Source organism: Nyctereutes procyonoides, unplaced genomic scaffold, assembly GCF_905146905.1.
Source record: "Nyctereutes procyonoides isolate TBG_1078 unplaced genomic scaffold, NYPRO_anot_genome, whole genome shotgun sequence".
In the NCBI taxonomy this organism is placed as follows: domain Eukaryota; kingdom Metazoa; phylum Chordata; class Mammalia; order Carnivora; family Canidae; genus Nyctereutes; species Nyctereutes procyonoides.
In genome coordinates, this window is record NW_026575131.1 from 21707708 (window position 1) to 21851886 (window position 144179).

A 144179-nucleotide genomic window follows, 5' to 3' on the forward strand; every position below is an offset into this window, starting at 1 on the left:
AGAGGACTAAAGGAAGGTGAAAGAAGAAGATTTAACTGAAAAAAAATATATATTCATAATGAACTTCTGTGTAGGTAGGGGTTTAGCTACGATTACTGTAACCACAATTAAAAAGTAAGACACTTCTTCAGCTAAGTGATGGTATCTGAGCACGTCCCTAAGGCTGTTTGGCAGCATAGTAGTCAGAAGCAGGTATTTTGTGGAGAAAGCATTCTATGATACAGTGATATAATATTACTCCTTCTTGGAGACTCATGGGGCAAGTTAAAGGCTCTGAGAAGTCCTGCAGAAAAAAATAACCTGCACATATTTGTTTAGGTCAGCATTTTTCAAACATACTAAAGAAACTTGTCTATTAATAAGGGCAAATATATCTGAAGCACTGATTTAAGCATTTATTTAACATTTTGAAAGCATCATAGATGATGCACTTCATTGGGTATTATAATTCTTTTAGATAGTTGCACAGACAGTTTTTCAGAGAAAATCAAATGACCCACCCCATCTTTGCAACCACACTGCTTCAAATAGGAATCTGCACCAACATGGAGCATCCATCTGCTTTAGCTCACAGAACTAAGATTTGGAAATCTTTTCAACATGACATCCAACAGAAGATTTTGATTCTGCCACAGGGAAGTAGTGACACCCTCTCTCTTCTTATTTTTCTCTTTGTTTCGTGGCATGCAACTTGCTCTTTCCTTCCTTGTATCCCACTCCTCTAAATATATATCTATGCTCTTATTATTTTTTTTTCTTTTAACGGCTCTCAATTTGAGAACTGTAAAAGTGCTCATTTATTGATTGATGTGGCTCCTAAGAATCAAACACAGGCACAACTTTGGGGGTGTCTCATTCACATTATGCCACTTCGGCTTCTTCCAAGATGGCTCTACCTTTCTGTCACAACTCTGGGAGGCCAGGGGACACGGGACAGCTGCTGGCTTTTACAGAGGGCTGCTCCCCCAACAATAAGGAAACTGTAACTTCCGTATTAATTAGCTACGTCAGAGATTCAGTTACATAATCCCTAATCCCTCTGAAAAAGAACAATCTTGACCTCTGAGAGGCAGAAACCCCTGCCCCCTGGGGGTAACGGGATTATCTTTGACTTCATCCTAGGATAACTCAGTTTAAAGGGGCTGCTGAGAATAGAGAAGTGGATGCAACATTTATTCTGGGAATTATGGAATATTTTGCTCCTTGAGGCTCCTGCAAACTTTTCAAAAAGCCAATCAATCCATAATGCACGTTCATAATAAACTTTTCCACTTAGAGAGTCACATAAATTCTCTAACCTTCAGTCCCTTCTTCACCTGGTACCTGGAGATCACACTCAGACCTCAGTTACGATAACGATGAAATGAGAAAGTACGTGGCAATCATTTAGGAGTGGCTGACACATAGCAAGTATACAATAAAGAATGGTGATTATTTCAATCTAAATGCATGAGGAGGACTCCAAAACCTACTTTGCCCTACATTGTCACAATAAGAGGGACTTTTTATACGCAAATTTCAGTTTCCATGAACTTGGTGGAGTCCTTCTTTTGTAACATTTATGTATAGTTACCCCCCAAAATCTAATTAGTCATTAGTCCTGTGAAATTATGAGCCATAGCATGATAAAGAACCAAAGAAAGCTACAGAGAGGGAGAAAGACGAATAGTTGGCTATTAAATGTTCATTCATAATGAACATGCGCGTAGGTAGGATTTCAGCCACAGTTGCCCAAAATTAGCAAGAAATTTGCATCACTGAGAACAGTCCTGCCATTCCCATTACGCGGAACCTGTTAGATTTATGTTTGAGTAAAATTGAGCTAAATTGGGCTAAAATCACATTTGGGGGCCTCGCTATAAATTAGCCTGTGAAATCATTGAGATCGAGGTGAAATTTCCAAAAGCTTAGTCTTCACTGGGAAAATGAACAGACCAACAATCCCTTAGTGTTAGCGCCACCCCACTCCAATCTGTTACTTTTGCGTCCAACGTCAAAGGCAAGCTCTCCTCATTCCAATTGTACCCTGAACACTCTCCCCCATAAAATACGGTTTAAAGGCCAGCTGCAGTGTGGAGCCTTTTCTCGGAGCCTACAGTTTCAAACAAACGACTGGGCAGGAGCCAGGATCTATATGGGCTCACGAAGACTGTAAAACATTTGGTGCCTAGTGGAAAAAGACGCCTGTGAGCTCTGCCAGACGTTTTCAGCTTTCTTGCACCTGTGCCAAGTGTTTTTCAGTTCCCCTACCCCTTTCTTTTGAAGGGGCGGGGAGCAAAGAGTGGGGAGATAAGCAAGCTTTCCGAGGGCATATGCCATAGGAATTGAAAAACTTGTTACCACCATTAGACACTCATTTCCTGCCCGGTCCCCTTTCTGAAGGCAAAATGAGGACTTCCAGCCAATCTTGGTACTGACATTCTGAGCGTTCGTGCCTACTTGACATTCATTCATCCTATCCTACACCACCGTGGATTCCGAAGACCACCTCCCCACCCACCCTTCCCTGCAGTCTGTCTGAAACCTCTTTCTTGAACTCTCAGTTGAATCACCCCCTGCCCATCACAGACACCAAATTGCCAATTATTTCAAGGAAATAATTTGCACGTTGAGACAGTTTGTAACATGCAAAAATATGTGTGGAAGAAAGTATATGTTTCTTAAAGCAAGAACACCCAAAATGTTTTCGGATGAAAGTGTGAAAATGTCTAAACATAGATGACATGATACAGATCATGAGAAAGTCAATTTGAAATTACCCTGGAACCTTGTGATAATGTTTTCAAAAGAAGGAGAAGTCAGGGGAAGGGGGGAGGTCCTTTCCGGACCCTGCACAGTTCTGTTGGGTATGAAGAGTTCCACAATGGTATGTTTATTCCTACGTGTCAATCCACTTAATTCAACAACTCTAAGCTCCCCCCACCCCTATTTACAGATAAAGGAACTTGAGGGTTAAGAAGATTACGTATATCAGGTCATACACCTAGGCAACAGGGCTTGGACTTGATCCCAGGTCGTGTCTCTGAGCTCTCACACACTGATAGGCTGGCCATGTTCCTCTCCATGAGAAGCCCCTTCAGCTCTTAGAGTTGTTGATGGAAGAAAAAAAAAAAATCACACTTAGAGATTCATTCCTTTGGCTTAAACTTGGGTCTCTCAAGATATAAATGTTCTCTCGAGACAAAATATACAGCTTCATAAGCCACTTTTCTTATCAGGAGTAACAAAATTAAATCCTTTTCTCTGGGCATGTTTCACTAGATAGAGAGGGCAGATGCATCCCTGGGCTGCTGTGGAGGGGAACAGAGCAAGAGGAAGACGCTGCAGGAGGGGAGATGGTGCCAAATAATTCTCTTAAAAACGTAAACTAAAACTTGTCATGTCCTTGCTTAATACCTTCTATGTTCACCCATTGTTCCCTGATAAATTCCAAGCTTCTCACCATCACTTACACCATGATCCTTGAGCAGAGTTTCTACCCTCAGTAAAACCAGCCAGTTCCCCCAACACAAGGAGGTTTTTTTCTACCACAGGGCATTTGCTTTTGTTGTTCGTTCAACTGGCTAACTCTGATTCACACTTCAGATTACAGATTTTGGTCTCTTTCCCCTGAAACCTCAATTTAAATTAGGAGACCTCTGTTTCTGTTTCCTAGCACTTTTCTTTTCCTCCATGGTACTTAATTAAATTTGTAACTCCATGGGGCAGGAACAATATGTCTTAGAGACCCTGGTAAATAATTCTTGGTACATAGAATAGATTTAATATTGTGTGAAAGAATGAATGGATACAGGACAGCACAATCTACTCTGGTATTCCCTGATTGTTCAGCGAGGAAAAGTACATCTTGATGTTCTGCTAAGATCTTAAATGTTTGCTTGACACTAATGCAATTAAAGGAGATTCTTGCCTAAGTGGGTATATAAAAGAGACTCTGGTCCATAAAAAGGTCTCAGGTCTTAGATATCTATTTTCTTTTCTTTTTTAAAAAAGGCTTCGGGACGCCTGGGTGGCTCAGCGGTTGAGTGTATGTCTTTGGCTCAGGGCGTTATCCTGGGGTTCCACGGTCAAGCCCCATGTCGGGCTCCCTGTGAGGAGCCTGCTTCTCCCTCTGCCTGTCTCTGCCTTTCTCTCTGTCTCTCAGAAAGAAAGAAAGAAAGAAAGAAAGAAAGAAAGAAAGAAAGAAAGAAAATCCTTTTAAAAATAAAAAAATGAAAAAGATTTATTTCTTTATTTGAGAGAGAGAGAGAATGCGTGAGAGGGGAGGAAGGAGAAGAAGAGAGAATTGCAAGCAGGCTCGGTGCTAAGTACAGAGCCGGACCTGGGGCTCGATCTCATGACCCCAAGATCATGACTTGAGCCAAAACCAAGAGTCAGATGCTTAACTGACTAAGCCACCCAGGTGCCCCTTAGTTATCTGTTTTCTAAGGCCAAGGTGTTCTATACCTGTATATAATACCTACATACATATGTATTAGTATTTACATTTGTGTTATATATACTGCCCATATATAGTAGGTATATTATTTAATATATATAAATAACTATCAACATGATTATTATTTTGTTATTATTGTTATTATTAGAGTGATCCCCACTGGCCTGAGATCTTGCTATGTCCTAGACACCAGCTTAGGCGGTGTATATATAATATTTAGTTCATGTTGCATTTAAAAAACCATACGAAGCTATTACTACCTTCATTTTACATATGAAGAATTAGGACTCACCATGATGAAGATATCTGACTGAGAGTTCTTAGAACCAGGATTAAAAGCTAAGTTTTTTCAAGGTCATTTATCTTCAAGGACAACTGACTTTCAGTTCATTATTCCAAAGCAAAACAAAAACCCAAAATTAAATGACAAAAAATCCTTTTTATCCATCTTTTCTTTTCACACACACACACACACACACACACACACACACACACACACCAAGCTTAAGTAAAACAGCAAAAATCTATTCTCTGATGAGAGAATAAGAAAAACACCAGGAAAATGAAGGCCATAGGCCTGGTGAAACCATCTACAGGCATCTCATTGCCACATAGACCGCTCCGCTCAAGAAGTACATCCTCCTTAGGAATTGAGCCTTTCCCTAAAGACTTGTGGGCATAGCCAGCCTGTCATCACGGCGCGGGACTTTGCACAGAAGGCCGCTGGCCCCGCTCACAGATAGAACAGAGGATGCCAACAGCCAGTGGCCAGCTGCACTCAGCGAAGTCTCGAAGACAGTTATTCTCATATGCAAGTAGAGCCCTGCTTGGAAGCAGAGCCCAGGCCTGGGAGATCTAGATTCAAGTGCTACTACTCTCCAGCAAATATCTTCTTTGCCTCAGGCCTCAGTAAGAGGAGATAGTGGATGTGGTCATGGGAGCAAGCAATGTGGTGGCTGAGTGGTGGGTGGGGCCAGGGTGGCAATTGAGGGAAGCTGAATGGACAAGAGGCTGGCCTGCTGTACCCTTGCAGCCACTGCAGCTCCTCCTCTGTCTTAGGCACCGTGGTCCTTCACCGACACTCATCTAACACTCATTCAACACACACCAGAAACTACTCATTGAGCACATTTTAAGCGCCTAAAAACTCTACCTCTTAAAAAGAGAAGCAGAGGTTTCAGAAGGCAGAGGGACAAAGAGGGAAAACAAGAAACAGAACTCCATGGATCTAGCATCCTGACTACCCTTCCAGCTTTGACGTTCTCAACTGCGGACTCTCTCAACCTCCAGCACCTGGATTTGCCCATCTTTACAAGGGGGGGGGGGGGATCATTACCAGGCTGCGGTCCTCATGAGATTGTCGTGATGTGTGATTCCAGAAGAGAAAAAGGAGGAACCCGCTCTACTGGCGGTAAAGTTCTTGCTGTTGCTCCACGGGCAACTAAAAAAATCATTTTTTTCTAGTGAGGCATCTAATCATTCCTCATGACCCATTAGGGGAAAATTCTAAAGGCCGACCCAATGGTATTTGCAGAGCTTGGAACTCCCAGCGAAGGCATCCTTCACAGTGCCATGCCCCAGTTGCGAAACATTAGTCCCTTCTCAATTTAACGTATTTTCTTGGGTTGCAGAGACTCTTCCACTCACAGGCAGAGGTGCATTAGTGGGAGATTTATGCTAATATCTCAGCAGTGGAAATCATGAGGCTCACTATATTCTCATTCGGTCCGAGACAAGTAGCCTGGGTATGTCCTTTAACAGGATTTCCAGGAAGGATACTGCAGCTTAAGAAATGCTGATTTGCTGGCATTTATGTATTCCAGGAAGAAGGCTGTCTTAAGTGTATCAGAGCCTAGAGCAGAAAATTATTTTAATGCCCCCTCCTCCCTCCACACATCCCTAGCATAAGAGAAGAGCAGAAAATATCCATTGGCTACTGAAATGCTGGCACTGGAGAAGGGCCTGGAACCGTTTTGAAGAGCCCTCATAAGACAATAGGACAACCCTTCTGGAGAATGGGGGTGCTATACATCCCCAGCAACTGCTCCTAAGATGGCCCTGCCAGCATGTGTAACGGCCAACTGGTTCATCTTGCTAACTATAACGCTCAGCATATGGGGAGGGAGTGTTTATAGATATATACATACACCATACATTTTTCACAGCAAGTACATATAGAGACCATCCAACTGTATATTTTGCAGACATACAAACACGCACATATATTGTCCATATGTTCAAACAATTTTTAAGCTATATCATGAACAAATAAGGATCTCTTTTACAATAAAAGTTGCTAAAGGTGCTATAGTGGAAACCTTAACGCAAGTATCTTAAAAATGAACAGGAGTGGGCTTGAATCCCAGCCTTTCCCTTCCAGCTACGTGAACATGACCTCTTCCATAAAATGGGAATCATACGGGGATCTTCCACATAGGGTACCTGTGAGGACTACATGGGATTATGTACATGAAGCATATAGCACACTCTTTAGCGCAAGGTAAATTCTCAACAAACATCAGCATTATTAACACCCCATGCCAAACCAGGCTGTGACCAGCAAAGTCTTTCCAAACTGAGAGAAATCAAAACAAATGGCAAGATACTATAGAGGGCTCATCTACAGCCTTCAACTTGTTTGTCCCTCCTCTACTTCTCACTGTACCCCGGGTGCACACCTGTCGTCATACTTACCCTACTGTACTCTCTCCCTTCATTAGACCATGACCTTCTAGAAGTCAGGAGCAGTGTATTTTTCATCTTTGTTTTCCCAGCTTCCGGACCCGAGATTGGTTCATGGGAGGTACTCATAAATACTGATTGAACAAACTATTATTATTAACAGATGACACACCCTCTGCAGACAGATCTGCAAATGGGAAGTGTCAAAATCGGTCAGCCAGGGAGATGTAGGAATGTGAATTGTCACAGTTAAAGCTGATCTAAACAAAGGAGTCTGGATAAGGCAAAAGAGTACAAAAGGAGACATATACTTTCTTTAGACATATTCTTTGGCTGAGAATATATTGATGTCCATATTCTTTCTAATCTTTTAGGATTATGTCAAAGGACAAGTGGATATGTGATAAAGTCCTGCATCATTTTTCTTGCATATACCACCTCGTTAACACATAATCTGCATGTTCAGTTTTAGCTCTTAAAGATCTTACAGACCCTTAAAACACACACACACATACAAAAACCTGAGGGAGGAATTCCTCTAGATATTCTATTTTGTGTTGTAGTGAATTTGGTGAATTCAGATTCTTACCTGAAGTGTGAATCTCTAATGCACTGAGCTATTATGGGTATGCTGAATTTGAGTCTTGGAGCAGTGACAGAAATATCTCTAAATGAAATGTGCTCTTGAGTGGCAAACTAAAAATTAAACCTAATTACTATGTGCAAAGGTGTTTTGGTGGCCCAATGTAAAAAGCAACTATGAATGGTCAGGACACCCCATTTTAAAAGCCAGCTTTCTCCCAGGAGGACCCAGGCCCCAACTTCTTACCACCATCTAAAGGGATTTTAATTCCAAAGATTTCCTTGTTATTATGCAATAGTCCCCAGAAGCTTACCGTATGAAGTCATTCTAAGCCATTAACACCTCATCAGGAATTCATTAGCCAGTCATTTGGCAGAATTTCTGGAGGAGACTGAGAGCAAGGGGTAAGAGAAAGAACAAATCCAAATCCTTGGATAACAGCTATGAAGTCACAGCCCACGTTATTATTTTTTAACGCGACAGATTTGTGGAACTGGGTCATTTTACAAATATCCACTTCCCTAAGGTGGACACTATGAATTGTCTACCTAGATGGATTCCTTCTGCCTCTCTCCTGAAGACCTCTAATTTCAATCAAGTACTTCCTGTCTCTCACGTGTTTCATGAGGTTCAGGTGAAGCTTTAGGGGTAGAACCTGAAGAGAATAAACCAATCAAGGTGAGACATTTACCCCAATACCTCCGATTGGTCCATGGGTGGTCAGGTGACCTAAACCAAGCCAATCTGACCGACAAAAAGAGGTATTAACCTCACTTTCATTTGGCATGAATAAGGAAATGAGCTACCTGACGGGCATGATTAAATCAATACCATACCTATATTCATATCACTGGCAGAGAGGAGATAAAAAGAACCAAGATCTCTAATATTGTTAAACCACTGTGTCAATTAAAAAGCAAACCAATTCATCTCTAGACTTTCTGTTAAATGAGAGATAATTTTTTAAATAATTTTTTTATACTTAAGTCAATTATGTGCCAGCTTTTATGATATAAAAGAAAAACTACTGCATTAAGTTAAGTGTCCATATTGATTTTAAGATGTAGTTCAATTTAAAAACATTAAAATGTATATGGGAAGGCGAGGGGGTGGTACTTATTAGAATTTGGGAAATAAGCTATAATACAAAATAAGTTAGAATTGGCTTGGTTCATGATTTTGAAATTAGAATGTCCACTTAGGATTTATGATCTATAATTAGAAGCGGTTCCAGTTCAGTGGCTATTCTTTAATAGACAGCCACCTAAAAAATCTTAGGCCTCGTTGGTATTAATTGAGTAGATAATTGAAAGGATGGAAAATTAACCTTTTCTCGATTTTTCATTTGTAAGTGTATGAATACAATAAAACTAGATCCTATGAGAAAAATAGGTATACTGTTGAAAAGAATTGGAAAAAAATTTTTTTTTAGGTTTCTTGAAGTACCTCTAACTCCCATAATTGTTTTTCCTATAATGGATGTCTATTTACCTAAATCCAGAGTTATTAAACAGCTGTCACCACTTCCAGGATTCTTTATCTCCATACCACATCTCCCTTAGTTCCTTTCTTTCCCATGCCTTCATGTGCATTCTATTTTGGCTCAACTCTGAGCTTATATTTCAATTGCTTCATAAAGCAATGAACACTCTTTTTCCCCTCTATTCAATCACGTAAGCTCTTTTAAAGATATCAGAAAATGACTAAATTTACCAACGAGCCTCACCTCAGAAGGTGAAATAATGGTTTCCTGGAGTAAACAGTTTCCCGTCTAACCATTATCCAGTGTAAGAGTGCTTCATTTAAGCCCGAGAACAAATAATAAATCCATATAATCATCCAAAAATACGACATTCAGCCAAAAAATAGAGGCTCACTCATCACTTAGGAAAAATATGAGAAATTACACCCTACAGGATACATCATAAAAAGAATGCTCAACTAATCCAAGGGAGAATGTCATCTAGGGGTTCTCATTCTGAGTAACTCTCCTGGGGAGCTCATTTTTGTTTTGTATTTTTATCTTTTTTTTTTTTAAATCAGCCATTCTGTTTCCCCAGATACATAAATGTGGGCCCTGTTAACATGTTGTGATACAGCTAGATCATGTCCCCATCACTTTAAATGCATAAAATTGTTTCTCATGCTGAAAAGTAAATGAATAGCACCTGTAGGAGTTTTTATGAGTATTTAAGGGGAAGCAATCCTATTTTTTAAATCACCTTCAGAAAACAAATTTAAACAGAAACACAGTTTTTATCCAGCAAATATGATTAACAAGATAGAAGAAACAAGTGGTACAGAATTTTAAGAAGTATTAAGTTTTGTCATTTGGGCACATGATCACTATAATCCATCAACAACTCAAAAAAAAGGGTTTAAAAAAGATTTTGCAAGAATCATCCAGTTTGAGTATCTATGAATTCTATTTATTAAAAGCACATGTAACGGTAGTGGTTAAGGGGAGGAGTGTCAAGGATACTAGGATGCCCACACAGGTGACGTATAAGTTGCAAGACATACTTGCTTTTTTAGTTAAAGTGGATTTTGTTTTTTACTACTGTGAAAAACCTAGGCAAATTTTACCCCATTTCTTGAAATATTCAAAATATTAAAAATGGATTTTGAAAAGGCAGGACAAATAGTAGACATTTGATACTTTTTTTTTTTTTTTTTTTTTTTTAGGATTTAAGCTGAATCGATCAATGTAGCACCATGTCGGCCATGTGACAAAGAGAAGAGAGACTATTTTAAAGGGAATTCATGCTGAAAAATAAATGGTTGAAGAAACAGTAGCTTGTATTACAATCTATTAAACTCCCAATGCATTAATACAATAGGGTAATAATATCTCCATCAGTCTAAATTTAGGACGCTTATATTTATCCAAGAAGAAAAATGCAATAGGCTGTTAGTGGTTAAGTATGCGAGCAATAATTTATATATCTTCCTAATCCCTACATAGTGCTGGATCATCTTATGTAGATGGTTTCAACATTTTCAGTAGGAGAGAACCAATATGAGACTAATTCACGAGGCCGCTATGAGGCACACTTAACTAAGAGGAGAAAACTCTTGGAAGATAAAAGTTCCAATAAAGAAGCAAATAACTTGATATGAAACTAATATTTGCCCTAACCTGATGTCTTTTCAAGTTAAAGAGATAAATAACCCCTATGGAAAATGTATTTCCTTAATATCATTTCCTTCTCTAATTAAATACTAAAAAAAACCAAAAACAACAACAACAACAAAAAAAAAACCCTCAGATTTTGGAAATGTGCCCAACTGAAAATTCTGAACTTTCCAGATTCCCTTTGGGCTGTGATGAGAAATACTTCTGTAGGATGAGCTTTTGGGGAAAATCTCGTTATCTTTGTAGAGGATGGGTCCTGCACGCATTGCCCTTCCCACTGCCCTTAGCTCCTCCCACTTCGTAGTTAATTAGGCTCCTCTTACTTGAGCTTCTAAAGAGCCAAAGCCACCCCTAACCTGAACTTGGGTCTGACATTTCACAAGCAAATTGTTATTATTAAATAGAATCTCCTCAGATCACCTGAATATAAACAAGCACCTGTAAGCAAATTAGTGTAATGAACTTTTTACCCTTTTGAATAACGTGGGAAAGCTGGCTGTAGCAGTTTCTTAACTGCAACTGCCAAGGACTTAAAAATGAAGCTTTGTTTTTCTCTTTCTCGTGGATGCAGGTGGGGACCATAAACTTTCTAGCATGACCTAGGGAACTCCCCATGGCTAACATGAGACTGTCACCTAAAAAGAAAAAGACCACTCGTGAAACAAAGTAACAACTTGGGAAGGAAGTTCTGTTTGGGTTCCAATAACTAATGAGCCTATAAGGAATTTAAAAATATTGTACCTGGCCTGTGGTTACCCACTGAATAAAGGCAAAAGATGTAAAATATGAAACTTAATTGAACAAAGCTTAATAGAAAGTTCTCTGTAATGGGAAGCGTATTTCGAAAGGATCAGATCAGCTGTCCAGATGAAATCATTGCGATCTAGGTAGTATCTCCCTGTTAGCTTACTTCCCGGAGAAAAATGATCACATCACTGCTGACTTTTCAAATCACTTATCTGCACAAACCAAATCACTTCCAATTTAACCTAAAACCATGGAAACTTGCAATCTGAAGCTTCTTCAACTTAATGCTCTCCTAGGTTCTCTAACATAGCAGGTGTTTTCCTGAAACCCTTGCCAGGGGGCCCGAGGGCAATTCATTCATTTGAATATCCAGTGATTCTTTTTTAGATTTTCTGGGATGATGCCTCTGTTTCTTGAAAAGAGTACAGAAGCTTTAGAGGACAATAGGACAAATACCTAAATATGCCACATGAAAGTTACAGTAGATGAATATAAATAACCCTCATTTTTTTAATGATCATTCATATCAGAGTTAAAAAAAACTATGAATAAGATTCCCTCTAAATACTATGCCTTTTAAGTTACACCAATGTCTGGTTATTTGGTGTTTTTTCAAGATTATTTCAGCCAAAACTAATACTCAGATTTTCCATTTTCTACAGTGCACATTCTGAAAATGTATTTTTATTTATAGTATTATACATAAAACCTGTAAATGCTTCGAACAGTATGGGTTTGCTATGTCTGAAGACTTTTTTAAAACTTATATTCACAATATCTTCCAGGAGAAATATATGGCAATGACGTTAAGCTTTAGCTAACCTAGACATAACTCTTAGGTACTCCCAGATTTACTAGTGATCAATTCTCCACACTTGTCTCTGACACTGTGATATACAAATTTCACTTTTAAAATTATGATGTTCATGGAGTCTCCTGAGAGAATAGACTTCTTAATTTGTGATGAGAAGAATATAGAGAAAAAGTAATATTGGAAAAAAATTTTTAATGTGTGTTTTCTGGACAGCAAGAAAGTAGGCAGTTATTTCTGGAACTCTTGCATTGCATTAAAATATCACAGAGCCAAATTCTGCCCTCCAATGATTTTTCTTAAAGTTACTTGAGTCCATATGTTTCTAGAAGCTGAATTTGCTTCCTTGCATCTCAAGGTCTATCTTGCAGTTATTACACAGGCAGAATGGCTATGAAATTGAATTTTTGTTTGTGTAAGAACAGAGTATTTGAATATTTCCCGAAGCAAAATGTGGTCAAAGATGTGGAGAATTAGGGTTAGTGGAAAATAAATTGCAGATCATCGAAACATCTCTGCATTTTGCAAATTTTTCCTTCAAGTTTTCTCTGTCCACTTGGGAAAACTCCAAAAAGACTTCTGAGAACACAGAAAGTAATTTCTAGAGAATTTTTATGTGTAGCTATCTCTGAAAAAAAAAATTGACAATGGCCTTTACAATTTCCTTTAAAAAAATAGTCTCTGTTTAGCTGGTGAATAAAATACAAATGTCTATGTAAAGCACCATAAATGTAAAATAAGGGAAAGAAAAATCTACAATGCAAGTGATTCTGCTTAAAATTGTTATTTTTGAAAGTCTGGTTGCCAATTTAATACCATATGGCCATTAATTGTGCAGTATAACGTAAAATATTATGTGCTTTTCTGTATAATTAATGAATCTTAAGTTGAAGAATTTAAAAGAGACAAAAAACTATTCCACCAGATTCCAGACATTCAGGAACCTCTATATAAAATCACAAATCTTCTTTTAAGGTTTCTGAACATTTGTCATTTTTCCTGTAAAGCTATATTCATCTTCATACCAAAAGTACCTGTTTCACTTTTCAGATAATAAGGGGAAAAAAACTCTCCTACATCTGCACAAAATATGTCTATCCTCATTAGATCCATTTTCTCAATTAAATTCAAGTTTCTCTGTCCAAAAGGCATAAATCTGGGTATTGATTTAACTATAAAATCATGAAACTCCCGGTAGTCTTCTAAAACCATTTTACTTGGATGAGCATATAAGCTTTTAAAATATCAAGTTATTCCAGTATTTAATACACATAACTGCTTCCAGAGGGCTAAAGGCAATAAGGCACAGCTGCCCATTCCATTTGAAGAACTGCAACTAGACTACTAGCCAGTGTCTTGCTACTTTCTGGGGATTTTTTTTAAGCGTTTGCTTCTATTTTATTCAGCATGAGTTTGATACCTTCTGAACATGAACCATATCACCAGCAGCCAAAATCAATAACCTATCTAATCAAGGCCCTATAAACTAACAACAGACCCTCGGTGCTCTGTTCCTATAAAACGTAGTTCATTCTAAGTCTTTCCTTCCAAACCAGTCTAACTTTAAATTTATTATCCTCTTCTGACAAGGTTAGAGCATTGTCTACTCAGAGTTCTAGAAAGACCCTTTTGGGGAGCAAATCAATTACCTCTTGAAAGAAAAAAAAAGACCTCTCTAAACTCTCCTTGAAATCTTTTTATTTAGCTTCAATTTTCTTTTGAGAGCAAGATATCTTCGCCATGAAGCCTTCATGCAGCAACCAGCTACTCCTTTTCAAATAAAAATCATGTGTAAATATTTCATAGACATGTCTCTCGTGTGAATTGCACAATATGAAAAGGAGATGTTAAAGAAATATTTCCCTAAATCATACCAAATAAGAAATACAAACATTTTCCTAAATCCATGAAGTTTTGAAGTATAAGCCACAAATTCTCCTTGTATAAAAACTCATATGTTTTTTGATATCCTGTAAGCTGTGGCTAAATAGCCTTCACTCAATGACTTCACAGTATATTTGATACTCATGTTTATTTTAAGCTTCTTCTACTGATGTTTTCCATCTTAAAAACTGAGAAGTATTTTTGCCTTGAAAGATTATTCATAGGTAGCAATATAAGCAAAACCAAAAGTTTATCCAAAATTTTTTCTCCCCCCAGATCTGTGACATTAAACACATGTGTGAAAAACCACTTTTCATGATAGCAATTTTCCTTTTATATTTTAGTTGTTTAGTGAGTCTTTCTCTCCAGCTAGATCATGAGTCCTTTCTGGACAGGGACCTTGACACCGTCACCTTGTTTGCTATAAGATTTCTCTGGAGTAGAGCGATTCAGCACAGCCAGTGATAAATACACAGCTATTGAACTAGATGGAAACCAGCAAACACAGAAAACAGCTGGACAGTTTGAACCAAGTGTCAAGGACATTGGTGTGAGTTCCACATGTAACCTATTGCTTCTTGGTAAAATATAATCAACAACCTCCTTTAAAATAGTACCAGAAATTAAAACTCAGAAATTAAACATAATAAATAAGAAATGTGCTAATAAACCGGTGGACAGGCAGAAATGATACTATTGAGAACACTCCTAAGTAAACCTAATGTCATAAAGAGGGGCCATAAATAAGTATTGATATGGAAACATTAGTGCTGATGTTGGCTACCAATGCAAAATCTAACAGTGTTCTTATCTGCACTCATTGATCTCACCAGCTGTGTTCTTTTAGGATCCATGGATAGCCACATATTTCAAAGAGCTAATCTCTTTTGCTGCTTTGTTTACTGGCTTTGTGTCCATTCCCAGCTTTAGCGCCAAGGCAGGCTTTCATTGAAAATTCACTGTGATCCAATTTATAAGCATATGACTCTTCTGATGGTGCAAGCTCTGTGTGCTGTTTTTCTTTAAAAGGTGCCACTTCTGACCCATGCTCCATAGGTTATACTTGTTTTGCCAATAGGGGTTATGGATGGTCCTTATTGGCCACCCCTCTTTCCTTTACTTTAATTCCCTTGGGATCAACCACACTCATTGAAGATAGAAGCTGGAGGAAGGAGATCTGTGACCGAGAAATATTGAAGTTCAGTAGTCTATATGAGAATTGAACCTATGTCCTTGAACTCTTCATGCCTGCTAACTAATGCTCTAATCATGATACTCAATGATGGAATAGAAAAGCATGAGGAGACCACATTTTGCCCTTGGATTGGATTCAGAACATATGAGTCTTTTGCTAAGTGCATTCTGAGCACAGGAACAATGCTTTATTCTTTATACCTTAAAACTACTTCTGGGAGAGTGGTTCCCTGTGAGGGTGGCTCTCTGTGATTCAAAACCATCGTCTTTTTCACATTCGGATGTAATCCAAAATCAATAGCTTCAGCTACTCTCTTTACAAGCTGTTCAAATGATCCTTCAAATGCAGTGATGAGATGACATTGGCACCACCTGCAGTGACCACAGGCTTCTTCCAGCATGAAGTCTATCACTGTAGCCATCTCCAGTGCAGCCATTACCATGAAAGATTTAACAGCTAGAGTGTCATAATGCAGTCGGTGCTGATGTTCATCTGGTTCTATGATGCCCATTTGCTCCCCTAATGCCCTTTATGCTGGCAAAAAAGCTGATGCATTTCATTGACCAAATATCCAAGAGATAGAGAAATCCCAGTAGGAGAAAGTCCAGAGTTTCCTAAAAGGAAGCTGAAAGGAGTACACTGACCAGGTTTTTCTCAGTTCAGTCTCTGAGTCACCAAGTTCTCATGGGCATCTTGCTAGATTTATATTGTCCAAAATATATTGCTCACCATGTCCAAAGGCCATGAAAATATAGACTCAATTGCAATTTGAAAAATACAGCATTAAAGCATGGTCTTTATTTTCACTTAGAACATTCCACAAAAAGATTATCTATTAGAAGATGCTTGAATTCTGCTCATGTTATTTAAATACAAAAAGTACTGACCATGTATTCTGTATCTATTATTACAAGGCAAATAACAAGCCATTTATGTTTCCCTTGATCTGCTTATTTAATATTTGTTAGCTAACTACAGTTTAATATGCATGTATTAATAGCATGCAACTGTGCTATTTTTTTTTAAGATTTTATTTATTCATGAGAGACACAGACAGAGAGAGAGAGGCAGAGACATAGGTGGAGAGAGAATCAGGCTCCATGCAGGGAGCCTGATGTGGGACTCAATCCCTGGACTCCATGAGTCCAGGATCACACCCTGGGCCAAAGGCAGGCGCTCAACCGCTGAGCCACCCGGGTGTCCTGTAACTGTGTTATTCAAAATGATAGCCACTAGCCATATGTGACTACTGAGCACTTAGAGGGTGGCTATACCAAATAAAGATGGGCTATAGGTGGAAAATGCACACTGGATTTCAAAAACTAAAAACACAAATTTTTAAAAAGAAGAATTTTATGCTGATTATATGTTGAAATGATATATTAGATATATATATACTTTAAATAAATTATATTATTAAAAATTTTAATAATATATTAACTACTCTTTAACCACTAAAAACTTTAGGTTACATAAACAGTTCACATTTGAAGCTTGCCTTATGTTTATGTTGAACAGAACTGATATAGAAGAGAAAGATAGTTTCAGAAGTCAACTATGGCAAATAATATCAACAAAATGAAAATCATCTAGCCCAACCCATTTCTAATATTCTCTTTCTCCAGAAGTGAAGGAAGAGGAAATCTAAGACACTTATTGTACAAACTATGGACATCAATGATTTATTTTGTTCTAGGCAAGTATTCGATGTTGAAGATTCTAAAAGAAAATTGGCACTTCTTAAATTGCCCCAGATGATTTTGACAAGTTTAGAATAGAAGGGACCTTCCTTATCATGATAAATGGCATCTATGAGAAACCTATAATGTGGGCAGCCCTGCTGGCTGAGCGATTTAGCGCTGCCTTCAGCCCAGGGCGTGAGCCTGGAGACCCAGGATCGAGTCCCATGTTGGGCTCCCTGAATGGAGCCTGCTTGTGTCTCTGCCTCTCTCTCTCTCTCTCTGTGTGTGTGTGTGTGTGTGTCTCTCATGAATAAATAAATTAAATCTTAAAAAAAAAGGAAAGAAACCTATAATGAAGATTGTATTTGATGGTGAACGAGTGAAGGAAGTGCTCCAAGATTAGAAACATGGTGCAAACGCCTTTCTCGCCACTTCTTTTTAATGTTGTTCTGCAAGTGCTTGCCAGTGCAATCAGTCAAGAAAAAGAAATAAAAGGCATCCAGATCAGGAGGATGCAAAACTGTTTGTATTTGTAGATGCCATGTCCTGTATGTAGAGAACCTTTAAGGAACACACACATACACACACACACACATACACACTAAAAGTAACAAGTAATACACAGCATCACGGAATGCGAAGATCAATATACAAAAATCAACTCTTTCTATATATAATGAACAATCCAAAATAAATGTACACTTTCACAATAGCATCAGACATAAATAAATAAAATACTTAGGAATACATTTTATTAAAAAAAGGTCTAGAGTCTATCTGGAAAATTATAAAACATTGCTGAAGATCTAAATAAATGGAAAGATATTGTATTTTGTGGACTGTGTTTTTAAGATACTCAGTGTTTTTAAGATAGCAGTTATCCCCTAATTCATCTATAGATTCAATGCAATCTCTCTCTCTCTCTCTTTCTCTTTTTTTAAGGATTTTATTTATTTTTTCATGAAAGACACAGAGAGAGGCAGAGACATAGGTAGAGAGGGAAGCAGGCTCCCTGGAAAGAACCTGATGTGGGACTCGATCCCAGGCCCGGATTGTACCCTGAGCTGAAGGCAGACACTCAACCACTGAGCCACCCAGGCATCCCTCAATGCAATCTCTTTCAAATTTCCATCAGACTCTTTTTGATTTTGCTTTTCAAAAATCAAAAACTGATTCTAAAACATACTAGAAATGGAAAAAAGATCTAAAATAGCCAAAGCAATTTTGAAAAAGGACAAAGTTGGAGAACTTTCACTTTCCAATCTCAAAATTTACTATAAAGCCACAAGTATTAAGGCAGTGTGAAATTTATATTATCTGTATAAATATAGACATAGAGATCAGTGGAGCAGAGTTGAGTTCAGAAATAAATCCCTATATTTATGGTCAATTGATATTCAAAAGCCATACTAAAGAAATTCATTGAAGGAATGATAGCTCTTTAAACAAATGGTACTGTACAATAAACTATCCACATAAAAAAAAAGGAAAGAAAATAGAGCCCTACCTCACAACATGTACAAAAATTAACTGAAAATACATCATAGACTTAAAAGGAAGAGCTAAAAATAATAAAACTTGTAGAAGAAAACAGAAAAATCTTCAGGACCTTCAAAGATGTATCACATATGATGTCAAAAGATTGATTCATTTAAAAAGTTGATAAACTGGACTTCATCAAAATTCAATATGTTTATGCTTCAAGAGACATCATTAAGAACATCAAAAGATAAGCAGCAGACTGGGATAAAATATTTGCAAAACACATATTTGACAAAGTACTTATATTCAGAACATGCAAAGAACTCATACACTTCAACAATGAAAAAATAAATCCAATAAAAATGAGCAAAATATTTAAATGGATATTTCACCAAGGAAGATATACAAGGTGTTCTAATAAGGACATGAAATAATGCTGAACATCATGAGTCATTAGAAAAATACAAATAGAAACCAAAAGTAGATGTCCTTTTACATTCACTGGAAAGGCTATAAAAAAAAAGCCAATAATAAACACTGCAAAGATATGCAGAAATTGGAACCCTCAGACATAGCTAGTAGCAATGTAAAATGATACAGTCACCTTGGAAAACTGTATAGAAGTTCCTCAAAATGCTAACATAATCCTATAATCTAGCAATTCCACTACTAGAGAAATCCAAGAAAAATGAAAACATATGTCTGCACAAAGTCTTGGACATGAATGTTCTTATAGACATTATTCATAATAGCCAAAAATTGGAAACAATATAAGTGTCCATGGGCAGGTGAGTGAATATGCAAAATGTGGTATATCTTTACAGTAAAATACTATTTAGCAATAAAAAGGCATGAACTATAAACCCGTGTCACAACATTGATGAGTCTCAAAAACATGCTCAAAGAAGTCTGACACAAATACCACCTACTATTATATTATATAATGCCATTGATAAGAAATGCCCAGGAAAGTCATGAAAACAGAAAGTAGATTAGCAGTTGCAAGGAGGGGGAATAGGGACAGGGGAGGGCTTAACAGTGAATACATGTGAAGGATCATATTGCTGTGATAACGATATTCTAAAACTGCTATAGAGTGGTCGTTGCCCAATTTGGTAAATTTACTACAAAAGTTTGGAATTGTACACTTGAATTGAGTGAATTATCTGACATGTTGAATATGCCAAATAAAGGTGTTTTCTTTTCTAAAAAACAAACAAATAAAGGAAACAAAAACTTACAATCTGTCATTTAAGACCCTTCAAAATCTGGTGTCATCACACTCAGAGCAAAACAAAAATGAAAACAAAAACGAAAGCAAAAAAGGAAACAACAAACTATGAGCACATAAGAGGGTGAACTCTGAAGTCAAACAGATCAGGCTTCAAATCTGATTCCATCATTTACCAGCTGTGTGTCTTGAGCGAGTGATTTTACCTCTCTGAGATTTACAAACCTTGTCTGTGAATAGGGTTAATAATAGAGTCTCTTTGCAAGATCATCCTGAGAAGTGGAAGCTGGGCATGCAAAGCACTGAGCCAAGCTAAGCGGAGTAAATGTTAACTGATTGCTAGCTAGAATTATTAGCTACACTTTCAAATACTTCCAGCCTTTTCCAAAATGCTGTGGCTACTTTGGGCAGCCTGTTGCTCCTAGACATTCTTGACTTGGCATATTGTGCTACCATGCTCTTCACCTAAAGACCTCTACCTGTCCTACCTACCAAAACTACTCATTCTTCAAGATCCACTAATCCTTTCAGAGCATACCATTCCACTAAGAATGCTTCTCTTCTAAACTCCTCTATAAATTACTGTATACATGTCAGTCATGTGATTTATAAGCACAAAATCACATTATTGCCATCTACCTTTCCTTGAGTGTATAATTTGACTGATGTGTTTTCATAGTCTCCACTGCCTAAGGCCATGAAAGGTATCAAATCCCAGAACTCTTGACTAGGGAGCTCAAATGGAACTTCTACGTCCTTCTGTAGCACCATTCCAGGTAGCCAGAGTGGTTTGACAGATATTTACTATCCTTGCATCCCGATTAAATCTTTACAGAAATATATTTACATCGAGAAATAGCGATTTTTAGAATGAATAAATAAAAATATTTAGGAAAAGCTAGGAGTCCTATAAAATGCATATTGAAAATTTACCCAAGCAACTGTTAAATTTTCTTTGGCTGGGAGACAAAGAAACCCAGGCCCATTTCTCCTTATCCTACTTTCTGAAGGGTTAAGCACTCAAGACCAGTAGAAATGAACTCAGTAGGAATAGGCAAGAAAATAGAATTCAGTGTGTTAAATCTCTAATTTGTAAAGAAATTCTGAGCCTTCTATTCTTGCACCCTCTCAATATACTGCAAACACACAGCAGTGCTTTTGTGAATGAAGCAATGCATTACTGTAGTCACAATTAATCTTCTGTATTAACGACTTAGCAACACTCCGTTTCTTAAAATAGGAACATACGTTGTGAGAAATGTTTCCTTATTTTACCTCCTATAGTTCTTTCAAATGAAAAATATCAGACATTTTCCAGGAGTTTCGACATCAAAATTTCAACCAAAAGATCTGTCTCTATCAAAGGAAATAACTGCTCTCTCTTGCTAAGATTTTTATTCCTCAGACGATTTCTAAATTGCCCCCTTCCTTTATAAAAATACCTTAGAAGAGATAACGACCCACATCATTCCTTTTTTTGTCACTTTTGATGGGATCTTCACTTTTCTGCTTCATTCATTAGTCTTGTCTCTCCCAAAGTATTAGTTGCTAAAAAATTGGATAAAACCTCACGGTCGTTCTGGCTGGAGTTTGGGAGAAGCATCTTCCTGGCCTCAAAAAGACACTGTAAGTGAATGTGACCTTAGATGAATGCCTTGAAATACAATGAGATCAACACACCTACTCCATGTATCTTAGAGGTGTTAGGGGAGAACAACAAGACCACAAGTATGAAAATACTTAGTGATTTGGTATAAAACTCAAGATCGTCATCATTATGCTCATTACATTTCTTCCTTGGCTCTGCATGGCCAGACCTGCCAGAGACAAATCCTCATCACCTATTTGGCCCCTTAAAGCTTAAAGGTGTGTTGGTTAGTAAATTTCATCTTTTTTTTTTTAATTCATTAAGTAGAGGAATGGCCTTGATAAATTAAACTTGGATCTTTCTCTTTGAAAGGAGGTAGATATTTGAGGCAGAGGTTTATTTTGAGTCTTGGCTTGAATCCTTAAAGCTCTGAGCAAGTCACTCAAACTCTGGTCAGGGTCCCCACCTGCGAAATGGGAGTGAACCTCAAAGGTTATAAAACCCTTTAGTGCTGCTCAGATGTAAATGCTCATTAAATATTTAGTAAGTCTGTTTCAAAAAGATGCATGTTCAATATTTGAGGAACTCTAACACCTATCAGCTCTATTACTTCTTCCTTCTTCCACTGTGGACTTCTCAAAAAGCTCTCCTCTGCCCTCCATCCTTAGCAAGAACTGAATCTTCAAAACAGAGTGGTTTGGTAGGAAGGCAGGGGGGCGGTGTGGGGAGAGAGAGACTGAATTTACAAACATATCGAAGTTGAAAGCAGATTTTTCAAATATCTTGCCTGTTATTGTAGCAAAATATGGGAGGAATGGTTAAAAGAAAGCTTCATTACTGCCCAAGCCAATTTGACTTGTGCAGAGCTAATTAAACATGTCTCGAGTATATAAAATATATCATCCCCAGATAACAGCATACTGTTAAGTTCTTCATCTTATTAAGAGCTTGCATTAATGCTTCTTCAACATAAATTTTATACCCAGACAGGTACGATTTGAGACACCTCACAATAGGAATGACCTAAATTAGGGCGACAGAGGCGAAAGATGAATCACCAGTGCCTGTCTCAATGAGAAGAGGAATGAGGATTCCATCTTCCATTATTGTCCAATTCTGATGTGTTCACATTATTTTCTGAAAAAGCTTACTTCTTCCCCCTTGGGCCCCCCACCCTGGGAGCTCTGCAGAGAGGGAAGGGATTTCACAATCCAGAGGGATAAACTGCAAACCCCAAGTCATAAACTCAGTGCTGAAGGGTCCACTGAAACTTCACCCTTCACAAATGAGGAAAACAAAACCCAGACATGTGGCACGTCTATGGGTATGGCACTGCTGGCTAACATAGCATTCTGAGAGAAAAGAAAGACAATTGAATAGGAGTAAGATAGCCACCAGGACTTACTTGAACACTACAAAGAAAAACAAATACAAATTTTAAGAATTAATCAAGGAATTGCATCAGTTGATTTGATTGGTCCCTGTCTTCCATATTTTCTCCTACCTACTTGGCTATCCTGAAACATTATTCCAGCTCATGACCCTTACTTACCCTTTGGATATAGTGCCTCCAGCACATCATTCCCTAGCCTATATTTAAATACCCATTTTTTGGTATTTTTTTAATTGGAGTTCGATTTGCCAACATATAGTATAACACCCAGTCCTCATCCCATCAAGTGCCCCCCCTCAGTGCCCATCACCCAGTCACCCTATCCCCCTAAATACCCATTTTGATGCAAAATTCCCTCCTTTGCCGTGCTCCGTCTCCTCTATGCAGGATCAAAGGTGAAGCCAAAGCCAACCGGAGAGCCATGACTCACCATAAGATTCTACAAAATAGCTGGCAACCAAGAACATTATCACATTAACTTGCTTAAAACAAGCTCTGCTTATTATATAACTCCCTGGAACTTGCATGATTCCCCCACTGCTAAATAAATCAAGGCCAAATTTTTTCAAGGAGACAAATATTCAAGGCCATTCACTGGTACCAAGGCTCATTTTCTCTTATTTTCCTATGTTCTATTCCACAAGTTCTCAACTTGACTAAACACTGGAATCACTTAAGATTAAAACACTGTGAGTCGGGCAGCCTGGGTGGCTCGGTGGTTTAGTACTGCCTTCAGCTCAGGGCATGGTCCTGGGGACCCAGGATCGAGTCCCACATCGGGCTCCCTGCATGGAGCCTGCTTTTCCCTCTGCCTGTGTCTCTACCTCTCTGTCTCTCTGTTTCTCATGAGTAAATAAATAAAATATTAAAAAAAAAACACTGTGAGTCCTCAGACCCCACCTAGACTGATATAAGCATAGTCTCTTTGATGAGATAGGAACATGAGAGGAAGCAAAATATAGCGAGTAAGAGCATAGCCTCTGAAACCAGCCACACTATTTATTTGTTGCATGATCACAGGCAAATTACTTAACCTTCCTATGCCTCAGATCACTCTCCATAAAATGAGGAAAATCATAGACCACTTTTGTAGGGATATTATAAGAATCAAAAAAACGAGTACATGCAGCGCACATAGAATGATGCCTAGCACATAGAAAGCCTTAAGTAGTGTTATTATTACTACACTAGAAGACATAGGACAGGGATATGGCTATAAGGATTAATATATTTTTCCTCATTTAAATTTAATTTGATGCTGCTTCAAATAGCCCCTGAAACTGCCTTTAAAAAGTCAGTTTCAAAAAAAAAAAAAAAAAAAAGAAGAAAAAAAAGGTCAAGTTTCAAGGAGTGCTTTTGTATCACAAAGGCGTCACCATTTAACACTGAAAACAAACATCTTGAAAAAATTCACAGGACGTGTCAAACTTCAAGATATTATGCTAAGTGAAATAAGCCAGACACAAAAGGACAAATACTGTACAATTCCATTCATATGACATAACTAGAGTGGTCAAATTTGTAGAGACAGAAAGGAAAAATGTGGTTGCCAGGGGCTTGTGGTGGGAAGGGGAGAAGTGGAGAGTTGCTGTTTATGGATGCAGTTTCAATTTGGGAAGATAAAAAAGCTCTGCAGTTGGATGGCGCTGATAGTTGCACAACGGTATGAATGTAGTTAATGCCATTAAACTGTACTCTTAAAATGGTTCAATGGTAAATTTCTCATTATGATATTTAGCCACTTAAAAAAATGCTAAGAGTAAAAAAAATAATCACAGGAATATAGAATGTACATTGCTTTGCTTGATTATAAGATTACCTTCAATCTATCAAAAACCCATTTGTGTTTTTCTCTTTCGTGTTCCCTGGGCCATTATTTCAATGACTTTTTTTTTCTTAGTTTATGACCTCACTTTTAATAGGTACAATGGGAAACTGACCCAACCACAAAAATATTTCTCAATGATATCCTTTGCAGTGAGTTGGAGCTATAGAGAATGCCCTGTGACTTCCAGGGTTTCCCCAAACAGAAAATCCTGAGCATTAATGGGTAAATTTTCACTGACATTGTACAGTTTCTGTAGAGTTGACATTTGATTGATGCTGTGACAGCTTTTTCAAACCTTATATACTGTTAGTGCAACCATATTAGAGACTGCTCTTGACTTTGTAAAGTCATTTAAAAAAAAAAACAGGGAGTAGGGTGAGGATTAAAAAATACTTCATTGACATCCCAAGGGCACTTGCATTGACAGAATAATGGCCCTCATTTTGGGATCATTTCCTTGGAAGGAAATGTGTGTGTGTGTGTGCACACACACACACACACCCATATATACCCCTTCTAGGGACAATGTGTTGCCCCTGCAACTGCTTCAGATTCATTAAAGGGCCGATAGATGACGACTTTGCATACATTGACGCACTGTGCGAGACATTTCTACTGAAATTCAATTGTGACTGCGAATGCTTCAGACCAGATACAATTTTAACATTTTCTGCTACTGGAGTGGGAAGACCAAATAGCTATTTCAAATTCACATTTCCCTTTTCCAATTGATCGTGGCACTCCCCCTGGAACGCCCCCATGTTACAACAGCTCTAACTTTCCAATTCATTTTCACTGGAAAAGTCTAAACATGAAGCAATCCCTTCTACTCTACCAGTCACTGTGGTTCCCCTAAGGGTATTTTTGTGTTGAAGTAAGTCACTGAGTGGCAGACTCATAGCTTTTTGTCTTCCGAAGCTCATTGACTAAGAAAATAATACACATAACGGCAGCCTATTCCAACAATATCCCAAGGGGAAACGAGTCTATTGCCACCCACTTTTAGTGATGGGGATAGAGAGGTTTAGGGAATAAAATAAAACACCTGCTGGGTGGGAGGGAGCTACAGAAGAGAACATCCAATATTTTTATGTTTTGATGGAAAAAGTAAAAAAATATATATTGTAAAAACTGTGCCTCTTTAGAAAATTGAGGATAAGGTACCCACTGTCACTTCTGATTAGAAGAAAGAGGAAAAGATTCGTCGGTAATAGATATTTCACTGAATTTGTATGTTGCTTTGCTAAAGGAAAATCCAAAAATGAAAAGGGACATCAAAATGACTCTGTTACTCAGAGGACACAGCTGTCCATACTTCCAGGGACTGTCAATGCTCAAAACCATATAGTGGAAATGGTAACTTTACATTCTCCCTCCAAGTGTTTGATACTATTTTTTTCCTTAGTGGTATTGCAAACCAAGTGTTCAGTTTCAATACAGGATATTTTTGAAGGATAAATTTATCTTTGTGTGAGTTGTCATAAGTGTATCTTATTTTATAAATATTTTCACTTTCACCTGTATAAAAGCAGCATAATTAGAAAAAAGATCCAATGAGCTTGGAATTACATTTCTGTTTCTGATTTTATAAACATAGCTCTGCTTTACTTTCCGTGCTATAAACTGCAGCTGTAAAACATCCTTAACACTATTTGTTATTAATCTGATTTCATTTAAAATTGCTTCCTTCCTTCTGTCCATGTTCCTTTCTCTTTTTTTAAGATTTATTATTATTATGTTTCTTTTCTTTCTTTTCTTTTCTTTCTTTTAGGGAGAGAGAGAACAGAGGGAGAGACAGAAGAAGGAGAGAAGCAGACTCCTGGCTGAGTGCAGAGCCCAACCTGATGCGGGGCTCAATTTCATGACCTAAAGTCATGACCTGAGCGAAAGCAAGAGTCAAGGTCAATCAACGAGCCTCCCGGTGTCCCTGTATATATTTCTTTAAAAAAAAAAAACTCATTTATATCTATTTTAGAACTAAAGCACTGAAAAATATTTCACTCATATCCTCAAACACAAAACTTCTAGGGCTTTGGTTTTAAAATGTCAGTAACATCAGAAAGTAAATAAAACAGTAAGTATATGAAGAAAAGAAGAAGAAGAAGAAGAAGCAACAGCTGCATCAGCCACTTACTTGATTAGCCAAAAATATAAGCAATGTCTTAAGTATCTCTTATTTTAATATAATATTTTGAGGTAAAGCCTAAAAATAACAGTACCCAGAATTTATTTGGCATTTTATCATTTCTCAAGTCTTTCAATATTCTTATTTTCCTTTATTATTATTATTACCTTAAAGATTTTATTTATTTATTTAGAGCAAGCAAGTGGGGAGAGGGTGAGAAGGAGAAAGAGAATCTCAAGCAGACTCCACACTGAGCATAGAGCACAGAGACTGACACAGGGCTTGATCCCATGCCCCGGAGATCATGACCTGAACTGAAATCAAGAGTTGGACTCTCAACCCACTGAGTCACCCAAGAGTGCCAATTTCTTATTTTCCAAAGATACCATCAAGATAGGCAGAGATTAAGGCTATTAGTTCCATTTTATGGATGAAGACAATGAAGTTCTTAGAGACCAAGGCAAAGGAAGAAGGTAAACACATCCGTTCCGCATTTCAGCTCGAGGGACAGACATCTATAAATGGTCTCAATGGGAAGCCTGAACGGACCATAATTCAGAATAATAGGCATGTCACCCTGGCAGCAGTAATCACCTGTAGCATCTAGCTCCTTTCTGTACTTCCAGAACATGGAGCAGCAGCAAGCAGAGAAACTAGCACCTCAAACAGCCCCACCGCTTCTCTGAGGTCTGACCTCTAGCTCCTTGGGGGCCCTCCTCCAAGCTTCTGGAATTAAGAAATTCAATTTATTCCCTTTGTTGCTCCAGCCTCAGGCATGGGACCTGCTTCCTGTAGATAGCTCTGTGCTACCTCAGTTTCCCCATTTTGATTTTTGAGTCTTCCCATACCGACTTGCCCTTATGAGATTCTCTCTGTTGAAATACTGAGTGTGCATATGTTTTCCCAACTGGACCCTGGCTGATACAGACATATTATCCAAAAAAGAAGCGCTCGTTTGTACATTCAGTCAATCCAATAGCACAAGAGTTTACATTCTTAAGTGTCACCTGATTTAAGAAGTTAAATATTCATTCACGTTAATCTGTTTTCTTGGAGATTTACCATGGGTGACCTTCAGGCAGACAGTGGCTGGCCACCTTCTATTCTTCCATGTTCCCCAAGTTCCACTGCTAACTTCTCCTGTCCTAGACATTTTTGAGAGAGAGGCCTACCCATCCCTGAAATGAAAACATCGCTACTCTACAGGTAGTTTACTTTCATGCATGTTCTTTATAATCACCTCCAACCTTGCACATATGATTGTATCCAGAGGTACAAGCCCAACAATTCCATTTTTCTGGAATAGTGAAAAGCATCCTGCTAATCCATTATAACTTTAAACATAAGGCATTTGAGGCCAAATTCAGAAACAAGGCCAAATATGGTTCAATTCCTCTAAGCCTCAGCTTGGTTTATATTTTGCAGTGTTCTAACATCCTTTTTCTAAAGATTTCAAGAGGCATGTGATATTTAGACAAAAACTGGTTCTAACAAAATAATATTCTGATGAGTTAAGTGTAAATGAATCAGAAACATAAGAACTGTATTTCCCTTGAAACACACAGGGATTTAAAAGTTAATGGAAAAAGTGCTGGCAACTCACATCCAGAATTTTTATTGAAGCCAGGATGTTTGAATAAACATTAGACATTCAACTAACTCAAACTGAAACGGGGTTCACCAATCCTTAATTATAACAGTGCTCAAAATGATGAGGAAACATGTCACATTCAAGTTTCAGACAGAAAGCTTTACTTGGCAGACATATTTCTGGTTCAAGAAACCTCTACAGTCATATTATAGCAACCAATTGAGATATTAAAACAGACAGTGAAGTTTTAAACTCAGTCTGGCAAGCACCGTAAGAAAATAACTACCAATTGGAAATTTTTAAAAAGAGAGTCAGGAGTATAATGACTAAGTTTTAGAAGGAAGTTAGAACAGGACATATAATTTAGAAAGACCATGTCTTCTTAAATGGACTAATAATGAGCTAATCACATAAGAATCTCAAGAGTGGTAGGTGTTCAGGCTCCTCCTCATTCTCGGGGTCACACTGTTGAGTTGCAAATTGAAAAGGCTTATAAGTAGGAAATGTAGAGACTAGTGCTGGAATTTTAATGTCTCCGATCCCTAATGCCTGAATTAAACTAGTAGTGGGCCAACTGGAACTTCTGTGGCCAGGTGGTCAGCTTGGGACAGCATAATGTGAATTCCCAGAGGCTTGATAATCACCTCTGGGGTTGTCAGGAGTGCTGCTTGAAGTAAGTCAGAAGCAAAATTATTGTTCCAAGCTTGCTAAATGCATCAGCCAACCTTAGCTTCCATCGGGATCACCTGAAAGCCTTGTTAAACTCTATGTTACTGGATGCCACCCAGAGTTTCTGATTCAGGAGCTCTAGCTTGAAGCCCTTGAATTTGCGTTTCTAACAATATCCCAGGTGAAGCTGATGCTGCTGGTTTGGGCCATCCTCAGAGACCACTGGATCACCCATAATGGCTAAGGGCCGTCCTAAGTCACTACTAACCACAGAAGTCAGTTGGCAAGTGCAAAATCCTAGGAAAGGGCTCCAGAGTTTTCATTCCAATTCGCCCCCTAATAGACCAGAGCTGTGTAAGGAATTTGCCAAAATAGAAATAGATGAGCAATTTCACCACAAAATCAGCATGAACGCTTTTTTCAATTAAATAGGGCACACCTGCAAAAGGGATTTTAAAAAAATAAACTGAGAGTAATCCCATTTGACCTTCTGTTGAGGGATAATTTTCAGAAATTTAGATTGGTGTGGTAGTCTGGGTTCCAAAATTGATCAATCTCTAAAATAACTGTGATTGCACCTGTGCCTGTGAGAGACAAATCAATGTGCAGTTTAGCCAGCCCGCATTGGTCCGCACCTTGCAACAACAGATTTTTTTCATCATCCCTCTTGCTCCTGGTGATTTCACAGAATCTCAAATGGACTGATCTCAGAAATCTAACTGAACACACACTTTCTGCAGGAATCATTTCTACAAGGTCTTGGGCAAGAGTTTCCAACCTTTCATTGAAGATCTTCAAGAATAGAAAACCAATTACCTCTCATGGCAAAATCCTCTTCCTTTTTTAGGGAACGAACACCAGATTTGTGTATCAATATGAAATGTGTAACATTTACTCCCAGCAGGAGCACTGCGGTGGCTCTGTCGGTTAAGCATCAAACTCTGTTTAAGCTCAGGTCATGATCTCAGGGTTCTGGAATCAAGTTCCATGAAGGGCTCTGCACTCAGTGGGGAGTCTACTTGAGAATTCTCTCTCCTCCCTCTGCCCTTCCCTCCTTGTGCACTCTCTCGCACGTGCAAATAAATAAATAAATAAATAAACCTTAAAAAATAATTTACTCCTAGCAAAGGCCTTTTTCTTATCTCTAACATAAGATGGATATCCAGGTCCTTCTGTTGGTTCTACTGTTTTAACATTTACTACTTTTTTATATGTCTAGGATGTTGTCCCTATCTCCATTTGGATTTTTTAAATTTAAACTGCAGTAAAATTGACTTTTATGGTGTACACATCTGTGAATTTTAACACAAGTACAGAATTCTGTAACCACCACAACAGGACACATACTGGACAGTACCAAAAACTACAAAAAACTCTCGCATGCCATCCCTTAGTTATCACAGCCTTTCCCCACCCCTAAACCCTGCAACCACTGATCTATTCTTCCTCATTAGAGTTTTTCTGGCCAAGAATATTATATATGGAATCATACAGTATGTAACCCTTTGAGATTGACTTCTTTCACTCAGTATATGCTTTGAGATTCATGCAAGTTGTCTCGTGTGTCAATAGTTTGTACTTCCATGGCTGAGGAATTTTTTACTGTATGGATTCACTAGTTTAATTATCCACTTACCTATTGAAGAATATTTGGACTATTTCTAGTTTGGGTGATTATGAACAGATCTATAAAACTCACACATGGTTTTTGTGTGCATGAATATAAGTCTTCTTTTCTCCAAACTAAATACATACCAGGGGATAGATAGGTTATAGAGTAACTGTATATTTCATTTTCATATTAATACCACTAAGCTGTTTCCCAGAGTGGCTCTATCATTTTGCATTCCCATCAGTGGTATTTGAGTCTTTCAGTTGCTCCCTGTTCTCGCCAGCACTTGGTAGAGTTAGTATGTTTAACTTTAGTCTTTCTAATAGGTGTCTAGAGGTACCTCATCCTGGGTTTAATTTGCATTTCCTTAATAGCCAGGGCTCTTAAAAACATTTTTGTGTGTGCTTATTTGCCTTCTGCATATGCTCTTTGGTAAGTTGTCTAAGATTTCTCTCATTTTAAAATTTCTCATTATTGAGTTTTGAGAGTTCTACATATCAATCAATATATTTCTGTGGTTCTTTTAAATTTAGACTACTAGTACAGTAAATTACATTGGTGAGTTTTAAAGACTGAAACCTCACTTGGTCATGGCATGTTAATTTTGAAATACTGCTGAGTTTGATCAGCTAATATCCTATGAAGACTTTTTATCTATGTCATAGAAGATACTTGTCTATAGGCTTTTTTTGGTACTGTTTTTGTTTGGTTTTAGTATTACCTCAATAGGTAATTCTGGTGTTACAAAAAGTGTTGGGAGGAGTTCCGTCCTCTTTTCTCAAGGAGATTGAGCATAATTGTCATTATTTCTTCTTTAAATGTTTGGTAGAATTAGACAATGAAATCATTTGGACCTACAGATTTCCTTCTCAGAGGTTTTAAACTCTGAGTTCAATATTCTTGATAATATTAGATGATTCAGGTTACCTACTTCATATTGGGTAATATTGGTAATTTGTAGTTTTTTGGTTCTGTTTTTTTGTTTTTTTGGGGTTTTTTGTTTTGTTTTTTGTTTTTTTTTTTTTTTGTTGTTTTGTTTTTTGAGAGAGAGAGTACATGCAAGAGTACAGGTGGGGAGGGGCAAAGGAAAAAGGAGAGAATTTTAAGCAAGTTTCACGCCCAGCACAAAGCTCAGTGTGGGGCACCATCTCACAACCCTGAGATCATGACCAGAACCGAAATCAAGAGGTGGATACCCAACTGACTGAGCCACCCAGGTGCCCTGGTAATTTGTAGATTTTTTAAAAAAATGATTTGTTTAGTTGTTGAATTTATGTGTCCTAAATTGTATGTACTATTCCTTTACTATTTTTTTTAATGTCTGTGGTGACTATTTTTATCCCTGATATTCAGAATTTGTGTCTTTTCTCTTTTTTCTTTGTCAGTCTTATTAAATAAGTATCAGTTTTATTGATCTTTAAAAAACAACTTTAATTGAATTTCTCTATTGTTTTTATTTTAAATTTCATTGATTTCCTCACTATTATTTCCTTATTCCTGCTTGTTTTAGGTTATTTTTTTCTAACTTCTAATGGCAGAAGCTTAGATATTTATTTAAGATCTTTCTTCTTTTGGGGGAGGGCACCTGGGTGGCTCAGTTGGTTAAGCATCTGCCTTTGGCTCAGGTCATGATCTCAGGGTCCTTGGCATGGAGCCCTGTGTGGGGCTTCCTGCTCAGTGGGGAGTCTGCTTCTCCCTCTTCTGCTCCTCCTCCCTGCTCTGCTCATGCTCTCTCTCTCTCTCTAATAAATAAATAAAATATTTTTTTAAAAAAATCTTCTTTTTAACATAAGCACTCAATGCTACAAATTTTCACTTAAATACTGCTTTAGCTACAACGCTCAAATTCTGTTATATTTTTTACTTTTTCAGTTCAAAATATATTCCAAGTTTCCCTTGAGATTGCCTCTTTGACCCATGGATTATTAAGAAGTATGTTGCCTAATTTCCAAGTGTTTAGAGCTTTTTCTCTTATCTTCCTCTTATTAGTTTCTGGCATAACACATTATAGTCATAGGATGGCACATATTCTATTAAGATAAAATCATTTTGTATGATTTAAATTATTTTAAATGTGTTAAGGTTTGTTTTATGACCTAGGATATGATCTCTCTTGGGTAAGTTCAACATAATTTTTAAAAATTTTTATTATATTGTTTTTGATGGAGGGTTGTGTAAATGCCAATTGGATTTCACTTGGTTAATGGTGTTCAGTTTTTCCACATCCTTGCTAATTTTATGTCTACTAGCTTTTTTCAATTACTAAAAGAAGAATGTTGGGATCTCCAACCATAATTGTGGATTTTTTAATTACTTCTCCCATTTCTGTTAGTTTTTACTTCATGTACTTATTTTGTAGCTCTACAGTTAGGTGGACCCAGCATGTGAAAGTATTTGGTGGGGGATACTGCACAGGGTTTACAGCACCTGACCAGATTTCGATGGCAAGAGTAGCATTGCATAAGAAGGAAGAAGAAGGGAGAAAAGCAAAAGGTAATAGGAGAAAACTGAACAGATTAAAATACACTTACATACCTGTAAAAGTTAGATGGTGGGCCATGGAGAATAACTGGAGACTTTTAAGCAGAAAATAACATAGTCGGATTGTTCTTTCATAAGTATAACTTGAAGAACATTGTGGATAATGTACATGATCCCTTGGTGTGAAATGTAGAAATATACTTAAATATAGAAATAGTTAAATTCTAACCAATAGACTTGAAAATCCAAAGACAGCAGAATAGAAGAGATGTGATTTCTTCCTTTTGGTCAGAAAAGCATTCAGAAAGAAAGGGACCTGTATACACACAGCAGTCTTGATGCCTACTAAAGTTTTCTCAGGTAGGAGTAGAAAGAGGAGAGAGAATTATTTTATATATAGCAGTTTGGTGTATTCATTACAGATTTAGCATTAAAAGTTTAATATAAAGGCCAATTTGCTGCCTGTCCCTGTGACTGGACTTATTAATAAATAATGCCCATTGTTTAATGAGAAAGATGATGGTCAAGGTAAAAATATAAAACATTTTAATGGGATGCCTTTACAAAAGGTCACTGCCCTTTCTAAATATTTTTTTGATGACTTCTTCCCAGGAAAGCTGTTTTTAAATGCACACACTTAAGCATACAATTAGTCCAGCAGCCTAAGAATATCTAAGTGTACTTTGATAGAAATCCAAAAGCGTTTCCAAAAATGCTTAGCAAGAGGTATAATGATGGTCCAATACTTATGTGCTTTTAAAGATCTACAAATAAGAATAACAAATAAGTACTTCTCATTAAAAAGGGGGGCATATCAGGCAGTAACCTGACTGGACAACAGAAAACAGGTGCCACACCAAAGGAGCACTGAAAGAACTTTTTGAATAAAAGAATTCTTTTTTGAATAAAAAGAATTATTTACAAAGATGTAGGCAAGGCTCTGGGAAATCGACAAGGAATGGTGAAGCATGTCAAGGCTAGCAACCATCCGGCACTCACTCTTTGACCTGAATGGCTAAGGAGAAGAGTTGCTTTCCAAAGGGTATCCAAGGGTAGCTGTAGTTGAAGAAGCAAATCCCTTTTGCACTCTACTCTCCAGCCCAGTATTAACTCATTCTCCTACCACTTAACCACTGTCATTGGCCCAACCCAACAGAATGTGATTTGATCCATAAAGGTAAGCTTCCCAGGGTACAGAACAAGGTAAAAAAGGGTAGAGACTGGATTGGGAGCTGCAGTAGTCAGACAACTGAAAGTATTAATAGGTACATGAAATAAAAATGTTCTACTATGCATATTATAATTGAAATAATTCCACCTCCATTCCCAATCACACACACACACACACATATACATTCACTTACTGGTTCTACTCATTAAGCACTTATTTCTAGGTCTCACATGTGCAATTCCTTTCACAAAAATTCAAGCCCTTGATTCTCCTACTGTCATTGAAAGATTAATGTTGCATATTGGAATTCCAAGCCAGATTTCATCACATGGAGAAATTATGTTACCTTCTCCTTAGTATAAGAACTGTACTTGCCCTTTGTCCATCATCCTAACTGACTGGGCTTGGCGTTGGGACAGCATATGGACAAGCAACAGGTCTAAAACTCTGAAGTTCTATAAGTGCATCCGATCATGCAACTCTGAAAGTAGCTAAATGTCTCAATGATTTAAAGTGCTTGAGGCTTTAAGTGGTTCATTCAGAAGGCACACCGAGATAATTCTGAGTCCTTATCTTTTTTTATCATCACTTGATCACAATCCCTCTAATGAGATGAAGAGCTTCTCCTTGGTGAAATAGGGACTCAAGCATGCTTAAAGCAATTGAATTATGTGTCTTTTGTACAGGTGTTTCACAGATTTGCTACTTTTTATATCCCTCAGGCTGGGGCTGGAGCAGAAACCCATTAGTCTTGTGCCCTACTGACATGCTGAGACCTCATACAGGGCTTGGCATAGATGATGCCCAATGGATTTTTTAAAATAAATTTACAAATGAACCAGACAGGCAACATTGCACTTGGAAGAACACTGCACTACGATACAGAACTTGTTCTATGTCATGGCTCTAGCTTCTTGGCTGTGTAGTGTCTTCAGGCAGATCATTTAACTTTTTGGAGGCTCAGCCTCCGCAGTCATAAAACAAGGATAAAAACCCATCCTATGTGGAGTTGTCAAAGCATCATGGAAAAATGACATGTTTGAAACTGCTTAGAAACTGCAAGGCATTCTAACATACACACTACTTTTACTACAAAAATTGGTGGCCAAACCCAAAACCACTATGGGGAATTCATACTCATGCATTTTAAGGTATTAACATAAAAGTTTTTTCTCTTCTAGAAAGAACACTGAGGGAAAACAATACAAAACAAAAACTTTTGGAGATGATCTATAACAAACATGTTTTTACATTTGAACTTCACTCCAAAACTTAATTCTTGTATCTATTAAAATTAGTGGTGTACATGTCTTTGACTCAGCAACTCCAGTTCTGGAACTCCACACTGTGTAGAAATAAATATGTATAGGACAGGAATGTTTATAATGACAAAAACAACTGGAAGCAACTTGAATGTCTATTGGCAAACTCTCTCTCTAGATATAGATATAGATGATAAAGATATAGATATGGATAAATATATAAATTATTGTGTATCTGTACTATAAAACTATACTGTCCAGTCAGCAGTCACTAGCCACATGGGCTACAGAGCACTTGAAATATGGTGAATCCAAGTCCAGGTATGCTGTGAGTACAAAGTGTACACTGCACATCAATGACTTAACATGAAAAATAAGCATGTAAAATGCCTCATTTATAACTTTTTATATTGATTAAATGTTAAAATGATCTCTCAGATGTGTTGAGTTAATTAACATAATTACTAATCTTTTTTCTATTTCTTTTTATGTTTTTTTTAATGTGGCTGATAGAAAATTTATTAGATTTGTGACTTGCGTTGTATTTTTTTAAAGATTTTATTTTACTTTTTTATTCATGAGAGACACAGAGAAAGAGAGAGAGGCAGAGACACAGGCAGAGGGAGAAGCAGGCTCCGTGCAGGGACACTTAACCGCTGAGCCACCCAGGGATCCCCCCTGCATTGTATTTTTGTTAGCATGCTATAGACTAGGAATTGACAAACTCTGTAAAGTTTCTGTTGCAACAGCTAAGCTAAGAATATACGAACAAATGAACATGACTATGTCCCTGTAAGACTTTCTTTATGGACACTAAAATTTAAATTTTCATAAAACTTTCATGTATCAGGAAATACTTTTCTATTTTACTTTCCCCCCAATTATTTAAAAATATAAAAATAACTCTCAGCTCAAGGAGCATGTAAAAACAAGTAGCAGCACATATTAGTCCATAAGCCATACCTTACTTTAGACTAATAAGCAGTATTGCAAAGAATGGAGTAGGTCTATATGTATTAGACGTGCTTTCTCTAAACTAAAACAGCCTATTGCAGAACAACATGTAGACTAAGATTTCATGTTTTTAAAAAAGTTTATCATGCTTCTATGTTTATCTAATGTTCTGTGACCAGATCGCTATGGAAGGATACACACCAAACTGTTCAAACTATTACCACCGCACATAAGATTGGAGGCAAAGAAGCAGACAATTGCCTAGAATAAGTGTTGCTAATGACTATAATCACGTATGACTGTTAATTAAATTTCTGATAAAATAAAATGTACCTCACCTCACATGTAGTACATGTGGTTTACAATTTCAGAAAACCACAAAATTTCCATCATATATATAAAGGGCTTCATCACTGAAATGTTCGTATATATGCTTATTTCCTCCGAACATGTTTTCTGTTTATCATAACTACAAAAAGTGGGGAGAATAATTTAGACCAGAACAAAAAACAATGGTATAAAATATTAAGTGCAAGATATTATCACCCTACTTTGCATTGCCTTTCCATTTGTACATCTAGCTTGTCTCAAATTCTACCCTTTAAATGATTAGTGTGTCCTATGACTAGTTATAAATACTGAAACATCATCTGGGTTCTTGCAAAAGAATGTTCTCATAAGCTCTTATTTATTCAGGACATAATTAATAGTGTTGATTTAGCAGACACCTTCATTTTCAGTTTGTACTAGTTATCCATTGCTGCATAGTAAATTACTCCCCAAATCTTAGAGGCCTAAAGCAAAAATATACTCTCTCACAGTTTCTGTGCATCAAGAATTCAGGAGCAGTTTAGCTGTTTGTTCTGACTCACAGTCTCTCCAAAGGCTGCAATCTATGAGCCAGGGCTGCAATCATCTGAAGGCTTGATTGGGGCCAGAGGATTTATTTCCATGATGGTTCACACAGATGACAATTGGCAGGTTTCATGTCCTTGATACATGAACCCCTCCATAGATCTGTGTAATGATCTTGTGGCATGGCAGCTAGAAGACGGGAGCTTCATTGCCTCTTATGGCCCAGGCTTTGAAGTCACACATCCACAATATTCTATTAGTTTACAGTTCAGCTGTCATCAGTGTGGGAAGGCTGTGGATACCAGGAAGCTTGCTGGTATCGTATCCACTGGTATCATGGGACACCATCTTGGAAGCAGCCAGTAGTCAAAAATATTTAGAGATAGCCAGAGGCATGGCCTAAATCTAGCTACTAGCCATGTTTTACAAATGGAAATGTGATTATATTATTCTAATTTTGTTTGTAGCTGTATTGCAGGGAAAAAAATCTTTATGTTATATTGAAAGCATACTTAACTATAACTTGTCAAATACATGACAACCAACAAATCAGTGCTGTTAAAACACTTAGAGAATTCAGGGTATTTTATACAAGCAAATTATCTAACTGCATAATTCACATGCAGAAGTGAGAAAATACAAGTAGTAAGGCATTAAATGGAAAAAAATTATATTGTAAAAATTACCTGCTTTAGCTTATTATTTTCCTGACAAAGTGGCATAGCATAAAAAGTACAAGAATTCATCTGGTAAAGAATTAGGTTCCTAATCAGTGTATAGAATGCATTTCTGGAAAAGAAATACATATGCATAGAAAAAAGACTGGAAGACTATACACTGACAGTAACAGTGGTTATGTCTGGGTGTTTGCATGGGACCTTATTGTTTTCCTTCTTGCTTATGTGTTTTTATCCATGATGTTCACAGAGAAAATGAATTAATTGCTTTTATAATAAGCAAAGACTCATGTAAAAATGCTCATAGCCTTTTTTTCTGGCATACATTAAGTCATTTCTCTTCCCTAAATTGCCTTTTGAATAATTTTATTTGATATCCATAAATCACTCTTACAAACCAAGAAAGGATAAGTTACCTATTCTAATATTTATCCCTGAGGCCACTAGAAGCTAATTGTGAACCTGTGAAATAAGAAGCAAGTTTCATGTGCATTACCTTACTGTTATGCTCAATAAGGTCAAAGGTAAAGGTTTTGTCTCTTTCTGGTCCATAAAATATGGATTGCCATTTTCGAAGTACATCAACACTGGTAATAGCTATTCCCATTAGTCAGTCATATAATCTTATGAAATATTGACATGATAAAACAATGCAACTGAGAAAAAACCAATAGAGCACACGTTTTATTGACAAATAAATGCACAGGCTTAAATTGTCTCTCACCACCCTTATACCTGATTGACATGTTATCAGAAAAATAAAGATTTAAACTGGCCAAGATCAATGATTTCAAAATGATTCTTTAGTGCTTCATCAGATAAAAATACAAATTCAATCCAATCATAATTCACATTTGGGTTCATGCCACTTTGACAGTTACATTTTATGGCAAAATGTACTTTAATTTCATATTCAAACCTTTTCCCAGCTTTTCTTAGAGAATTCACTTTTTAATTTATGATACTTCCTTGCTCAATTCAAGCTTCATTCACTTTTGGATACTTTGGAAAGATAAATAACTGACAAATTCTGCCATTCATGAGTAATGTACCACCGGTAACTTAAGAAAATAAAATAGGTGGCCAAAGAGATATATTTGTGTTACAAATAAATATGTATCATATGTATAAGTAATAACAATAAATTAGAAATATGTCATCAAAATGCTTTCCTATTTTACTGAGCTTAAATTTTATACTGTAATATATTGTTAGGTCATATACATTTTAAGAATGAAGTACCTCAGTTGTAGCTTATGCTGACTACAACTATGTTTGAATGTAAAGTGTGCAAGCTAAGCCACATATCTACATCTTATTACAGACTGCTACTTTCCATCTACATCTTTTGAGAATTTTTTTTCTTTTTTCTTTTGCTAAAATATGTCATCACAACACTAATCAACACAAAACTTGAAAGTGAGGATATTTCCATGTAGTGCTTAAAACTTTTCTCCAATTTATAGGCCATAGCACAAGAAGTACTCTTTATAAGAAGAATAACCATAACATTTATTGAGTACTTTCTACATGCCAGGAACACTTCCGTGTAGACTCTTCCACATGTGTTATTATTTCATTTAATCTTGTAACCACCTGTCAAGGTGGAAAATATTACTTCCACTTCACAGATGAGGCAATTCACATCAGTCTGAACCCAAAGCCTGAATTCTTAACTGCTATACCACAAAAAGTTAATTGATGTGTGTATATCTGTGCCCTATATACTTGTTTTTCTCATTCACAGGTGAGATCATTAACAGAAACATCACTCACCTGGTGACAAGGACTCATACCAAAATCAGAGACTAGAAGAAGCTTAAAGTAGCCATTACAGGACCTGCCTTGCTTTAAAGAAATTTAAAACATTGCACATCATCTTTTTTCTCTAGATCTGATCATAAGCAGAACGTTTCAAGCATGGTCAAAAATTGCAAATTCTACTACCTTGAGCTAACCAAACCCTGTTCTGTTCTTCCTTTTAGTGATTGGGATGAAATAAACAACAGAAGGGAATAGTGAACATGAAGGTGACTTCCTTGTATCCATGCTGCCCCAGATGAAGGACTAAGCCAATCATGGTCATTCCATCCCCCACCCCTGCCATTGCCACTCAGTAAGTTTTCAACTGGTAATGAGATGTACAGAGACATCTCATTGGAGGAAGAGGGCTGCTTCTAGGCAAAGATCTTTCCCCTAAGAGAGAACCAGAGGGAGAAATAAACTCTTTCTTTCTTCTAGATACTACTGCGACTGGATAGAAAACAGACTTCCAAAATATTTTGTCACCAGAGCCTTAAGAATGGCTCCATGAAGAAATGAAGAGGTTGAGCTCTTTGATGACAAAGAGCTCACTAAACCATTGAGAATACCAGACTTAGAGCTTATCTAACCTCTAGATTTCCTGTTAAGTGAGATAATATATCTTCCGTATTTTTAAAATGAGTTTGAGTCAAATTTCTGTTACTTACACCCATAAGCGCCATACTTTATACCAGTGGGAACAAACAATGGTCATACACTTGGGCACTGAAGATCCTTCTTAAGTGACTAGTGTCCCAATCACTACACCTACACCCCAAAATGTAGTGACATAAAACAACAAGTTATTGTGCTCACCAATTCTGTGGGTCAGGAATCTGTTGGACAGGGCACAGAGGGAAGAGCATTTCTGTGCTCCATTGTGTCTGAGGCCTCTGAGAGAGGCTTTAGATTCCTTGGAGTCCTCTGAGTCCTTGAACACTACAGCTTGAGTCATTTAAAGGCTCATTCAGTCAAACATCTTATGGTTTTGCTGGCTATTGGCTGTGAAGTTAGTTGAAGCTGCTGTCCGGAACATCTACACCTGCCCTCACCATTGGCCTGAGCTTCCTCAAAGCATAGTGACTGAGTTCCATGGGTGAGCATCTCAAAAGAGAGTGAGGACCAGGGAGAAGCCATATCACCTTTGGTAAGCTTACTTCCAGAGTTACCCAGTATCACTTCCACTGCATTCTACTGCTCACAGCATTTCCCAAGTTCCACCCAGTTTCAAGAAGGAGGAACAAGGAAATGCCATCATCACATTGGAAGAATAATATGTGGGATGGGATTGGAAAGGCAATCTGCTACGGTTTGCCTTTTGGCCATGATAATTCACATTCCTAGCATGTGCAAAATATACACGTTCCTCTCCTGAAACTCTCAAATCTTATTACAAAATCAGGTCACAGTCAAGGATCTTATCACATGAATCAGGTTCAGCTACAGATGAGGCTACTTAAATGCACTTCCTTAAATATAGCCCCTTACATTCCTCTCCATCTTAAGACCTGTGAATCAGAGGCAAATAATCTACATTTGAGGCATCCAATAGTTGAACAGATACAAAATAATTGCTAAAGTTGGTCTCTATTCATAAAAGTGGGGCAGGGAGACATGTTTAAGACCCTTAAAAGCCCTGTTGTTTGTCTGAAGCACCACCTTAAACCTTTCTTCGTTCTTAATAAAGAGTTTTACAGCCACACTCTTACATTTATCTTTATAAAAATGTTTTCTTGACATTATCCTGGATTTGATCTCCAACTGGAAAACATTTCCTAATTTGAGAATCTTAGAGAGTCTGGAATGAGAAACAGTTTTACTTTAAACTTGGCAAAGCCTGGCTCCTTTATGTTTGCTATAAATTTTACTCAAAATCTGAACAAGTTCATGAGGCACCTTTCCTATTTTCCACACTCCTATAGGTAACTGTGTTGATAAACTTTCTACCCCCTACTCCACTAACAAAAGGCCTTGGATTTCAGCCTCCAGTATCATTTTCCTCATGTTCTTTTAAGACCTCACCAATAGCCTCTTTGAGGGCATGACTTCTGCTACCCATGTACTCCTCTCAAGACTCTCCAAGAGACCTGCCAGGTCTCCACCAAGATTATCTTCATGGTCCTTCAGTTCCGTCTACCTCTTAATCCCAAAGCCAATTCCACATGCTTGAGATTTTAGTTATGGTACCTCCTCACTTTGGTACAAAATATATTCCTGTTATTACGGTTACTTACCAAATTACCCCAAAACTTACTGGCATAGAACAATCAGTCATTGTGTTCACAGAATTATGATAGGACAGAGCAGAGATGACTTGTTTCTGCTCCATGATTTCTTAGACATCGGAAGGAAAACTCAAAGTCTGGAAAATCAAGTCACCTGAAGGCTCCTAGGTCTTACCACTTGAGTAAGAGTTCCTCTTGGGCTGTTAGCTCGGACACCAACACATCACTCCCCTGTGCACCTTGACCATCCTCAAAACATGTCTCTTGGGTTCCAAAACAAGAGTCTTGAGAAACAGTAAGGTTTGGCAGAAGTCACATCACCGTTTATGAACTGGCTCTGGAAATCACTCAATGTCATCTCTGCCATACTTTATTGGTTAAATTACAAAAGCCCACCCAGTTTAAAGGTGAGAGAAAAAGACCTCGCCTATTGACGGAACAGTATGTGCATTATATTGTAAAAATAGTAGGTGTGATAGAATATACAGATATGGCCATGATGGAAAATACGATCTGCTACAGCAAGCTTGGAGATCTGTTTGATTAGAGATAATTTTACATCTACAGACTGTAGTTTATAAGCAGTCCCCAAATCACTGAATCACTGGCTGGATAAAAGACCTGAATCTGACCACTGTCTGGTCATCCAGAACAAGATTCTATCCCTTTGTATACCTCAGTATTAGTTCTTTATAAAGGAAATTATGATTATTTATAAAAGAGATTTCTTAAATAAATGATCTCTAAATTCTTTCCATGTCAAGTATTCTATAACTCATCTATTTTAAAAAGATGCACAAATATTTTCCACCAGCTGATATCTGTGTCATCTTTATTACATAGTTTTGCTTAAACATCAGTATTCTCATCTATGAAATGAGTATAATAGTGTTTACCCCTTAAGGTCATTATAAGAATGAAAAGATATATGTAGAAACACTTAAAACAAAGACTGAAATGAGGTAAGTACTCAGTATTGCTTATTTTTTTAATTTTCAGTCACATTTTGAGAACCATGCTCGTTTGACCACTTGGGAAGCATGTAATCCCCCCAAAAAAGGCAACTTTTGTATTAACCAAGATATGTATAACCTCAGCCTCAAATAAGTGTGAATATAAATTATTCTTTTCTGCTATTTTTAATAAGAAATATTTATTGGTACCACGCCTGGTGTTAAAGATTTACATGCATTTGATGCTTACATAAACCTTATAAGGTAGTTTTTAGAATTGAAAATTACTTCCTTTACCTACCCTGTGAAATGTTACTTTTTAGACTGTTATAAATTCTCTATATTTTTAATAATTTTCACTTTCCTGAACTACCAGATATACCAGGCAAAATGTTTAAGAGATACTGAGGGTTATTAATAGACATCATTAGTAATAAACCATAATGCTAATTTCATGTCCCAAATGCCTCTTATCTTGCTCCTTATTGAAAAGCATTCCTTCCACTGGCCCTCTTGGCCTCATGTCACCCCCACAGCATAGCCAAGAATTGGTTCCCCTTCTAAAAGAAGTGGATAATCTAAGGAGCAATATGAAAGCAAATGAGGGTCTCTACAATAAAACTTTCCTAAAAAGAGAAGTATACCGAAAAGTCTCCTAATCATATGATATCTTTGTTCCAATCCTTATCTTTTGAATAACCAAGTTATTCCTTAAATTATATGATGGTTTTAAAAATTAAACAGGTTTCTTACCTCGGGACTTTTCAGAGCTAATATTTGAGAAAACCCAAGGAGGGTCTGTGAAGCATTTCCCATACAGATTTAATGTTGACACACTTTTTTCTTTGCTGTTGGACTAGCGTTCCCTGGAATACAATCCGGGGACCACCGAGATGCATTTATCAGTAATTTGCATAATGGTGTCAGCTAATCAGATGGAGAAATGGTAGTCTTGACTTGGAAAGAGAGAAGAATGAAGACACGTCCAGGGTAGACCATCCTGAAGGAGTGGCGCAATGAAGCACTCGAGACTTCAGTATCAGCAGGAGGACAAGAAAGCCCACAAACCAGGAACAGGAAGAAGGAAACTCCCCCAAATAAGTTCATCTCACTTCACATCATTTTCTTCAAGCCTCCAAACTTCTGCAGGCCATTTGATTCATTCAAGATATGAACACTAAGGCACCCGATCCAGGGACTTCCTGCAGGCCGGTCCTGACTAATCTTTGTACTCCAGAGTATGGATGATCATTGATGAAATGTGGGGCAGAAACTAATTCAGGAATGGCAAATAGGTTTCACCCCAGCTTGTCAATGCTGATCGATCATAGTAGCTTTCATCCTTTTTTGTTAATAATAATTTTTCTTAAATTTGTGAAACCTTGCATCTTCTTTGTGATATGAAGGGAAATGAAACCACTGTAAATCATTTAGTTTTATAATAATAGTGACCATAAAGCTTTGTCTATACACATTGTATTATTCCTTTTGGAATAAAATAACATTTTATTTGTGAAGTTTTGAATTAGATACCACCTCTTACTGACATAGAAGTCCATACTTTTCAAGGGAATAGCCTTTGTCACTATTTAAAGCACTTATTCACATAAGTATAATATATGTTATCCATCTTTGACATCTCAAAATGTTCCACTTAATTTTACTTGATTAAAACTGTAATTTTTTTAGCCTTGCTCAGCTTTCCACAATTGATCTTGTCATATAAGCCAGTGAGTCCAAATAACAGAGAGAAAAAGAGAAATTTTTCAAGTGTTTTTAAATTCAAAAAATTATATGAAACTTCCTTTTGATAGATCATTTTTATAGTAAAATGCACTTAATGATATGTCTACTATACTTGCTTTTAGGCAAATTTTGTAGAGAATTGGGCCCTCAAATTTGTCAGGTACAGTGTTTTAACAGTCTAATCATGAAGGATGCTTACATGCCAGATAAAAATGTTCTTCACTCACATTAGAAGACTTGGACATTTTTGTGTATGTGATATTCTCCAGCACCTATTGGATGAGCTTTTTAAAAATACATGTTGCTTCCCCAAATGTTGAAAATCTGTGATTAGTCACACCACTAACTTCTAGATTTACTCATTAGTTTATTCAGCACATATTTCTAGAATACCTGCTCCGAGCCAAAAAATTGGACAGAGAATTGAAGAAAAATACTTTCATTGATTGCATTCATTCATTCATTCATTCATTCAACAAATCTTTATGAGCTAGGCTTTATGCTATGGATATAATGATGAATAAGACAAGATACTGTCTGGGGAGACAGGCAATCAAATAATCACAACCATGTATCCCAAAGATGAGAGAAAGTTTAAGAAACCAAAGCCAAGAGTTTGTGACTTGACCAGGGCATTCAATTAGGGGGTAAATCAGTTTCTAGGGCATGGGGCACCCCGTCCACCCATCCTGTTCAGAGGTAATAATAGATAATGGCTCCCACTTCCTGCCCTCTCATTGAGTGCCAGGTCGTCTTCATAGATGATGATTCCATTTCATTCTGATAGTGTTCCAAAATTATTTGGAAAGAGAATCTTCAGACGCCTTCCAAAACCTCCTGGTTTTAATCTTTTGGCTCTTCCCTTTTTCTTTCCACCCCTGCCCAGCACACATGCAGATCTCTGAGAACAAATCTATTCTTCTCCCACAAGCTTGGAGATAGGTGCCTTGGAGGTTTTCAGCCCCATGGCTCAGGTCCCTACCCAGGTAACATGTAAAGCAATAATATACTCCACAATTATCACCAGAACTCTGGTTTCCAAGCCTGGCTAAATACCAGAACCACCTACTAAGGGTGCCTTGAAAACAAAAATTTCCCAGAAAAGCATGATCTAGGATAGCGTTCCCAAACTCCAGTCTCCAGTCCAGGATCATCAGGATCATCTAAGAACTTGTGAGAAAGACAGAAACTTGAGCCCCATCCCAGACCTGCTGAATCAAAAAGTCTGGGGGTACAAAGATACCCAGTGATCTATGTACTAAGTGAGTCTAAGGCACTAACCTTTGATCTTGAACTTATGGGGTGGGTGCCTGGAATTTTTTTTAAGTACTTAGGTAATTTGGAAGATTAAGAAGATTGGAAACCAAAAGGAACATGACTCATTACAGCTCAAAACACCATTTGGAATGCCACAGGGAGGTAAGGTAAGTACTGGAGAAAACCAAAACATTGGGGGGAAAAAACCCTTGGGAATTAATAAAGGTAAAGGTAAAGAAATTCGGCAGAGGATTCACAAACTAAAGAGGGCTGTTATTAATTGCAGTACATTCAAAATTACACTAAAAGATTTTTTAAACATTTATTTTGCAAAATAATTCCATTTTGAGACCTAGAGACTTAATCTTCTTAAGTTATTAACTCTGACGTCATGATTTTTAAAGGAAAATAATTTAAAAATATGTGCCTGAAAGAGGTAAAATAGCCCTTTTCCTAGAGTTCTTGACCTTGAATAAAATGTGTGGTATTTTTTCTTTTCTTTTTTTTTTAAGATTTTATTTATGAAAGAAAAAAAAATTTTATTTATGTATTCATGAGAGAGAGAGAGAGAGGCAGAGACATAGGGAGAGGGAGAAGCAGGCTCTATGCAGGGAGCCGGATGTGGGACTCGATCCCGGACACGTCCCGAGCCAAAGGCAGAGGCTCAACTGCTGAGCCACCCAAGCATCCTAGTATTTTTTTCCTGTTAGTTTTTCTACTTATATTTAATGTAACTTTAAATTATTATTATGGGGGCAGGTAGGTGGCACAGTTGGTTAAATGTCCAACTCTTGATTTGGGCTGTGAAATCAAGATGGCCCAGTGTGGAGCCTCCTTAGATTCTTCTCTCTCCCCTATCCTATGTCCTTTAAGTTCTTTAATGATTGAAAATTAATAAGAAAGAAAAAAAGAAAATTAATAAGAAAGAGTAAGATCTAGGAAGAACATCACTCTCTTGATTGTAGGCTGCATATAGTACAGGTAAAAAATAAAATCCTTGATAGGTAAGACTTTTCACTTCTTAGTGAATGCAAAGTAAAGGACCCACAGATGCACCATAATAGGATATACTTTTGGAATGCAACAGGTAATTATTAAATCCCAGATCTGTAGAGACCCTGGTCAATGACATGGTCACTTTGAGTCTTTCATGAGATTCATTCCATGTGTCTTGACTGTGCCAAGTACTTTACACGCATAATTGTCCTTTAAAAAAAAAAAACATTGTGAGTGTGGGACCACTAGAATCCCCACTCAGATGAGAGAACAAGCTTAGATAGGTTAAGGCACATGGCTGACTCAGTTGACCCCAAGCAACCTGTCTCCAGTCCTCTCCCTGTCACTCTCCTGCCTCCCTCTTGTCTACCATGGTACTACCAGAAACAACATGGTACCAGGAGCACTCAGGCAATGTGGGACTGTTTTGTTTGTTCGCTGTGCACACAGCTTTTGCCTGGACTGGCTTAAGGCTTTCAGAGCCCCTTAGAACTCTGACATATATCAAATTTTGAAAAACTGACATGTATCAAATTTTAAAACTATGCTCAACTGTAAAGTAAGCCTACAAATGTTGAACAAAGTTATTTTTCTCACAGTGACTACACAGATGCTTTGTTAAAAGATCAAATGTAAAAACTCTTTAAAATAAATGTTTATTGCTCTGGCTTCACTTGGCATACTAAAAACACATATGGCACAACCCAGGGCTGGCCTATTTCAACCTGATTCACTGAAGATGGGGGTGGGATGAGGAGGAGAGGCAGTGGTTCTTTCTAGACATTTTCCCTACTCAGGGTTAGGGGAAGTACGGCTGGGAGGAGCAGAAAAGAAGCTGCCTTCCACCTGACCTCTGCATACACTCATCACTAGAAAGCTGCAAGAGAGGGTCTGTGTAAGAGGCTACTCTCCTGGGGGTTGAATATGCTGGTGCCAATCCAGGTTTAGCCACCTTAGGCAAAAAAGATCTTGGCACCCCCGCCCCCATCCCCAGAACATTTACTTAAGCATGGAAGCATGGGTAACTGCAGTTCTCATGCGTGTGCAGGAACCCCTGTTGGCAGAAGCCCAAGCCAAGGCTCCAGAGCTGTGTATATAAAGCAGGCGGCTACTGTCATTAAGATATGCCAAGAAGAAGAAATCAGGCTTTTGCAATAAACCACATAAAACAAGCTGTGCTCGGCTCTTGGGCTTTGCTGTCTCTGGAAAATGGAAAATTCTTCATCCCAGACCAGTTCTCACTGATTTGGAGACTCTCAGCACTTTGCCTGACCAACTCGCCTTCTAGAACGCGAGTTCTTAAATGCCACGGATCCCTGGGCTCCATCATGAACTCCTCACCTTGTTCTGAAGCTTCCATATGAGACATCTTTTGTGACAAGTGTGGGGAAAATGTAGCAAGAGTTAAAAGTGAATCTCTTACCTCTTTGAACTGTTTTCTTCGTACTTCGTGTACACAGATACACTTTTGATGTGTTAACTAGAAAATCTGACTAGAAAAGAACAAAGCAGCTGTCACTGGAAGGAAGACACTGACAAAAAAACCACACAGTCCTTTATTGAAGAACTGTCAAGCCCATCTACAGTGCTGGGGTTGTCTGTGGTATTTATCAGAGACCTAGATCTGATGCAGGAAATTAAAAATAATAATAATAATAAGTCTGTCCACTGGACATTTATGAAAGGGATCTAAAATTATATTACATTTAAAATAACAAAAATGGGTATTTTAACAATTCAGATACAATATTGTTTTTACTAGTTATATATATATTTGTATATGCATGTGCATGCTTTCCTAATAGCAAAAATATCCATGTATATAAAGACAAGAAAGGGATACAATGTAGATAAAACACCTACATAAAGATTAAAAGCATATACATTTTTTTCTCACTGTGACAGGAATCTTTTAATGCATTTAAATATTTTTTCCTCAATGTAACTTTCATTTTACTATTACATATGAAATCGAATCCTTTAAATATTTCTGAAATTAGCTTAAACAAGATCCTTCCAGGCAAATGGATCTCTTTATTTCGTGTTTCTCTACTGACTCGCAAGATTTTCCTGAACATGATTCCCGGCTTTAAGGTAATATTCATGCTGTGCTATTTGTTACATATTTGTTTTAAAATTATGTGTTCTAAAAAAAAAATACGTGTTCTATGTGATATTTGGGCTCATTTCTAACTATTGGACTGCACAGAATTTAATAACCTTTTTCTAAGCAAATAACACTGTATGTAAAGTGGGGGGGGTGTTTGTTTGTTTACATAATCCCAATAGCATGAACATGAGGAGAAAAGAAATCTGTTTAAGACTGCACAGGAAAAAAATGCTAAACATAACTGGAAATAGTCCGCAGTCAGGTGAATGTGTCTCCTTGTATTTTTAGGTCATGGTGCTGTTAAGATAGGCTTCGAGGCTTCAAATCTTAGCTGTATCACTTAAGAGCTATACTGCCAAACACAGGTTAGTTAACTTTCCTAAGCCTCAGTTTCTTCATCTGTAAAAGAGGAAAGTATCCACCTCACAAGGGTTGTTTAGATGGGAAAAAAAGAGGGATCCATAGCTAAGTGCTGTATTGAGCAATTCATTCAATTCATTCTACACTGAACCATGTAAAACTGATTGCAGAACAGAACGCAGAGCTTCTCAGAGCCTTTCATATACACTGATGAATTTTTAAATCACAAATATAACTCAATATTTGGGATTCCACAGAATCATTTGACCTGGAAGGAACCCTTGTATGATGAGTATTTCTGGAGATCAGTGTTTCTCAGAAGAGAGTCTGAAAGGGCGATGGGGAGGACTTCAAGGAGCATCTTAAGGCAATAGAAATCTTTCTACAGGACTTCTGGGGCTTATATGCATAAAGACTCTGTTTCAAGACCTGGAGAACTATCTGCAAATCAAAATCACTCTTGCTTTAGTTGCAAAGTGCCTCTTGTGGCCTGAGTTGACAAGTGCAGTTTCCGGAGTCCATTGAGAAGAAACTCTCCACAAAACAAACTATTAACTAAACAAATTGCCAGGGTTTTTTTTTTTTTTTTTAATTAAGAATTTGAAATTCCCTTCTAAGTGACTTATATGTATTTTTGTATTTAAACATCTATCATATGGCAGCGTGGACCAAGCAAGTGCCTAAATTTAGATAAGACAACTACTGGTTGGGAGTCTGATGGACAGTGGGATGAGTTTTTACAGGTTTTCCATCCGAAATGAACCAAAAGGAAGATTCGCAGGCAGGGGGTGTGTATACCCTGAGTCCATGATCTCTCATTTATTTTCAAAATACCATGGAACAAGGGCTTTATCAGTCTCTCTAATTTAACTTTTCAATCAATTGAAGGCAGGACAAATTGATGATTAATTTCTCTCCCTTTTGAAAATTCTGTCCTCTGAAAATTCCAACATTTTAAAAGGATCTGATAAATAATACCAAGTTCATTGGCATTTCAAACAGACAAGACACTTATCTATTTTAAACCATTATGAATGTCATATTTCCATTCAAACTTGGGAAGATCACATTTTCAGCTACCAACCAACTATGGAAAAATCTTTCAGGCAACAATAACCTCTTAATTGAAGATTTCTCTTAAAATTATTTTTATAGAATAATGTGGGTGTTATCCTCCTGAAAAACAAAATTACTTTTAATGAAGCAGTTCAAAATCAGGGCAGGGAAAGAGCAAAGAGTTTCCTTGAGGTTCTGGTGACAGTTTACATAAAAAGATGTTTTATTTTCTCTTTGCAGGGTGTACACCATCATTTTGTCTTATTATTCCTGACATTCAGTTCATCATATTAGCATCTTTGTGGGAAACAAGAAAGCAATTAAGGTTTTTGCTCTTTATTCTTCAGGAGACAGAGATTTTGCTTTCCCTCAAAACTCTTAATGATGAGGCAGCCCTGGTCAAACACCAAATGCACAGATTTTAAAATGCAATAAAGATAGAGCTTTAATAATTTTCAATTACAGTTATTCTGCAATAATGTTAGCGAATCTCATCTAAAAAGTAAATTATTCATTGAATAGGAAATGGGAAAGCTTTGGGATTGTGTGACTCTCCCATTTAAAGTTTCACTAAGATTCTCCTTGATAAGGTTCTTTTAAAAGATTACATATTTTATACTTTGTTTCTATCCCTTTTCTTCATTCAGGATGCTGTTTCTACTTTTTAATATACTTTTCTAACAAAACACGGTAGTTATAGAGTGGCCTTTCAGAGGGATCTATTCAGAATAAGTATTCATTCACTTGCTGCCAGAAATACTGATAATATGATATTTTTTTATTTCGTTTTAAGAATACATTTTTCATTTTAAGCAAATGAAACTTATAACCAAATTAAAAAAAAAAACCTGTCATTGGTTTTCATTAGAAAATTGGCAGGAAAAAATCCTGCATGTTGTCTTTGCGTTAGAAAAGCTTGCTTTTCATGTAAATAAATAGATCATTTATTGGAAAGTGCAGAGAATACAGCAAAACTATAGAATCCCAGAAAATATTTTAAATCAAAGTATGACACAATGAAAAAAAAGGTAATGCAGACAATTTCCTTTAAAAAAGAGAAGTGTCGCCCTGCTCACAGAACTTGAAACCAAGTCATTCACTTAAGCCATTTTCTCTATTTCTTGTATAGTAATTTCCAATATTTGTGCTCAGATAAATGTCAGCATTTTTATCATCGGTCTCCTCACTCTCCTTTCTCTTGCCACAGATTTGGTTACTTTTAATTTTTCTACCTTCAGACTGAAAATGTCACAACTTTAACTTCATGATGAGGTGTGGGCAAAACTCTTGCAGTGAAATTCATGACTGGAAGACTTTGCATTCAGAATTCTAGAACATATTCCAAACTTCCAAGGGACTTATGAGCAGCATTCTTGAGCTCGATAATACATGAATCTGAACTTTTCATTCACTGAATATCACCAGTTTATCTCACAAACCCAAGCCAGTGTGTTTGAGATGACAACGCTATGGGATATTTGAAGGCACTTGTCAGATATTAGTGGTTTCAGCTAAATGTTATTTTAAGTTGGTGGGTCTTTTTTGTTTGTTTCAAATCTTGTTTAAGGAAAGCATTTGTTTATCCACTTCAATGGGAAACTCCATTATGGTGAGATTAAGTGAATTATTTCTAGTTGTCCCAGGCTGGAATGAGAAATCCCTTATTTATAACTGCCTCCATCTATTAATTTCACTCATTCCATTTTATAAAGTGCATTAGGTTCATTATAATGGCAAATACTTTAATGACACAATGAAAGAAATGGAATCCACATTTTGCCTTACTCAGCATCCCTCAGCACTACCTCTCTAGACAAGATAGGGATGCTTGAACTTCACTAGCTTAATTTAATTTATATGCTTAATAATACATATTTAAGTATGTATTAATACATAAGTATCAAAAAGGGATCTTTTTCATCAAATTATTCATGAAGAATCTTTGTAACATTAATTTTTGTTTTACAACTCTTTTTGAAAAGCTCTTTGCTGAAGATATCTGGATAGACCTAAGACAGCAATTATACGTATGGTCCTTAAGGTCCAAGAGACATGGGTTCAAATTCTGCCTTGACATATTACCAGCAAGCTTTAACCTATCATCTCTAGACCTTTGTGTCCTTTTCTTTTTTTTTAGAAATGGGGAGACAATAATAGTAGCTACTTCATGGGTTATTGAGATGATTAAAGGAGGCAAACACGTATGAGGTACTCACACCAGCACCCAGCATAGAGCAAGCACTCAATGTGCATGAGCTAATGAATAGTGAATTATTATAATGAATAATCAGAAGTAATAGGCATCTTTTGCAATCTTGTCAAAGTCTACCTGGGCCAATTGAAATAATGACCTGATGTAAATTTAGTCTCCTTCAAATCCAGTGCTATATATCTTATTCCATAATTTTCTGTATGATCTGCAATGGTCTTGTTTTTTTACTGTTTTCTCTCTCCTGATTCTGAGGGAAATATTGGCACAAATTTCTCTGATATGATAAAATTATCATTAGTAACTATAAAAAAGTGCTCAGCAAAAATAGGAAAATAAAGCATGACCTAAAAGATTGGACAATACCAACCCTTAAGGAAGCTGTATCTTAAACAGAACTTGCATTGTGATTTTAAACCTTCACTGGAAAAAAAAACCTTCACTGGAATAATTAATATCTTTGCATACAGTGATACTTTGAACTCCATATTATGCTTGAATCACTCTGGAACATGTTTTACCATAGAAATTCAGTGTTCCTCATCTCCACTTGGCCTTTGTCGGAGATGTTTCCTTAAAACTCTCCTCCTAATGTCCTGATTTCTCAAAGATTCTACTTTTCCCTGAACCTGCTGTTTGGTCCAGAGATATGAATGAGCACAGACTAAACAGGACCAGCAAGAAGCACAAAAATATAAGCACTATTTGCGAAACTATATGACCTCTACCCACTTTAGTTCAAATGAATATCCTCAATACAGTAAATAGAAAAGTTACCAAAAATGCCTTTGAGTCCTGTGTTTTGATGTCCTTTGCCTAAACAACTTATGTATGATTTCTTCCCCTCTAATTTTTATCTATAGTTTATTTACAAAGAGATTTTGGTGGAGAAAAAAAAAATTGCCCAATATGTTCTACCTGAGGCCAAAAGGAACATTAGCTAAGAATACAGGAGCTAGTTTTCTTATCAATTCCTCCTGAGAGCCCATTAAAGCAAGAAACACAGGGTAATGCACTCGCTGTAATGTAATGTAAACTAAGGTTCAGTTTTAAATATTCTTATTATGAACACACACAAGTAGACCAACACACACCAGAGATTTAGGCTCACCTGGTTTATAGGCTACTCAAGGTTCAATCTCCCATCTCAAATGCCCCTCTGGTGGGCATAAAACAGAGATGAATGAATGGGCACCTCCAAATTGATCCACTTGTCAATTCCAACCTCATCAGGGGGGCTTGTTGTCTTAGCTCAGGTTGCTGTAACAAAATGCCATACATTGAGTGGCTTAAACAACACACATTTATTTCTTACAGTTCTAGAATCTGTAAGTCCACTATCAACATACTAGGAGATTCAGTTTCTGGTAAGGATCCTCTTCCTGGCTTGCCTTCCTACTACGTGCTCACAAGGCAAAAAAAGAGAAATCTCTGGACCCTGAGGACATTAATCCCATTATCGGGGCTCCACCCTCACCACCACACCTAAACATAATTCCCTTCCAAAGGCCTCACCTCCAAACACCATTACATTGGGGGTTAGCACTTCAATATATGAATTTGAGGGAATACAAACACTCAGCCCATAACACCTGTTTCAGTGTATCAGTGTGCCATATCTGACTTTCAAAATCCTAGCAGGGGATAAACTTGTACACGTCACATTTTATTTATGAATGTGCTAGATCCGATCCCTTTAGGCCAGGTCTCCCTTCGTTATTTGAATCAGTAGTGGAGTGAAATGTAAATATAGATGTGTTCAGATAAATAGGTAGTGAGATTTGATTATCTACATTTTCAAAAGCCACTCAACTTTGCCTCTGTCTATATGCAGATTTCATATAATTATAAATTTGGTTTGTGTGCAGTTACGTGAATATAACCTGGCTTATTATCTACTCTGGCTTTTAAGAACTATGTGCATGATCAAAATATCAACAGCCTAATAAATGGAAGAATTGATTTCAGGAAAACAAGAAAACAAGAGCTTTATGTCATAGCATTATCACAGCTAATTAATGCTTTCATGGTTCTTAAATTCCTATTTTATCATTAATTATGGTGTGGTAAAACTTCATAATTAAAGTAACTATACCATATGCTGTTATATGTGTCCATTTTGTTCTAAAAAGAGACATATATGTCCTTTCATATGCTTTATTCTCAGCCATCTGTGAAAACTAATCCTGTGGCAAACACGGACCAGCAGTTCCTCGATTTGATGTTATAAAGCGTTAAAATACTTGGAATCCCACATCCAGCTATGTTCGATTGCTGTTACTTCTTGCTCCTAGAAGGCACTCAATACTCCAGAGTAGGTGCATGTGAGTTTTGGCATCAATGAGAAAGGAGTTTTACTGACTACAGTAGGGTTCTCAAGAGATTAGAAACAAATCAAGTCCACTATCAAAGTAGGTGCCATTATATTTAAAGTCTGTCTTTTGAAAGAGTATATAACTGGACTGATTGATTCATTCATTCATTCATTTTTTAACAGGATTTTTTTTAAAGATTTTATTTATTTATTTATGAAAGACACAGAGAGAGAGAGAGAGGCAGAGACACAGGCAGAGGGAGCCCGACGTGGGACTCGATCCCAGGTCTCCAGGATCACACCCTGGGCTGATGGTGGTGCTAAACCGCTGAGCCACCCGGGCTGTCCATAAGTGAGATTTTTTTTTTAAACCAATATAAATATCAAACTGTCACGTGGCAAATTTATTCATTTATATTTACTGTGGTTATTAAAATGTTTGGATTAATTTTGCAAATAGTAACCTCTTTGCCATGTCTTCCCTTTGCTTTTCTCATGCTCCTCCCCAACCAAAAAAAAAAAAAAAATCTTTTTAAACTTAAGCTTTTACCATGCTTTCTTAACAATGTATAGAAATATTTTATGTGTACCCAAGAGCACTTGAACTCTGGTCAGTCATGTTCTCTGGAATATTGGAATATTAGAATATTGCAACTCTGCTTGGTTTTTTACCCTCTACCATATTAGCCTTTTCTCACATATCAATATCCTTTCAGGTTGACTCACATAATTTCCAACATCTTCCAGTGCTTCTTCCATCCCTCCTGGGCTTCTGTGTCCCTCTTCTTAAAGCCCATCCTTCTGTGATTATTTTAGCAAGCTTCTGTGAGAGAAGATGCTCCTGAAGAGTAGATTAGCCAGGTGCCTAACTGTAGGCTGATAGTTCCTTCTCTCTGCCTGTTGCAGATTCTTGTCTTCCCACACCTGCTACGACTCATGAGAATTCTATCTTAGTGGAATTACTACTCCTTTGGAGGAAACCTATCTTTTCTTTCTAGTTGTGATTTCTTTAGGTCTCTCTTCTCTCTCTCTCTCTCTCTCTCTCTCTCTCTCTCTCTGTCTCTCTCTCTCCCCCCTTCTCTTCCCCATATATCTAACCTATTTGACTTATTCACTGAGGTTTAATTTTATAACCATGTTTTTTTTATTTCTGTAACTCCTGGTTTTGAATTCAAAATGGTCTGTTCTTTCATTGAGTCTCTTCCTCCTCACACATGAAATCTTTAATCAATTTAAACCTACTTAAATAATACCATTTTATAACCTCAAGTTCATTTTCGCATCAATCCCTCTGTTCGTAGACTCAGCTGATTCTCCCTAATAACGGATCCTTTCCCTGTGTGATTTTTTATTTTTTATTGTGAACACATATTTAGCTGAGATTATTTTTCTGTAGAAGTTCTATGTACCAGGAGTTATGGAAACAACCCCATGGTACTCCTTTTTGGTGTGATAAGTGGTCTACACTGTGTATTAAGCTCCCACATCAATGTTAAGAGTTCAGTCTCATGTCTTTAAAGATAATAAATAGAACTGCTATTTTGCTAACCATTCTGGACATGATTTCTTCTGTTTACAAGTCCCTGATACCTGAATATTTCCCTTTCTTTCCTTTTAACTCAGCTATTAATTGTTTTTAAAAATTGTTTTTATCATGTAGTCTACCTCACCCATCCACGTGTTTTCATGGGGTCACAAAATATCCTCATTAACTCTGTTCTATGTATTAGAAAGCTAGAAGTCTCCCTCCCCGGCCTCTGCCACACACACACACACACACACACACACACACACACCATATCATTATGTAAAGGTCTAAGATCAATATAACAACACACTATTCTTGGTGAAAAATCATCATTTATCAAAGGGGTTAAACCAAGGGACATTACTTTGATCGAATAAGGAGCAGAGTCCTTCAGGAAAGCCAAGATCATTGTGAGAAAATGGCTTCAGAAGTTTAGAAGGTTACTAATTTCTTATGTTCAAGGAGAGGTCTCCTGCCACACCCAGGAGCTTTTCTCTCAACTATCCAGGTAGGATGCATTTCTCCAGGTGCCTGCTAAGCTCACAAAGTTTCTCCTTTCCCTGAGAGCTGCTTTTCACCACCTCTTTTCCAGCTCCACAATAATGGGTCCTCTAGCAGCCATATCTTACTAAACCAAGGTGGGCCAATCTGATTCTCTCTTCAGGGAATTAAGAACTGAGACTGAGAGAGCTGAGTTAGTCTTTTCATGTGACTCAATCTAAAATAACTAAACAAGGGTGGTTTAGATACAGTACCATGTAGCTCTCACTTTCACTATAGGGCCAGACACAGTTACAGATACCTATTTGTTGGTCCATCTCCTTCATAAACTATGAGCCCCTTGAAAACAGAAATGGTGCTTTTCATTATAGTATCTCTAATAACTTTCAAAATTGCTATCACTTAGTGGCTATTCAATGCATAGCTGTTGAGTGAATAACTACATGAAAAAATAAGTATGAGGATCTGTCTAGAAATAGGGGAGAGGAAAGAATAAGTGATTACCTCCATTTAGGAAGGGTTTGGTAGGCTTCTCAAAGACAATATAGGATAAGAACACTGGTTTTAGAGCCAGAGATCCCTGAGTTCAAGGGCTAGTTCCAACATTCATTGGCTGTGTGACCTTTTCTTCGTCTGTAATATGGGGATGTTCTTGATGAAACTATTGTGAACATTAAGTATGGGGAAGAACCCAAGAGGACACACACAATCCTGCTAATTAGAATCTGCATTTCAGGGAAAGACAAGAGGAATAGAAGCTGTAGGGCATAAAAGATCAAGCTCTTCTCCTGTACGTCATCCCATTATCATTTATAAGTGGACAAGGGGGGAATGGGAATGCAGCTTTAAGCACCTCTGGATCTGCTGTTGGCCCACTTTAGCAGGGAGAATTCAAGGATTCATTGTAACTAGATAAAAGCAGGCTCATGCAGCTGGGACCTCAGGGCAATGACTATATAAGAGAAAAGGGGAACTGTGAGAATGGCAATGAATCCAGTCTAGGTGAATGACTAAAAGCACTAATTTACTTTGATGATGCAGGAGGACTTGTGTCAATATCGAGTGTTTAGTAGTGGGACCTCTTCAAGGTTTCAATAGCAGGTGTCTCAATAAGTGACTCTCCGACAAGTCTCTGTTTGATAGAAGGGTGGCTCTGGGTGACCCAGTTCAGAGTAGCCACAGGAGTATAAGGATAAGATCTTACCCCCAGAGAGACAGAGGCTAGAAAACTCTAGATCATGTGTCATCGATGGAGGAAATAATGTTCCAAGGGGGCAAAAATTGGTTCTCATGGATTTGAAGATCTTAGGTACCATAATTGTTTGTGACCCTGCAAATGGCCTCAGAATATAAGCAGATATACAATATATCTGTGGTATTAAAATACGGTAACAAGGGAGGAATAACAATTAGGAAAAACATGCCCACAAAAGACTTCTTAGGCATGTGATGATCAAAAAAAAAAAAAAAAAAAGAGTAGAGAAACACTGGCATAGGTAAACTATGCCAGACTTGATACTGGCTGAGCCCGTCTGTAGCATTGACATTGTCTCTATAAACTTGGCTTTTCACATTCACCACTCCAAAAGTTCCTTCCCTCTCGCTCCTATGCCTGCAATTTTACTGAGCTGCCACTAGGGTGCTTTGGTCCTATTAAAGCCATGTAGTTTGAATGGTCAGGCAGTGATTAACAGAGTGAGGGATTAGCATATTTTTTTAAATTCTTTATGTATATCTATACTTTTTTCTAAATGAAAAAGAGCTCTTAATTAGAACAGTCTAACATAACCAGCGTTAGTAAACATTAAAGTTTAAAAAACAAGAGGAAAACACATTTAAATCTAAAATGGTACCTCTGACTGATTTTAGACTAGTGCTAATTACCATATAAATTAAAGTTAAGGATAAATATAATTGTTTCTAATATATCTTTAAAGGCTTTAAATGATACAGTGTCGAGTGAAACTATGACTGAATGAAACTGCTGATCCAGGCAGATGTACCAAGTTTATCCCTCCCCTATCACCTGATGTGTTACTGGAGGCCTTCCATGTAAGAGGCATAAATCCAAATGCCTCCTAGTTAAAAACCTCCACAACTCTGGATTATACCTTCTTTGCAATTTATAAGACAGAGTCACCTCTCAGAGGGCAGTACATGGAATCCTCCTTCTCCTCATCTTTCATTTCCTGTTAGTTCCTATGACAAGCTTATCTTCTTATTATAATCTCTTTGATAGATTAGCAAAAGAAATTTGAAAAGAATCAATATGTCAATTAACACACACACTCACACGTAATTCAGATGAGCAAGTCTGAAGAAGTTTTGGAATGAGAACTGAGAACAAGCGGATGGGGTAAGGGACAGCTCCCCACTGCTTACTAAATTCAACCCAAACATCTTCCACTGGCTCTTAAGATCATTTCTAACTTTCTTTCCAAGGTTATTGTCAACCAAATCCCTGCCTGAAGTCTGTACTTCAGCCAAACTGAAACTATTTCCAGTTTATGATACATAAGCTCCTTTCCTCTCCTGTCTTTTCTCTGAGGTTTCCTCTTTTTAATATGTTTGCTCCTCAGTCCACACCTCACAGCCACATTTCTACACCTAATCCCAATAGTTCAAGCCTAGTTTGGCTGCCTGTTCCATGAAGGCTCTCTAGGGCTCTGCCAACAGATGAGTTCTCTCTCTCTCTCTCTCTCTCTCTCTCTCTCTCTCTCTCTCACACACACACACACACACACACACACATTCTCTCTCTCTCTCTCTCTCTCTCTCACACACACACACACACACACACACACACCTTTGAATCTAATTAATCTTTAATTTGGGTCTTTCTTAGATCTGAAATCACTTGAAAGAGCTTGTATTTTATGGGGGTTTTCATATGTCGAGGCTGTGTCCCCCCATCCCACCCCACCCTATCCACAATGGAGTTTAAGTTTGCTGGTAGTAGACATGAGCCTTATTCAACATACTTCCACACAACCCTCAAGACAATGCGTTGCAGCCAACGGGTGTCCAACACTTGCAGAAGCTGCTCTGTCTCTGGCTAGGGCTACGTAAGTGAGCTGCGGATGTCATTCAGATGAGAAGTAGTATTTGCAATTCAATGTGAGCTCTTTGGAAAATAGCTCTTATTAGGGGAGGATTTTTGTGAATCATTAACAGGCAAGAGCAGTTCTAGGGATTAATTTTAATAATATTTCTGTTATAAAATTCAAAGGCGATCTTAACGAAAACATGTATATCCCAGACGAGTGCACCTGTTGATAATCACAGTGACCACAGCTGAATTCTAAGACTCCTCCCTGAGTTGGAAAGATATGGAAAGATTTGCCACTCCGAGTGTGACCCAGACACGGTCAGCGTGGTTCAACCTGGGAACACGTTAGTAATGCAGTATCTCCGGGCTCTCTCCAGACTTACTGAATAAGAGCCACATCTTAACACATATACACTTGTACACAATAGAAACTTGAAAAGCTGGGTTCCATGGACATTTATTAAATATTTAATGTCCATGTATTTCCATTTTTTGGGACATATATTTATATTCAGCCCCATTATATCTATATATGTATTAAGTGAGTATATCATAAAAGCTTGTTTGACATGTTTCCTAGAATGTAAAGTCAGAAAGTTAATTGCATATAATAGAAACACAAATGAAAAGGAATTAAAATATCATGTCAAATCACTGTTTCTTATATTTTGCCTTCAGATTTCCAAAAAAACAGCACAAGGAAGCTAAGGAATGTGGAGCACCCGCTACATAGTCGTTTCCCAAATTTCTCATGAAAGGGAGGAAAAACACTAAATATCAACATGACAGGGTTGGAAGTGAAGAGGCAGTTTCCCAGGTGGGGCTCATGAAATCCAAATTGTTTGATTCAAGTCTTCAAGGGGAAGAGAAGCTTCATCTAACCTCCAAGGAGAGACCCCCAAGACCCCTGAGAAGAGCAGAAATATGGTCTCCCTGCAATGCTGACACCCTTAATTATGGCTTTTGAGCTTTTGATGTTCTGACACATAAATAGCTAAAAATTTGCTTTTTCATTTTGTGCACTTGCAAGTTGGAAATGTCATCAAGTTTCATCAAGATTGAAATGGGGTCCAATTTGCTAAAAATGCCTCATGCATAAGGAAGTTTTGTGCTCTCTTCCACATGGGAGTCAGCCTGCACGATACATTATGCACCTCGTGCTGGATGGGTCCTGACATGCCACTCAAATCCTGAAGTGGAGGGAGCGGGCACGTTTCAGGGTCTTTGCACTTTGAGGGGGAGGGGGCCCCCCACACCCTCAAATATTCCGTTCCCAAATAAAATGGTTCCATGTACTCACTACAAAAGGACTCATGCATAAACTATGTCTCTGGCTTCCCCTTGCTCATTATTTCTGAAGCACAGACCTTTATTCTGCTATAGTGCACCCCCAAACAAAGGAAGGCAGGCTAACAGCAAAAAGAATAATTGCTATTTTATGTCCCTTTCGCCTTGAACAAAGTATAAAATCAACAACTTTTCTCTTTAACAATGGGAGAGCAAAGTGAATTAGTCACGGGAAAGACTACCTTCCTATGATTTCACCTTATCTTTATAATTGGGATCATATTTCCCTTGATTCTGTCAAGAACCTCTCCCTGCATAAGATTCTAAACCTACTAACAGACTTTTAAAAGGGCTTGAGGTATTCTCTGGGTAGACATGTTTATATTTCTTTCCCCAGGGCTGATTTTCCCCCCTACTCCTTTTCCCCAGAATCCATACACAATTACTATTTTAAATACTCAGAGCGTGGTGCAGGCTCCTGAGACCCTACATCAGGGGTCTTTGCCGCCCAGCAATTCAAACCAAAGAGAACAAGATCATAAAGTCGTCAGATTATTTTCCACTGGGCCCCACACCTGAGAAATGGGAGCATGGAAAGCAATGAGCCTCAAGCTTTTCAACCTACCCACAGATGAAGATACACACCCCAGGCCTCAGCACAGAGCCTGAATGCATTATCACAAACCAAATTTCTGTGAGATCAGCTGTGGTATCCCAATCTCATACCAACTCTGGATTTTGTTCCTTAATCTGTTTATTTTAAAGATTTTTTTTTTTAGATTTTATTTATTTATTCATGAGAGACACAGAGAGAGAGGCAGAGACACAGGCAGAGGCAGAAGCAGGCTCCCTGCAGGGAGCCCGATGCGGGACTCAATCCTGGCACCCCGGGATCACAACCTGAGCCGAAGGCAGACGCTCAACCATTGAGCCACCCAAGTGTCCCTATTTTAAAGATTCAGAATGTATTTTTAAGCTCCTGGTCATACAGCCTGTCACTTTTTGAAGTTCTCCTAGGCTTCCCAGCACATCTTGACCAAGCTCTTCTTACCTCGGGGTTGCTCAATACCCTCCTCTCTGTGGGGAAAATGAAGGGTCCAGGTGATTGCAAGAGTTCCAAGCTTCCTATTTTACACAGTGCTTTTACTTCTCTCAGCATCATCAAAATATTAATAGTCGACATTAATTGAATATCTACTGTATGTGAAGCACTCTCTAAGCCCTCAGGAACCATCTAACTGAACAGTTAAAACACCCCTAAAAGCAGGAATGGTTAGCCCCATTGTACAGATGTGGAAACTGAGGCCTAGAAAAGTTAAATTACTCAGCATCACAAACAAGAAAAACAGGTTTTTGCTGATTACTGCAGCTTACTGCCCGTTCATTCCTATTTGTTTGTCACACAACTCATGAGGACTTTATCAGACTTCACATTCAAACAAGGAAACCAAGACTCCTGGCGTAACATAACACAGTTAATAAAGAGGGGAACAGTCAATCCAACATCTCCTAACTCTTAAGACCAATGGGTTCTCTGTTATACATCAGATACTCAGATCATTTGCAGTTCTGCATTTCTAGAAATCTATGATACGAAAAGAGCTTAAATGAATCAATAGAACATGATGAAACTTGGAGTCCTTATTTTCATGCAAATAGTCTCAGATTGAAGGTCAAGACATAAAGATTCAATGACCTTAATTGTAAAAGAATTAGAAATTCCATTAGTAACTATCACAATTTAATAATGCTCATTTTTTTCCCCAAGAATGGATAATAGTTACAGGAAATTATAGCAACCTCTTAATTTCTAAGACTATTTTTTTTCAAGTGCATTTTCCTAAAGATTAGACGCCTTTTCAGCTCCCAATAACAAAGAGGTTGAATAAGAATTTTTGTCATTGAGAAGTGCTCTACCTTCAGAACTGTCTAAAGCAGGAGTGGGCTATCTTGTGCGGTAGTAAGTTCCCTGTCCCTAGAGGAATTCAAGTAGAAACTAGATGACAACTTGTCAAGGATGTAACAAAAGCGATTCACAACCTCTTAGGGTGGCAGACTTCTGAGAATAAAGGCAATGGACAATTTCTCCAAAAAATGAATAAATGTGCAAAATGTTGCGTATATTGGGGTAAGAAACTTTGCCCTGCCATGTCTATATGGCAGGAAATCGTTTGGCTTGGTATGTATCCCATCTACGTGTGGATAACAATGTGTAAACGGAGAAGTTTTTTCCCATGAGCTTTATCTTGTCTCCCTTCTTCAGCCTGGTTTCCTAAGACACATGCAAACCAGGAGTTGCAAGCTGGCTTATCTTCCGTAGCCTATGTGGTAATTGGATTAGCTCTTTTTTTCAATTTGTTAAATCAAGATATCTCACATAAAAATTCAGACTTCTGACTTGTGATGGGAAAAACATGAGAGGCTTGGGTAACCGTGGGCCTGCCTTCCAGCAGGATACCCACTCGCAGAAGCCGTGTGGAGACCACAGAGCACGCCTTTGGATGGGGCAATGCTACTTGGCCACAGCCGCTCACTATTGCAGCCCTCAGCCTGCTTTCCTCATTGATGCTTCCTATTTCAATACCCACTTGAGGTTGCAATCCTTGAAAGAGAAGAATGATTTTTGGTCAAAAAATTTCCACACTGACTCTCCAAAGGGCGGGTATGCTTCTTTTTAACAATAGTCCCTCTCAACAGAGAGACACACTATACATAAGGAAGGGGGAAAGGTGAGCTTAGGGCCAAATCAAACATAAGAGCAGAAAACCCTATGCCTTTTGCAACCAGAGCATAAGAAAAAACCAAAAATATTAATTTTTCACTCCATATGCCCATTTTCTCCTGTTGAATACAGAGAGACTCAGTTAGCCTGCATTCAGAAGACCAGGGACAAGATGCAGTCCTCTGAACCAGAAGCTGGCCTTTCACGCACACTGATTATGAACTTGAACTTGGCACTATCCATACTGGAATGGAGAAGGATTCTCTTTCTTTGCCCAATTCATTGTGTAGAATAAAACCTCTAGCATAATGGTCAAGGAGGGAAGAAGAATCTAGGAAAGAGGAAGAGACCTGAATGGGGATGCTCCTCCTGTGGTCTTTCCACTCAACCACAAACTGGGATTCCCAGTAAAAGTCCAGAAGTGCCTAAAAAGCCACTACAGGTGGCCCTCAAATTTCATAGAATTCACACACCATTACTTACACATTAAAATTAGAGCATAGCATCCAAGTGTTCTTATGTCAACTGATAAACAGACATTTCCAGGAGTGTCACAGGGGCTTTGTTACAATTCTTCTGAGTACTAATGTAAGGCCATTGATTTGAAAGTTGTATTGGTTCTTACCTCATTGTTACTAAGAACCGAAAAGAGAAAAAAAAAAAAAAAAAAAGAACCGAAAAGAGGACAAAAGAATGAGACACTGATCTGAGTAATAAAAATTGTAGAGCTTATAGACTTAACTCAAATAAGACAAAGACGGGATCCCTAAACAATCTAAAAATGGCAAGCATTTCCCCTCATTTGAAGTCTCACAGGACTTGAGCTGTATGTGAACTATGAAGGAAAAGACTTAATTATAAAACATATAGGAGATGCTGAAAATATAGCAAAGAGAGAAGCCAGTGGATGCAATTGAGGAACTGATCGTTTATTTCTAATATTCCAGTACTGGAACACAGCCACGTCTTCTTGTATTTTAAACCCCTCATAACCACAACCTGCAAGCAATATTCAACTTTCCCACATGGTACATTCCGTGTGTGATTACAAGAAGGCATTATTTTCGAAGTCAGGGAACTATAATTTTGGTTTTGTTATTAATTGATTTTTCAGCTTTATTCAAGCCACGTAACCTGTTCTGGTCTGTTTCCTCATCTGTCAAATTAGGAATTCTATCGCCCCAGGGATAGCAGAAGGACTAAATGTAACTGGATACAAAAATACTTGGAAAAAGTAAAATATTCTTCAGATGTAAGTTATTACTAAACATAGGAGTATGTTGCTGTACAGATCAAGTGATTGTCTCCCATAAAAACATAACACATAAACAAGGAATGAGTTGTGAGTTTTCTTAATGATGTTAAAAAATGACGTGTTTATTTTATCTTACTTTATAATAATCTTCTATGATTTTTCATTAGGTATTTCATTGAAATGTATTTCATTTCATAAATACACCGTAGTATTTTCTCAAGTAAAATAATCAATATGCCATCTAGAAAATAAGTGATCAAAATACTGGAATATTCGTTTATGGCTTCTATCCTGTCATTTGTTATTGTAACATTTAAATATTAGCCCTATCTTATTTATAACAACATTGGATAACACTACTCATTTATCTATTTAAGAAAGGCAATTTGGAGGAGGGGTAGCTCCTGTGATGGCAATTTGTCATTAACAGCAGTTCTAATTAAATAGCCTCATCTACACATGACTGCACCATCTTGTGCATTTTCCCCAAGACTAAATATCTTCTAAACCATAATAATCCACCAGATCAAAAATTCAGCTGCTTATGAAAGTGAGAAAATAGTGATTTACATGTTACACTTTAAAAGCTTCATCAAAGCTGTAATAATTTTGTTGGATAAACAATATGATTCTTGAGATTAATAAGAATTTCTAAATATGAACAATATGTACCCTGAGGAGAATATTATCTAACAAGGAACTGATAAATTATGTTGGGCAAATAATCTGCATACTAAAATGTGTGTAATGGAGACAGGAAATTAAATATTGAAATGTGTAAATAATACACAGTTTGGTGTGTTGGGTTTTTTTTTCCCCTTAGCTGGGTTAAAGCCCAGCTTCAAAACTATAGATGTCCCAATGCATGTTCTGGTCATTCACACAAGAAAAAGAATCGAGTAAGTGGCCATGTGTCTCAGATCCCGGTTTATGCCGGGCAGGAAATCGTTAGGTTCTTTGATGAGCTCCATTTGGAATAGATACTTGGGAAAGAATACGGGGAAATATCCATGGAATTTTTTTCTAGGCTTCCAAAAATTACATTTAGGCTTTTTTCTTCTTTCAAGTGGTAAGCATCTTTGAAAACTGGAATAAAATGCTGCTGGTTCAAAAGACTATGATGATATGGAACCCAATGGAAATGCTGCCGAGATTAAATTAATCAGAATGTTTATATGGGACCTTGATTCTGTAGCTGAGCCCTGGCTGAAAATTTCTTCAAAAGGCCATCTCGCCACCCATTCCCGGTAGGCCTTTCAGGAAGACTTCACTAGAGCCAAACGTGTGGGTGGCAAAATCCATCAGGCACTATTTCTGGGAAGAGAGAAGCTGAGTCTTCCCAGGTCTGCACAGGGGGGCTATGCAAGTACAGAGAGGTTGCGGGAGGCAGGGGCAGCAAAATCTTTCTAAAAGATTGGTTTGTGAAAGAGCAATAAATGTTAGCCAGGCAAAGATCATATAAGTGCACTCCAAACAGAGGGAACAACATAAGCAAGAACTTTGTAGGGATGAGACATATTTGCCAAAACACGAGTAGGAGGTGGAAAATTTTTAGAAACAAGACTACAGGAGAAACCAAATCATCTACATTTACCAGGCTAAGAATTTTAGATTTTTAAACTGAAGGCAATAAGGAACAAGTTTGACAAAGATATGAGGAACACTGGCCACACACATAACTGACAAATGATTGGTATCCTGAATATATAAAGAACACTTACAAATCAATAAAAAGACAACCCAAGGCTGCCTGGGTGGCCCAGTCAGTTAAGCTTCTGCCTTGGGCCAAGGTTCTAATCCCAGGGTCCTGAGTTCGAGCCCTGTGTTATCAGGCTCCCTGCTCAGCAGGGAGTTTGCTTCTCCCTCTGTCCCTCCCCCCCCCACTCACGTTTGCATTCTCTCTCAAATAAATAAATAAATAAAAATCCTTTTAAAAGATAAAAAGACAATCCAGTTGAAAACTGGACAAAAATTATGGTCAGGCAGTTTCCAGAACACAAAGTTTAAATGACCACAAAATCATGAAAACTATTAGTTGTGGTAGTAATTAGAAAAAATGGATATTAAAACACAGTGAGGCACCATTTTAAAATTATCAGATATAAAAATCTGATAATACCAAGTAAAATGAAAATGTGGAGCAGCCAGGACTGTCATATACTGTTAAGAGTAAAATGGTTTAATTAGAGAGAAGTTTGGCAATCATTAATAAAACTTCCAGATACCAATACCTTTTGATTCGACAATTCTTCTCTTTGTAATATATTTTAGAAATAACTCACATGTATATATATGTGTGTAAGAGACTTTATGAGTGTTACTTACATTTTTTGAATATTTGAAATATGCTTCAAAAATATTTATCTCAAATATTTATACTTGAAAAAATATATATATAACTTCAATGTCTATCAACAAGATACAACCCAGGGGATCCCTGGGTTCAGTGGTTTGGTACCTGCCTTTGGCCCAGGGCGAGATCCTGGAGTCGCGGGATTGAGTCCCACGTCAGGCTCCCGGCATGGAGCCTGCTTCTCTCCCTCTGCCTATGTCTCTGCCTCTCTCTCTCTCTCTATGTCTATCATGAATAAATAAATAAAAATCTTAAAAAAAAAAACAAGATACAACCCCAAATACAGCATATTCAGAGTGAAATAGTAAATTGCATGGAAAATGAACTAGAGCCACACATATCAAGGGTGAACCTCCTACATACAATACTGAGCAAAAGAAAGAAAAAGCGAGTTGCAGAAATATATGTTTTATCACGTGAGTCATATGCCAGTTTAAAACATGCCGCATAAAAATCTATATTGCTTGGAGACACATATATATGTAGAGAACTATAAAGAAAGCCATGGGAATTGGGAATGATAATTGTCACACTTACGAGAAGGGTACCATGGTGGGTAGGTGCAAAGCCCCCGGGACTTTCTGCTTATACTGAAAACATTTTCTTTCTAAAGCAGGGTAGTAGGAAGAAGAGAGTTCATTACAATGTTCTTTGTACACTTTCATATGTTCAGAGAACTTCAAAGTAAAATTTTAAAAGTAAGAGAGAGAGAGAGAGAGAACTCTCTGAGGTAGCAGGAGGAAAATGAAGTGAGGTGGAGACCAGCAGGAAGGAGAGGCAGGAAACAGTGAGACCAGCCTCCACTTGCCAAGATCCATGCCTTCAAAGAAATGACACAAACTGCATTCTCCCAGGAGGACTGGACGAGATGCTGACTTCACTTGGACTTTAATCTCAGAATTGACTCTGCAAGAATCTTACACCACCCCCACCCCCCCGCAAATATCCACACATGGGTAAATTTGGCAAATGGGACAGAAACTTGCAGCTGGAGAACACAAGACAACTCCATTCTAATTCGCAAGTAATACCGACTTCCCTGTGGGGGGAGAATAAAGCTAATTTAACCTTCCAACCCCTTGTTCCATATTTATTATGTGTTGATAATAACATGAGGGATGTTGTGAGGATTAATAAATTCATTTCTCAAGCTTTGTAGATAAAAATGTGCTCCATAAGTATTTTAAGAACTATGAAATGGCTTGTTTATTTCAGTGTCCCATTCAACCATTCCTTAAACCTTATCTCCCACTTGTGCGTTTTGAGATGAATATGGGGTCTTTGAAATGACTGCCCGTAACCTCTGGGGATTATGCATTTTAAGCACTGGTTCACAATGAATGTGTGACCAGATATATGTCACATAGGAGAAAGTCAAAAATATAATCCCTAAGAGGTTAATGACATAAATTGTATTTGTAGTTTCAATTTGCTGCAATAATTCTGAAGACTTTAGAATAAGTGACTTTGGCCTTAGCACCCAATGTCTGCCAATACAAAGACATCCTGATTGGAAGTCTATCAGGAATAAGCCAGAGTCTGGGCTGGAAAGCAGCAAATCAAGTCATAAAACTCAATGGAAATAGAGACTATTCTCTTTACAAAGATAATTAAAGAAGTTTCTTTGAGTAGTTTTCCTAGAAGCAGGTAATGGTTTATATCAATTCACCCACACTCCCTTGCCTAGCCTCTTTTTGGAAAAAGAGCACATACTTGAATCAGGCCGGCCCTCTTTCAAAAGGTAGTAGCACTCATGGACCAGAAACCAAGTCACGAGTCCCACGTGCAGCTCACATCTTTCTTGATCTTAGCTTTACTATTTTCCTACTTGAACAAAGAATTCTGGCCATTTTGTGATAATTCCACATTTATTCATTCATTCCAAATTGTCTACCAAAGAGGTATGCCTTTCACACCTTCCCTTGACTAAGCTGCATTAAAACCAGTAGCTGAGTGGCACCCTACATTCAAGTTGTAGGGCAGCATTTCCCGAATGGTGTTCTAAGATGTGAACCAGTAATCATTTGTCTATCACCATATCGTCTTCCAAGGAAATCACAAAACTGGATTTACTTTGGTAATCTGATGTCTCTCAAACTCATCAGAGCGTGGACATCTGTCAACATCTCATCATATACTGGAATTACTCAGAACACGGTTCAGTAAATACTGTTCTATATATACATCCAAGAGCCTCATTACTAGGATGAGGAGCCACATAGACAGTGACACCTTAATTAATCAAATGACATAGCACGCAGCTTCTAAGATGGTCTTCAATGATCCACATCTCCTTGTACTCATGTTCTTATACAATCCCCTCCTTTTGAGTATAGATGGGACTTGTGACTTACTTCTAACCAGAAGATGATGTCACCTCCATTATTAGTTACAGGTGTGACCTCTGCCTAGTTGGCAGACTGCCTCTCTTGCTGGCTTTGATAAAGTGAGCTGCCACATAGAGAGGCCCACATGGCAAGAAATTGAGAGTGGCTTCCCTCCAATAGTCAACAAGAAATTAAGTCCTGCCAATAATCACATGTGTTTATAAGTCAATGTTTCCCTAGTCCAACCTTCAAATGAGACCTTAGCCTTGGGTGACACCTAACTTCAGCCTGGTGAGGGACCCTGATGCAGAGGGTCCAGCTTACCCATAGAAACAGTGAGATAATAAATGGTTGTTATATTAAGCCTCTAAGTTTTAGGTAATTTGCTATGCAGCAATACACAACTAATTTAATTAATTAATTATCTTTTATGCATCAGTGCTGGGCATGGAGATCTATAATACCTTACGCTAATATTACAGCTAACACTCATATAGCCCTTACCCTGTGGAGACACTGAACATTCTAAGCACTTTACTATATATTTTCTCATTTAATCTTCACAACAACCCTTAGGACCTATCATGGTCCTCATTTTATAGGTGAGCAAACTGAGGCCAGGAGAAACTGAGTGACTGTCTAGCATTTCATTTCTGATCATTGGTAGAGCCAGACAATGAACCTACTTCTTAACCATGATGCTATAATCACACTAAAAAGTACAAAATGTACACTGTGATGAGTTCTACAAGGAAAAGTTATATGGTCTTGAAAGAGATGAGATTTAACCCACCCACACAGGAAGACAGCTGACCTAAAATCTGAACGATGAGTAGTAAGAGTTTACTAAAGACATGGGACTTCCAGGGAGTAATAATTGCAAAGGCCATGGGCCTGTAGGAAGAAACCACCTGAGACAGAGGTAATAATGTACAGCAGACATTGGGACTAGGGCCAAGGTACCGGGGAGAGATTAGATCAGAGGCCACAGACAACATACAATGTTGTGGACCATGTTAAGGAGCCATGTCTTCATCTTAAGAGCAATGGATGGAATGCCACTAGAGGTATTGGATGGGGATGAGAAGAAGCAGGATGCTCACATGAACATCTCTGCATTTGAGGCAATTGCTGCAGATTTGAAAGGAGAACAGATTGAAAGATGCATGAATAGATGTCTGATGCTATTAGATTAGTTCAGGTAAGAGACAACCGCAGTGGCCTCAACCGAGGAGTTTGGTGGGGAAGAGAAGCGGGTCCAGCCAGGCAATGTTTAGGACATGAAAATCAACAGCGCTTGGATAAGGGGAAGTGAGGGAGAGTTCAAAGATGGATGACTCATAGATTTCAGCCATGCACAACTTGAATTTTATATAACATGCACCAATCGCAGGCTGATGGTTATATGATTTCCAAAGTCAAAGTCAGCGCCTCAAGAAAGTTGGCCCCTGGAGTCAGGTTTGTGGTTTCCCCATATATCACAATATAAAACATGGAACACGTACTACAGAAGGTTAAGGGTTGCAAAACATCACTCAAAGGCACCTAGGGGCTTTGAGGACTTCAATCACACATTTAAAAATCAAACAGCTTCGCTTTTAGAAAACAGATTTTTTTAATGAATGGGCTAATATAGCTTTGCTCCAGGCATCATTTCAAACACTCTCTGCAGAAATATTTCCAAGTCTCAGACTGTGTCGCCAAACTAGAGCACCAAAGAGATCTGCCCAGTCCACCCCACCACCTGAGCTGCATGGAATTGAGCAAAGCTGACCCCTTCCTTCTACAGCAGCCCAGGGCTCCCATGTGCACCAGACCCCAAACCCCACCCCAATCCAGTTGACAGGACATTCCTGAATGTCACTCAGAGAGGAGCCCAGAGTCCATCCTACAAACATGAAACTAAGTTTCTTTCATCCTAAAGAAGGTGATGGCACAGATCTGGCACAAAGCATGCAGTCTAGTTGTCCTCAAATAACTAAGCCATCTTCTTGGCCAGATGAAAAGATCCACAATACAAGCCAATGGTGGCCCAAGGTAGCACAATCCTCCAGAGTCTTATGGCCAGTCCAGCGCCTTTCTTTTCTCCAGCTCCCATTTAGTTATTGCTGACCTCAATTTCCTTATCTACACAATGGGTATGATAATAGTTATCCATAAAGCTGTCATGAGGGTTGAGGGAAGAGATACAAAAATGTTTCACACATTGCCTGAATAGAGTACGTTTGTTGTAAATGTTCATGGTTATGACTATGCCCTTTCTGGTGATATTCAGGAAAGGAGTGAGAACATGGAAGGTAGAGAAAAGACAGCCCTTAGCTATAAGAGCTTTACACTCCAGGGGAAGAGACTCAGTACAAATGAAGGCTTGTTAATAGGAGGATCAGCAAAAATATCCTGTCATGCCTCTGACTACTCATGTCCTATGACCGTCCCAATGTTCCTGATATTCTGATCCCCAAGAGAGGACCCCTGCGGAGCTCTGGCACAAATCTGTAGAAGTAAATTCGAGGAATCCAGATCCGGTGGAAAAAACACCAGACAACACATCCAGAGACTTTTGCCTAAGAACTTAATGAAGCAAATCATTACACTTGTCTGTCTCAGCTCCCCATCCATGAATGAAAGGAGCCACAGTCTGATCCATACACACAAGCACATTTGCATTTAGGAGAGGATCAGAGGAGATGCTAAATGAGCAGGCCCCTGAAAAGCAAAGGCAATGAATCCAGCATGTATGAGGCTCCTACTCTGTGCTCAGTAATGCAATCAATGTTGGACAGAATGCAAAACGAATTCCAAGCTTGGGAGCAAAAGAGATTGCTTCCTCTTTGGGTGGGACAACGACTAGCCGTTTTAGAGCTAAACAGTGCAAAGCAGAATACAGTAGAATGAGAAATGATGTAGAAGAGATGATCGTATTGCAGGATTTTAGAGCAATGAGAGAAGAGTAAGCGGAAAGCGTTATAAAGGACAGAAAACAAACACTGGATGGAGAAAGATGATCAACAACTGGAAAGTAGAGGCTGTTGGAGGAGAAAAACAAACCCAGCGATGACCCAAAGGAATACACAGGACACACGTGGAGGAAAGTGAAGCACATGAAAAATGAACACATAACTTTGAAGAAGCATCATCTTTGAAAACATCATCTAATTTTTTTTCGCTTCATTGCTTAATTTCAAAACAGGTATTACTTTGCACATGGGAAAACGGAGACCGGGAGAAGTTTATCTCCCAAACAAAGCCACCCAGCAGAGCAGAGACACAGGTCTAGCAGCCAGCACTTTGGTTTCTTATTTTTACACTAATCCTAGACATTATGGTCTCAGGCTCCATGAGGAAAAAGTGAAAAACACTTAGTCCTTTTACTTGTTCTGTGAACTGAAAGAAGGCATCCGGGGATCCCAGAATGCAGGGAGCTGGATTTTAACTGAAGATGCAATCCAACATTATTGAGAGAATATTATTCTCCTGATAACCCTGCATGTTATCTTTGAATGCACATCTTCTGACTTTTGGAGGAATACAGTTTAGAGTGTGAGGGCTGCTCCATCCAGCCTCTATTATGGGCTCATCCTCTGAGTTTCTGATTTCTGGTAACATGACCCAATATTTGCATGTCGCTTCCAACTGTGGACGTTGCCAGACTTCTCAACTGCACAGTGGTCGCATTGAAGGCAGCTTGCTTACTAGGCTGTACATATATGTCAACGTTCTTCAATATTGGAAGTCTGACTTTCAAGACGCTTTATCCGTAAATTTGAAAGGTAGTTGTTCAAGGTGACCAGTCAGGATTTTGTGATATCAGTGAACAACAGGAAGTCCATCACTATCAGTGTATTTCTACTTCAAAGTAGCAAAAGTTGACCAAAAAAGCCATCCTGGCTTTAGCTGGCAGATGTGCCCAGGTGGTACCCAATCTCTGGACAGACCTTGCAAACTGACTGAATGCCACCACCGTAAAATCACTGGCGGCTGGTTTTAATTGAAAGCTCTATGGCTGAGCACAGAGAGATCCGGGAAATACAAGTGCATTAGTGGGAAAGGCGGCTGCGACCTCCGCCTGAGGGCTTCACACACACACACACACCATCATTTAGGATCCTCATCTCCCAAGTGCCTTAGAAATGGGTGGAAATTATGCAGGCTGGGCCATGTTGCAGCCTCATCAAAAACAGACTTGTACATTTTTCCCCCTGAGGTCACGTGTTAGGTCACCCAACATAAGGAACAATACACGAAGCCATCCAAAGTGTCAATCCACCCCATTTGTATGTGGTCTATGATGGATGGATGAGCAGAAATTAAATGGGACCCCTTTCTCCGAGGCTAACGTAAGTTACAGTTCCACTTACATGTCAAGCCTGAGCATAATATTAACATATACATTGATCTGACGTTTTTAGAAGGGTTAAAAAAAAAAAAGGATTTCTAATAATATGGCACCGCATACAAAATTTATCTAAGTAAATAATTATTTTTAAACCAAAGATTTAGGCAGCTTTAGCATTCCACATTATGCTAATGCTTGACAATTACTAAGTGTGGGTATCAGCCAGTGGGTTTTTTTTTTTTTAAGTTTAATTTAAAGCAATTTGACACGGAAAGGTTATTACTTTAGTTGCCAATAAAAGCTGTACTTTTAACATAAGTGTACAGTAGGCCCTAGGGTATGTGACTATTATCTTTCCCGCAATTATGTGGTGTTCTACATAAATGTTAAAAAAAAACTTAGAAATATCAAAAGTACTAACTTAGATACAATATGAAAGTTGAATAGAGAGAACACGGAAAACCCGATTATTTTCGGCGCAACATGGGTTGAGGTTTCCTCCTAGAGGTTATATTGGGAACAGCACCAGCTGGCTTTGAATAAATTAATTCAAACTATATCTTAAAAACACACACTTAGCAACCAGAATATCGATTTTATGAACATTCTGTCTTGAGATGCAGTTGTTCAATTTCACAAGCTAAATGCCATTAACAGTAAGAGCAAGTCTCTGAACCAATTAACCTATTTTCTGGAGTTGCTGTGGCACCAAAATAAAAAGAACATTTCTCAGATGGTATTTGCCATCCTAAGCTTTCATATGTCCCCAAGAAGAGAAAATAATTTATTGCCAGTAATTGGGTAATCTAAACTTTTCTCCTTTCCCTTGATCTTTTAGGAAGATAGGACTTTAACAAAACAAAACAAAATAATAGTTTTTTGTTCTTAAAAAAGACAGAAGGCAGCCCTACACCAGTTCACCTCCCTTCACCTTTTTACATTTATCTCGGAGGTGTTCATATTTAACTAATGGGGGGAAGTCAAGGAAAAGAGGCTAGAAAAGAATTTAATCAATAGCTCCTGTCAATTTTTCATTATTATGGGATACTCCCTTCCTACAATAGGAAATCACTCAAGAAAAGTAAGGCCGGCAGAGACAGGGACATTCACCCAGCCATCTGCTTAATAGGGACATTTAATCCATCAAAGGAGGGCCAAGTGGGGCCTCAGGGGAGAGGTAGGGCTGAGCAAAGTAGAGTCCCACACGCTACCCATGAAAATTGACCCATGGGAGTAGGTGCACCTGCCCATCACCCTATTGTCCCTCAGAACAACTCGAAGGGATAGGTTGTGCTTTTTGGGGTTTTTGTTTTGTTTGAGTAGGTTCCACTCAAGCAGAGATCAAGACCCTGAGATCATGATCTGAGCTGAGATCAAGAGTCAGACACTTAACAGACAGAGCCATGCAGGCACCCCAAGGTATAGTTGGTGTTCTTACAGGCGTTCCCCATATGAGTGAGCCAAGGTCCCAATGTTACCAACAGTCGTACTAGAAGCCCAACCCCAGCCTGGCTGCCCCACCTTACAACAGTCGGAGGCATAGGCTTTCTGCGTTTGAATCTTAACTTCATCATTCCCCAGCAGCAAAACCTCAGTGAAATTACTGTACCTCTTTTTGACTCAGTCTCCTTATCCATAAATTGGGGACAATAATTGTACCTACCTCAGAAAGTTGTGACAGTTACAGTGTCGAGTATTTAGCCTAAGACCCTGACGCAGAGTGCATGTGGATTCATAACTGCCATTTCGCTGCTAATTATTGCTTTTCACCACATACATGTTAGCTCTCTTTAATAAAGGCCTTCATTTCCAGTCCCTTTGCGAGACTCCCAAACAAAGGAAGCTTCCAGGAACAGGGTCGGAGTAGAACTCAGATACAGAAAGCCAACGTTCTCAAAGAAGCCTCGATAGCAAGCAGTTTGTTTTTTCAAGCATCCTCTTTTATTGCCCCACTTCAGTGCAGAGGAGACCTATTTTTAAATTTAGCAACTTCTATTTTGACTCTTTCTCAGCGGCCCCGAGGGTCTGCTTGTCTTTTTGCTGAGGCACAAACTTGGATCTCCTTGGGAGGTTTGGAGTGAAAACAAGCGTCTGGCTAGAAAAGGTTCCTACTTGCCCCACCCAGCACCAACCTCCCAGCCTCTACTTAGCAGTAACTCTTAGCTGAAATCCGAGGGGATCCCTCTATTTCCCTAGCATCGCTACTCCACTGGAGAACAAGAATCGTATGCCACGACGATGTTTGCAGATTTGTGAATGCAAAACTACTATGGCACCTTGGAACCTTGGATCATTTGGCATCTATTTTGTGAATCTAACTTTTTGATATTCACCACGAGACTATTGTAGAGAGAGCATCACCCACAGTTTCAGAAAGTGGAAACCGAGGCTCAGCAATGGATCCACAGTGGCCCACCTGTACCAGATGTACCCAGGTGACCATCACGCCTGCAATCTGACCTTCTTCACGGAGCCTCCCGAATTCAACAGAGTCAATATATACCTGAGTCCTTCTCTCAATTCGAGTTGCTCTGTAAGCCTTGCCTTCCACCCTAGTTACAGTCTTACTTCTATTATGGATGCACCATGGCAAACATCTATTATATTTGCCTTGCTCCCTCCGATTGTAATATTATCACAGTGTTCCTTTGAAACCATCCCTTATTAGTTCTCAGTCCATGCGGCTTACCTAGTAAGACTAACCTACTCCCAAGATTGGGTGTGGGCACCAGGTTTGATCGATCAAGGCACTTACTAACCTGACCAGAGACAGGTTCAAGGACTGGTATGCAACCCAAGCCTTACTCCTGTTTGATGTTCACTGGAAGCATGGCAAAGGAGGAGCTGTCTTTATTGTAGGGTTGCTCCCATTCTATACCACAAGCCTAGAGCCTTTGGAGACCCTACAGGAAGAGACCCTACAAGCAAATTAAGCCATCACAGAGAGGAAAGCAGATGGAAAAGAGGGAAGAAAGCAAATTTTTCTCTCAACATTCAAGTGCCTGGATTCAGCCATGCCTGAAGCAATGTTATCTCCTAGATTTTTCAGTTACATAAGCCTATTTACATTTTAATTTACATCAAAGTGGGTTGTGTTTCTTGGCCTTCTCCGCAATACACTCATCAACATATGCCTACATCTGTGAATATGCTGCCCTCCTTCTGAGTTACGACCTGCCTTAGTGTGTGCCTGCTATAGACAGTGAGGGTCTGGAGAACTGAAGTGCCTGTGATTCTTTTTTGATCACTCCTGGCACATTTCTCCAAGTCCTTAGGCAGTTTGGATGATAAATAACAAAGAAGATGCTTTGCCCAGCCCACTCCATTTCTTAAATAGGAAAGCCACCTTTCTCTTCTTTCCCATGCTTAACTGAGTGGGGGAAATAACTCAGGTGTCCTCTGTGCTAATGAGAACAACAGTAGGCTCTGTGTGGAAGAGATCCACAAGATTACTGAGTCAATCAGGCTGTTTTTTTCCAAATTTGGGGTCTATTTCATGCCTATGGGTACATTCAGAGGGAAAGGTCTTAGGGGAAGATCTCTAGGATGGCAGGAATATGCATCCAAATTGCATGGCACTGGCTGCTTCTCCTATAACATACATTTGCATAAAAAAACATACATTTGCATCTACTAGGAAATTTTCTAAGATCATTTCCCATTAAATTAAATAAATGAATATTTATCTGCAGGTATGATTCTGAGCTGGAAATTGGTCACCCTGGACAACAACTTATGGTCCAGAGCTAGGAAGCCAAGGTCAGAGGCTGAGAAGAAGTGCTTGACCATCCTGGCCAAAGGAAGGGACTACCTTCTTACCAACGGCCACTAGGAACATTTCTAAGAAACAGAACATGGGCAGAGATCTAGGCAAGAAAATTCCAGTGTAGTAAACTCTCTGTCTTCCAAAAGAAAGGCTTAAGGCCAATTAAAGATGGCCTAAGGCTTAGAAATGGAATCTCTTGGGGTACCTTGGGTGGCTCAGTCTTTGAGCATCTGTCTTCGGCTCAGGTCATGATCCCCGGGTCCTAGGGTCAAGTCCCACATCAGGCTCCTCGCAGAGAGCCTGCTTCTCCCTCTGCCTATGTCTCTGCCTCTCTGTGTGTCTGTCATAGATAAATAAATAAAATCTTAAAAAAAAGAAAAAGAAAAAGAAATGGAATCTTGTGTGTTCAGAGAGCCCGGAAGTATGGTGCATTGATTTCTCACACAGCTATGGCCTTGAATCCAAGCTCAACCATGAATTCTGTAACCTTGGGCAAATTACTTTACATTTTCTAAGTCTTAATTTTCCTCCTCATATGAATGGGACTCATGAAGGCATGTGGGATTGTCATGGGGATGAAATGAACAAGCCCCTGAACATGTAAAACACTGAGGACATTGCTTTGCACGCAGGAGTTGCTCAACCAAAGTGAACTCTGACATGAGAACTAATTATAATCATCACAAGAACCAATTATATGGAAAGACTTCTCCAACAAGAACGTTTGAGAGAACCCAAGAACAACACAGTCCAAGACTTGGGAGCTTAAGTCTATAGAATGATAAGAAGCTGTTTCTAGAAAGGACAAAAAAAATCTCATCAGGCCTGAGAGAACCTTCAACCAAAACCTACTTTGGGCTGAAAGTCAGGGCTTCTTCTTCTAACATCCAATCCCGAAAGCACTGAATGTTGCAGAAGAAACCAGGGCAGGGTACCTACAAAACTGGATTAGCCAAGTCAATAGGTATCAAGACCTCAACTATGTTAAGATAAGATTCTGGGCAGAACAAGTTCTGTTCCCTCATTTTGTATGATTTTCTTCCATTTTAGTTTCTGAAGAACGGATCCTTTTGAAAATACTCAAATTTGTCTTGGTTTAAATAAGGGAAAAGAATTTTCACACTGGAGGCATAAGATAAAGGGATTGGTGCACCCACAGAGGACAGCCATGAGTCCACAGAATAGAACCGTCAAGTATAACCACAACATATGGAGATGTGAGAAGAGGAGAGAAAGCTGTGGTCCTAGAGATAGTTCCATGAGATTTTCTTTGTCAGTATCAAAGTTTGCTTCCCTCAATGTTTTTCTTAGTGATAACAGATTGACCTCTTGTTAAACTGACCTGCTACATCCCATAACAATTTCTTGGAAGGTTTCTGGAAATAATACAAGTGCCATGATAAATGCTTGCTCGAAAAGGGATGCTTTTAAGAAACCTAGAGTCAATTCTTAGACATTATTAAGCAACCTAGAGCTTAGAATGTTGTTTTACTCCTTAAATGGAAGGTCTGGAGCCATAGACCATGTCTGTGGTTTCACAAGGTGACTGGTTTATGACTTCTTTAAAAGACTATCTCAGTTCAGTGTAAGAGAACTTGTCCCATTGCTATGCCAGTAATATTAGTCCTTCCCTTATTGGGGGGAATTAGGTGGAGAAATTAATAGTAACTGTAACTTTGAAGGGGGCTGAAACAACATACTTCCTTGGGCTTGAATAGGATCCATTAACAATGATCATATTATGCGTGTTAAAATTTTAACAAAGATCACTTTACTCTTCAAAATTAGGAAGCAAAGTGGAATTTACTCATAAAATTTGGAAAGGGAAGGGTGCCCGGGTGGCTCAATGGTTAACCATCTGACTCATGATCTCAGCTCAGGTCTTAATCTCAGGGTTGTGAGTCCAAACCCCATGATAATAATAATAATAATAAAATTTAAAAATTTGGAAAGGGTAGGAATTGGGATGGGGAGGATTGCCTTCATTCACTCTATCTACAGAATGTAAGTTCTGTAACAGAGAACTCAGTCAAGTTAGAAAAACAATCCAAATCAAATTAACACCACTGGCCAGCCTAAATGGAAGGAACGTAATAACAGAAAGATGCCTTGAAATTCACAAATGCTCAAGCCTCACTGGACTGTGAGTGGCACTAAAGTCCTGAGTGGCACTAAAATATCTGGTTATCAAATAAGTCACTGAGGAAATGGTGGAAAAGTAGGAATTCAAGAAGAAGTCCTGCATGATTTTTAAAAAGTCAGCCCTCACCAATAAGAAGGTTATTAGGCAGAGAAATTATTAGCTGTTCCTAGTTGTCCAAATTTTTTGAATTAGGAAGATCAGTGAAAACTTGGTCCTTTTACTCTGAATATAGGTAAGTTCAGACTAGCACATAGTTGAAAAGGGTAGCTACTCCATGATTTGATTTGAGAAGCAGGTGAAGCCTTGCTACCTCCAAATATGAACTCTTGACCTCATTTATTAGACATGGTAACTAGCCTTCTTCCCTACTCCCTCCCAGACATCACCCACCCAAAGACATTCTATTCTCAAGTACATGCTATAATAATGCACACATTTTCTCCAGAAGGGATTAATTTGTAACCCCTTGCTACAGATTCATTAATTTATCACTTTAGTTACTTGGTTAACTCTGCCATGGCTCAATTTCCATTTATGAATTGGAGATAATAACTGTACTTACCTCATAGAATTTTTTGAAGATTTAATAAAATAATTCATGTAATATGCTTAGAACTCAGTAAGTGCCCAATAGATGTTAGCTCGCTTTGTAGTTGTTGCTATCGTTTGTAAGTGATAAGCTGAAAGTCTCATGGTTGGGGATACAGAACTGAAAAATACAGAAGTAACACAGAAAGTTCTGTGATGCATTCAGGAAACTGCCTAGTTAAGCAACACAGCACAGAGGACAGGGACCAGCGGAAGTGTGGACAGACCTGAAGGCAGTGGGCCTTCCCTCTGTCTTCTGTTACCCTACTTCTGAACAAATATAACTTCTCTGATCCAAATATATTCTCTGAGAAAGAAGGAAAGAAGAAAATAATCTCTTTAAATTTCATTAAATGGTTCACAGGCCACTTTTTTTTTTCCATTCTAAGTAGAACCAGACTACATGATTTAAATGCTGCTAATGAAAGATTTTCTCAGCTCCGTTAATTAGTGTCAATTGCAATGGTGGTTTCAAATTCATTCTTGTTCACCACTTTACCCTTACATGATTCTAGAAAGGCTGCAGAAGGCAGCCTAGGGGCAGAGGTAACCCCTAATAAGTAATCTCTAGGCAAAATGGTTTGGGTAAATTCCTGAGGGCCCCACTGAGGTTTGTTTATTAATCCCACTGAGGAGCCCCCCAAAAAGTGAGAAAGAGGCATATAACAAACAAGCTGATGTAAAAGTGTCAAGGTGGAAGGTGTGGTAGGGGACAGAAATACACTTAAAGAGCATGTGCTGGTGTATCTCCCAGCAAATGAAGGTCTCTTTGGGGGATTCCAGTTATGCCTGCATTATTATGTACACAGGTATATTTCATCTCCACTCATTCATTCATTTAACCAATAGAGCTCCTACTTGGGATATAGCTTACAGTTTTACTAGAAAGACATCAAAATTAATCATACAAAAGGATGGATGAATGGATGGATGGATGGATGGATGGATGGATGGACATATAGTAAGTAGGTCGACACCGGGTGATAAATACAAGAAGGTTAAGTAAAGATGAGAAGACAGTTCATAATAGGACTGGTTTATTCAGGGAAGAGAGCTTATATTCTAAATGACATGCAGAACCAACATCTGAGGGGTGTGTAGCACTTAGCCAGGTTAGGTTTGGGAAAGAGAGCAAAGAAGAGTCCTAGCCTGTGCCGCATTGAAGTGCATTTCCTCCTTGATGCCCACAACTCCAAAAAGCAGCCAAGGAAACCCAGCAACTGCAGGAGGATAGCTCCTCATTGAAGGTCCTGCTGCATCTTTGGAGGTGGGGAATGGCTAGATTTGGTGACTAAAGGTGGGATGAGGTGGGGCCAGAGAACTCCAGCTCTTCTGTCAAGAGTGAGAGGTCATAGCTGGAGGCAACATAAAATGTGTGGATGAGAAGGACCTTCTAGGGTTCTCAGCTTAAACAAGAAGAGAAATGACCCACAGCACTTCCTGTAAAGACAGGGAGCTGATATGCAGACTTCAAGCTTTGGAGTCATGATATCCCTCCACAAGTCTTTAAGTCATGGTCACATGTGGCTTTGGAATGAAAACCCAATGGCAAACAATAAAAGCCTTCAAGACAACCAATTTGGGCAAATACTTGGAATTCTGAGCTCTTTAGTAAAAGTGACTTCTTCCAGGAAGTCATGTGCCCTGAGTAATTCCATAGATCAACAAAAGCCTCAAGGTCCTAGACTTGCCAACAGTCAAGGAGAGAGAGATGATTATTTCAGTTCCTTGGGGTACCTGAGTAGCTCAATTAGTTTAGCAGCCAACTTTTGGTTTCAGCTCAGGTCTTGATCTCATGGTCCTGGGATCGAGCCTTATGCCAGGCTCTGTGCTCTGTTGAAGAGTCTGCTTGAGGATTTTCTCTCTCCCTCTGCCCCTCTTTCTCCCCCTCCCCATGAATAAATAAAACTTATTTTTTAAAAAAAATTATTTCAGCTCCCTTTGGGCACTCACTTGGCCAGCTGCTCTACACATCAAAAGCTGGTAGCCAAATATACAGACCCGGTCACTGTTGAGATTTGAATTAGCTCTCACACTTGACAATCAATGTGATCTTGAGTAAGACAGCTAACCTCTTTGTCTCAGTTTCCACATCTGAGAGATGGAGACAGCAACAGCACCTGCCTCAATGGGATGTTAGGAACTAGAGATGATATACAGCAAAGTCAGTACAGTGGGTTGTCCAGAGCAGAGTTTGCCATTAGGAGGGGACTGCTGATCCTCCTCCACACCCCATGGAGGGTTGTGTTTCACAAATAAAATTCAGGGAAAATAAGAAAAATGCCCAAGAATGCATAGCTCAGTAAGCAACAGAACTGGGATTCAAACACAGGTTTGCGCGGCTCCACATTTTCCCCCGCTGACTAAACTGTGTTTCCTGTAAGCACTGGTGAGCATGTGTGAAGATAAGAAAAGGACCAGAAACCAAGGTGGCTCAAGAGCCTGTTTTCCTAAGACAGGCTGAGCAGTAACCAGCAATGATTCCTCTCCAAACCACCTTACCCAGCAACTTGTAGTCCAAGAGCTGTTTATCTTTCACTTGTTTTAAATATCATTAAATATCATTTTTGCAGAGATGCTCCCTACCCACTACCCTGTGCCCCCGGCCTAGGCTAGCCTCTTCTGATAAATAGCCTAAAATATATTGGATCTTTTTTTAACTATTAGTAATCACAACTATATTTAAATATTTGTTATGTAATTATTTGTTTAGACTCCATTTCTTCCAAGAGAATGAAAGCTTCATAAAAGCAGGTGCATCTTTAGTAACCTGTCTAGCCTAAGAGCCAATGCTCAGCATATAATAGAAGCACAATAAATGCTTGATGGATAAATGGACTTTGGTTCCAGGAACAATGTCATCAGGGTCCATGGATTCAAGGATGGGTGGATACTGGGGCACCACATACTGCCCATAACACGATCTTATTGGCAATGGAAGTAAAAAGACCATGAAATCAAAAGTTAAGTCACTTATTTTTTCTTAAGTCAAAATAAGGTCACACGATTTACTAAATACCACTTCTCTATTAGGCATAAGGGAATTTGAATGTTTGTGTGTATTTTAGTGAGGGATATTTATCTTGATACTGTTTTGTGAATACCAATCCAATAACCTAATAGACTGAGGTTGTCTGCCCAGAAAGTTAAACTACCTCAGTCCTCTGGAAAGAGTACAAGTATCAACATGTTCCGATTTCAGAGTTTGGAATTCTAATTTAATTCTCAGTACATTTTTAAATTAAATTTTAAGCATTTTTATGTGTTTTAAGCATTTTTAAATTGAATTTTAAGCAAGTGCCCATTATATGATGGGAGCAGCGTTGTTCTCATTTAAACCAGGGTGGGTCTTCTAATATCCACCTGCCTTGTCCACTCTGGCCCTCCATACCTCTGCACTATGCAGTCTCTCGGGGTGGCTCTTAGGAACCAGCTAGGGTTCTAAGGAACTGAGTTTGAAAACACAGCTGATATTAGCACACATGACACCTTCAAATACCAGTTACCTGCTCCTGTGCTGAGATTACAGGCAAACTAGCCTCTCCCAGCACTATACCTTTGCAGCACAACAATGAGGTAGACCCATCTCTCTTTGAGTCAATCCATAAAGCCATCTGAGTACCACCCTAAGCATTTCAGCTATGCTTCTGATCCGAAGTTCATTCTTCTCACAACTTGAATATACCTGGAGTAAATAATCTGTGATGCACATTTTCAATTTTAGATGTAGCACCATTTCTATATTTTTCACATAAGGATTAATTTCAGGGAAAAGACACATGAATACACATCTGCACTCTGTAGAAAAGTATAAGATTTATCCAGCTCAAATGAGAGAAGGCTCCTGGCCTCATAGAATAAATGCTGGTAAATTTCTTAATGACTTCCTTCATTCACTCACCTTAAAAAACTTTTTTAAGCCTATAGTACAGGGGATCCCTGGGTGGTGCAGCAGTTTGGCGCCTGCCTTTGGCCCAGGGCGCGATCCTGGAGACCCGGGATCGAATCCCACGTCGGGCTCCCGGTGCATGGAGCCTGCTTGTGTCTCTGCCTCTCTCTCTCTCTCTCTCTCTCTCTCTCTCTCTCTCTCTCTGTGACTATCATAAATAAATAAAAATTTTTAAAAAAAAAAGAAAGAAGAAAAAAAGCCTACAGTACAGTACTGTAGCCTCAAAGTCAACACATTTCTTTTGTTGTGTCGGTCATGGTAAACATTTACTCTCTGTGTGCCTGTCAGGTGCCAGGCTGGACAGGAATAGCCAAGAGCCTGCCTTCATTGAACTTAGAGCCTTGTCAGGGACAAAGATGGTTTCCACTAAACAAGTCAATTAGAAAAGAATAAGTAATGTTGAGAACCATGAATAAATTAAACAGGATGCTGGGACAGACCACAATTGTACTTATCAACTAGCTAAATATGGAGGGGATAGGTACTAATATAGCCATTAAAACCTGTTGATAAGTCTAAGAAACAAGTGTTGCAAGCAAAACATGTAAACTGTATTCAAACATCCCCCTCTGGGAGCTGCACATAAGCTGTGAGCTCAGGGTGATCCTTATACTTGAACACTTGGTAGGAAACACAAGAACCACATTTCCAAAGCCGTCAGTTTGGGTTTTTGTAAATACCTAAATAAATATATAATTTAAAAAAACCTACTGTTTAGGATGATTGTTGCACTATCATTAAATTGGTTTTACCATGTCTGTCAATATATTTGAGTAAGTTACCATGTAGATAATGAGTTATGGGGCATGGACACAATAGAAAGGGGGAGAAACAATTCATCTGGCAAAGAACTACAGTGGAGTTGGAAGCGTAGAGTTAAAAATCTAGAGTAAGTGTACATGACTCAGAATGCTGCCACTAGTAAGCATCCTATAGACACAATTGGTCTTGACGGGAAGTGCCATTTGGATAAACAAAATGAAGCACAGGATGCATTTCAGGTGGGGAGAGTGGTATGTACAGAAATATAAAAGCTATATGTCGAATGTCTTTCCACTCATGTGCTTGTCCACCTGCCCATTATTGTTTCGGTCACTGTTCTAAACACTTTCCATAGCTCACCTCACTTAGTTCTTACAATAATCAATAGGTTACAAAGAATTCAGTATTCCCCCCATTTGCTTTAGGTTGGGTTTCTGACAAGTCGAACCTAAAACAGGAATCAAGGTGTGTGTGGTATACCAGGGCCAGCAGAACCCAGACAGGGGAAGGAGAGTGAGGCCTCTAAGCCACAAAACTTTAGGAGGCACTCATCCTTGGGTTGTGCAACTTGCTTAACCTTGATGGGGAATGCGTCCTTAAGTTCTGTGCTCTAGATGCATTACTCTGCTCACCTAGATCCTGGGGCAAGATCTTTAGAACCAACCTTCAATGGAAGGAGCAAAGCAGGCTAGTGAAGGTGAAACAGCCAGGGGAGAATGTGGCCCCAGGAGGAGTCTAGCAGTGATCTGAGTAGAGTTCTGAAGCATAAACTGCACCACAGTTTGGTGCACAGGAGCTGGGCGTGGATGCTCCCTGTAGCAACAAGACCTTGGACTGCCCCTAAGGATAACACAGGTATAAGCTGCCAGCTGCAGCACCAAGGGGCCAGGTGCAGTGGTGGCTACTCAGGGGATCCCAGTGGGCCACTAATTGCAACTATCACATCATTTTGAAGAAGAATCTAACACAGAGGCAGCAAGTCTTTAATTCCTGGGTCTCTGAGAAAGCCTTGATATGTAGCATTCGCTGATTTTCCTGGTGGAAATACTCCTACCAAGGCTGATTTTGAGCTCCCAATATGATCCATGAATGTGGAGCTGGCCAGGGACACACACAATCAGCCCCGGCTGACTCCAGCACAGCACCACATCGAGCTTAAGCAACTTCACCAGACTCAGGGAGGAAACAGAAATTGATCTCAAGCAGTCTGACTTTGTAAATCAAGGCATATCCACAGTGCCAGTGAGCACAAATCAGCAGTTTTCCTGTAAAGGGCCAGATAGGAAACATGTTCTGCTCTGCAGTCTCTGTTGTCACTGCTCAGTTCTGCCCCTGTAGTGTGAAAGTAGCCCCAGACATTACATAAAAGGAGGATCTGGCTCTGTTCCAATAAAACTTTATTGACAAAAAACAGGCGGTGGGTCAGACAGAGCCCACAGGTTTTATTTTTCTAACACCTGCTGTAAATGTTATTCAGTTATTTTATAATAAATAACATCTGCCACTTAATTGTTGAGCATGGCCAGCCCTAGGCATGGGGCAAGAGAGACACCAAGGACACAGAATTTAAAGAGACACTTCTGTGACCCTGAAAATAAGCACCTCCTTAAATTTTGTACCCCAGTCCCTTTGTTGCCTCACCCTAAGCCTGTTCCTGTTATTGAGGCACCTGAACCATACTTAGAGATGTACTGAGCAAGATTCAACTGTTCAAGCATCAAGAGCATCAAGAAACCCAACACATGGAATTAAGAGCTTGCAAAACTGTTGGAAGGGCTAAAGAAGTAGGCCAGGCAACCAGCCTATCAAGGGAGCCTCTACATCTGTCTCACTCAAGAATCCGAAGAATCAATCTTGAGGCAGCCCACAGCAGTTTGCTGAATTCAAAGATACAGAGACACAGGCGTGACCCAGGATCCGGGCCACTAGCACTGCCCACTCAACCTTCAGGAAGTCAGTGAAAGGCACGAAAACACTGCTGTGAAGACACCCCACACCTCAGGCTCATGCCTGCCAGCAACAACAGCTGAAGCAGCAGGAAAGCACCCCTGCCTTGCTCCAACCCTCCAAACAGCACCTGCGTGCACCTGTGTGAACTTCATTTCTTTCCAGAACCCTAGCTGCAAGGGAGTCTGGGGATAGTGGATTTTAGCTGCCCAACCCATGACACCAGAAGAAGGATAAAACACACGTCAAGTGAGAACTGGCCAAATCCACCATGATGGGCATGCTACGAAACATCTAATTTGATGAAAGCTTGGGAGCAGCTGTCCAACAGGCCGGAGACTTCTCCATGACAAATCCGATTCAATCAGAAGTTTCCACTGGTAAAGGAAACACCAACCCTGCCCCTCCACCACTGCAAGCACCTGTAATAAGATTGATGATAGGGATCATTAATTTATAGGATGATGGTGTAGGATGCATGCGAAGAATTGCAGCAGGGATAAAAAACCTGGGTCCAGGAATGCCAGGAGCAGTGGCAGCCAGGAGGAGAAGAAGGAGTGAAGTTAGGACAACAGAGGGCTGGCAGTTGCAAAGGGGTGAATGCCAAGGGAAAGCTGGGAAAATGTGTCACGTGGGTCATTCCTCTTAAGGGGACCATTGCTGTGACCACCATGGGGGCAAACTGCTGGCATCATTCCCTGAGGTCGGAGATGTGTACAATTAAGTAATACTAAGCCTGTTACAAGTACAAAGAAATCCATTGGGGTGCAACTCATAATCATTTCCCCTGAAGAACAAAATTTGCGAGTCAATAGAAATGGACCATTATCTTTCACAAAATGTTTTGTGTTTTGATATATGCTACATACAAGTGTACGTTACACGTATGTAGTTAAGCCTCACAATAATGAAATGCCCTTGAATCCACCCAGGTAACTTAAGAAATACACTAATGAGGCTGCCGGTGTGTTTCCCCTGATATTTGTGGCTCCTCCTCTTTTATTATCCGGAAGTTTGTTATTTTCATTCCCTCGCTTTAAAAAAACATGTAGTTTCATCACACATTTATGCAACTTGAAATAACTCCAGGTTTGAACACTTCAATTTATTTCTAACTGATAGAAATTAGGGTGATTGCTCACATATGTTTGTCAAAACCTATTAATCAGAATTAGAAAATGAATAGAAGTCTTGGGTCTTCCAAACAGGATGGAGAGAAGAAAAGCAGATATCTTCCAGAAATGCTTCAACCTTATCATTTAAGTAAGTTTTCATTAAAATAAAATTTTTAATCATAAAATCCTTTTAGATAGCTAGCCTACTAAAACAGTGGCTAATTTTAACTGTTTTTCATAACGGTGAGCCAGTCGCAGAGTTAATAAAATTAAGCTTCCTTCATTTCTCTCAAACTCCCCCCTCAAAGAAGAGCTGTAATGTCCAAAGCGCAGCAGAAATACGTGGCTGGTTTTCAGACTTGAGCCGTCACTGATTTGTCACACCGCCTCTTAACAACATATTTATATTTTGCAAAATGTATAATTTTTTTAGCCCCTGAACAAATATATTTACATAACTGTGTCTAACGAGAAATTACATTTAACTTCTCAGAAATGACAATAACCAAAACCTGAACTGCCAATTCCACTTCATTAGTGTGGTAGAAATGCATTCCAAATGTTAATAAAAATTCCAACATGCTGATAAATTAGAGCTTCTAAGGAGCATGTGACACCTTGGTTAATATATTCAACCTCAATTATATTTCTCTTCAGCACCCTGTTATCTGGAACCTTTGCTGGCAATCAGAGGTGCTGTTTTTCAGCGGCCAATTTTCTAGATAATGTAGCTTATCAACACTGTGGGTAAACTTGCCAATGGAATCAGGCTGCACTGAACCACACACACGCTAATTGCATCCCTTTTTTATGCATATTTACAGACTGTCACTTCAAAGAAATCAGTGGCCCATTGAGGCACCCAGTTAGCTGGAAGAATTGCCTCTTGCAAATGAAAATTAGCAAACAAGCTAGTGATAAATATGAAATGAACAAAGTATAAAAATACTGTTTTGTTCCGCAACTTCCTTGTCATCCCAATTTATACTCCCAAATAGAAGGAGTTTTGAACATAGGATTTGCCTTTTGTTTCCAAATGAAGACAGAAAGAATTCTTCCTTAAACCCACTAACTAGGTGAAAGCCCTATTAGCTTTCCCCTCTTCTCCCACGCCACCCCCACCCCAAATTTCTATTCACATAAACAGGTTATTAAATCCCGTATTAGGTTTGCTTTGGAGTTTGAATAGACAAATGACATGTTAACACTTCAGAAACAATTAACCCTGGGAACTTAATTAAGTTCTTTCTGACTTTAAGGAAGCACATTTCAAAATAATGCTCCTAAACTCTCTGAGTTTGCTCAAAAATAGCAATGCTTTCCCCTCTCTAAAGTATTCCTAAGTTCTACTTAACAGCAGAAAGCTTTGCCTGGCTATATATGGATAAAGGTTATGGTGTTATGAGCCTGCTGGAATTTGACTCGGAGTGAGTATTCGAGAAAAAAAAAAGACAGGTACCAAAAAATAACAATAATTGAAAAAAAATTTTTTTTCCCAAAGCCCCAAACGCTGGCCATATATAAAATAGGAAACGATTTTAGAACTATGTCCTGGGAGCTCCGCACAAACAAAAATCCTGAGATATGGACCGTGCGTTAGTCTGAAATCCTTTCCCTTGCTCCTTAGAATAACATTTCGAAATCTTTCACTGCTACAACAATGTTTTTAAGGCAATGTAAGGTTTTGCAAAGCATGTCATTTTAATATAAGCAGGTCATTTTAATATAATTAAAAATAAACCACATACCAATTAAACCACAATTACTTTTAAAGTTCATGTGCCAAACTGAGCAATGTAGAGTGGCAAAGCTCAACAAATAAATGGCACTTAAAGTCTTAGCTTACAGCAAAGGTTCAGGGAGACTTTATTTGGTTTGGAGTAGTGTACATTGCTCCTGCCGTATGTCACGGTTTCAACAGACTCCTCAATTCTTCTCACTACCAGGGGATATACAATGTCATTTGAGAGATTTTGTTTTTTTTACAGAGCACAAGCAACAATATAAATATTGATACGAACACTGGGAAAACATTGCTATTTTAAGAAACACACTACACCTACATGCCGACTGCTCATTTCTTACATGAGAAGAGCAGCGTTCTTTAGTAAATTAGTGCTCATCTGTGTGCACTAATTTAGACAATTGTTTTATATCACTTTCCAAATTGCAATATAATTGAGTGTTTATATGTCTGTCTCCCTGCCCAGACTGGGAACTCCTTGAAGACAGGAATCAGGTTTTCTGGAAAGGTGAGTAAGACCTAGACCCCAGCATCTAGGAGTTCATGGTGTAAGGGGGGGGGGCAGAGAAAGATGCTCACTTATGCAGCTATCCTGTGCCAGGACAAAGAACAAAGAGCTACGGGATCCAAAGAAGAGACCAGTCTATTCTGCCCAGGGTGGCGGTTGGGAAAGAAATCAGACCAGTGATGACATTGGCCTCACCTCCTAAAAGAGAAGTGATGTTTCAATCTAGCAAGGAAAGGTATTTCGGGCACATTGAACCAAGCAAGCAAATAGAAGACAGGAGATTAAATGGGCTTTTCATGGAAGAGAGATTTTTGGTGATGCTTAAAGCTTAGCCAAGTGGGGTGGGGGGCAAGGGGAGCAGCAGGAGCATCCATGCAATGCATAAACAGAGAGAAAGAGATCTAAATTCTACATAGGACTATGTCACCTTTACCTTGTGTACACTTGTGCTGTGTGGAAGACACAATGTAGGGAAAGCTGTATGAGCCCTTCTGAAACAGAAGAGTGCTCATGAAGTGACCAAAAGATACCCTGATTAAGGAAAAATTTATGACAATTTGATGTTTAAAGTTTGCCTGTATTGCTACCAAATTCCATAAATACGTATTCACACGGCGACTCTATAGTGTTTGTCTATAACACGGTTAAGGCTGATTCCACAAGACACAAGAAAATCTTATCACCTTGCTGTGTATGGGCGCACTGAGGAATGTGCTGTCCCTCAGCCGCTCTTGCATCAGGGGAAACAGGAACAAATTTCTCTGTCAAAGGGGCCAACTGAAATTTGGTTCAACCTTACTCCTAAAAATGTTTGGAGAAAAAGATAGCAATTGTATCTGATGTGGCAGGGCTTTTAAAGGTTTATCTAAAAACTTTGTTTATTGAAAATGGTTTTTAATTTTAACATTCAAAAAATTTGCTTTGGGGAATTGGCAAAAAAAAAAAAAAAGTCCAAAGCGAGCCAGTTGTTCTCAGAGAAAATCTTTCAATTGATTAATAGATCATTCGCTATTTCTTAGCTGTTTTATAATACAGACATTGCTTCTAGAACATAAGTGGCAAAATAATAATAGTAATAATTAGTAATAATAATATGCCAGCAGCTAATAATTTTAGCACACTCACTCTCTGTCAGGAAGTGAGCCAGGGATTTCACTTACCGTATGCCGTCTAACTATCAGAACATTCCTGTAAACTAAGTATTTTTAAACATTTTTTTTTAAATAAAATAAAACACTGAGGTAATTTCTCTTGGCCACTATTGTAAAGTGGTCAATGGCAGAGCCAAGATTCCCATCTGGGTCAGCCTCCCAACCTTATGAGTATGACCACTGCAATATGCCACCTTTCTTTGTAAAAATGAGCTTGGCTGGATCCTGTTTGGAAATAAATCTTGAGAGAGAAAGTGAAGAACAAAGAAGCGAGAAAAAGAATAGAGAACAGATAGCTAACTTCTTTGCCTCCATTTCCTCCCATGCCTTTGGGAGCTCCCCATTCCCCCACATTCTCTTATTACAGGTTTCCTGGCTTATCTCTCTGACAGATTAAAAGCTCCATGAGGGCAGGACCTATATTTGTCTTGGCCACCACCGCATCCCTCCAGCTATAGAACTGGCCAGTAATGGGTGCTCAATAAGTGAATAAAATACAACAATCTATTTCCTCTCTCTTCATGACTTGATGAGTTCACTTCTCAACCAGCTGTTCCCTTGTTCTACAACAGCCTCAAAAAAGAAAAGTGTCGATGCTGAGGGCCACAGGGTAGAATACTTTCTGGATTCTGTACCCGCACCTTTGCAGTCGCAGACCCTTCAGGTCTCATGAGTGGCGTGCAGGGTGGGCCTCCTCAGTATGGTCACTAGAGTCCCAGGCTCTGATGCTCTTTTCAATTTTTTTTTTTTCATCTCCGACTAGGCACTGGGCAAATTTAAAACAAAGAGTAGAGCTCCTCTACCTTCTTTTAACTTTTTCAAATGAAATTCCCTGTGAGGCAGTTTGAGGATAATACCAAAACCAGAAATTCTACCTCTTTGAACATTCCACAGAGGTAAAAGGTCATTTTAGCCATTTTCTGAAACCAACAAAAATTTACATTTAACCCACCTAAGAATATTTTTAATGGGTTGTTGCCCCCTCCCATTTCAGAGTATCAATCAAGAAATCATAGGTTTTACTATGTAAACATTTGCTCTAAATTCTCCTTTCTAGAAATATGTATTTACTTCATAAATGAAACCAACTTAGCAGTTAAAAATCTGTGTCAAGTACGTGGCCCGTATATGCTAAGTGTGTTCTGGTTTATTTTGCTCATGCTTCATCAGACACCTGTTTTGTACTGAAATCTTCACTGAAAGGTTTTATTTTTTACTTTGCTGATCTATTTGTTTTCCTTTTCTCTCTTTTTTCCCCAATCCCTTTGCTTTTTGGATTTAACTTGCAATTTTTATCTCTATTCTGGGATCCCTCCCCCTTCGCTCACTGGTCAGAAGGAGAGTTTTTCTTTGTGTTAGAATTATTCATGGGACCCACGCAACGAAGGCTGGGCACAAAATAAACTCCAGCTCAAAGAAAAAAAAAAAAAAAACGTGTTGTTTGAAGAGGATGGCTTTGGAAAGTTCACCGAGCTCAGAGCGGAATAAACAGAACTGGAGCTAACTTGGGAGCAAGAATATTCTCAGAGCAAGCAGCCAAGCTGGTAGCCAGAGCGAAACAGAACCTTCTGAACATCTATTTTGTTTTCATTTCAGGAAGTAAGAACACCTTGGTCTTTGCTGATTGTTTTGATCTAGGTAGTACATCTGGAGTTTTGCTAAACAGCACCCCCCCCCCAAATCTGGGACAACTTGAATAAAATGGGAAAATGCAAAAAAAAAAGATTTTTGCTTAATATTTAAAAGAAAAAACAGGAGAGAAAGGGGAAAGGAGAGGACATACCTTGGGAAGTTTTTTAAAAATTAGGTAAAATGTAACTTGTTCTGAATATTTTTGACACAAGTCACCCTATAATTGCCATTTCTGCAAGGTGTCTCAATTATAGTAGTACAATGTAGCAGTTTAAATGCCTATACATTTGTCTGAAAAATGAAAAAAAAGCCACAACATTGTCTATTAAGTGTCAAAAAAGACTTTTCTTTAACCATAGAGGGCTTGGACAGAACTCAGGAAATACTTCAGCTGGAAAAGGAAGGTTAAAAGCTACCCTGCAAGCTATTGGAAAACCTATTATCAAATGTTAAAACCTTAAAAAAAAAAAATCCGTGAGTGTCCCTAGCTTGATTATATATCTTTATTTAGCAAAAGGTGATCATCACTAATAACCAAAGACAAAGTACCAATAAATGCAATCTAACTGCTAATTAGGAATCACGATGCTTAAATGAAGAAACTCAAGGAGAACAGGTACCTGATTACGTATGTTCTCTCAATGCTGGAACCACATTTACTTACAGAAAACGCAGTTCGTGTTTCTCTTTATCACATCTCTAAGTCATAATGTCAACACTTGGGACGCTGCTAGCTGTCACTGTGTGTGAGATCCTAAGGAGGAAAAAAGAAAACACAGCATAACTTTCCTTCAGAAGAAAAACAGTGTGGAAAAATACACATAGTATATATGCGCATGCAGACAACCTTTCACTTGTTTCTCTCGGTTCACAGGACATAATAAGAATTAATTAGCACATTCCTAAACCATTAGCCCCAATTTCCTAATGTGTGCATCTACGCAGAACTGAAGATTTTGTAAAGAAAGGGACAGAAACCAGAAAGCTAGGGTCAGAAGCAGATGCACAGATGTACATATAAATGGATGTTCTGTGATTGTGTCTCTTTGTGATGCATAATTACAAATGATTTTAATTCAACCCCTTCGCGATGAGCTATCTCTTTTTTTCCCCTCTGCTCTAAATACGGTAACTACAAGCCCCCCAAATTCATCTCTTACAGACTTGGAAGATTTAAAAATTTCTCCAAAATGCCACATGTCAGTCAAAAAAGAAAATGATTGGCTTTTAAAATTATAATTTAAAGCACATTGACTAGAAGGTATGTTTTCGTTCAAATTTAACCCTTTTTTTGGGCTCAAGCATCTGGGGCTCTGGGGAATGTACTGTAAACGTGGGTTTTTACCTCCAGATCCTTCTGAGAAAGAGGAGCTACAAAATAAAAAGCACAGAATTACAATGAAGAGGAGCCCTACGTTATTATAATGTATGTCCTTCAAAATTCACCTCAATTTGGTATTAACTGCTCGTTCACTTGAAATACACAGAAAAACCAAAAGCTTGTCACTTCCATCTGTAAATGGTTAGAAATTAAATGCATCAGGTAAGTTTTAAGTCAGACATGTATGGGAACTGAATTTTTTTGATGGCATCATTTTATATCCTCTGAAGGGAGTTGTTTTCTATGAAGTGTAAGCTTTTTGTACTACATATAATGATTCTGCACTGTGGAAATATTCCATTAAAACATGAATTATTTTGAAAGAGTAGGAAATTTGGCAAAATAAACCCCAAACCTAACAATGCCATCCAACAAAACGATTGATTGTTCGTTCAAAACAGTTTACTTTCCTTTTTCTTCATGCTGGCATTAAAAAGAACTACCTCTTGGTACTTACACAAATCTACACACGTGGTAAAATCTCATTAAACTGCACAAAACAATAGTGTCCATCTAAAAAGTGATGAAATCCACATAAGGTCTATAGCCTGGTTAATAGTATTTTGGGAAAGTCGATTTCCCGCTTATGACACATATAATGACTACATAAAATGTTACCATTGGGGGAAGCTGGGTTAAGGGTATATGGTACCTCTCTTCCATTTTTACAACTCCTTATACATCTACAGTTATTTCAAAATAAAAAGGAGAAAAAAGCACCCCTATCTGAGTTTTATAAGTCTGAATTCCCAGACATTGTGTTGTATTTTCTCAATGCAAGGAATTGAATAGGTTCTCACTAAAATTCAGATCTACAAATTTTAAGAGAAATTTCTGGAAGGGTCAGAAATAGATCCTTCCATCTACACAGATCAGAGGGAAGTATGATACAAGTGTTATCATCCTCAAGGTCCTATCAAAACTGTCTCTAAGTTTCTCCAACCATCTTACACCTTCTTTACCCCAATCTCTATACCTACCCACTGGCCCAGGCAAAAATAACATCTCCCTCAGGATGCATAGCAGTAAAGTCTAGTGGTTGAGAGCCTACATTCAAATCGCTGCTCTGACACTACCTGTACCACCTCGGTCAAGTTCCTTAGCCGCTGAGAGCCTCAGTTTGCTCATCAGTAAAATGGAGCTAACGGTTTCTATCATGTAGGGATGTTGTGACAGGTGAGTGAAGCAATAGGTACAAAGCCCTCAACACAGGGCCTGGCTCACAGGGGCACATCAGCTGTGTGCTTCCTACGTAGCAGGTGAGGGAAGCAGACCCGTTAACAGCAGCCCCTCCTCTTGTTAACTGCACGACCTAAACTCTGTCCAAGCTGAAACCCCCTTGCCCGTGAAAACGGACGCAATGCAGTGCCTGCCATAGACTAAGTGTCCAGAGCCAGACGATGGTCATTAGGATTGCATTTACCGCATTCTAAATACTGCACTAACTGCCTGTTTCGCTGCACGTTAGGTCCTAAAAGGCAGGAGTCAGGTGTTCCTCTTTCTGTCTTCTGCCAGATGTTGCAACAAAGTAGCTGCTCCTTACATATCCACTAAATTGTAATTTTTTTAAATTTTTATTTATTTATGATAGTCACACACACAGAGAGAGAGAGAGGCAAAGACATAGGCAGGGGCAGAAGCAGGCCCCATGCAGGGAGCCCGATGTGGGACTCGATCCCGGGACTCCAGGGTCACACCCTGGGCCAAAGGCAGATGCTCACCCACTGAGCCACCCAAGTGCCCCAAATTGCAATTTTTAAAAAGCCAATGATAGAACTCTAAAACGTTAGGACTCACTATTTGAACCACATCACAAAGGACCACAAAAGCAAAAAGACATTACAGAGCTACTCTGGTTGCTGGAAATTTCCTTTTTTTTTTTTTTTTTCCCTTGGTGATGCTAACCTCCTTTAAGTTTTCAGCCACTGAATTTGTCAAAGTAACCCTCTAGGAGAGTTGCGAGTTCTGGGTTCCTAAGTACAGCAGGCACCGTCTAGCAACCCTGGCCTTGAAGACCCGAGTACTGGGGTGTCCACACAGGCACAGGTTTTGCCTCCGAAGGACACCACAAATAAACGGCAATGCCTTCCTTGTCTTTACTAACACATTCCCACACGCTTTTGGTGAACAATAGCCTTGAGAATGTAATAAATGCCCACAGCCACAGCCTGGGATGCCACAGTTTTCCATGACAACGTTTATTCCTACACTCTGGCTTCCACACCATACAGAGGGGTCTGGCCGTAATCCTGAAGTCCCTTAGAGGGCTGGAGTAGGGTACTCAGAGAATACGTGCCTTTCTGTCACAAGCACTTATTGACTGTGACTTGAGAAACCCTCATACAGATAAATCTAACCCCACAATAATTCAATATTTTTTTCTCCAAAACAAAACCATTAGCATTTTATTAGAAGAAATATTTCATCCTTCGGTTCCCCTCCCCACCTCTCTCTCTCTCAAAACACACCACAGATGTAGCACTCTCTGTGGGTTGTTAGAAAGTCAAAGAATATAATTTCTTGATTAATTGCCATACACAGGACCCAAGTTATGCACAATTTTGGTAGTTAACCCCACCACCTCCCATAGGCTGTTACTGCAAAATGTTCCAAACAAGCACATTTCTGATAAATCACTTGGAGCTGTTTAAGTGGATCGGGCCTTAAGTCATTCCTTGGGATAGATCATGTCATTTTCGATGCGTATGAGCTGCAGGAGAGAAACTCCACTGTAAACCTCTGCCACGGTGTCTTCGTTTCCCTTGCAGGCATCAGGGAGTCTCAGTCAATATTTCTTATCTTATTTTTAAATATCTTGTGGTCTCCGAAATGGTTGGTGATTCAGAAATTACATCAAGAGTCTAAAGATAGACTACGGGCTTATGACTTCAATAAATGCGGCAGTTCTATAACAGGAAAAGAAAATGCCTGTTGGTTTTAAGACTACTGGGAACCAAAGAGGGATTCTTCGTTGGGCCGTTTAGAGTCAATCTCTCCAAAAGCAAGTTACCTCCTCTCCTCCACCATCCATCTCCTTCCGTGGGTGCATGAATATAAATCACAAGGATCCCTAGATAGTGCTATAGTGCTGATGGCTGAGCTATGGACACCTTTCTCTAGACTTTTCCCCCCTCCGCAGATTGTTGAGTGACAGCTTCCATACTGGTTATTTCCCCAATGGAATAACTGATTTGCCCAAGACAATAGGGCTGCCCACAGCCGAGGCGGGAGGGAAAGCTCAGGTCTCCGGGGTATCTGGGGGATGCTCCTTTCTGTCCATTCTGCCTCAATGAGTTATATACATCCCCCATCTTTCTAAGGCAATCCTTAGCATGAAACCTCTATACAGCTGACCCCATATTCCTCACCTCTGCCCCTCCCTTTCCAGTGCAAGCACAACTGTAAAAAGTATCTCATCTCCTCTCATTTCAAATGGGCTTAGTTCACCAATATATAAATGGCAAATAACTGACCCCTCTTCCCCTCATGGCCAATTCAGATCCTCAGACACCTCCTTCATTTTTCTGTCTATCTTCTTTGACATCAGAGATGCATTTCCCTACAGTGAGTTTATTTGGGACTTACCCAGATAACCCTCCCTTCTTTAGTTCCAAGAGTAGGAGGATACAAGAATTCTGTTAGAAACGATGATCAAGTCAACGTGGCTTTCTAGTAAAGAAAAAACAACCTCCATTGTTACTCTTTTCCTGAACCTCGCAACCTTGGTACTTAGGGTCAATGTATGTTCTTTTAAAATGAAGAAAATTGTATTGATTTTTAATAATCTTTTTCATTTATATTATTTAAATGTCCTATCGCAAGCATGGACCACTTTCATAATTAAAATGTTCTTTAAAATGAATCTGATAAAATGCTCTATATATACATTTTCCTTTTAAAATAGAAAATAACACAAGGAAGTCTCCCAGAAGTCTGTGCCAAGTGTTGTTCGCTTTATAATGTACTTATTTATTTTTTTAATTTTTTTGCTTCTTAACTTTCCCTGATCATCCTAGCTAATCTTATTATTAGACTACAATCCATTCAATAATTGACTACCAAAAAAGTGTTTTACTGAATACGTAAAATGAGAATGAAGGAAGAAAAAACATGAACAAAAATGTCCTCTAAGTTTTCCTACACATATCCTATAATTTTCCAGTTGGCTTAACCACTCAACATATTTAAATAACCAACCAACATATTTATTTAACATTCGGCAGATGGACATGATAGGAACATCATGATTTTCAGATGTACTTTTATAACTGCAAGTTTTTCTTGGTGCCAGGATCACAACAGGTTCTTAAGGTAAAGCCGCCCCTACCTGCTGTTTCTTCAACGCCGGAGTTACTCTCAATCTAAACATGTCCACTCAGATTAATTTAAATCCCCGACATTACAGTGGAAATCAAATCATTCTCTTCAATCTATTTTTTACCCGCAGCATAAAAGAGACTATTTTACATGTTAATAGTAATCTGATGTGGTTGTATAAATCTGATATAAATATGATACTCTGTTTGGAAATGATGCTAATTTAGTTTAAAATGGAGATTACATTTCAACTTGTAAAAGAGCAGGATGGAATATTAGCATTCATGGCTGTTATATAATTTCCCTTTACACTACACAAGTGTTACTCAAAATCTTTTCTGAGCCTCTTTGTCCAAAGATTTCCCATTCTTCCTATAAGAAAAAGGACTTCTCTATTTAACTGTAAGTTAAACAGGTGGTACAGACCCTTGAAAAAAGATTAACAACAACATTATAAATGCATTTTTGAAGAAACATTTAAAGTTACAATGTAATAAACTGAACAGAATGTCATAAGAATGTCAAACTGGGCACAGTAAAAATAAATGTTATTCCCAAGGAAAATAAAAAGTCTGCATATTTATGTAACATTCAGCAGATGGACGTGATATTAATATAGGGTTTTCAGTTGTACTTTTATAGCTACTAGATTTTCTTGCCTAACTTGGCAACCCGAGGCACCATTTGAGTTTTGGATTTGGACAATACTGCAACAGATGTCCAGACCAATAAAATAAATTCCTTAAGGGCTATGCTTAATTTGTGTAATTGATCAATTTTGGTTGCATAGGGCCTCAGCTCACCAGCATGTAACTGCCTTCCACAAAAGCTTTGCAGTTGGGATTTCATTCCATATGTTACAAGGGTTTATGGACTCTCTCGTTGACGACGCTGCCGATGGAACGGGGGCTGTGGTGACACCTGTTGGCGATCAGCGGTGCCCAACAACCACCGACACAGTCCGTGGTGGCTGGGGACAGCGCTTCTCGGCCTCGGCACTATCGACTTGGAGGTTCGGGGCCAGGTCTGTGCTGTGGGGCCTGTCCCGTGTGTCCTATAGGAATTTCAGCAGCAGCCGGGCCTCTACGCACCAGGTGCCAGCGGCACCTTCTCCCCAGGCCCCAGAGTGACAAACACAAAAGTCTCGTGGCTGTGTCAAATGGGACATTGACAACGCCATCCCAGGTGAGAACTGATCCAGTACGGTGGATTCTTCTGGAAGAGCCGCACAGAGGACCAGCCTAAGACACCTCACGTAGTTTTTTCCAAACAAAACCCAAGCCACCTTTTTCTCCCTCTCCTTGAAGTCTCTCGATCTAATAACAACAGGTTTACAGGCAACTCACAGAAACTTTGGCCTGACAGAGGGTACCCGGGACACATGCGCTGGAGCCGCTCCATCAGCACACTCGGGCGGTGCTAATTAAGACATGAATTTTGAAACCTAACTCTCAATGTTCATCACTCACCTATTAAACTTGCCAGAGTTGCTATGTTAATTATCTCCCCGTATCCTTGATTTAGCATAATACGGCCTGCAGCCTGTGACAGAAATTAAAGGAAAGACCAGTGACCTCTTTTGTGATTGTGCTAATAACTACATGATCATAAATTAGTTTTCAATTTTCAGAAGACTCTACATGGCAAAAAAAAAAAAAAGGAACAAGTACACGATACACAAACTTGATAGGAGATAGTTGATCGGCATCAACTTTGAATCTTCCCTTTTTAATGAGTTTCCAATCCCTGTCAACAGGAAATTTAAGCAAACTGCAGCATGCCTTTACCTGGCTCCGCACATTACAGAAAATAATCAGAAGACTGGGTCAGTGTGGGTTTTACAGAGGATATTTTAGCGATGAAGCCAACTCACACGACCTTGCGGAGGGCAGAGAAAACTTGACACATGCACGCTGCACACACACCACCCACAAAAGCTTTTCCCAGTCCTGCGCACAGGCTTGAAGGAGTCACACTAATATCAGAATTAAAAACACGCAAAGTTAAACGACTCGTCCAATAGTAAAGAAGTGCCATGACTTCTTGGTATGTTTTGCGCCGTTCTTACATCTGTTCCTGCCTCTGACAGCTTTCTTCCCTTGGCTGGCAAAACACAAATAAGAATGTACAGGAAGCACGGCCCCACTCTGATGTACAATAATATTTAGCTAATTAGAAGAATCCTCCAGCTCATTATGCTAGGCAGGAAGAAGTAAGAAACTACATGAAAGCGTGACACTTGCTAAGCCCTAGGATGGTGTCAAAGCTGAACTGGCATCACTTTCTTCTATTTCTTTATAGATTTGGTTGGATTGCAATTTCAGCCCTTTAAAAATCAGTTTTTTTGACTTTCAGAGGGAGCTATCCCTTGAACACTGCACCATCTTCTGGCCAAATGCTTTACTACATGATCTTAATTAAAGTGTCAAGTCCCAATTTTCTTGAGAGTGACTGCTGGATTAGTACGTGGTCTATTTTATTATTCCTATTTTAAGACAGCACAATAGATAGATAAGGAACACAAAACAGTTTCCTTCTAATTAAATGGAAAGGCATTGGAAGTCTGTTTTAAAACTGTTTTGTGCTTCACAGCCTCAAATAATTTTTTTAGCCTACAAATATTCATGGAAAGCCGTGGACATATTTGGCATTTAGAATATGCTGATGAAGGGTGGGCGCAGGCACAGAGGTTAAAAAATCTGGTTCTGGTCTGCTGAGAGCTCACAACCGAGGCATATCATTAGGAACTGTAAAATGGGTGGATTTGAATAGCCCAGACAAGAAGTGCAGTAGGACTTTGCAAGAGAGATCTGAGGACTGACCTTGCTGGAAAAGGTTTATTGCAGACAAGCGGGTCTTGAATCATGAAGAAGAATGACCGTGTTGCCGCTAATGATGCTTAAAATATGCCAGGCACTGTGCTAAGCCCCTCCCAAATATTACCTTAATTAATCCTCAGAATGGCCTCATCTTACTGATGAAGACCCCCACAACGGCATAGAAGAGGTTAGGACTCCAGCTCAGGTCAGCCTGACTTCACGGCTCATGCTCCGAACCACCCAGCAGCACTGTCTTCCTGTGCGAAGGATGAGATTTCCCGGAAACAAGGCAGAGGGGCTTCTGGAGGAATGCAATAAATTTAGCAAAATGTAGAGGCCAGGGATGTGCAGTGGCAGCTCTGCATGTCCCTGTAGGGGGGACTTTGGTTGGAAATCTGTTTTTATGGGGTGGGGAGGGGTGGTTCAGGGGCTTACTTGTTTGAAGCTGTGTCTGCAGAGGAGGCATAGAGATCCAGGTTAGATAAAATAAGAGGAGCTGGTGGAGATTAGGAGAAGACCAAACCTTCCAAGGCAACCACAGCTGCTGCCGCTGAGAAAAGGCGTTCTGTAGTGGAGGGGCGGTGAGGGAGGTGTGGGGGCAAACAGCTAAGTGGTTCAGAGGACAGTCATAGGACACAGCGTCTGGAAAGCAGGTGGGAAAGAAGCAAACACATTCAGATAGGTAACAAGAGGATGGGGCTTCCAAAGAAATGCATAAGAAGCGGTAGATTCATCTACTTCCATAACCCTTCACTCATCCAACAAAATGACTGAGCTGAAGCGTGAAGGATCCCAAGAGGTGATAGGATCTAATGGACATGTTGCAAGTAGGGGAGACTCGGGGATACCCACAGCAGGAGAAAGGCAGTCTGGAGAGATGGGGGGAGGGGAGCTTGGACGGAGGCACAGTGAAGGCTGCAGGTGGGAAGGACATGGTCACGGACAAAGGTAGAGGGAGCTGGTCTCCAGAAAGGCTTCTTAGGAAGACAGGTAAGTAATGCAATCAGCGCGTAAACCCAGGAGGCGGGCAGAGTAAATGCTCGAGGTGGGCCGTCCAGGTGAAATCAGGGAGTGTTGGCGGGAGGCAGCCTGGAGACACGGATGCCATCTCAAGGGGGTGGCTGAGCCTCAGCTCAGACTCCTGCCATGCAAAAATGAGAACCCAGAATTGCCAGCTGCTCAGATATTTCAAGACAAGCTAAAAAGATGGGTTTCTATATGCAGTCTCTCGATGTGTATGTTGTTGGAGATTTTAAAGAATTTTAAAACACTATGCGGGCCAAACAAAACACATCTGTAGTCCAGATGGGGCTGCAGGTTGCCAGTTTAGGACCTCTGGCTTGGAAGAAAGATGGTAGCATGGTCCCCAGGCGGGGTCACGGCTCTGCGCTCCCCACCCACCGTTGCGTGCACCAGCTCGGGGGTTGCAACTCAAGGACCAGCCAGCATCTCAACCACAACCTGCACCAACTTGAATTCATTTTCTCCCCGAAAAGCCCTTTTTTCCTGCTACTCCCATTTCTCATGAATGCCAGGGTTGGTGTGCAAGTTCTCATCTTTGGCATGGCCTGGTCTCCTTTCTTTTCCTGACCTTCTATAAGCCACTTCCTAAAGTCACGGCCTTTACAGTCTCTTGACAGGTGTCTTTTTTTTTTTTCCCTAACTTCCCTGTCCTCTTTTCTAATTTAAGCTCTTCTTATTTCCAGTCTAGAGCATTGAGATCATATCCCACCTCTACATGCCACCTCCTGTTCCTCCCAATGTACATGTGTCACTGGACATATCTTTCTCAACTATGGTTCTCTTTCACCATACCCTTCAGGCTCAGTCCAGAAACGTGAAATGATGTCGTCACTGCTTATTAAAATGAGTACAATCAACTTGAGCTGACTTGTCATCCATGACTCTTCGCCGTAAGACATATTTAACCCAATACTTCTGACCCAAATGCCTTTCCATATCTTTATATATCCTAAGCCTTGGCCAGCGTGAACTGTCCAATTTCCCAAAATCAGCTCAATTTTCAGGTATCTCGATCAGAGTCTCTCAACATCTGCACTATCGACATTTGGGGCCAAATAATTCTCTTTGGAGGGTTGGAGGGCAGGTAGGGGGTGGGGACTGTCCTGCGCATTGTGGGATTTCTAGTAGCATCCCTGGCCTTATCCCACCTAGATGCCAGTAGCTCCTCCTCCCAGCTGTGACTGCCAAATAGGATGTGATGAGAACATTGAGCCCTTGTAATATTTTTCTCGGGATAACCTTCAAATTAACTTGAACTCTTTAGATATTCACCAGGAAGGAGCAGAAAAGCCAGAAATAACCAGAGTGCCAGAGGAAGGGTGGCTGCTGATTAAAAGTTGTTGTGTCTGAGTTACACTGACAATTACCAGAGTTAGCACATCTCTTGACTTCTTTTTATCTGTTATCAAATAAAAGAGCACTTCCCCCAGGGAGCTTTGTCCCCCACCAGACTCCCATGCCAGGGCAAATTCCCTTGCTCTGGGCTCTCACAGCACAGACTTTATAATCATTGCTCGTTTAATGTTGGTTTCTCCCCTCGGTTGTACAATCTGTGAGGGTACAGACCTACATGTCATTGTCACAGCTGTATCCCCAGCCCCTAGCACAGTGCCTGGCATGGAGACGACACTAAGTGAGGATTTTGGCAATGAATGGTAAACCTTGCAATAGTAGAGGGTATGCTCCACATCTAGTTCTTTTTTTTTATTTTTATTTATTATTTATGATAGTCACACAGAGAGAGAGAGAGGCAGAGACACAGGCAGAGGGAGAGGCAGGCTCCATGCACCGGGAGCCCGACGTGGGACTCGATCCCGGGTCTACAGGATCGCGCCCTGGGCCAAAGGCAGGCGCCAAACCGCTGCGCCACCCAGGGATCCCATCCACATCTAGTTCTCAGCAATTCCCAATTCCCTTATTCCTTCCAGACACAGCTCGGGATCAATGATCTCCATGAAGACCTCACCGACTAATGCCAACTGACAGTGGTCTTTCTTTTCCCATAAATCTTTATAGTACTTCACAGCATCTTCTTACTCAGCTTTCCAGATAGCAGGTCTTTATCACCAAACACATTCAAGATCTCCAAGAGAGTCCATATCCTCAAGTTTTTCTTTATTATGACCCTTCACAATGAGTACACAGTTGACAATTCTAAATATTTGCAGATGAAATAAATGATGGTATTAGTCATTAAAATAGTTGAAAAGACCTCCGTAACTAAATTGAACCTTAGAAACTAAATTTTGAATTTATGACCTCTGTCTGAAATGCTTACCTAATGCTCTCTTCCGGTATTTTAAAATTAAATTTCTATTGATTCAAGCTCAATTATTATTTATTTGTACAATAAACATGTCACTTTACAAATAATACATACAAAAACCTTCTAGTCAGCACACAATTTTATCATCCCGCAAGTTCGTCAGCTGGTAGAGTCAGTTCTTTGTTAGGAAAAAAATAGAAACCTGTGAGTTCAGACAGACTGATTAACCTCCCTGATTTGCTTAATCCATAAAATGGGTACATTAATATCTGTCTGCTTGTGAGGGCAGTGATAGTTCCTGCAGGCTAAGGGTCTGACACGCTACACCCCGGATTCAAATCTGTATTCTATCTTATGACAGCTGTGTGTCCTTAGGCAATTATTTTCTCTTTCTGCCCTGGTTTCTTTAAATGTAAAGTGGGTTGGGACACCTGGGCAGCTCAGAGGTTGAGCGTCTGCCTTTGGCCCAGGGCGTGATCCTGGAGTTCCAGGATCGAGTCCCACGTCAGGCTCTCTCCATGGAGCCTGCTTCTCCCTCTGCCTATGTCTCTGCCTCTCTCTGTGTGTGTCTCTCATGAATAAATAAACACAATCTTTAACCAAAAAAAAAAAATGTAAAGTGGGTTTAAAACTAGAAATCTACCTGGTGTGAGATGTATATGACAGTGTAAACAGTCCCTGATAAGCAAGTGCTCAGTGAATGCAGGTCCTCCCATCACAAAGAAACAAATGAGACAATGTAATTAGAAAAGAACTTTGGACAAGAATACCTCTTAGAGATGATCCATTTGGTGATTATTGGAAAGCTTACTGATAACAGTACCAATTACCTATTACCCATTTAAACAAAATTTGGCCTTCTCTATCTTGCAGCCACAAAGTCAGCACTGGGATATTATAGATTGAGAGTAGAAAGGGGCCAGGACATGCATTATACTTCAAAGTGTATAACCCTGTAACTGTCCCCATAGCTCTTTGGATTTTTAAGAGACTTTTTTGTTCAATGTGGTGATTCTGTCCGGAATATCCAAATCTGTTCTGAGTTAGCTGGAACTTTTACTGTACCAAAACTGAGGCAAGCTAGAACTATAGGTTCAAAATAAAGTCAAGCAGAAATACAGCTCTGGCCACGGAATTCAGTGTCCATCCTACCCCCATGATGGCAGGAGCCTTTGCAGTCCTCATGCTGCGTTGAGAGAATTGAACTGGACTCCTTTGCACTCATCAATTCTCTTGAGGCTGAACGAAATACAACTAAATTCACAGTTTTGATTGCATTTTTTCTCAAAAAGAAAAAAAAATTGAGGAGCTATTTTGACCAATTCAGATCCAAGATCTTTATTTAATATGTATATTTTATTCATTCAAGAAATACTTATCTTCAACTGAAATATCAAATAAATGTCTCAAATTTCCCTTTCGCTTTGGCTTTGAGGGCCTGGATCTTGTTTGACCTTGAACAAGATTTTACTCTCAGATTTTCCATCAATAAAGCAGAGATAATGACAGTATTTGCCCACTGCATGGGGGAATTGTAAAACTTAATTAATTGAAATCTTGGATGAAATGTGCTAGCAACACCAACATTCTGCATTACTTCCTGACCTGTATATGAATGAGTGTTAATTTAAAAAGACAAATTCTCCAATTTATACCATGATTGTAGAGTGGAATTTTACATACATACACACACACACGCACGCGCGCGCACACACATACACGTGCTCATCCATATACATATGTATATGCATATGTATAGCTTGGCATTTATACGAATGTGTGATTTCAGCAGCAAATCAGCCAAAGGAAAAATTAGCTACGGTTTTTTCCAAGGGAAATAATTTTCTGTTCATGTTCTGTTATTTTCAAAAGACTCTAATGCTGTTATTTCAAAACTAAATGTCCTCAAACAAGGCAAAGACAATTCTTCGTTGAATTATGCTTACAGATGCCAAATTTTCAGTGTTGTGTTAAAGTCCTACAAGAATAATCCAAAATTTTTAAGAATGTATATGGAAACATTCTTTCAAAATGAATTAAAAATATTCCACCCTTTTAGGATCAGATAACCTTAAAAACATAAATAAACATTCAATGAGAGAGGGAAGATAGAAAAGAAACGTATATTTAAGGAACTCACTGTCAGCAGCCTCCTCCTCAATAAAAAATTAAAAATCATCCATAAAATTTATTCAGCATTCTTGCTTGACTCAAATTGGGCAGTCATTTTGTGACAAAATAATAGAAAGGAAGAGCACTGATGTAATTCAGTAGGAATATTCAGAAACTATTTTTTTTCCTTGTGCAGGTCTCCAGCTATCATATACATAAATTCCTGTTTGCCTTTTTTTGGGGGCCACAAACAGATAAGGTATTTCTTACGGATTGATGTACGCGACAACTTTCATAACTGGTCAATCGACTAAATGCCATAATAGTTTTTAACTAGTTTGTTTCTATAGATGAGGCTTTTATTCAATTTAGCACCAGTTAGCTCTGTCACCAAAATATGGCCTCGTTGGAAAAGTATGTGCAACTGATAAGGATCGAACCCCACCTAATACTTACAGTGGGAAGCATGTATGAATAAGGGCTATTTATCATTTCATGTAAATGAAAATCTTTTGTTAATTCAAATAACACTGTATCTTAACACCTAATACAAGTGTTAGATGTGAAATAGAAACATTTTTATAGATACGTTATGAATTTTAATGTTTCCTAACTCTATTCCATCACTTCCTACCTAGAGAGTATATTTCTATTAACATGCCTGATGAAGAGAGAAAGAGACCATATGTAAAACATCAAAGGGGGCTCGAAAAGAGGAAAAAGAGAAGAGCTCTCTCTAAATAAATGTATTCAAAAAGAAAACAAGCATAGAATATATGAAAGGTACCATAATTGGTGATGACCAGATAGACACAGATTTAAAGAAGCTACTGAATCCTTTTCATTGTTGAAATCCAGTTTTTCTCTATCTTCCTCAACAATTTAAGGCAGATATCTGTGCCCGTTCTGTTTCCTACCAGATCCTCACAGTCTAGAACAGTGCCTGACACACAATAGGTGCTCAATAAATAAAAGAACAAAGGAAGAGAGCTTGGTGAGGCAGGTTATAAAATTCGGGATTGGTGAAAAGCAAAAGAAATTCCAAGGAGCCCTTCATCTGTCATCCTGAGGTTTGCTTGAGAAGGAGAAGAGGAGAACCCCAGTGGCGCAGTGGTTTGGCGCCGCCTGCAGCCCGGGGTGTGATCCTGGAGACCTGGGATCGAGTCCCACGTTGGGCTCCCTGCGTGGAACCTGCTTCTCCCTCTGCCTGTCTCTCTCTCCTTCTCTCTCTCTCTCTCTGAATAAATAAATAAAATCTTAAAAAAAAAAAAAAGAAGGAGAAGAGGAGGGATACCTGGGTGGCTCAGTGGTTGAGCATCTCCCTTTGGCTCGAGTTGTGATCCCAAGGTCCTGGGATTGAGTCCTGCATTGGGCTTCCCACAGGGAGCCTGCTTCTCCCTCTGCCTATGTCTCTGCCTCTCTCTTTTTCTCTGTGTGTCACTCATGAATACATAAAGTCTTTAAAAAAAAAAAAAGATGGAGAACAGGAAAGAAAAAGAGGGAACAAAATTAGTCAATAAATGGGTCTCTGGTCAGCCTGTAGAGAACCTGAGAGTAAGAACACAGAAATTGCCCAAAGGATACTTGGGTTATTACTCTCCTTTTTCACAAGAGTAAGACCTCACTTTTAGCAAGAAAGAAGTGGGGTTGAAGCAGTGAAAAAATTTGCCACTGAGTAGGGAACTCACTAAATATCTTTGAATAAATGAAAGGCTGTCTATGCACCCGCATTGGCCTGGCACTGGGATGGCAAACCACAATTGTCCTCAAAGAGCTCACGGTCCAAACACGGAAGGATAAAGAGGCAGATTCATGTCCTGAAAGAAAGGAAAAATAGGTAAGAAGGGTGAAAAAATTCAGAGGGAAATAAATCTCTCCTCTTTCCAACATGTGACATATTTGAAATTTGTGCAAAGTCCCATGTGCCTTAAAAAATAAAGCACAATGGATCAAAAGAGAGGAAGTCTCTGAAAAGCATGTTGATAAATTTGAGTACTGTTAGGAGACAAAAATGAAGAACTAAAAATCTTCTAAGGGATCCCTGGGTGGCGCAGTGGTTTAGCGCCTGCCTTTGGCCCAGGGCGTGATCCTGGAGACCCAGGATCGAATCCCACGTCGGGCTCCCGGTGCATGGAGCCAGCTTCTCCCTCTGCCTATGTCTCTGCCTCTCTCCCTCTCTCTCTCTCTCTCTCTGTGACTATCATAAATAAATAAAAAAAAAATTAAAAAAAAAATTAAAAAAAATAAAAATAAAAATCTTCTAAAAGGACGAAAGCTCAAGGGAATATAACTGGAGGGTTAAAAATTAATAAATAAAGTGCCTGGGTGGCTCAGTCGGTTAAGGGCCTGCCTTTGCCGCAGGTCACCATCCTGAGATCCTGGGATAGAGCCCCGTGTTGGGCTCCCTGCTCAGCGGGGAGCCTGCTTCTCCCTCTCGCTCTGAGCCCCCCACATGCTCACACTCTCTCTCTCTCTCTCAAAGAAATAAATAAAATCTTTAAACAAATTTACAAGTAAAAGGGATGAACATGCATTTGTTCAAAGAAGTTCAAGAACTCTGGAGTAGTATTGGAGTAGTGTGCTTGTGACTAAGTTTAAAAACACTATAACCAAATATAGTACAGATTGAAAACATAAATAGATTGGGATACATACAGAAAAATTCCTGGATCAGAAGCAACCCTAGCAGGTCAACAACTCCTGAGGTCAAAACTGGCCCATGGCCATGGTTTTGTTTTTTTTTTTAACTCTTTATTGTGGAAACGTCAAACATATACAAATTTAAGTATACATATATTCATCCATCATCCAGCTTCAATAATTATCAATTCATGGTCAATGTTGCTTTATTTACACCTCTTGTTTCAGGTAGATTCACTTCCCCACTTTAATCCCAGGACCATTTTGAAGCAAATCTTACACAACGCATCATTCATCTAGAAGGATATTTTTTAAAAAACATAACTGTAATACCAATATCAATTTAAGCAAAAATGCAAATAATAATTTCTTAACACCATCAAATATCTAGTAAAACTTAAAAATTCCCTGATAGCTCTGCAATTGATTTTTTTTAATTAGAAACTTATTGTCATATTTGGCAACAGAGATGTTTCAACCAAAAGTCTAGATCTCTGACTTTTCTCTTAATGAAAACATCTAGCCACTCTGATACACATTTTGGAATAGCAACACTGAGCATGAACAGAGCAGCCACTCCCCCTTTGATACAGGTCTTGCATACTCCACATAAGGTCCTCACTATTGCCTATTGTTCTGCCCATTGCACACTCCACATGTCTACACTATCTGGCTCTTGGACACAACTGAGTCTGCAATCCTAAATCTAAGCTCACAAAAAATATGGGTGATTGGAACCCATTCTTTAGTTTCAGGAGTTACTGATGACATAAGTGATGACCACAGTCCTGGTTTAGCCTTACCGACTTGAGTAAGTCATAGATAGAACAGAAAGTCACAACCCTGAAGACAAATGGTCAGATTTGAAGGTCAACCCAAGGGTAGAACAAGAGAAGATGTAAAGTCAACAGACAAGGAAGCCAAGAGCAGTTATGGAGGAGTTATGAAGCACAGATTGATTTGATTAGTTCAAGAATTATTTGGAGAACCAAATTATGTGCTGGGCTCCCCTCTTTGCAATGCATTCCAAGATCCAGAGATGGGTAATGTTGCTTTTAAAGGAGTTATGCCAAGTCCAACACTACATAAAGCCTTCCCTTCCTCCCTATTCATTTGTCAGTTTTGAAATGTGAGAATGCAGTCACAGTGGGTTAAATTAAAAGTATAGTCACTGGGGTGAGGTATTAATGCTCTTAAAATTGAAACCAAAATTAAAATCTAAAATGAGATTTCTTACACTCACCTATATCTGTATGTTGACTCCCTTTCAGATATGCTGGAATGCTCAACACTCAGTGTAAGAAAATAAAATGGTGTGCGTTTGACAACCAGATGCTATTCAAAATTAAAAGAGCTTAATTTTAAGACGGGCAGGAGAGAAGACATGCAATTTGCTTGCAATGCACACAGTAAATTAAAAACTTAAAAAAAGGCAATGAGTGTGAAATATTAAATATTTACTTCTCAGGGTATTTTTGTGCACTCTGATATTAATGGGTAATAATAATTACTGTGCCTTATCCAAGACACACCTAGACTGAGAAATTAAATTCCCAGCATATGGGTATGGGCACCAGTCGATGCACATGCTTAATTCCCATTATGTTAATAGAACCAGAGGAAGTGCACCAATGAAAAAAAAAGAGAGAAAGGGAAAATCCCAGAAACTTAATATAAAGGGAAATCTGGAAGGGTTTGTTTCCCTTGGAAGTAGGTGAATTAATTCCATTAAATTTTCTCAAAATAAATATGCATTCAGGACAGAGAAGCAGAGTCCATAAAATATTTCATAGAAAAAATTCACAGAGCTGACACTGGTCAGTCTCCTTTTGTGCTAAAAATGTCAAGGTGGCTTGGGACTCTGTGTGGGAGTTCAGTCCAGGAAATTAGCAGCCATGTGAGACCCTACCAGCATTCACATCTTTAATGGGTAGGTGCCTTGCCTTTTTACTCGTCTTTTTGCCAATTCCAATTCCCCATTAAATCATCCACACAACCAGAGCGACATGCACACCAGCCCCCGAGGCAAACACAACTCAGAGCCACACCTACATGTCACACATAGAAAAGGCTGAGGGCCCCCAACCAATGACTAAGGTAGTTAAGGAATCCAGAGCTACGGTCCTACTTCTGTTATTTAACCACTTGGATAGTGTTAACCTAGATTTCAGCATTTATATTGGTAAAGAAGGAAGGTAATAATCCCTATCCTCCTGCTTCATAAAATTGAAGGACTCCAAAAAAAAAAATGATGTGCATATGAAGGTAGGGGCAAATTGCAAAGCTCTCTACAAGAGCAAGGACCATAAGAACGTACCACTGTACGTTCTGCTTTTCAGAACTTTGACAATTTTTTTTTTGTTTTTTGACCTTCTTCTAAAATTAGATATTACACAGGGGATCCTTGGGTGGCTCAGGGGTTTAGCGCCTGCCTTTGGCCCAGGGCGTGATCCTGGAGTCCCGGGATCGAGTCCCACGTCAGGCTCCCGGCATGGAGCCTGCTTCTCCCTCCTCCTGTGTCTCTGCCTCTCTCTCTCTCTCTCTCTCTCTCTGTCTATCATAAATAAATAAATAAATAAATAAATAAATAAATAAATAAATAAATAAATAAGATATCACACATCCACATATAAAAATTAAATAATATAAACAGACAGAAGGAGCATATCATTCGTGTCCTCACCACCCCAAAATAATACCCATTAACACCATATATATATATATATATATATATATATATATATATATATATATGTCAATCTAAGCCAGTGCTTCTCCAATGGGGTGGGGGCGCAATTTTCCGCTTCCACCAAGTGACATTTGGCAACTTCTGAAGACATTTTTGAGTATTCAAAATTCAAGAGGAGAGAGATGAGGCATCTGGTGAGTAGAGGCCAGAGCTGCTGCTGAACATCCTACAGTGAACAAGACAGCCCTCTGCAATAAAGAATTATTCAACCCAAAATGTTAATAGTCCCAAGAATGAGAAATGCTGACCTGTATACATGCATATGTAGCCTCACATGTAACACTAATGCCGGAATCATTCTAGAATGTCTGTCACCAAATTATGCAAGGTGGACTGGCATCCCAGATTCCCAGAATTTATCCAATATTGGTATTGTTATAACAATAGAAAGGCAATATAATGAAATTTAATACCGAAACTATAAAATGAGGGGCACCTGGGTGGCTTAGCCAGTTGAGTGTCTGCCTTCGGCTCAGTTCATGATCTCAGGACCCTGGGATCAAGCTCTGTTCAGTTGGGGCTCCCTGCTCATCAGGGAGTCTGCTTCTCCCTCTGCCTCCCCCTCCCCCCACTTGTGCTCTCCTTCTCTCTCTCAAATAAGTAAAATCTTTGGAAAAAAAAGGACATTACAAAATGTTTCTTCATATACAATTAATGGAGGCAGCATTTATGATAGTATGACACTATTTATCATTTATTCTCCCAACTTCTATAACTGTAGGAAGCTGGTGAGGTAACAGGGGAGAGAGGAGGTGAGATAGGTTTTACTCAAATTTTGTTGGGTGCCTCTTTGTCATTTACTCCTACAAAATATATTTCTTGACTCTGTCATGGAGTCATGCCGATATGAGATTTGCCATCAAGAACATATAAGAGACTTAGCTTATTATAGGGACATCTTTAAGTCGTTGTTAAAGGAATATTCTTGTGGGTAATAATCTTCTCTTTTGCTTTTCTTAGAAATAGCTTGTTATAGAGTTAAGAAATAAATAGGTTCTACATTTTTAACTCTCCTTAATAAAAATAAATATTACTTTTTACAGAGCTAAGAAATCAAACATTTTACTCCACCAAACCAAATTTAGTAATTAAGTTAATAGAAATGGAAAAAGGTCAAATGGGAGAGACATTCCACAATTTTTGTAATCCAAAGAATATTGTATAAAAAGATACTAATTAAATGGGATCATTATTAAAATCAAGATCAGATCTACTGCCTTATTTTTCATTTAGTAATATAGAGTACACATCTTTATATGGCCACATACATAACTCTGAACAACTCCTTTCACAGCACAAGAAGGTGTGATTGTGTGGGTGTTTATAGTTTACTTCATCATCTACTATAAATATTTATATTATTTTCAGTTTTGATGAAAATAAACAATGCTTCTCGGAACATCTTCATTGTTAAATCCTTATGTACATCTTGAATTATGCTGTTAACTTGGTAGAAGTTGAATAGAAGTCAAAGTGTAGGATAGCAAGTTGTCCTTCAAAAAATTTCATTGAAAGGCAAAATCAAGTTCACCTTTACCTTGCTGTTTTACCTTCTCTAACAATTTTACTCTGCTCCTAAAAGTACTGTCCACTGCCATTCCGGATGAGCATGATTGTTTTCAGTGATGCAGTCTACTCTACAGAATAAGAGAGGAGCCACAGCCTATCAAACACTACCTAAATTGAACTAACTTCCAGGTTTTGATTCAACCAAATTTGATTACTGATCACTGAATTATCATTCAAGTAAAAGTTCACAGAGACAGACCCCTAGCAAATCTGATTCAGCCATGAGGGAAACCCTAATTAGCAGTTTATCATTCCTTCAAACCAACCTGCTAACGTCATCCATTTGTCAATGTGTCAATTCAATTTACATAGGTAATGAATTTTTAAATGTTGTTCCCAAAGACCACCGATAGGCTTCCTCTTTCTGAAATGTTCTCAGCAAACACTCATGAAGACACACATTACTTTTTTTTTTTTTTTTTTATGATAGTCACAGAGAGAGAGAGAGAGAGGCAGAGACATAGGCAGAGGGAGAAGCAGGCTCCATGCACCAGGAGCCCGATGTGGGATTCGATCCCGGGTCTCCAGGATCGCGCCCTGGGCCAAAGGCAGGCGCCAAACCGCTGCGCCACCCAGGGATCCCGAAGACACACGTTACTTAACATTTCAGGCCTTCTTTTGTTGTACTTAATGTCAAGAATCTGTTCTTCACTTTTCTTTTGAGATCAGCTCTGCTAAACTGGAAGACATTGGAAGTGGTTGGCCAACTCAAATCTCAAGGTCTTAGGGGGAAATTCAAAAGTAACCACACAGTGTTTTTTTTAAAAGTCATTACAGCAGACTATGTTTATGCCTGGGCTTGCGTGCTATCTACATAAAATATTTTTAATCAAGTGGATATGATTCCCCAAATGTGAAGAGGCTTCCACGCTTGGAAAATGTGGACCATGAGGCCATGGTGCTGCAGTTCTTCCCTCTGGCCACTAGGGTACCATTTCCTGCTCCATAAAGGAATTGGTGAGATGGGGCCTCTAACCTGTAATACCAACATCCAAGTGTGAATTTATTCTTTCCTGCCTTGCTAGCAATTTTTACTTTTCCAGCTTGGCACATAGAATCTTGCAAGTCTCTCTGGAAGGTGACTCATATTTAAATATGAATGGGGCAGCTGGCTTCTGTTATCTTAAAGGGTTACATTATGTCATTGCACATTTTCGACTGGGGTAAAAACAAACTGTGCTCTTTGCACACATCAATTCCAGTAATATATATTTGTATAAGATCACAGGGACTTATAAACTGTCTGAAATTTTTCCAGCCTTAAAAATTAAGACCAAGGCATTATGTTTCTTAATAATTCAGCAGCAACCACCAAAAATAATCCCTTTGTTGCCTATCTTGCTGTTTCATATTTCCTAAAAAAAAAAAAAAAGGATGATAATGATGCTACTGTTGATGCCAATGACAAAAGCAGTGATGATAAATGTTCACTTGTGTTGGCATTCACCATTTACAGGCACTGTGCCAATAGCTTTGTATGTCATCTTCACACAATCTGAAGAAAATGAGAGATGTTTATTGCTCCCATTTTCCAGATGAGGGTTCCAAGGGCTTAATGAGGAACAAGTCTAAACGTGAGAAAATGGCAGAGATAGGGTTTGAAAGTAGGCAGGTTTTTTTTGTTGTTGTTGTTGTTGTTTAAGATTTTATTTATTTATTTGAGAGAGTGCGTGAGATGGGAGAGAGGCAGAGGGAGAGAGACAAGTGGACTCCAGGCTGAGCATAGAGTGCGATGGGGGCTTGACCTCAAGACCCTGAGATCATGACCTGAGCCAAAATCAAGAGTCAGTTGCTTAACTGAGCCACCAATGTGCCCCGAATATAGGCAGTTTAAACTCCAAAGCCTACACATTTAACTATTATGATATATGATGATGACCTGCATGTCTTAGGAAGTGATTTTCTGAGGCTCTAGTAAGCAAGTCTTGTTTCCTCAGAACATAGTTCCTCTAGAAGGCCTCTCCTGGCCACTAAGGGCTAGATGAGATGTCCTGAACTTTCCAGAGCACCACATGCAGAGACCTCGCTTAGACCACACTACATGCTCTACGTGAACAGTGGGTTCCTAGTCACTGCCTGCCCCCACTATGGACTGAGCGCCCCCCTGAGGCACTAATTTAATCTCCAAGAACAACACCCAGGACTCGGTACGCATTTAGAGTTTGACCAAATAATGGACATATGAGCAAATGAATCTTGTCTCTTTTCTGTAAGATCTCAGGACTATATTCCTCCTCCATTTTCACAGCATCTTCCACCATAAAATTCACCTCTCTGGAAAGGTGTCCCAAATCCTGCCTCCATCTGAGGTGTGACAGACCCAGAGTCATAGCACCTGGGTCAGAGTTCTGGCCTGTCACCCCCTTGACATAGATCTGGGACTTCACCCTCTCGCCTCATTCCCTCAGCAGTGATATGGGTTCTATAGAGCACCTAATCCACACTACAGGCTGTGATGTGGATTAAATATCATAATGTTATTGAGCCAAACATTAGTAAAATATAAGTATTTGTAAAAATAGCAATTGTATGAGTAGATGTAGGTATAGGAGCAATAGTATTAGAAGTAGTAGCATTCCCTGAAATGCTGAGCATGAGGAATCAGGGAGACATTAGGACACGTCCTCACTTTTTTTTAAAAACATTTATCAGCAATTTGATGCTTTCCCTGTAAAAAGTAGAATTTCCTCATCAAAAATAGTACCATGTCTTCTTTAGCTATTAAATAATATTTTAAAAATTACAAAAGAGGGGCACCTGGGTACCTTAGTCAGTTAAGTGTCCGACTTTTGATTTTGACTCAGGTCATGATTTCAGGGTCATGGGATCGAGCCCCATGTGTACAGCCCTGCGTCGGGCTCCCTGCTGGGTGTGGATCCTGCTTAAGATTCTCTCTCCCTCTCTCAATCTCTCTCTCTCTCTCTCCCTCCACCTTTCCCCACCTTGTGTGCTCTCTCAATTGCTCTTAAAAAAAGTAATAAATGAAAATTTAAAAATACAAAGTTTTTAAATTACAAAAGAGTAATTCCCCTATGCCAAGGACTATGCTAAACATGTATGTGCATTATATAATTTAATCTTTTGAGTGAAGTCCTAGGAACTTCAGGCACAGATGAGGAAATAGAGATTCAGAGAGGTTCAATCACCTGCCCAGGACCACACAGCAGATGAGTTACAGCACCAGGATACGAACTTTAATCTGTTTATTTACTTAATGGCCTCTCCCACCCACTAGACTGAAAGTACTATGAGGTAAGAGACGACGTCTGTTCTCTTCAATATTGTATGCACAGCCCATCACATAGTGAGTCATCAGTAACAGAAAACTTTGGAATGTGTGGACAAATGAATAAAAAGAATAAATCCAGCATAAACTCTTAACCAATTGAGCCTCTTAATTATCTGAGATGAATGATATTTTTGAATAACACATCACTGGCAAAATTAGAAGCTGGCTGAGAAATGTTATAATAATAATAGTAACAATGAAACCAGCTATTTACTGAGTGCCTACTATGTTGTTCCTGTCCCCAAAGCCTTATAAAGATATCTTTAATCCTTTCATTGATCCATAAGGGAGATATTATTATCAGAATTTACAAATACATTATGTCACCAGGTTATGTAAAATTTGAATGCAATTCTCATGGCCCCAAACCCAACATTTCCACTTCAGTGTGCCACCTCTGAAGTAGGAACAAAGGCAGGTGTGTGCTCTGCTTACTCTCAGAGAAATGCGAGGTTCATGCTAACCAGTCCTCGGGAGTTACCAGAAGCTTCACCACTCTGTTGACTGTGGTCAAGAAGAATCATCCACAAGGCCAGATTACATTTGGCGCCCTATGTGCAGTGCTTTGTCTTGTCCCCTCCCTGAAGGAAGCTCAGAATCCTGTATCTTCTGCTATTTCCTTCAGGGAACAGGTGCACAGGTTTGCACTCTGACCTTTGATTGGGAACAGTGACTTTACTGCAACACCCAACATTTAGGTTTTTTTTTTTTTTAAGATTTTATTTATTTATTCATGAGAGACACAGAGAGAGAGGGAGGCAGAGACACAGGCAAAGGAGGCAAAGGGAGAAGTAGGTTCCATGTAGGGAGCCCGACGTGGGACTCGATCCCGGGACTCTAGGATCATGTTCTGGGCTGGAGGCAGGGGCTAAACCGCTGAGCCACCCGGGATGCCCCCAACATTTAGTTTTAAGTTAGTACACCCCATACCTCTGATAAAACACAACACCAAGCTCTGGATTTGCTTATCCTTATCAGTAAATTCCTGAAAAACCTCCCCATTTCTCTGCCAGTGACCGATCCTGAAGTGCCCTCCCACTTCTGCTACAAGCTCCAAGTAATGCCGTCTGATGAAAGAGTATGAGAAGCAATCAACCTTTCATTCATTTACTCAACAAACACGTGTTGAGTGCCTACAGTGTGTCATACATGGTCATTTTTGTAAAGGGCACAAAAGAGGCACCAAATAAAATAAATGGCAGCAACTGCTGTTGCTGTTGACTTACCTCCTCCTTCTGCACCTGGAGGCAGACTAATCATCTGCCAAAGATGTCTGCATCCTACCCTGTGAACATGTTGCTTAACCCTACAAAAGGGACTATGCAAACGTGAAGGACTCTGACATGGGGGATGAGCCTGGATTATCTGGGTGGGCCCAACCTCAGCACAGGAGTCCCCAAGCAGAGCCCTCTCCTGTTCCGGTAAGAAGCACAGGGAGATGTGGCCACGGACAGAGGATGGGTCCCAAGGATGTAACATGGCTGGCTTTGACGATGGGGAAAGGGGTCTTGAGCCACGGACTGCGGACAGCTCCTAGAAGCTGGAAGAGACCAGGAAACAACCAACCTCCTAGAGCCTCCAGAAAGGACACGGCTCTGCCACCACCTTGATTTTGGCCCAGGGAGAACTAGAATGGTTAGATAATCAATTTACACTGTTCATTTGTGGTCATGGGTTGCAATAGCAATAAGAAACTGATGCACACAGCAACTGAAAGAGAAAGTTCTCTGAGACTTCCAAATAGTAGGAAAACTGATTTCTTTTTAAGTATTTCAAGGGTAAATATCAAATTTTATGCCTAAAACTTGGAAAGTACAAGAATGCAATGAATAATAAAATAAATATTAGTATTGGATGCAGTTGGTACCAGCTGCAAAAATACCTATCGCACATATCACATTGCAAATCTTCCAGAATCAATATGCAACATTAGTGGATTAAAATGAGCTCCCTCACGAGTTAGGGTAGATGGCCATTCCTTCTAATCAGTCAGCAGAACTCCACACTGTTCACCAAGCAGAGCCACATCAATCACTTGATGTTCATTGTTTAACTTCAAATATTTTCATTGGTCACAGTCACCTGTAAATATGCTCTTTCATAAAAATGTGTTTTCCACTCTGATCATTTCATCCACTGGGAGGGGAAAGGAAGAAAAAGATTGGAGCTGTGCCAAAGAAGAAAAAAAATTAATTTTCTTGCAGCAGAGGATCTTGTTAAAATGAAACATCTTTCCCATGAAATGGATGCTAACACAACACAACGGAATACTAATAAAGTCCTTTCATAATATTTTTCCTAAAGATTACTTGCATTTTAAGAATTGCCTTTTATATCGCCCCCAAGTGATGCTTAAAAAGATAAATCGCTTCTGAACAAGAGTTACTTTTTCCTTGCATTTCTGGTTAACTTACAGAGCTTTTGTGAAGTTATCTTTAGTCGAGGAAACTTACCAAAAGAAAAGATCGTTTATAGTTAAAAGGAGTAATTTGTATGATTTAAAGAAGAGCTAATAAAGCCCCGATTTTCCCAAGATAGCACGAGTGCATGGTAGGACCATATTTGTGCTTAACAACTGGGAAAAAAGTACTCGTGTTTAATATTTCACAAACAATATATTCATTTTATGCGCATTTAATACAAGCAATTTGAAACCCAAGCTTTTAAATATTCACTAGTCACCTCATAATGAAAATTGAATGCATCATGCTTTTGGGGCCTTGGGGGTGGAGGGGAGGGTGTATAAATTTTTAAGAAAATGTGTATCTCCTCTCCCCTCCCTCAAGAAAGAGGAGGGTGGATAAAGACAATGTTGATGGTGCCGGGATATTGGACTGTTGGTGAGCAGGTGTGTGCTGCCGAATGGGCCCCTGGTGAATTGGAGGCTTTTAAAAGAGATTGATTCTCTTAACTAATTATTTCAAACATGCTTTTAAAGGTATTAATTACTTGCAGAAAAGATTCTCCATTTACTTCTAAATTGTTTCTTTGGGTGATTCTTTGCCTGCAAAAAACGTCTGGGGTAAAAGTGAACATTCTGTCACCATAATTTTAAATAACATATTTCAATAATATATTTACATGTTACCTTTAAAATTATGCAAACTATATTGAAATGTCATTAGAATTATTAACACATATTTAGAATTATAGAAAACATTTAAAGTTCTTTGTTTTTATATGTAAAAGTAATTTATTCATATGTGAAACCCTTGCATGTATTTATATATTACATACATATACAAATATATGTAAAACCATTTGTATACATATATAAATGTATGGAAAACCATTTATATCCATATATAAATGTACGTAGATGTTAGATTGAACATTCCTTAAAAGATCTTCGGTTTTATTTCTGCACGTGTGTGCATGTCACATAATTCTATGAAGACTTCTATTGAGTTTTTCTTGCAGAACTGTGTAAAATATACTCAGATACTAAGCAGCACCTTCCCTACCTTCCATCCCCGTCCTCAGTGCTTCATTCAATGACTTTTCAGTTTGATCTCCTGGAGGCATTTGAATCTGCATCAGAAAAGGCATCTTTGGTTGGCCGGAAACATTTTAAATGCATCAAATCTATGATCACAGGGGGAAAGGCATCCCTGTAATCAAGTCATCGGAATATTACACACAACGCCACACTGCCTTGTGACTTAATTGTTGAGTTTTAGCAGCCTGGGGCATTCAGGTTCACATGAAAAAAAAAAAAATGTTTGCAACCCCTCAGGCGCAGAATATTCTCACTGCGCAGAAGGAACAATTTCCAGTGACAAGAGGCCATTTGGCCCATTTGCTGTCCAGAACTCAGACTCATGAGTCACAGACAACAGAATAAAGAAATTTAACACTCTTGGCATTAATGAGCAGGGTAAGGATTGGTCACTTTCAATGCTCCTTAGTGATGCCTTAAAGTAACAAAATGACACTTTAAAAAAAACACACCCCACAGTCACCTTGATGTTTGAGCATCTACTTTATTTTAACCCAGCATCTGCCACAATTTATAGGAATATCTTCCCTATGCCAAGACTTCTATATCTTTTTCCCCATCAACATTTGAAACAAAAAAGAATACCTAAAAACAAGTAACCGTATCAGTTTTGTTCACCGCTGTCAGATGTTTAATAATACTCCTGCTATCCGCCGTCACCCATCCAGAGTTTTAAAAGCTTTATCACTAATGTGAAATATATAGATAAGAGAAACACAGAAGGTAAAAAATCGACGTCAAAAATGCATCTCTGGTTTCCCCCAAAATACATTGTGAGACACTGAATGAATACCTAATTGTTAAAACCAACACAAAGGGCTAGAACCCTTCTCTCCATGTTCCCAACAGGATAATATAGTGTAACAGTTTATAAACACAAGCCAGGAACTAAAATTAAAAACTACCCCAGGTCAGAAATGAGACCACTTTATAATTAGAGAAAAAACTACCAGTCCCCAGTGGAGATTAAGAAGGGGATGGTTTCTGAAAATGTACATAAGAGGGACAGAAATAAACAACTTCCACAGTCTGGTGGCACAATTCTGTTCCCTTGTGATGGAAACACAAAAAGGAGTCTCTAACAAGCTCCAAAAATATGTGTATGTGTATTTTAAGTAAAATTTAGCTTTCCAGACAACTACGTTTTTCTGCTGGAAATAATGAACTAACATAAAAATGATATAAGGATGTGTGTAAAAAGGACATTTAAGAGAAACAGGTTGAAGAGCTTCATAAATTTACCAAAGATTAAATTAAAGCTGGATGTGTAAGATGTAGTGATAAAACAATTGGGGGCTGTTCCTTCTTTTAAGCAAGGATGGTTTGGGCTTTATCGGAAACCAGGCTTGCATTACTAATCAGTGGCATGACCAGCCCAGGCTCTGAAATGGGAGTCCCAGGCAGCCCCTTGCAATGCATATATGCTCAAAACTCATTACGTGCGATATGCCTTGTTCTTGACCTAAATGCAATAGAAATTCTTCCTTGGGGTGCATGATATACATGAAAAAGTACAACTTCTTTTTAAAACACCATTAGAATATTTTATTGTGTGTGGACATACACTCTTGTTACTCCTAAATGCTATTCTATTGAGTACAGTTTATATTCACTGGCAAAGCGAAATCTCCAGGGAAGCCAGAGAGGGAATGCAATTTCTAGTAATAACAGCTCACAACAGTGAATACTATCCACTTATCCCCACAATTTCCAGCTATTTTGGACTCCTTTCTGAATTAACCTTTCATATCAAAAGGAGCAATTCTGCACACTAGAGACTCCGGCACAATTTCATGCATAATTTATTCACTCAGTTCAACATTAAACGCACAGTCCTTGACTTTGTCAAGGTGGATTCTGTTGGCAGACTTCACAAGCAGCAAAACAGGAGAAATGAGATCTACAGCTCAACCTCTTCACCTGTTCTGTCTGGCAAGAGATGGTGGGTGGGGGCGGAGGGAAGAGAAAAATAAGGCGAGATTGTAGCACAGTGCCTTGTCATCTGTAGGATCCCCGGCAAGCACACGGTATTTTCACATCAGTAGTCCCTGAAAGGTAGGGGTTTTTGTTGTTTTGGTTTTTAAGTCCAAAACAATTGAAAGAAGCTTGAATTCTGCTTCACCAACAAAAGTCTGGGGCAATTTGTTGCCTTCCTGACAATTCCACCGTTCACGGGAAAACAATATTTTTATCTTGGGTTGCTTAGTAGGCGCGGTTGGAAGAAATTACTCGAGGCTGTTATTCAAACAGACCCACACATTAGCTTGAGGTCATATTAGAAGGGCTCATTTTAGAAATTTCAATAACGCAGACTTTCCAATGAGATCCCAAATCCCAGATTTACACTCCCAAATTGGCCTTCAAGAACATAGACATCCATTTTCTCTCCTAAACTACCCATTCGAACCCTCAAATGAGGGATGTGTGCAACCAGTTGTAAAAACAGAACCCGGATCCACCAGGAAACTGTTCCTCCGCCTTTTCAGAGTCAGCTGAAGCTCAGAGTAGACAGGAAATCCATTTTCTCTCCTTTAAAGGCCTGCTTATTCAGAGCCATTCAATCAGATACCTGAGCCCAACTACTGTCCAGGTGGAAACCCACAGATGGTTCTCTTTCTCAGTCTCACGGATTACAAAACAGTTCTGTTCATCCTGTTACAGAGGGAGTTTTCCTGTTAAGGATTGCTGTATGAATACATAATATATGCCAGCAACTTCATTAAGACTTTGCAATCATCATGGAGTTTATTCCGTCAAACATCACCCTGAGATAATTATTAACATCACACACCGCCGATGAGGAAACCGAGACTCGAGGCCTTCAGAGGCACACCTACCCTTGCAGGCCTCGCTCATGTGAAACTACAGCAAGAATTATATTCTTAAAAAAAAAAAAAAAAAAAAAAGAATTAAATTCTAACCCCAAAACAGATTCGAGGCGATTTCCCTAAATACACTAGATGAAGTGAATTGGTCCTTCACTTTAGCACTTGGTCATTAAAATATTACCTTCCAGAAGCCACAGCCCACTTTCCAAACCTGTGAATAATATGAGGCCCAGGAGTATCCAATGAGACGCCTTTTGGAAATACGACAAAACGCTGGAAATTTTCACACAGGACACCTTGGCAAAAGTCTTTAAATCTAAACTTTCTTAGGCAGCTGCCCCCACAGTCTAGTTAGAAGAAGCCCGAAGCACATAAATTGGAGCCTTACCAAAACTGAGCCTCACTTTTATAATTTGCCTTTAAATTTACTGCAAGACCATGAAAATTAAATGCCTCTGGTACCATCAAAGTAGCTCACTGAGATTTCAGCCGTCCTCCTCCGTTAACATTCAGCAGCAGCCTTTTTATTGTCTCGAGACTCTGGATTTGGACCAGATCGTTGAAATCAGTGAAAACTCAGAGGTGAAGCAGGTTTCCCATTTATGAGCTTTTCAACCCCGAGATTCCCATCCTAATGATGACATAACAAAAGGACCTACCAAACTGGAGTTTAGAAGCATCATTTTGTCTGGTTCATTTACCCTCCCCCTACCCCCACCCCAAGCTGCTGTGCAACTTGCCCGTGATTGGCAGGCAGTGGAAACACACAAGGCACGTTGGATGCGTTGGCCAAAAATGCCATGGCAGCGCCTGGAGTCCTTGACATTCCCACCCCTCACCTCCCTTGCTCCCTTCCCAAGGGCCCTGGGCACCACAGCAGCGGCCTGTACCTTCAGGTCCCCAGAGCAAGATCTCATGCTTCTGGAGAGACCACCAAGTCACAAAGCTTCTAGAACTCTATATGTCAGAAGCCCAACACTATGTCAGGGCTCTATTTCTGATAGACACTTGGAGCAGTGTCAGCTCCTTTGCTTCTTAGCCCAGTGGCCTTGGGCACATATCTCTTCTACCACTCAGTTTCCATGTTAGGAAACAAGATGAATAATACATACTTTAGGGAACTATTGTGAGAATTTAACCTGGAACTTTTTTTTTTTTTTTTTTGAGAGAGAGAGAGAGAGAGGAGGGCCAGATGGAGAGAGAGAGTCTTAAGCAGACTCCACACCCAGCGCAGAGCCCGCGCAGGGCTCGAACCCACAAGCCTGAGATCAGGACCTGAGCGGAAATCAGGACTTGAACGCTTAACTGAATGAGCCACCCAGGCACCCACCCCCCGCCCCCAAACCAGCAATATTTTTAAGTTGCTTAGCCCACTGCTGGCACAGAGGAGCTCGTTATTCACAGGCAAAAAGCATTTGCTTTTCACATAGACATTAGCGTTAATTTTAATCTTCACAACATAGAGGTTATTTGCAGTATTTGTCATACAGATGTGGAATCCAAACCCAGAAATTCAGTGATGGGGTAAATATTGCTCAGCGGATAAGCGAAGAGTTGGCATTTGAATGTATATCTCTCTTTGACTTCAAATGCCCAGAAGTTTGCACTGCCACACTGTGCTGCCACAATAACACGTTGCTAAAAGGAGCTCCGCAAGGATTCACAGAGTACTGAGGAGGGATTTGTGAAGGGCCATAAACTTAACTTGCAGCTAAATAAATTTAATTTGCTATTTACTCTCACATCATTCTCTAAGCACTCCATAAAAGAGCCGTCCAAATTGGTGCCCCATCAAGACCCCCCCTTTCCCTGAGGGTACATCCAGCCACCAGCTGCTGCTTAGACCCATGACCTTTGCAGAAACCTCGCCCTTGGCAGATGGGAGCCACATCCTCTGAGACAGAGACCTTCAGGACTTGTGTTAGTCAACATCCTCTGGGGAAATAGATCAAATAGAATGGGCATGTAGAAGAAATGTGTTACAAGGAATTGGCTCACACAATTACAGAGGCTAGCAGGTCTAAATCTGCAGTGTGGCCCTAGGATCGCTGATGGTGCAGTTTCAGCCTGAAGCCTGGCAGGCAGAGACCCAAGAGAGGCAATGGTGCGGATGAAGTCTAGAGGCAACCTGCTGGAGAATTCCTCTTGCTCGGGAGGCTGGATTTTTTTGGTTGCATCCAGCCCTTCAATTGATTGTGCAAGGCCCACCCACCATATGAAGCATGATCTACTTTACTCAAAATTCATGGATTTGGATGTTAATCTCACCCAAAAACATTCTCCAGGTGGATACATAAAATCAACCATCACGGGCAGTCACCCCCAGCCCTCCCCATCCAGATGTTCAGTGCCTGATGAATACAGGATTCAACGGACTCAGGTAGAATGACTTCAGAGACCAGAATGAAGCTCCACTTCACATGAGATCATCCCCTTACTTGGACTTTCTCCTTCCCTATTCTGCTTCTCTCTCTCTCTCTCTCTCTCTCTCTCTCTCTCTCTCTCTCTCTCTCTCTTTTGCTCCTCATAGCAAATAGGTTATTCTCTGACCTTTTTTCTCATCTGTAAGAACCCCAACATGGAATGTCAAGTTCATATAACCAAATGTCTTCATAGGGGATTCAAGGCATTCAAATCCCTCCACACTTTGAACTCAACAACTTTGTTAAATTTACCTGACAACCCGTCCCTCCACACCGGGAAGGTATCTGCATCCATTTGGCTTTCTATAACAAAATAACATAGATGGTGTGGGGTGAGCCACATTTATTTCTCACAGTTTGGGGGTGGAGAAGACCAAGATCAAGGCACCAGCAAAACAATGTCGGGTGAGAGCCCAATTTCTGGGTCATTGATAGCCATCTTTTCACTGGTGAATGGGGCAAGATAACTACCTGGGGGCTCTTCTGTAAGGCCACTAGCCCCATTCATGAGGGCTCTACTCTCATGAACTAATCACCTCCCAAAGGCCCCACTTCCTGAAACCATCACACTGGGGACTAGGTCTCTACATATGGCGGCACCATCATCTACCCTACTTGCCAAGCCCAAACACCCGGTGACAACTTCAGCTTTGGTCTCCTTCAGCCCTCCATGTTGTCACTAACTCCAATGAGTCTGCTGCTTCCACATTTCTCCATGCTATCCTGTCACCTCTTCACCATTTACACTGGGAGCCCCCTCATTCATCCTCACTCCCTGGACCTCCTAACTCCCTGCCTTCTGTCTCTCACCTCTGAGCATGGTCTCCCCACCGAACATGTCATCTGCCCTCACTGATGAGACAGTCCTGAATTCTTCTCACTCTAGTAAGGCTTTTCTTGATTGATCCCAACAGACGTCTATGGCCTCTTGGCCATCCCAGATCTCTTAGCCTAGCTGACTCTGACCTCCCCACGGTTCCTCACACATCCTATCACCTTACGAGCCTCCCAGAATCACTCCTGGTCCTTAGTGACTTTACAGTAGCGGCTCCATCCCCATGGAAGGTACCTTGCCCCTTGCCCCTTGGCCTACACACAACCTCGACTAACTCCTACTCCCAACATTGAACCCCAGTTCAACTGCCACATTCTCTCTCTGTTTGGATTCTTTCAAAAAGCAGAGCCAGAAGCCAGCACTTGACGCAGGTGGTTCATTTGGGAAGGGATCGCAGGGAGCAGGAAGGCCTAGTGGGAAGACTGAGAAGGAGAAGCAACAGTGAAAAAAAGCAGCAGTTGTCAAGGTTGTTGCTGTAGGCAATGTTGGGATATCTGAACCCCACACAGACTGTTTCTTAGAATTTGTTCCTTTAAAGGTGGAGAAATTGGGAATTTATCTGTTAGCTTTCGTTCCCCCATCAGCGGGAGGTGGCCCTTGAGGGCATTAACTATCTGGGCAGCTCTGTGCTATCCTTCCAGGTCCCGATGCCTCAGAGAAAGCTGTTGAGCAGAAGAGCTGAGAGGAGCCACTCAGAATGTCAGGGGGTCAGAACTAGTCCCTGCTCCGCAACCACATCAGAGGTGGGCAAAGAGGAGGTGACAAATGGCCCCCAGAAGCACCTGCTACTCATGCTTTCTTCGTAAAGTTTTCCTCTACCACCCCCCGCCCCACTGTTCTTCCAGAGCCCTCAGGGCTTAGTCTTCTGATAGCACTTAAGTAGAGGGTATTACGATTGTCTCTTTATTGTTCTCTGTCTCTCTGTCTCTCTTTCTCAACCCTGAGCTCTGAGATGGCATGTCCTGCTAGCAGAGAAGTTGGTCTATACTTCAATTTCTCAAATGCCTGTTAACTGAATCAATAAAGTTTTTGTGAAGCCACTCCATCTTACTAAATGTCTGATTTCACATAGTTTGAACACAGATAAAAAGATAAAAACACCAACTCGTTAACATGGAGTTGAAGATCTGCAGCCCTCCCTGTCAAACTTACAACCACATACTTTAGACTCAGTTCAAAACGCTACAGTAAAGTTCTTTTCTTCTTGTCCCTTGTAATTTTGAAAGTAATAAAGTGACAGAGACAGAGGGAGCAAAATCCTCCAGGCTGAAGGAATGTAAAATGTATACATATTATTTTTAAATCAATATTCAATATATCTTTATTATATTTTTAAAATTTTTTTGCTACTGTAAACTCAATCAATAAAAAGTGAGCTTTAAAATAATTTAAGTGGCTATATATTTTTTCTATTCCAACCTTATTCAAATTAATTTGAAGAAATTTTTTCCGTCCCTTCTTTTCCTGTTTGCTTAATGTCCCCTGACATAAATTCAATACGAAGATGGGTGGTTGTTCAGAGGGGTGGCTGGAAATGTTAATTGGCTGATCACAATAACAGTCTCCTCCTAGTTCCAGGCAGCAGCACACCTCTCTAAAAGAATCACGTTCCCAAATTTCTAAAAATTTAAAATAGATTTTCAATGCCTTTGATTGGGCATGCCAGTTTGCATTGTTTTTCCATTTTATAAAACATAAGTCTGGGAAAAAATATACACTGCACACAAAAATGTGCAATACACAACTCATAAAATGATCTTCAAAGTTAGAGCAAATTACTGGGTAGCTGTTAGCTTTTGGTTAAGAGAGGCATGAATTTCCCCCTTCAAAGATGTTCACCATTTGTTAAAGGTGCCAGTCACTACACTTCTAGCTAATGTCTATCTTTAGATTTATATTTCAGTGGTTACCTACACTTTTCTTTACCCAGCAGTATCTTACCCCCTTCTGTATGTGTATTATATATTATGCATAAAATATATATGTAAAACATATAAAACCTGTATTATATATAAAATACATATGTAAATATATGGCATATATAAAATACACATAATAAATATACATGCATGTGTGCATAAAATATACAAGATAATAAATACATTATAAATAAAATATACATAAAATGTATAATTTTAACAATTCAAAGTGTATGATTCAGTGACATGAAGTGCATTCACAATGTGTGACAATCATCACCACTACTTGCAGAGCTGTGTCACCATCCCAAACAGAAACTCTCTACCCATGATACAGCAACTATCCATTCTCCTCTCTCCCTAGTAACTTCTAGTCTACTCTCTGACTATGAATTTGCCTATTCTCTCTCTCTCTCTATATATATATATATATGGACTCATAAAATACTTGTCCTTTTGTGTTTTGCTTCTTCCACTTAGCATAATGTTTTTATGATTTAATATGTTGTGAAACAGAGGGTCATAGGAGAAGAGAGGAAAAAAAATAAAACAAGATGAAATCATAGAGGGAGACAAACTTATAAGAGACTCTTAATCATAGGAAACAAACTGAGGTTCGCTGGAGGGGACGGGAGGAGGATGGGGTAAATGGGTGATGGGCATTAAGGAGCGCACATGATGGAATGAGTACTGGGTGTTATATAAGACCAATGAATCACTAAACTCTACTTCTGAAACCAATAATTAGTTATATGTTAAAAAATAATAAATAAAATTCTAGCTACGCCACTTAAAAAGAAAAGATGAATCCATGTTGCAGCATGTGTCAGAATTCCATTCCCTTTTGTGGCTGAATAATATTCCATTGTATGTAAATGCTATATTTTGTTTATCCATTTACCTGTCAATGGGCAGGGGTTGCTTCCCCCTTTTCGCTTTGGGGACAAATACAGTCTATGAACACTGGTGTGTGGGTATCTGAGTTCTTGCTTTCAGTTCCATTTTGAGCTAATTCTTTTATATGATTTAAGGTAAGTCCAATTTCATTCTTCTGCATGTACATACCATCTTCCCAGCACCATATGTTGAAAAGACTGTCCTTTTCCCATTGAATGGCCTTGTATCTTTGTTGAAAATCAATTAGCCATATAGATAAGGGGTCCTCTTGCATATTTGAATTTAGTCCCAGTGGGTCAGTTGTAAAAATCATGCACTAAAATGCAATACCAATTCAATAAATCTCATACACTCCACAAAGAGAAATAGTCTTTGACACTGCATAAAACATGGGATTTTTAACATGGTATTTGCCCAATGTTATTCAGATCCCTTATTTTGAAAAATTCAAATATTAAAAATACTATTTCTTCTTCTCCTTCTCCTTCTTCTTCAGAACATGTGTGTGAACCAGGGGGCGGGGGAGGTAGGGGTAGAGGGAAAGGGAGAGAGAGAGAATCTCAAGCAGGCTCCATGCCCAGCCCAGAGCCTGATTCAGAGCTGGATTTCACAACACTGAAACCATGACCTGCGCTGAAATCAAGAATCAGACACTTAACCAACTGAGCCACCCAGGCACCCCTAAAAATACCATTATTATTTAGCTCCATATGTAAACATATCATGCCACGCATGAACTAGAGGAAGAGCATTGGCTCACATTTTCACTTTAAGGTAAAGGTCAGTTTCATTGGATCCACCCACTGCAAGTGCTCCCTGACTCAAGAATGATTCCATCAGGCGGAACTTTTAACCATCCTGGATAATTTCACTAGTGAAAGAAACGTGTTCAAGAATTCTGAGGCTACGAGTTACAAAGGGCAGTACCTTTCAAAAGTCATTTGGCTGGACTCTACAGCCCAGCTGAATTCAAACCATTATCAATTATTAGCTAAGAGATTCTGCAGACAGAATTAGGAGATTAGGTTAAGATTCCCTAGACCTAGAAAAAGTAATGGAAACATCTCAGCTACTTCAAACATCATCTTGAGTGTGGTATTTCTCTTTGAAAACTTTACCAGGCAAAACAGAACAAAAGAAAACAGAAAACCATAAAAATAGAAGCTGTTACAAAAACAAACAAAAAAAATCGATGCAATTCACAACCAGACCTTCCATAAATGAAGAGATTAGAAAACCTGTGGCTCAAACGGATCACGGAAAGATGCTCACCATCACTCATCATCAGAGAAATGCAAATCAAAACCACGATCAGATATCACCTCCCACCTGTTAGAATGGCTATTATCCAAAAGTTGATAACAAATGTTGGCCAGAATGTGGAGAAAAAGGCTTGTGTATAGTTGATGGGAATATAAATTGATGTAGCCACTATGGAAAACAGTAAAATTAAAAATTATATACAGAACTATCGTATGATCCAGCAATCCCACTTCTGAGTTTATATCTGAAGGAAATGAAAGTGCTATTTCGAAGAGATATCTGCATCCCCATGTTCATTGCAGCATTATTCACAATAGTCAGGTCATGGAAACAACTTAAGTGTCCCCTAGCAGATGAGTGGATAAAGAAAATGTAATGTATGTAACGCATGATGAAATATTGCCCATAAACAGAAGGGAATCCTGCCGTTTGCAACAGCATGGATGGACCTCGAGAGCATTATGCTAAGAAGTCAGAGAAAGACAAATACCATATGATCTCACTTAATGTGGAATCAGAAAAAGCCAAACTCGTAGAAAAAAGAAGAGCAGAATGGTGGTTGTTAGGGGCTGGGGGTGAGGGAAAATAGGAAGATGTTGGTCAAGGGGTATAAACTTCCAGTTATGATATGATTAAGTTCTGGCCATATAACATACAACATGACTACTGTTGCTAAAAATGCTGTATTATATACTTAAAAGTTCTAGTAGTGTAGATTTAAATGTTCTCATCATACACACAAAAATAGTAATTACGCCAGGTGATGGACATACTAGCTAACCTCATTGTGGTCATCACATCATTTGCAATATATACGTGCAATATATACGTGCAGCAAATCATCATACTGTACAGGTTAAACTTTCATAAGATACTACATCAATTCTTTCTCAATAGTGCTGGGGGGGATGTGGAGAGACAGGGGTATGGGAAGAAAGCAATTCTTAACAGTGCTTTGTGATTTCCTTGGGGAACAGATACCAGGAGCCAGGTGTAGGTGATAGGGGTAGAAAGCATGAAGAAAAAGGTTTAATCACTACTTCATACAATTCTTTGCATTACCCTTATAAGACAAACATCAAAACATTATAAAATTTGTGATTTTAATGTAATGACTGAGAACATTTTTGTTAAAATGTTTTAAATGTTTTTTGAGCACCAGGGTGGCTCGGTCAGTTAAGCATCTGCCTTCAGCTTGGGTCATGATCCCTGAGTCCTGGGATTGAGCCCCGTTTTAGGCTCCCTGCTCAGTGGGAGGTCTGCTTCTCCCTCTGCCCTTCCCCCTGCTTGTGGTCTCTTTCATCCTCTCTCTTGTTCTCTTACTCTCTCTCAAATAAGTAAAATCTTTAAAAACAAAAAGTAAATGTTTTTATTAATAAAATGTTTAAAATATAATAAATGAGGGGCACCTTGGTAGCTCAGTCGGTTAACCATCTGCCTTTGGCTCAGGTCATGATCTCAGGGTCCTGGGATCAAGCCCCCAGTCCAGGTCCCTGCTCTGCTCCCTTTCCCTCTGCCCCTCCCCTCTGCTCATGCTTGCTCTCTCTTCTCTCAAATAAATAAAATTTTAAAAAGTAAAGTGTAATAAATGCAATAAACCATCTAAAATGTGCATTGCAAAATGAAACAGGTAACAAGAGTTTGTGTGATTATCTTTAGCTAAGGTTTCTAAAACATATCCAAACAGTTGGTAATATTAAATAATACCGTCATGGGTTTTGATGTTAGATAAACACATGTATACAAGCTGATGGAGCCTACTTAAAATATTTCATCTTTAGTTTCCTTATTTGTAAAATGAGGTTATTAATAACCACTTCTAGGTATTGCTGTAAGAAACAAATGAGATAATAATATAGAATCACTTTGTACAATGGGTAACAGATGGTCAGGACTCAACAAACAGTTCTATTCTGAATATATTAGTTATCTTTTCTTAGGGAAATGAAGTACATTTATATCTTCTCTGGTGTCTTTGTAAAAACTGAAGCAAGATAATCACCCACCAGACCTAGTTGCTTGATATCGTCTCTGAGAGTAGCCTGTGGTATCTTTCTATCTTAAAGAAAATTGATAAAGAATAAAGCTAAAGTTATAGGCTGATTCCAGTCTCTCACTTACTTAAGCTCCAGAAAGGAAAATCTGATTAAGATAGTAAATAAACAATTCGTTAAAATTTTTAAAAAGCTTATAAAACATTTGACTTGGTCTATAAAATTAAGCACTTATAAGTGGTAACTATTTTACCATTAATTTTTTCTTGTCACATCTGTTCAAATTTATTGGCAAAAATATCAAGTAAAACTATATTGTCATCCCATTTCCCTCTTATTGGCACTCACACAAGATAAATATTCCGTAGAGTGTGAACCAAAATTAAGCTCATTCAAAAAGATCATTACAATTGGATTCTTGCCTCACAATTGGGAGCTGGAATAAGTATGAATTCGAGAAAATAATTCTATAAGTGAAAACTATCAGGTAACGAGCACATTTTAAAAATGATTTCTAATGTAATCCACAAGCAAACAGTAAAGAGCCAGGATTTCAACCAAATATTCTTATTGGGAGAAATTAAAATCGTACTCCAAAGGCCCTAACTCAACACATAACCATTTTTATCAATAAATTAAGGTATAATTAGTAAAAATATAATGCTGCCTCCTGGAAGAGTGGGAAATTTAAAGTCACTATCCTAGCCCTTAGCTGAGAATAGAGAATTCTGAAGGTACAATAGGCAAAATAAAGATTTCCCATTGGTCTTATCCATTGTTTAAAGGCTAAGAATAGTGACATTTAAAAAAAACACCCTCAAAATTTGATATGACACCTAGCTAAAAAGGGTTGAGTTGGCTCTTATTGTATGTTTGGCTGGAAAAATGGATGAATTAAATGTATTATCATCTGGTAAAGTCAATAAATTGGGCAAAGAAATTACTATTTTCAAATTACAGTCTATGACTTGATGCCTACACTCTCATGTTGTGATGCAGAGGGAGATGTAGGATTCATTTTAAAACATATGAACCAGGGCACCTGGGTGGCTCAGGTGGTTATGAGTCGGCCTTTGTCTCAGGTTATGATCTCATGGTCCTGGGATCCAGCCCCCTGTTGGGCTCCCTGCTCAGCAGGGAGTCTGCTTCTCCCTCCCCCTCTGCCTCCTGCTGCCCCCCCCCCCCGCCAATGCTCTCACTCTCTCTCATTTTCTCTCTCTCTGTCAAACAAATACATTAAATCTTTTAAAAAATTAAAATTAGGGGCGCCTCAGTGGCTCAGTGGTTGAGCGTCTGTCTTTGGCTTAGGGTGTGATCCTGGGGTCCTGGGATCGAGTCCCACATCGGGCTCCCTGCATGGAGCCTGCTTCTTCCCCTGCCTATGTCTCTGCCTCTGTGTGTGTGTGTCTCATGAATAAATAAATAAAATCTTTTAAAAAGTTAAAATTAAAAATAAATGAATAAAACACATGAACCTGCAATAGGGTTTCATAGTTTAGATCCTGGCATCAGGAATCAGATGGTCCAAACACCACATCTACTCTGTCACCCAGAGCAAGTGACTTATCTTCTCCAAGTCTAAATTGCTCATCTGGAAAATGGGCCTAAAACTCGCACCTGCCCCAATTCAGTGGGACGGAACACAGGAGCGCTCAGAGCAGTTGCCGGCAATATCCCACACGTTTCAGGGATTATCTCTATCGTAATCATCAAGGGAGAAACTCTGTCGTGTGGATATTTGGACTGAAATTTCTTTCCTTGGAAAACCAATTGACACATCTTATTCTGGCTACGCCCAAAGATGGGAATGATGCTATGTGGGGAGGCTTCACCCCCAAGTATTATGACATGATCTGGTCGCAGTTTTTTGCTTTCTTTGGCGGACAGAGTAAAGACCACACTTACCGAAGGAAAGACTTCCTCCAGAACATTCCACCAAATGTTTCATTTTGCCTCTCCATTTCTCGATTTTAGTGTTTGAGAACTAATGAACGACCACACGATTTCTGGGCATGGATGTGACGTGGCTCTGTGGCACACACAGGAATTTGCCATCCACCCACATACCTTTTGCCAGAACTAGTCTCCAGCCACAAATTCTGCCAATTTTTCCATCCTTCTGGCTGCAACCATGAGAACAACAGTCTTGGGAACAGACCTCCTGCTCAAAGAGCTCAGAGTAAACCCTGCAAATTCAAGGGAGCGCAAAGCACACGGATCCACAAAGAGAAACGTCAGGTGAGAGATGTGTAAAACGAAAAGAAAACCCCCCAAACAACAAAACAAACAAAACATCCACCTTAACTTCCATGAGGGAAAGCATTAAACCAGTTTTCACTGAAAAAGGCAAGGCCATTTACATTTTCCTTAATACAGCCTAAGTGCCTGTTACAAAGGCATTGAAATACTGTCCATTTCAGTATTCCCCTCAAGTGAAAATGGTTTTGAGATGTCTTCTGTATTCTTTGCTGGGGCCTGAAAAGAAATCACTGCATTACCTTGCATTTGCTCTTAGAGTCATTAGCCTTAGACAGCACCATCATTTAAGAAATTTATCATCACTGCTGTCCTTCGCACAATGTATTAGTGCAATACGTTATAAGAACACCTCACTCTGATGATGTATGGCTCTGAAGATGGCAACATTGGGGACAAATGGGTCTAAGAATAGATCTGGTGTAAGAGAATAAATGTATAGATCCACCTTGGTAGTGTTCCTCTGAAATAAACCGGTATTTGCTAATTTCAACCAACCCCTGAACATTAAAACAATCTTTACAACTTTCCTGATTTAAAAAAATTATTCGTGACTTAAATTGATTTTTCATGACAAAGAAGGGAGGTTTCTAAAATTAGTGGGCTGGTACATTGAGGGATAACCTCGCACGAGCTTGATGATAAATTTCAATCGTGGCTTTCGAGAAAACTCTAATTTAGTCCACCTCTCACTCACTTAAATTTTTCACTAGATTCTCCAACAGAGAGAGAAGATATTAACGTCTAGTGTCTTCAAGGGTATTAGAACCAAAATTGAGTCACAATTAATTAGTCTCTACCAAATTCTAGCTTTCTCCATGGCTGATGATACATTTTTTGCAAAGCGCAATTCCCCCATTTCCATTTTTCAAAGTCCAGGATACTGTCCTCTCCATTACTTTGCTTAAAGAGGAAGCAAATATTTTAACTAACTACTGAAATACATCATTATGAACATTCAACTTCCAAGAAGATACGGCAAATGAAAATGCTGCAATGGCCCAATTCATGCATGCTAGAGGAATCTGCAGGGCCGCAGAAATCTTTCTTAAGATGGGCACAGAGTGCATATTTTACAAACTTTCCAGTTTGAGCACTGGCCCTATTTTCCCATTTTAAGGACCATGCCTCTGGGAGTGAGTGCTAAGTGATGTCACTGTCCCACTTGCTACCCTATCCCCTCAGCCCATGATGTTTCCTTAACTGGAGTTTATCAATATTCCTCATGCTAAGAGAAGAAGAAAAGATTGAGAGGACAAAATGCCAGGCATGCACAATCTCACAATTATATACAATTAGTATATATCCTATAACGGTTGACACACCAATCACACCTTGGAATCTGAGTGTGGTGAACTCAGAAGACGCCACCAGCTCGAGATTCATGCCCACCAACATGAATCTCGAAAGAGACTTGGGGGGATGCCTGGGTGGTTGAGCATCTGCATTCAGCTCAGGGCGTGATCCAGGGGTCCTGGGATCGAGTTCCACATTGGGCTTGCCACGGGGAGCCTGCTTCTGCCTCTGCCTATGTCTCTGCCTCTCTCGTGTGTCTCTCATGAATAAATAAATAAAATCTTTAAAAAAAGAAAAAAGAGACTTTGGGCTCTCAAGTCTCTCAGCCTGTTTTAAGATCATCATATTATCTGACCTTAACAAGCAAACTACTTTCTTACCACAGGATGTTGTGGAGGGAGAAAAAAACCCTAGTCTAGACCACTTGTCTGTGGTAATCAGGGATGCTACTATGCTCTGTCATCTTTTCATCTCTGCCAGGGCATTTCCCTATGTTCTTTGTTACAGATTTACTAAACTACCAGGAAATCTTGATTTGGGTAGGAAAGAGAGACAGAGGTGGAAAGAAATACAGACAAGTCAGAGAGACTGAGAAACAGAGAGGGGCAGAAAGGAGGAAGGAATGAAAAAGAAATGGATGAAAGAAATAAATTGCTGGGCTTCAATTGTTTTATATTTAATGAGCTAACAACTATCTTAAATCAGAAATCCTATCCTCAGAAGTTGAGAGAGAATATATTCAATGCCTGCAGAGCAGCACTGAATATCATCTTCCAGTGACATTATTTCCTTTCATGAAATACAGAACCTTGGCAAAATAAAATATTTAATTAAGGAACATATCATTGTGTCATTGAATAATTTTCCAAAATTATTTCCTCCTTTTTCACTGTTACAAGTTATGAAACACTCACTGCTCACCACTTCCATTATCCTGGTTTGTTCTCCTTCCTGTTTTCTGTTTTTAATTCTAAGTTCTTTCTGAGGATAGGATTTCAGATTTAAGGAGTTGTAAGCAAATGAAATAAAAAAAACAACAGGATGCCCAGTATTGACATACAAGCCCTGTATTCATTCCAAGATATTTTCCTCCAGACTCTCTTAAGTGTGCCTCAAAACATTACCCCACCCAGCAATCCTCATATGTTACAGAGTTTACCAGATTCCATTTTAAAATAATATGCCCTCCACACCTAAGTGGGGATTAGCCTATGGTGGTCTCTGAGGGAATCTCACAGCGTCATCCAGCGCCTTCACCCCTTTCACTAGGAATGGGACAAGTTCATGACCACAACAGTGGTCTTTCTCTCACCTCCTCCCACCAACTCCTCCACAGACCTAAGGAGTCAAATGTTCTCGAGTTACCCGCTTCTCCCACTCCTTTTCCCAATCTCTCTCTTTGCCATCGATGTTAAGATTCCAGATTTGCAAGGGGTAGGGGAAACAGATCATCTGATGGAGGCTCTCATATCTGGAAAATGAACCAGCCTTCTATTGGGATCAACCCAAATGGCAGAGTATACTTTGAGGTTTGGAGTAAAAGTTGCAGCCAAGAGCATTCTGATGATTTCCTCTGCCTCATCCCCAAGGGACCTTGTGGAGAATGACAGAAATCAGGGCAAAGCAAAATTCATCTGGGAGGCAGCAGATCATAATAGTTAAGTGGTCCTCTGGCATCAGAGGCATCTTTACTTTCTCCAACTTCCATTTCATTTGATGGCCTATGGGGACGTGTTGATAAATAGCACCTAATTTTACTATTATTCTTGGGATGCTTGTCTAATTTCATCTTCTAGCTTTTATTTCAATTAGAAAGGATAGGTCTGCCACATTTTTAATTTGGGGTAAATAGAAGAGATGACTTTGAAAATCAAAGAGGCTAAGACATGAAAAATCACAGTGAACTACTGTTTTATGCCATGGTATATCAGTGAAAGCCAGGAAAGCACGCGATGCTTCCTTTGATCTGATACTCCTTTAATCTTTAACATACTATATGTCTAGACTTGTGCCACGGAGTTCAGGAATACAGAAGAGATATGGGACATTGTTCTTTGAGTCAAAGGGCTGCCAATCTAGCTGACAAAACAAGACGGATGTAGAATAGTGGGATTTGGACCTGTTAGTGATCGAGGCAGATCTAGAACAGGGGATGGACTGTTGTGGAGGACAGTGGTTGGGGAGAGGCCAGGAAGGAGGAGTTTGAACCAAGCCTGGATGGGCAATTTAGGTTGAGACAAGAAGCAGAGCAAAGTTGTGGGCATTCTGGGAGGAGGCCTCAATGCAAGTGGAGAGACAGAAACAGAAACATGCACGGCGAGAGATGGAGATGGTGAACCCACCTCGCAGCAAAAGGAGACAAGCAAATGTAGCTCCGTTTGTGACAGTGGACAACTGGGAGCCACTGACAACTACTGAGCCAAGAAGAAGCATGAGGGGAGGGTGCAGCACAGTTGAGATTCAAATTTTTAGGTACTATGAACACTGCCTCCCAGATGTGAATTGTCAACAGTGCCTGTGATGATGAACGACTACCCAATAAGAGAGCTGTGACTACGAGGAATAAAGAACAAGATAGAAAAAAATCACTGGAAGGTTCCTAGCCTTGGAGACTGGAAATTATTTTGGTGGTTTCTACTGTGATGAATAATGTTTAAGGAGGCAACTTCAGGAGAGAGATTATGAAATTAGTGAAGGATTTGCCATTCTGATGTCACAGCAAGATGTTTTTGAATCTAGGGCAATATCATGTTAAGAGGGAGTTTGGATTCAATTCCTCTACCATCTTCTTAATTTGGGGCAATCACATGAAGCTAGCCACTCCACCTAGTTTAAAAAAAATTATTTGAGAGAGGGGTGGGGAATGTGTATGTGAGCACACAACTGGGGGTGGGGACAGAGAGAAAGGGAAAGAGACTCTCCCAACAGACTCCTTGCTGAGAGGGGAGCCTGACAGAGATTTCCATCCCAGAGCCCTGAGATCATGACCTGAGCCGAAATCAAGAGTCAAAGATGCTTAACCAACTGAGCCTCCCAAGTGTCCCTACCCAGCTTTTCCGTCACAAGAAATGTATCCATGCAATTGTTCCCCCACCTCCAGAATAAAAACAAGCAAAAATTATTTACAATGAGAAAAGCTATTGCCTTTGAAAATGGTGGCAGTTACCATTTTGTTGTGCACCAAATTGAGTCAGAATCACCGAATTCTTTAATGATATTCTGGAGAAACCCCTGGGAAGACAAAGTGATCTGGAGAGATGCTAAGTCCAAAGGGACCTCATCTGGCCCATTAGAATTGCCTTCGTAATTTCTGATGCAAGCTAGCGTACTACATTAATTTTGCAATGAGAAATGAAATTAATCCCATGAATGTTCCCAACTGAAAGACCAAAAGAACACCAACAAACAACAAACAGGGAAAGCCACCAGGAGGACTATTAGAAATCATCTGTTGTCTCCCTTCCGTACTGGTTGTCACACAATTCCATAATGAAATCAAATGATATACGGTTGGAGGCCATAATACCAAGTGAATTCTCTGAGTCTCCGTAAAGAATCAGTGAGTAGAAAATCTCCAAATATTCCAGCCTCAACTCAAGGACAACAGATTACTGGAGAAAGAAAATATTTAGGTTGGCAAAAACAAAAGGCCCTTCTTGTTAGTATGTTGCCTTCCGCAAGACTACCTCTCAGCAGGTGACATGAGGCTTTGTCACCTACGGTGGTGGTTACACACAGGTTTAGATCTCAAAGTCTTTCTTCTCCTTGATAGGGACTACTTCTTTAAAAGTGTTGACGAAGATTTCACAGGTTTCTTTGAAAATTATTATTAAAAAGAAATGGCTCCCAGGCTTTATCCATGCATAGCAATAAGCCTCCGCTGCGAGCAAGTTTTTTAAGTCAAGATTTTTGCTTCCAAAAAACAGATTTATAGAAATGCATTTTAAAACCTTATTAATTGGAACAGGCTACAGGCCAATTACTCCAGCGGCTTGAAAACAATCCCCAAATAATAAAATATATAATAATGCTGACTTTTCCCCCTGTTAATATCACCACAATCAGAAGTCCTGTGAGGCGTTGCACTAAAAAATGATTTGGATCCTTAATGACAATTAATTGCAGAAAATCAAAAGGAGGTTTCGAAAAGTAAAAAATTATAATCAGGTAGAGCAGACACCCGTTTGGCATCATTTAAACAAGCTATGCTCTTCTTGCCTCCTCTTTTAGCATTTTCCATTTCTTTATTTTTTGCCACAGATGTTGTATTTTACAAGTTGGTAAACCTCGTCATTTGTAAAAAACGGGGTAAAAAACGGGGACTATAAAAAAGGTCAAAGGGTAACAAGCCTGAAAAGTGAGATGTCAGCTTGTTTCTTGAAAAGTAACCATATCGAACATAAAAAAAAAAAAAAACTTACATACATTTTTAACTGAAAATGAAAACTCATTATACTCATTATAATGGCAGGCAAGGTGTTTTTATAGCCTCTTATATGTGTCAAGTCTCCTTGGGTCCTCTCTTCCCTTCCCGGCCTTTCCACACAAACACTTCCCAACACACACACACACACACACACACACACACACACAGAGGCAATTTTTTCCATGAATAGATAACGTCATAAAAAGAGAAAGCTCTCTGGAGTCATTTCCCCTGAAACATAAACTTCCCAACTTTAACTCCCTCCTCAAAGTGAGGGCATCGTTATCTCCAGAACATCCATCCTGACCTGCAAATATTCCAAGTAGGGCAAAACATTCCACTCACTCTTAGCAACTCTTTCAAAACTTGGCTCCATCATTATCTCATTCTGTGGAAGACACACACTGGCTTCAACCTTCAGAATCTGAATTCCAAGGGTAACACTGTATGTTTCTATAACAACACATTTCACAAAGTTGGGGAGGGCTTCCTTTGCATCGTGCCTCATGAATTGTAGAAGGAGCTCTATCAACAGTAGCTGCTACGGGGATGATGATGATGATTTACTATCATCGCTATTCCAATTAGCCAGTGAGGAAGTGATGAGAGAAATGCACAATGGAAGCAGCAGAATGTGCTGGTCCCATGCAGCAGTGGTGGGGGAAAGTGGGAGATAAATGCCACTCCTTCACAAGTTTGCCTGTAGCCGGGCCTGACTTGACTCGTTTGCTGCTACTACAGATGCCATGGGTTGGGGCTGCAATAACAAAACACGGTAGACAGCCTTGGCTTATAACAGAAATTGATTTCTCATGTCTTGGAGGCTGGGAAGTCTAAGATCAAGATGCTAAGATGTGGTGTCAGGTTCACTATCTTCTAGCTATGACTTCAAATGGTAAAAGGGACAAGGAGCTCTGTGGGGTCTCTTTGGTAAGGGTACTAATCTCATTATGAGAGCTCTACCCTCATGACTGAAGTGCTTCCCAAAGCTTCCACTGCCCCTTCCCCACTCCCCCACCTCCACCTTCCCCTTATAACCTTAAGAGAGGGTTTGGCTTAAACATGAATTTGGGAGAAACATAAACATCATAGCATTAAAAGAAAGGATAGAAAGATAACTTTTAGACCCAAATGTATTATGCCCAGTGTTCATTTCTTCAAGATTCACACAGGGATTTGCCTAATCACATGATCATACACACAACTGGTGCTCAGCTCAGTGTGTTGACATGGTAGAAAGGCCAGCCCTACTGTGGCTGTGATGCACATGTGGACATGGGGCACCAAAGCTTTAGAGACTCCTTGCTTGTAACCAGGAAGCTGAGAAAGAAGTTTCTGAGCTTCCAGTTCCTGAACTTGAGGCACCATTTCCTGACCAAGTGTTCCAAATTTGAATAATTGTCATACAAGGTGTTAATCAGTGAGAGAAAGGCTACTCAGGCAAAGCCAAACCGGCTCCCTTAATGCAAGACTTCTCAGAGCCTTTCATTGTGCTTAGTATGGAATATAAGCTCCCCAGAGTAGCACTTCCTTGATCATCCAACACTTTTTTCACAGAGCATTTCATGGCATTAGTGGTCTCCTAAACACTTGGGGAAATGCTCTGGCAAGTCCCAAGATGGTTTCCACTTGATTTACTTCTTTTGTCTTAACTTGCATAGATTTAGAAACTCAAGTTTATATTATCTACCTAAGGGAGGATTTTAGATACCCTGTAATCATACTTAGTAATGTGGGTATGATGTTAAAGGACTCAGAGCTCTGGATCTCTAACTGAAGCCCTAAGTTCCCAAGAGATATAGAGAAATGGACGGCTCACGCAAAGTCACACACTGGACTTCTATGAAGAAACTTATTTCCTCAAATGCCAGTGTAGACTCTTGAAGATCAAGGCCACAAGTTACACTGGGGGTTAGAGGAAAGTCACAGCACTTAATTTTGCTCCTGAACATAAGTGGCACCTTTTCAGACTCTGTGGAGAAGGTAGTTGTAGTCTGTGTGTTCATTCCCACCTCTACCCCATAGAGTGGAATAGTGCATCTGGATTTGGTAGGAATGTGCAGGTTCTGAGAAAGGTAATCTTTTTACATAGACATCAGGCAAATGTGTCAAAGCACAGAATACATTTATATCCTGAGGAATTAGGGATCATGGTCTTTCAGAAGCTCTCTGAAATCTCATCATGGTAGATGAGGGCTGATTGCACCTGCAATCCCTTCTACCCTCTTCAGTTACCAGAATGTGTTTTATTTTCTTTTTAGACATGTCCACATCTTTGGAGGAGTGTCAAGACAAGAGCCCAGGCACTTTACCCTCAATTGAAAGCAGGTTACTTTAGCAAATTAGATTTCCTCCGTCCTTTGGTTAAAATTCAGAGAAAAACAGACTTGGAAGATGGACAAGTAAAGATTTCTGAAGACAGTGTTAGAGCTCTTGGATCTCATACTTCTGAAATGGAGTCCTCCAAAGTTTCAAATTTCAGCAGTAGGAATGTCTTTTGTGCTTAAGCTAGTTTGAGTTGGGTTTCCAAAGCTTCAATAAGAAAGTGGCTGAATAATCCACTCCTGTCCTTAAAAATTCATGCAAAATTTGCATTCTCCTTCATAATA

The 144179-nt window shown here is 39.3% G+C and overlaps 1 long non-coding RNA gene across 1 annotated transcript; it reads right to left on the bottom strand.

The window, feature by feature from the left end:
* Positions 1 to 47021: 47021 nt before the first annotated feature.
* On the bottom strand, positions 47022 to 101805 carry LOC129521569 (uncharacterized). Its single transcript, XR_008666838.1, has 5 exons — positions 100937 to 101805; positions 94434 to 94523; positions 53904 to 54052; positions 48481 to 48550; positions 47022 to 47267 (listed from the first exon to the last, which is right to left on the bottom strand). It is a non-coding gene; the product is annotated as an uncharacterized LOC129521569 (long non-coding RNA).
* Between the last annotated feature and the right edge of the window lie 42374 nt (positions 101806 to 144179).